The 125,666-nt window shown below is 41.9% G+C and overlaps 3 protein-coding genes and 1 long non-coding RNA gene across 8 annotated transcripts; 3 read left to right on the top strand and 1 right to left on the bottom strand.

Annotated features, from left to right (window-relative positions):
- The first annotated feature begins 36,315 nt into the window (after positions 1-36,315).
- znf462 (zinc finger protein 462) lies at positions 36,316-80,160 on the top strand. 5 transcript variants are annotated; one of them, XM_058618150.1, is made up of 13 exons: positions 36,316-36,573; positions 56,337-56,587; positions 56,785-61,982; positions 62,563-62,697; positions 64,911-65,323; positions 66,611-66,729; positions 68,065-68,262; positions 70,943-71,186; positions 71,325-71,464; positions 72,197-72,420; positions 74,634-74,973; positions 75,676-75,814; positions 76,340-80,160. In XM_058618150.1, exons 2-13 carry the CDS (start codon positions 56,377-56,379, stop codon positions 76,560-76,562), a joined length of 7,584 nt encoding a protein of 2,527 aa, XP_058474133.1. In that variant the 5' UTR covers positions 36,316-36,573; positions 56,337-56,376; the 3' UTR covers positions 76,563-80,160. The 5 variants fall into 5 exon arrangements, with proteins under 5 accessions (XP_058474133.1, XP_058474129.1, XP_058474131.1 ...); XM_058618146.1 differs by having other exon boundaries at positions 75,661-75,814; XM_058618148.1 differs by lacking the exon at positions 36,316-36,573 and adding an exon at positions 36,752-36,809 and having other exon boundaries at positions 75,661-75,814.
- Positions 80,161-82,653: 2,493 nt separating this feature from the next.
- rad23b (RAD23 homolog B, nucleotide excision repair protein) lies at positions 82,654-90,834 on the top strand. Its single transcript, XM_058618228.1, has 10 exons — positions 82,654-82,854; positions 83,823-83,904; positions 86,426-86,505; positions 86,712-86,926; positions 87,011-87,060; positions 88,055-88,182; positions 88,338-88,470; positions 88,950-89,077; positions 89,640-89,867; positions 90,087-90,834. Exons 1-10 carry the CDS (start codon positions 82,789-82,791, stop codon positions 90,198-90,200), a joined length of 1,224 nt encoding a protein of 407 aa, XP_058474211.1. The 5' UTR covers positions 82,654-82,788; the 3' UTR covers positions 90,201-90,834.
- Positions 90,835-92,371: 1,537 nt separating this feature from the next.
- Positions 92,372-97,871, bottom strand: klf4 (Kruppel like factor 4). The gene is made up of 5 exons (XM_058618152.1): positions 97,569-97,871; positions 97,315-97,426; positions 94,467-95,355; positions 93,816-93,986; positions 92,372-93,419 (listed from the first exon to the last, which is right to left on the bottom strand). Exons 1-5 carry the CDS (start codon positions 97,571-97,573, stop codon positions 93,244-93,246), a joined length of 1,353 nt encoding a protein of 450 aa, XP_058474135.1. The 5' UTR covers positions 97,574-97,871; the 3' UTR covers positions 92,372-93,243.
- Positions 97,872-99,635: 1,764 nt separating this feature from the next.
- LOC131446549 (uncharacterized) lies at positions 99,636-125,413 on the top strand. Its single transcript, XR_009233938.1, has 4 exons — positions 99,636-99,708; positions 107,861-107,918; positions 108,341-108,450; positions 125,057-125,413. It is a non-coding gene; the product is annotated as an uncharacterized LOC131446549 (long non-coding RNA).
- The last annotated feature ends 253 nt before the right edge of the window (positions 125,414-125,666 follow it).

The following is a 125,666-nucleotide window of genomic DNA, read 5'->3' as shown; positions in this document are numbered from 1 at the left end:
AAGAATGAAACATTCAGTGGAGATGGAAAGAAAGATGAAGATGCAGGAGAGACGCAGAAAGACCGGCGAGAGCCGAGTCTCCACCTCTGGTTCGGCACCGAGCTCGTATGTCCTGTAAAAAAAATCCAGTCCTTCAGACTTGGCAGATAGTGTTACCATGAGAACGGCAGTGGGGTTATTGTGAGGAAAGAGAGAACGAGAGACTTCCTCCAGCAACCATCTGTTACTACTCCAGCTAAACCTGGCATTGAGACATAACCTGCCTCTGGTGAGGAATGTGTCCAAACAGGAGTGAGGATAGAGGTCGGACACCAGGTGAGAGAGAATGGTTGGTTTGTTGTGTCCAAGGCGAGACCTAGTGGCCTGTTAGACATGACATGAACGTCTGACTTATATGAAGTACACGAATGTCTGTAGTGGCTACAGAGATGCAGTTTAATGTCACACAACAAACTGCAATTGAGGACAATTTTCTTTTCAAAAATACACAAGCGAGACATTTCCCCGCCGTCTGATAAACATTCCCCGGCACGACTGCATAGCAAAGTGACACACGTATTTTTGAAGAATGAAACGAGGTGGGGGCGCTGCACGGTTGGTGTAGTGGTTAGCGCTCTTGCCTTTGCAGCAAGAAGACCCGGGTTCGAGCCCCGGTTGGAACAAGGGCCTTTCTGCATGGAGTTTGCATGTTGTCCCCGTGTTTGCGTGGGTTTTCTGCAGGTTCTCCGGCTTCCTTCCACAGTCCAAAAACATGCAATATGGGGATAAGGTAAATTGGACACCCTAAATTGACCATAGGTGTGAGTGTGAGAGTGAATGGTCATTTGTCTCTATGTGTGTGTGGCCCTGCGATGGTCTGGTGAACTGTCCAGGGTGTGACTCCGCCTATCACCCTATGTCAGCTGAGATTGGCACAGCCCCCCCCCCGCTAACCCTGATGTGGAGGATAGTGGTAGAAAATGGATGCATGGAAACAAGGTGGACCTTCAATAGATCAAACATGACACGCAACACAAAAGTCAGATCCATAAAGCTTAGGTCAAGACAAGATCATTTTATTTTATTTTGAATGAATAAACCCCGTAAACATCGGCTCAGTGTGGCATCTTCCATAGAGGTTGACAAAGCTACCCCGAGCTTCTTCTCAGCTGCTACACAAAAGCAGTATCCACTTTCTCAGGGAACTGAAGGGCCAGTGGTAAGAAGAGAACCCCTTTAAACTTAGACTGATGAAGCTCCCAGACACCAAACACCCAGCTGCCAGTCACAGCCTCAGAGGGCAGAGTGGAAACCTGAGATCTTTAAGTCAACCTCGCCGGGGACAGAAGAGAAATGTGTGCTCTATTGTTGGTCCCAAAAAAAAAAAAAGAGGAGGACCTTCACAGACCTTCCCTGAAGCAAACGCTTTTCCTTTTCTACTGAAAGTCAACAAACATTAAGAGCGAGGTGAAGATGGTGTTTAACGTGGGTCTACAGCTGCCACTACATACAGAGAAAAGAGATCTTTTTCTTATCAACTTTAAGGTCCCATCTGATCTGCAGTTGCATGTCTCGGACACTTATCACCGCCAGATGTTAGGAGTGAGGTCGTTTAAAAGATCTGTAAACCCAAACATGTTGTTAGGGTGAACTGGGAATATATGTCTGGGTCTTTACTGTAAGTTTTATCTTCAGAATAACTCACACTGATGAGATTAAAACCGAGCAGAGATACTCACTTTTCAGCACAGAAGCAACTCTAATTGATGTGCACGGCTGCAGCCTGATCCCAGCGCTCTAAAGCATCAGTATTTATAGTTGTTTTTCTCTCTCTCTTTCTCACTTGTTTTCAATCATTAATCCTTATTACCCCGGGAGCAGGTTTGTGCTCATATTTCTGAAGGAACTCGGCCTCTACCATCAATACAGAGATGGATATGCAGACGAAAACGTGGATTAAACCAACTCAGCCGGGCTACGATCAAAGAATGGGAACTCGGTGACATGCACCGAAGTATCTGATGAGGTGGAATATTTGTGTGATTGTGGCTGGAATTGATTGGTTATTTATTAACCATTTGCATGAACATACTGGTCTATTGTTTCTTCTCAACATCAAGTAGATGCTGAATAAGTTCAGCTGCATATTCATCCTGCATGTCACTTAATTATTTGCATTACCTCTAGAGACCCATGTTCAGACATCTAATTAATCTAGTATTCCAAATTGTACTACAAATCAACATTTGTCCGATTCTATATGAGATTATGGATTTTTGGAGATGATAAACTGTTAAAATAGCACAACATTCTGCTCAAAAATCTTCATCAAATGCACAATTTCATGTATTAACACATGTATGAACCTCCTTTGCTGACTTTGGTAAATTTGGTAGTATTAGGTAGGTTTTGCTCAAACGTTATTACTTTTCTTTTGTATGATGTTCTACAAAGGACCTGTCTTTATTATTGTGGCAATCGTTTACTTTTAATAATGCCGTCTCCGTCTGAGTGATCTAGTTTTTGCGGTCTCCGAGGAAGACGTTCAATTCCCAATCCGTCCGTGACCTCGACAATTAACTCGGCGGCCAATCACATCAGAGTGAGATGGAGGAGGATGTGAGACACGCAGAACTCTGGAGACTGCAGGTCCTCAATACTTCATCATTACTGTCATTATCAGACATAGACCGCCAGACTCTGTGCTACCAAGAAATGACGGATAGAGTAGCATCGGGAAATGGGAAAGCGATAAAAGGAATTACTCTAGAGCAGATCTCTATGAATCTGTTTTGTAAATGTAGAGTTTTCTAATCAACCCCTCCACTTGATGTCACTTCTATCGTCATGATCATGCAAATACCTGTACTGTTTTATTCTTTACGGGAGCCTAACATGCCTCAAACTTGAAATGCAGAAATAAAAGATTGTGTACCTTCATGATCTCAGTAGAGGACGACAACCTGACCTTTCAGCAACACAGTTTTTATTTATTTAGCGAAACATTTATTTGACTTATTCAAACTTATCCAAACTTGAACTCCTACTCACTGTTCCTCTGGTGGTTGACATGTTGTTTTTCTTTTAGAAGAATCTGACATAAAATGTATGAGATTTGTCCCTGGGTTCTGGAGCTGACTGAGTCGGAGCTTTGGAAAAGGCTGATGACTGATAAAAGCGGCAGATATTTTGCTTTCTCCTGTAGAGAGTCTCTCTCTGGACAACTTCAGGACATGATCCTGCCTGACATCTCCAGTGTGTAACTGCTGTCGCCAAAACACCGCCAGCGTCAAATAGTAATAGGAAAGTTACTCGAACTTTCCTATTAAGAAACTGACACCTCTTTAAATACATTCTTAAACGGACTTATAGCTGAATATTACTAACTTATTCCAGCGTTGCATTTCAGACAAAGTCATAGCAGATAAAAGGTTGTTCTCATCTTCTTGTTTTTGTTGACAAATTCTGTCCTCTAGGAGTAGAAGGACACGTGTGAGTGATCACTCTACGTATTTGAATCATTCTCATGGGACAGGAGCGACAGAGCAACCAGAGGTTTTATCTTTTTCTCCAACTCATTTACCATCATCTGTCTGTGGCTGCTTATTTACTGAGCCGTGAAGTCAACCGCGGCATTTCTTCACCTCCCACAGAAGGTCATTGATTTGTACTTGGGATATATGCACTTCAGTGAGAGGAAAATCCCCAGGGTTCATCAACAAAGGGCATTGTTAAGAGTAAGTTGTTTTACCGTGAGATTTGTGAAGAAGAGCAAGCGTAGACGGATGTGGTTTCAGTGGTCGGTCTAAAGATGTACTTATTTTTGGGTTTTCTTTGGGGTTAGAGCTTTGTTTTTTAGGTCATTTTCTTTGAACACAGCCTAATCCAGGTTGCACAATGAACATTTTAAACTCATCTTCTTTTTCTTTTTTTTATTTCTTTTGGCTTCTCCCTTTTGGGGTCGCCACTCCGGATGATCTGCCTCCATCTGGCCCAATCCCCCTGTGTCCTCTTTTGTTACACCAACTGTCCTCATGTCTTCCTTCACAACAACCATGAACCTTCTCTGTGGTCGTCCTCTTTTCCTCCTGCCCGACAACTCCATCTTAAAACCATCAACCATCTTAACCTTGCGTCTCATATTTTCTTTTAAATAACTGGTTTTCTCACTTATTAATCTCATCAGCAGTTAACTCACACGTCTTCCTCTCGTCTCAGTTTATTCACTGATTCCATTTTTCTTGTTTGTGCACAACAACAAAAACAATAGAGAAGGGCAGAGCTTTAAAACTGCGTCATCACTTCAACTATGATCCTTCAGCGAGGGATCAAGGAAAGAGTGTGTGAGGGCAACAACCCCGGAGACACACACACACACACATTAATAACACCATCTGCAGTCAGCACATCTTTTGAATCTCAACCTGATCTTCTCTCCCCACTCCATAATCTCATCTTTGTCCCACAATGCACTTCCTGCATCCTCATCTCATCCTGTTTCCTCTGAGCCGAGGAACATCTCAGCCCTGCTTTGAAATCAGGAAATGAAAGAAAGCCTCAGCATTTGGCAGTGTGAGGAACCTTTCCTCCATAAACACTGTATGATAAAGGTTACCGAGTCACGGCAAGAGATAGAGCACCACTGTTTTCAAGAAAGGACTTATTCCCATTGGTGGATGGCTTTTTCACATTGAGTAAAGCCCCGGGTGAATGATATAGCCCGTCTGTGTTGACAGGCTGCAGATAAGGAAGTGCCCTCAGGTATTAGTTGTCATTCCTTTTCACTGGGAAAAGCAGCGGAGAGTAACTACCTTTTTCCCCTCCTTTCTCCTCAGTGAAGCACCTTTCCTCCTCTTTTGGATGAATAAAGAAATTCACAACAACAAAGCCTTCCACTCTCATTAAGTCAGCCACTAAGCCCAGCCCCACCGAGAAGCACAATATCTGAGGCAGATGAGTAATCCCCCCCCCCCCTCCTCCCCGCTCAATCTAGAAGCTGGCACAGAATTTCAAATGTCCATAATAACTGCTGCAGAAGGAAGTGAAGGACAAACACCCTCACCTAGCCCACACACACACACTCACTGTCCATGTAGGGGACACCCTTTGGTCGTAATGCTTTCCCTTGCCCTTTAGCTCAAACTGAACCATCACAAGTAAAATGCCTAATCCCAATCTAAACCCTAAAACCAAGTGTTAACCCTCGCAAAGCAGTGTCAGCTCAGTGAGCTGTCCACAGGGACACATGCGGTCCCCATTGGTTACACAAACACACACACACAGGTTTGCACAGCTATTCCTCTTAGGACACTGCATTGAATTCCGTTCATTTGGACGGCCTTAACAAAGCAACCTTAGCCGTAACTAACTCCAAACTTAACCTAACCTCAATTCAAATCTTAGCTGAAGTCAAGCACTTCCTCAGAAATGAGGTTCTGCCTCATTAGGTGGTTATGGGTCTCACACACACACACACACACACACACACACAGACGAAAATAAATGTGTTACTGACCATTAGGCCACTGCAGCAGAGCATAACTAAAACGTCCTTCATCTCCGAATGTCACACTGTGAGCTTGAGTATCTGAATATTTGTGTGCACCAAGTCTTCCACACCGGTATCTTCAAAGAGACAGACATTGACTACAGTCAGATTTCTCAACTCTTTAGCGACCTTGGCTTTTTTATGATGATGCTTAAATGAAGGATGGGGTCAGATAAGGCGGACTTATGTGGGTGTGTGTCGGGACTGAAACTTAGTTTTGATCGCCGTGTGCTTTCATGTGCACCCAGCATGACAGGCACACAGAGAGGTCTGGTAAAGAGACAGATAGGGCCGGTGTGCAAACTTGGAAGTGGACTATGGATTGTTCAACTCGGGGGCCTCATTTGAATTAAGATATAACCTCATGAGGCAGCATGCACCTTTGAAAATTGCGGCAATACATTTTGATAGTGCTTCCTCGTGCATATGTGCTCGGCAGCAGAACAAGAAGGTAGCTGTATAGGTGGCGAGGAGACAAGACTATTGGTAAAGCCATTTAGCTCCTGCCCACTTTGGAAATATGGAGCGGAAATGCAGTGATGAGTCAGCGCTTTTTTTTTTCCCTGAGAGGATGAATCATTCATCATGGCCGCCAGCAGGGTCCAGGACCAGGATGGAGGGGCGGAGGGGGTTGAAAGGAGGTCGATCAGGACCTGATGGCACATTCCTCTGCTGACTCCACAGACAGTATATGAAGCTGCAGTGGCAATAGCTGTTGGCTCCTGATGCTATACTGTGGACAGTGTGGAGATTAAAAGACAAGGAGGCAGCTAAACTGCAAACATTAACTGCCTCAAGGTTAACTCAAGGTTTTATCTAGGGAGAGAATAAGAAATTAAAGACACGGCCCGCATTGATTGCACACTATTGGTCAGAGTCCTTCATTAGTGTGCATTTTACTGCTGTAACACAAAATAATACGACAGATTAAAGGAAGGTAGCACATGATTATTTTCGGAGGATTCTGAGTGCACTTCACCCACAAGATCCCTTCTTTTCATTTGCTGCACAAATGTTTCTTAGACTTTCTATGTACACTAACCATAAAAAGTGCACAGGACGCCTAATAAAGAGTGCAGCACCTGGTGTGATCTTCTGCTGCTGAAGCCCATCTGCTTCAAGGTTTTAAGTGCAGTCCATTCAGTGATGGTCTCCTGGTTGTAAAGACGGGTCGTTTGCGTTACTGTTGGCATTCACCAAAGTGTTTTCACCCAGAGAACTACCACTCACTGGATATTTCTTCTTTTTCTGGACTATTCTCTGCAAACGTGTGTGTGTGTGTGTGTGTGTGTGAAAATCCCTGTAGATCAGCAGTTTCTTAAATAACCAGACCAGCCTTAAAGTCACCATTCTGATGCTCACTTTGAACTTCTGGCAGACTACTAAATTGTACATGGTAGCTTGCATGTGATTGGCTGATTAGATATTTGTATTAACAAGCAGTTTGACAGGTGTACCTAATAAAGTGACTGGTCAGTGTATGTACAGGATGTTCCCGATGTACACATTTGCATAAAATCGCATCATCCTCTAAAGAACCTGCCTTCTGTAATATGCCCCATATCTGCTCTGGTCATCAGAAACAGAGAGGGAAGAAGGAAGAGGGAGAGAGAGAGAGAGAGAGAGAGAGTTATAGTCTGGTAGGACAACATCGCCCAGAGGGCTGGCGAGATGTCGAGAGAGGGAGGGACAAGAAGAGGGAAGCAGAAGAAAAGAGAGATGGGAAAGCAGCATATCCGAGAATAAGAGGAGGGCGAAAGAGAGCTGAGTCAAGTGCAGAAGAGGCATCAAGTGACCTCCTCCCTCGCCATTGTTAAAAAACAGAAGAGAGAGGCTGGCGAGAGGCCACCACAGGGGTAGAATACATTAGAAACCAGCCAGAAAAAGATGGAAGAAAATAGTTAGAAAGAATTAGGAAGAGCGTGTGCAAAACATCAACACTTAAATTGCTTTTTACACTGGCTCTATAACTTACGTTGGCTGTATGGACTGCTGTTGTGAAACATGCGGTTCACGCGCCGCAAAGCTTTGTCGACAGAGGAAATGAATAGTCATGAGGAGAACGGGCTGGGGTTTGGATGGATGGCGAGGGCAGGAAGAGGAAGTACATTATGACACAAAGGAAATGTCTGGTGAGGACAGGGGAAACAGGTGGTGGATCTGTGTGACAGACGAAATAATGTGAAGATCAGTTTCTGAGGAATGGTGCTTCGAAGAGCAACCTGGGTGATAACAATCAGCAAAGTTGTGACTGTAAGATCACTGTCTTCTGAATAAACCCAGTGTAGGACTTACAATAGTCCTACACTGTCGCCAAATAATTAAAGTAATAATTAAGAAACTGAAAATGTTGCTTCCACCGCACCAAAACCAAGAACAGTTGGAATTCCTGGAGATGAAGGTTATCAAAAGACTTCATTTGACAGAGGTTTGACTCAAAACAACTTAGGAAGGGAGTGATTTGAAAATCTCCCCGAATCTCCCTCCACAATCTGGTTCTAATCTGTCTCCTCCTACATCAAGGACAAGCTGCTACACCGTGTCTGTGCTAATGAGTGGGTGAATTGCTGTCAGCTGCTCTCCACGAAGGAGCTGCGTGATGCCGGGGTGACAAAAAAGGGCAGGAAGGGTTGCCACCCAGCTTGCACACCCAGGCAACCATCTGCTCTGAAAATCCTTCCTGTGGGAGACAGTTGTACCCTTTATGGCCCCCCCCCCCCCCCCCCCCCCCCATGGAACTGTCGCTAGAACTACCACGGTTACCGCTAACATGTTACTTCACGTAAAGTGAAGCCCGTTCCCACTGTGACTGTGAAACGTCTTTGCGCTTTTTTTATAGTGACTGCGTTGAAATATGATTTCTGGGGAGTGGAATGCAGGGGTGTCTCCTATTGGGCCCCAAGAGGCGGTTCATATGCATCTGTGCGTGCACCAAAACACTATTTCCTATGTAGTGATGTGTCAGACGTGCGCACAAACAAGAGCGTTTGTCACACAGGCATCTGTTGCAACTGGCCCTGTTTTTCACAGCGTGTCCACACGGCAAACCTCACTGTTCTGGAATGCAGCAGGTGCTGTCAACACTTCTTTTCATACTCGGGGCAAAGGAGCAGGTCAAACGGGTATTTTCTCGACTTTGAAATACATTCTGAATCTCCATTATCCAGACTAAGATCCCAAACCTGTTGGTGAATGAGAGGATGAACCCAGACATGGCGTGGTGTTTTTCCTTTCTTTCGGCGAGGTTGGTCATCTCAGCTTCTCCCGGGTGTTTGTTGCTTCGCAACGATGGGCATGACACTGTAGTTCATACGTCCTCAGTATTGGATTTTGGCGGCGAATGAATTGACACTTTTGAGTGTTTTGACACAGTGGGAAACGAAGCTGTGGAGCCCCGAGGTGTCTGAAAGCTTTATGTTGTCACTTTACTGGATCCCCACAAATCTTAAGTCCAAAACCCTCACATTTACAGCCTCTAAAAACAATTTCATAAAATATGAATAAATATAGGGCCACACATTTGGTGTACTCTTGCCTTTGCAGCAAGAAGACCCAGGTTCACAACCTGGTTGCAACAAGGGCCTTTCCAAGTTTGCATGTTTTCCCTGTGTGTGCGTGGGTTTTCCCCGGGTTTCTCCGCTTTCCTCCCACAAAAACATGCAGATTTGGGGTTTTGGTGAATTGGACGCTCTAAATTGACCATGAGAGCGAGTGGTTGTTAGTCTCTATGTGACCCTGTGATGGACTGGCGACCTGCACCCGCCTTTCACCCTATGTCAGCTGGGATTGGCACCAGCAATTCTCATGTGGAGGATAAAGCAATACAATTTTATAAAAGAATACTATACAAGACGCCGATGAGCATATTTGTGACAGTAGTACCCAAAGTCCCTGGGTCTGCAACCTTTAATATGAAAAGACGCATTTGTGTCCCCTCTCCACCCAAATAAATTTAATCTGGAGCCACAAAACCCATTTAACACTTAAAATTAAGATAATATCACATGTGAAGTTTTTTTTCATACCGATATATGTTGACATGTCATTGTTTTCATTGCTATTTAAACCCAAAATCATTAAACACTGAATTGTGCAGACCTAATCCTTCCATTGTTTGTGGAAAATCAATGAAATTAAAAGTAAACCATAAATAAAGAGATATTTGGATTTTATGTAGTTCATGGTTGAGAAAACCTGCCTGGCATAAGTACAGTATGTGGATCCAAAGATGGACAGAACTCCAAATGGCTTCCAATTTTTGTCAGCTTTTGACATTGTATGTGACACAATTACACTTCTTTTTTTTAAGACATGCTTTTACTATTCTTGCCTATCGCAGCACGGAGGTCGCAGTGCTTTTCTCCATCTCACCACAGGGAACTCCTGATTCCTTGTCCCTCTGCAGTTTCCAACGTCTCTTTCCTTATAGTAAATTAACGCTGAATGATGATGAGGATGATGATGATGATGATGATGGATATGGCTGTGCCAAGGTAAATGCCATAGTGGCGCAGTGATCGAAGGCCGGTGAACCAAAGCTGTAGTTTATACTGTCTCCCTGGTGTAAAGTGCTGGTGTGGAGCTCGTGTGATGTCATGGGTCATTAGCTCAGAGAAGGTCAGCGGTGTTCAGCTCGTGCACTTAGAGGAGTTGGAAACTGATTCATCAGTTCTCAAGTGTAAACTGTTATAGATGAAGGAAACATTTTACTTCAACTCACCTCACATAGCATTTGTGAGCATTAATATAAAACGCTTTTTTAACAAATTATTTGTTCTTTAATGACATTTTAACACACCCATCATTTAGGCTTTTTTTAACGTTGTTATGTTCAACTCTATATACAGAGGCAATGAGAATGTGGAATATAGAGTACTTTAAATCCTTTTTTCCAGCACATATATATATGTAGAATTTTTCTTCTTTTTTTAAAAAATCAAATTGAATTTGTCATATTTGGAAATACGTAACAATTCGTCACAAGTTTGCCTGGCTGATTTTCAGGAACAAAAAGAAAAGAAAAACAGTCTATTTTGTGACTTTTGCACAATTATCGCTACTCCTATTTTTTTTTTTTTTTTTAGTATGCACTTTATAATGAATCACAAATTTGACTCAACAACACATAAGATAAATAATAAAATGCATTTTGTAAAGCCTGAAGATGTGACCTTCACACACACACACACACACACACACACACACACACACACACACCAAGGGCACCAAGGGTGCACCTGCAGCACAGATCTCTGAGCAGTGTATGTATGCCTTACGTGTGATGCAAGTCTGACCTGCTAGAGCTGCTTTTTGTTGAATGGTGGATGTTCACATATTAATAAATGTCACGATGTGACTTACACACATGTGACAACTGGAATTGACACAGAGCTCATGAGCAGGGTCAGTGTGTTTGGGTTTACATCCCTAAATCTGCAAATACTCTCTTGCCTTAGACTGAAGGATTAGTCCAAACACATGTTTGCTTGTCTGTGTTTGTCTCATTTATCCTGTGTGCTGCTGGAGAATTGCAACAGGCATTACACATAATTGAGTATATGTAAAAGATTGCCAGTGTGCAGCAGATAGTTATCGTTTTTGAGGGGGTGTAAATGTAAAAAAGATATGTATATACTGTATATATAAATTTCCTTTTGGTTTTCACATCTATGGGGCTACTTTGTAATTTGGAAGTGAAAGCAATGCCGGGGGACTTAAATAGCAGAGTGCTTTGTCTGGGAATGGCAGAGACATATTTGCAGTTGTGCTACTGGGATAGAGTTTAATTGGCCATTGTGGTGGATTTGTCACACAGACCTTGATACCCTGTATTATACTCAGGAAGAGCAGCACACTCAGTGGAAATGCAAATGTTTCATGATTCCAGAAAGAATGCAGACATCTGTGAGCTATAAATTATATTTATTATGGATTGCCTATTCGTCTATTTTCTATTTCCATACATACCTTTGGTGCAAAGCTGGTGTGAGGAAACATATTCATGTAACAACTGCTCCAGTAATTCACTAACAATTCCTAGAATAATCACCCATTCAATCAGTCATTTATTACATTACATACAACCCATATACGATCCAATTCTGATGCAGGTTCTCACGCCCACAATTAAAGGCAAAACAAGGAAAAAAGGGCAGAAATGGAGTAAAAATAATTATAGTGTGAAAAAATAAATTGAAATCAAAGCCACTGCACTGCAACAGCAAACAACTGTTGCGCTGTTTTATTCCATTTTCCCCATTTGTTTTTTTTTCTTCCAGTCATCACTCTCAGTATTCAGCTCACAGCTCATTCATCTCCCCATCTCCATACAGTGTTTCTCTCTCACTCTCATTTCCTGTTATGCCTTTGCGCTGTGTCACTCAATTATATTTATTCATGCATGTCTCAGTTGATATACAGTATGAATATTCTTATTAGAGGCTGTTGTTGAGGCCCGTTTCTTTATGGAGCGTTGGATTCATATTCATGACCATGGCGGCACATTTTGGAGGTGCGTAAGGATGGAGGGAGTCCTGTCCTACCGCACACGGATGTAAAGGAATTAATATTTGTTGTGTTTGCATCAGCGGGAATGAGCCCGTGTTGCACACACCGGATGACACCTAGGCTCTAGACGTGGGAAAAAAACCAAAATATTATTGGTTCTCTGTTTGACTCATCGTCAGCTTTTGGTAATAATGTAGCCTGATATGTGACGCAAGTCTAACACGGGCACTGATGAGTGATAGATAATAAATAAATAATAATCAGTATTGATTTATACAGAACATATTTTTAAAACGCCATGTATGAATTCAGTTGTTTGACCTTGTGTTGGATGAGAGGACACATTACAAGGCAGCCATTAGGCCGAGAGGAAAGGACTTGGGCTTGTAACTAGAGGGCTGCCGGTTCAAATCCCAAGACAGGTCAAGCGCTGGGGTGCCCCTGGGCAAGGCATCCAATCCCTGTTGCTCCCCGGGGCGCAGATAAGTGCAGCCCACTTTGTTCTCTACTGGTATGGAAAAAAAATATAAGAATAAAATGCACCTGAGGGAAACTGTGGTTTTTACACAATTAACGGCACTTGATGAATCTCTACATTCGCTGCTTCATAATTATGTCCATCGATTTCCTCAAACTATGACGCCACATGATGTAAGCACACTAAAATCTTTACTTTTAGTAGGTTTATATTGTGTTTTTAAAGCAGTGACACAGCAGGTACAGAAATGAAAACTAACCGATCTCTGCCACAATATCCTTAATTTAAGAAACACAGTGTAAACTAGTAGAGGATAAAGATGTGTGAATGTTTTAAACATAAAGCAGACAGTGTGATTTAATATTGCAGTGACAAATTGGTGCAATAAAGAGGGACTGAAAACCACCATATTTTCAGTGGCAAATGCACAACACTTTCTGCATCATTTGGGGAAAGTGGAGATCGTTCTCGAACAACATCTCTGACATCCAGTGAAATAAAAAAAAAAAGCTTTACCAGAAGATTAAGCTTAATGATTCTGGCGTTCACCACAAACACTGTAGCGTGAGACGGACCGTTTAGGCTTTGGCTCCACTGTCTCAAGTGTCATTCTCGGCCGCACCAAACACAAATGACCAACAGTGAACAACGTTAACTTGACTTAACAACAGTCACTGCGTGTCGGCAAGCTGATGATAGCGCAGCCTCAAGTGCATGTTTCAGTACTCATCAAACCTCTGTATTCAAAGTTTAAAAATGTACAAATCAAAGAGTTAGCGTTAGCACATCCCCTGAAGCAGCATCTCATCTGTCCATGAATTATCCGACGATGGCATATTTACTCTGATCTGTTCCGCATCACTGATTTTACTGCAGTCACTTTGTTTTCTGATATATGTTTTCCAAGCAAGCGGAGAACGCGCTGCATCTTTGTGGACGTCCTTGGCTGCAGCAGAGCACAGTGTCACTCCGTCATTACATCCATCATGGGGCAGCCAAGCCAAACTGGGCCTGCACACAGTAATGCTAAACATCTGTGTGCATTCCTCCATTGTCTCCTGGTGCTTTGCTGATGTGATACTGGCCAGAGCAGATCGGCGCCTTGCTACAACATCTGGAACAATGTCAGTTTCCACTGGTCCATATCTGATATTTCTGTGAAACCTTGAAGCTTCATCTTCCCTCATCCAGATGCTTTTAACACCACAATGGAGGTTTTTTTTCTCCGTGAAAGTGAAGGTGTTGGAGTGAATTTTCCGTTAAGGCAAAAAAAAAAAACTCTCTCAAGGCTGTGGAGGAAATTTGCAGACACAAAGCTTTGGTGTCATGCCTGGAGTTTTTCTGCTGCTGGCTGTCCAGTGCGAGTATTGTCTGTGATGTTGAATCATAACTCTGGTGTGTTCTAGCCCCGAGTTGGAATTCTGGGAAGGAGTATATGACCTTTAAAAAAAAACAAAAAAAAAAACAATTCTGTATTTATAGTTTGCGAGGGGAAATGTTGTGTAATGCATTCATGGAAACCTTTGTCTCCAAACCTAGAAATAACCAGACAGAAACAATGAATAACAAATGGAGGGACAGATGGACGGATGAAAAGACACATAACAAGTCAAAAGCAGGGAGAATGTATGACAGGGAGCTATGAGGGAGGAAAAGGCACAGTGTTCTTCTTTGTTTGCTTGGAAGAAATTGAGGGAAAACATCTCTTCACTTTCTGAAGAATAGATTGTCATTATGACTACCAGCTGCCGCACGGCAACACCATGGTGACAGGTCTGAGATTGGAAATATGATTAGCTAATCCTGCAGGAAGAGACGAAATACTGTGCCTTTCTGACGACCAAGGTAAACTTCGTTGAGGACGGGGAGTTAATTGAAGTGTCACTCCATTCCTGATTTGAATGACGTCTCGGACAAACGAGAATCACTGCTCCCTTCTCCTTCACTCCCCCGCTCTGCATAAATCTCTGTTTGGAGGTCACTGACTCTGAAAACAGCATCCGGTCAGTTAGTTCACACCAATATCGTCGACAGTCTCCAGCATGAAATGATCCCTCAGCTTTATCTGCTGCCAGGAGGCTTGACTGACATGCATATTAGCTCCTTTCTCCCAGGGCTCTGAAAACACATCATATTTTCTCCAACTTTCATTTTTTTTTTTTCCTTTCAGATTGTGGCCACATTGCGGTGTCTTTGTTGCATACTAATTGCGCCGTCCTCACCTCTGAGAGGGAAAAAAAAAAAACACGAGACATCTATGCAAGGAACCAACTATTTTTCACCCGCTCTGTCGCAATAAAACGTGTCACCTATAAGACAAGTTGCTGAATATCTAAGATCCGGCGTCGTTGGTGAATAATGAGTGCAGATCAAAACGTGGATGAAATGTGATTGTTTGGGGACAGATATTCTACATGGCAATATAAACACGGTTCCCCCCCCCCCCCCCCATCGGCAAACACCTTTTGCTTCTCCCAGCCTCGGGTGATACGCCACAGCTCAACCGTTGTTTCCCCTCTCTCCCTATTCTAATTCCACAGCAATCACCTTTGCTTTTGTTTCTCAATTACATGACAAAAATCAGGCCTCTCTCCCTGCAGGATATCAGACGAATCCTCTGATGCATCACTCAACCTTCACGCTCCGACTGCCGAGATCTTAGATAATGTTATTTCTTGCCTTGAAGAAAAGATACCCGGTATGACATGTAAAAATCTGAAAATACTGTTCTGAGGGAGACAGAGACTCACATGTGTCTCTAGCAAACGTGTGTGTGTGTAAAGATTTACCACTTAATTGTAGGGTTTGGTAGAGGGAACGAGTTTTAAAATACCTGCACAACAAACAAGCTGAATTTGTGTCATCCTCTTAATTATATCTACCGGGCTTTTTCATTATTCTGAATACGCGGAGACATATCTCGAGGAGAGTGAGCCACGTGCAGAAAAGGAAGGAAGAGCTTTCGTAACCCTGCGTGTTTATGTCGTGTATGTGTGATGAGATATGGTCGGAGTTTGGCCTCGTGTTTGAGATGAAATGAGCAGGATGCTTGTCTGTCTGTGTGTGTGTGTGTGTGTGTGTGTGTGTGTATGATGCAGCCAGAGGATGCATGAGTTGCACTGGACAACAGAGGGAATGGCACAAGGAAGACAGACTGGCATAAAAACCTCAGTAAGGAAAACCATGGCTGCAAAATACTCCTTCTCATATTATTTTTATTAGTTGTAGTATTCATAGTAGTAGTAGTAGTAGTTTGTCTTGCACCACATGGTGCCCAACCACTATATACACACATAAATATATGTATATATATATATATATATATATATATATATATATATACATATGTATATAAAACAACCACAAAGAGAGCATGTAATCGTTATTTTTTGTTGTACTAGACTGTATTCTTAAACTCTGCGTACGTAATAAAGTGGCACCTGAGTATTTCTGAATAACTGCTTATTTTGTGCCGTTCAGCGCGGTGGACGGAAACACCTTGCTGGTGAGGTCAGAGTAAAAAAAGGTTGGAGCTGCAGTGGAAAGATCGCGGGGCTGCTCAAACTGTGGTGAGAAGAAAACATCCTCCGAGTGACCGACATGTCAGACTTTGTGGAGGATGGGGCTCCGTCCCGAAGAAGACCACATCTGGTCCACAGAAATCTGAGGCTGCAGTAGACACACACACACACACACACACACGCACACACACACACGCACCAAAACATAAATAGTTGAAGACTGGAAACAAGTAGCATGGTCTGATTTCTGCTGAGGCTGCAGGTTGTAGGGTCAGAATTTAGTGTTGACAGTATAAATGGAGGTGGGACAGATTCTCTGACACACTTTAGGCCCAGTTGCACCAGTCAATCATTATTTCAATGCCAGACACAGACTTTTTGTCCAGCTCTCAAACAGAAATGTTTCCATCTGCTGTGAGAGCAAAGAGATGCTCTACCCAGGCTTAGTTACTTATTATTGTTTTGTAACACTGCCGTGTTACTATGATGTACATGGGAAGAGAGAACGTAGTCTTCCGTGTCGCTTCATATTCAAGTAGATTGTTGATTTTCTTCAACAATCTTCAACAATTTCCTTCTGCTGCAGCTCGTGTGGAGTCTACACTCACAGCACTGCTCCTGCCAGCTGTGTCTGTCTACATAACATCAGTTATAGAGTGTTTAATATATTTTATGATAAGCAGCACAACCCTTTGTTTACCCTCATTCAGAGCCAACGAGAGAGAGAGAGAGAGCACAGGGAAAGTACAGCCCACACTGTAAATTATTTCCACTATTTTGCGGCCACAGTTGTGAACTTCACAGTAAATTACACAATTATTTCACTGGCTTTAATTGTCATAATTCACAATGCATGCACTGTTGTATACTGTATCTGTTACATTTAGGCTTCACTATATTGATGTAATGGTTGCCAGACTTTATAATATTTGTGGGTGGTGCCTCGGGCAGTATATTTAAACTTTTAAGATTGGATGAGAAGGAGGTGTAACCTTCTTCCATCTGAGGAGCATCAGGGTGGAGAATGCCATAGCCTCATCCTGGTGCTTCGTGATGTCTCCTGAGGGACGACCCTAGATAACGTAGTCAGTGGGTCGGAGTCGACAGTTGGCAACAACCAAAACATGTGACTGAGGCCAGTCTGGGTCCCGTCTGCACCTGATGCAAGTCTGATCTAAGCAGAACCTTAAACATGATACATATCGATGAGGAGTGCACCGACGTAACTGCCAGTTTCTATCTGATATGGTAGTTCCTGATTCTTCCTCCCACTGCCTCACCAAGTGGTTAAACACACATGAACAGATAAGGGAGTGTCTTATTTTAACTGTAACCGTCCTGTGGGGGGATTAGAAATGATGCAAATGTGAAAAAATGTCAACACAAAGAGCACCTAGATGTGCAAAGAAACACACACTAACTGACAGAGATGTCTCGCAGCTGCAAGAGGGGAGATTCTATAAATATGAATATTAATGTCTAGTACTGAAGCTGTACTAGACATTATGTTAAAACCACTTTGTCTATCGGCAGTCTGGGGAGAAGCAAGCAGAGAGCACTGCTATAACAGTTCCTTGTTATTGCTCTCAACTGGCCAGTTATGTAGTATGTATATATATATATATATATATATATATATATATATATATATATATATATATATATACATATACATATATATATATAGTAAAGCAATACTTTACTTTACTTTGTGAATTTCTCTGTGAGATGAATAAAGTATCTATCTATCTATCTATCTATCTATCTATCTATCTATCTATCTATCTATCTATCTATCTATCTATATCTATCTATCTATCTTTCTATCTATCTATCTATCTATCTATCTATCTTTAATAGAGAGTGCAGCAAAAGCAAGAACTAAAGGTGTTACGAAATACTGGATTGTATAAGACTGTATTAGAATGTTTTTTTTTTAAGGATTTTTTTTTGTTGGTATGACCTGTTGCACAAAGTCTCCAGCCCCTGCTGGTATGTGTGTGTGTCTGTGTCATAGTGCGTCACTTAGCGCGTTGCATAGTACGGACCCTGGTATACTCGCATGTCAGGGTCCTGTAGTATCCCACTTCACCATCAGGTGGCGGTATAAGGCCGAATGCCGAATGCTGGGAATTGGAAGCATTCCTACCAAAGAAGAAGAAGAGAATGATGCTACAGCTCCCTGTAGCTCATCAGCTGAAAGGCCTGTCGGGCAGAGGAGTCGGGGTGTCAGCCGGTTCGAGGGTCACCAGGTCGAGGCTCGGACGACTATCCTTGACGACTACGTCTTGTGTTGTCGAAATGTTTTTTTCTGCTTGGTGGGCGGGGCTTAATACTCCACCTACCTCATTTTGCTCAGGCGCTGTCCACGTGCACCCAACACGCTCTTTGCCCGGGGTTCCAAACCTGAGCTGCATGTGCAGCCTGCGTGTTCATGACACAATTCATGTCATGCGCCCGCTGGTGTTGGGTCCATGCGCGATGTGCGCAGTAGTATACCTTTAAGGTTAGGTTAAGGTAAGGGGCTATGGAATAAATGATGTCTTCATAGGGTCCTCACTGTGAATGCAGCGCAAACATGTGTGTGTGGATCTGACAGAGTCAGAATGAAATCAGGGCTAAATCTGCTCGTCAATAAGCAGCTTGGGTCTGTGCCAGGAGGGCTACACGCCTCCCTGTAGAGATGCAGCTCCACTTAAAAAAACAAGAGATACATGTGGATCTCGTATTGTGAGTGTGGGCATCTGTGTTTGTGTGTGTGTGTGTGTGTGATTGTGTGTTTGTGTGTAATGCATGTGCCACATGGAACTTGGTTCTCCTTCCAACAAGGATTAAACTCAGATATAGACTCATCTAATCACTGGTGGCCCAAATGTAGAGAGGAAATCCAATCCCCAACACAACAGAAGCAAATATGCACCACAGATCATGGCTGAATGAAGAACCACGCCTCTGTCAGCTTGTTTCATTCATCTAAATGACTCAATACTTGCTTTCCCGAGTGCATGTAACTACCGCGGCCTCATAACAGAAAGGATGTCGTTATCCTTTGTAAACTAGTAGCCCCCTCTTCAAAACACGGCGACGCACGATGGTGGCTTCCGTAAAACAAGGCCCTTGCCTATAATGTACACATAAAAAGCTTAGTAGCTTATCATTTTTATTAGATCATTATAGTATAAAGTGATAAGACACTTTAACAACACATATTCAAGTATATTCAATTTCTGATAATAAACTTCATGTTAAACACTGGACCTTTACGTCTGTGTGTGTGTGTGTGTGTGTGTGTGTGTGTGTGTGTGTGAGGACAGAAATGAAGTGGCTCTAGCCTTACAGTAATGTAAGGTGCTCATTTACAATAAAACACGCTGTGATTTGTGTTAATATAAATCCGTTTATAGTACAAACATTTAAAATGTGGGGTAATTAAAACTAAAGAAAGTTGCTACTTGACAGGGGAGATTTGAAAAGCTGATGTAATGAAGGGACGTGAATGTTAAATGCAACAAATATACTGTATGGTTATGTAATATAGAGATAAAAGTGGTTAAAAAAAAGGACACATATTTATTGTTATAGGCGCTGTAACAACAGACCACAGCAGAATTAAAAGGAATAGCACAAGGGAGGAAAAGAAGAGGGAGCCGTAGCAGATATGGCTCATCTGTGATTGAATTTTGCACAGACAGTGGCCAGATACACCTGGGTTCCTCTGTTCATCTAAATCCAGATATTACCCCTGAATATCAAACATGCAGAAAGCTGACAAGCTGCCTCCAGTCTTTCTGAGATAAGGTGGAGCTAAAAAGAGGGAAAAAAATGCTGTCTTTGTGAGGTACTGCCCTTCTGACATGATTATACTGTATGTAAAGAGAGAGTGTGGACAGCAGGACGTGTGTGTGTGTGTGTGTGTGTGTGTCTACAAACATGCACAGAATCAAGAAGAAATCATACAAAAACAGACACACACACACAAAATTAACGACAAAGGAGTTGTGCTTCTGATTCTTTCATTTAAAGCATCCTTGCACTCAGACCCGAGAGAGATGTGTTCATCATCAGTGGCAAAATGAATGTCTAAGAAATGTACATAACCGTCGCACACTATAGAGCGCTTTGCTCATTCAAAGCAGATATGATTACGTCGCAGCGCAAGAAACATGCAGTTCTGCAGAACCACTCAGAGCCGTCATTGTTGATGTAAACCAATGGCTTCACAAACCGGCTGAGTCATTAACATGCTGTTTTTTCTTTCTGCTGCACTGCTGTTGGCATAATTCTCATCTAAATTCCATCCCAGTCGACAGCACACAAATTAATCAATGCCTCGAGCTTATATATATTTAATGCTTTCTGTATAACAAATATGGGGAAAGAAAATAATGACTCCCAGCTATTTAAAGTACATAAACATAAGCCATTTCTACATGTACCTGCAACCAGCCCTGAAACCTCACAGTGAAAGAACTGCACTGAGATCAGGAAGGTGTAAATTCAGCACTTATTTTTCCAGAGTTGTGCATCCATGATTACTAAAGCATCCAAAAACCATTAATATTTTCCTTGTTAAATGCAAAATTAAGATGGGTATTTTTATTCCTTTTCTTAAATGGGAATAGACGAGCCTGAATGTTTTTGAACTGACATGTATCTGTTTTTGTGATACATTGCGAAAAAGAAATACACATGCAAAATATAGAAATAGTTCTTTTATGGTTGAGACATTACTGTTCAGTTTGTGATTGATTTCCTTTATCCTTTTCTTAAAAACAAACATATGACACAGCATATGAATATCCCTTAGTGAGTATAGCCAAACAACAGCAGATATCACGTATCACCACCAGATGTTGGCGAGCACTAGCAGATGCTGTGTGGACACATGTTTTTTTGGTCCCTCTATCGCTGTCCTCTGCCACGGCAGGTTCACCACGGGCCGATCAAACATGTTGTAGGTGTCAAAGCTGTTGTCTTTCCTCTTCACTGTTGTAGTAGTAGCAGTTTCTTCGACTGCTCGACTGCTAGTGTCCACACTAGAGCTCTTAGTTTTTAACTTTTCCAACCTGAAAAGATTACAAAGATGATGCATGATACCAGTGCAGTGTTTGTCCCTTCTTCCTCAGATATTGGGAGCCAATGTTCTGCCCCTGACCTGTCCAGGGTCTACCCCACCTTTGTCAGCTGGGATCGGCACCAGCGCCCCACCTCGTGACCCTAAATCTGGCAAGCAAAGGTGAGGCATTGTTATGTATATTAACCTATTCATGCAATGATTTAAAGCATTGGTGACCTACGGGAAGGAGACGTTTTCTCAAAATTGTACAGTGGGGGTGTACATGGCAATGCACGTGTCCACAAATGTTACTTTGGACATTTTTCCGGAACATTTTCTTCTGGCCCCTTTGTCAACCCTGACCCAAATCACACTTTCATAATCTGTAAATAACTCAAAATGTCCCTCGGCCCACTTGTTGCTGGTTTTTCCATGGCTGGGCACGTTTATGGAAAATGTCCAAATGAGCCCACCAGAGAAGCCAGACGGAAAACAACTGAAGTTCTCCGGGAGTAAAACTGTGCATGCACCGTACGATTTTTAGTTCATTTTGAACCGAATTTCAGCTTAATCGTGCACCGATTAACCCCTCACAACCAGCTCCTGATCTGCAATTGTATGGTCTGATGAAAATGAACGTGTTTCAAATTTTGGTCGCCCCTCGTGAGAGTATCGTGTCTGAGCATCGGACCGTAAAGTGTGCGCACATACATTTTATTTAGTTTTTTTCCAGCTTAAGTCCCGCCTCCTGTATGTCGCACATCGCCTGAAGTCTGGTCATTTTTTATTGTTCAGTCATGGACCAGCTCAGTAAGGTAAGAGGGCTTCATCAGCTGTATTAAGAACATTGTTTTTTTCCACACTCACTCAACCACTTTCCTATGAAGATATAATAACAACACTGACTGCTGTTAATGGGTTGCACACACTCACTAAACCCTCTCTCATTATGCCTCAGTTCACACTGTCACCTCACACAATTAAACCCAATTATGTCGTAGGATGACTGTGTTCACGGCAGCGGATGCAATTTTGGAAACCCTCAAATACCAAGAAAACGGCGCCTGTCTTTGCCGTGACATTCAGCACAGACAGTCATCAGATCGATAACTTCATAACGATTTTTGACAGAACTGGGGGGGAGGATTAGACCTGGGCAGACCTGTGCTGCAGCTCCATCTCACCAATTCAGAAGACAGAAGCAGAGCGCAGCCATAGTCTGGATCCAGACACCGCAGCAACATTACAACTATTCCCACATTTTTCTCCGATATAATCTCAACCTACATATGGCTGCTGCAACCCACAGCAGGTATGAGTGGTGTCATTTGCACCTGGTTACATCAGCAGCTCTGTGAAAAACCTGAAACACAGGCTCCTGCCATTTGGTCATGCAAAATTTATGAAGGTAAACTTGTTTTTTTTTTGTTGCGCTGACTGTTTGTTTCTGTGTGTGCACTGTGTGTGAGCATATATGCTGCAACGGAAGGTGAGGATTAAAGCTCCTCATTCCTGACCTGACTTACTTCACGCTCACTCACAGACCTGCGGGACTGATTCACGTTATCAAATTAAAAATTATAAAATATATTTCCTATTTTTTCACTTGTTTGGTCAAAATTGTCACTGACAAAAAAAAGTGACATTTCAATTGGATTCATTCATCACAAACTGTGAAGAACACACAATATAAGTCACACAAAATAACATATTTATATATTTTATTAATACTGATCTACTGCAGTTTCTGCATAGATCACATTTTCAAGAGATATCGATTTGATAAATAAATCACAACTTTATTTTATGAATGGAAAAAAAACAAATCTGCCATGCCATGGTGTTCTGTCAAGCAATACTATCAGACCAGACTTTGGGAGTGTTTGTGTGTCACTGGTCAAGTGACAAAAAGTCGCATGAACTTGATAAGAAGGCCGCAGGTTTAAGACCTCTGGTTTGTCTCATTCAAACTGGTGAAATAGCAGGTTTGTAGGCAGTAAAATGCACCTATGAAACTTCAGTAGTGCCAACCTGTTTGCAGCTGTCTCACATTACAGTGCCTCCATCTGTCTTGAAGACATTTGTTATCTTAAATAATCTAAACACTGAGAGCCATGTGGAACTTTTAATCAGATTTGTATCAGATATTTATTGAATGACTTTATTCCTCCCCCAGGGGGGAAACACACATTCACAACAGCTCAGTTAAGAAATGAGAATAAAAATAAAATAAAATAAAATAAAATAAAATAAAATAAAATAAAATAAAATAAAATAAAATAAAATAAAATAAAATAAAATAAAATAGAATAAAATACAATTCAATACACTTCAATACAATAGTAAGAAAATTACAAAAAATAAAAAGCAAAAAAGATAAAATTACACTCTAATATAGAGTAGTATCAGGGTAAGTAGGAAAGTGAGTGGACATTTACGAGTTAAATATCCGAACATGATATTATGATATTATGATTTTCCATTTTAAAAACCATATAAAAACAAACAAACAAACACGCTGCCAGTACAAAAATAAGCACTTCTATGTCAATCTCTGCCATTTGGAATATGCAGGGGTGAAGAAACGGTAAACCAATCCCAGAGAAGTAGAAGTAAACCACAACCACCATATACAAACACAAACGTGAAAATTATATATATTTATTTAATCCTACTTGGTCATTTTGTAAATTTGAAGGTTCTCATTTTTAATGTAATCTTTGAAAGGTCCCCGGATCTTAAGGAATTTCAGTTGCGCATTACAGAATGAGAACCTTAATTCTTCTAGATCTATACAGGAAACCATATCTTTTTTCTTTCTTTTTGAAGCATGGAGGAGAGGTACACTACTCAGAATCACTCTCTTTGCAACAACCATACCAAACATCAGGCCCAGCAGCTTAAAGTAAAAGGCTGGACCCATGATAACCCTGTTGCAGCCCAGTCTCCGGGAGCGACTGCTCTAAAGCACACAAATGTGTGATAACACCTGTCTGACAATAGAGATTGCACTTTATTGGCGCAACATTTGCACAGGCAGACGATACACGATGATTCAGTCTGACTAATACTTACGTCTCCTTGCTAAGCAACATCTAGTAGGCGTGTGAGACAGCATTAGGAAGATTTTGCATGTTCTTTTCACATGAGAGTTTTCCTTCTGTTTTGTCTGGAACATATGGTGGGGCACCTCCACCCTTGTGCCAGTGCCTAAATCTAGGCCTGAGTCATAAACACACACACACACACACACACACTGCAGCTCTGTCAGTCTTTGTGAGACGACGATACAAGTTCTCAGCCAAAAAGGACATGCTCTCAGAAATGCCCACTCCCACAGACACACCATTTTATTTGTCCTTATAATTTGGGTTTACCTCGACTGACAAGTGTGGTGTCCTTTCACACACAGGCTGAGGGCAGAGAAACTGCTGACATGGACACTTGTCCCATGAATTTTGTTCCAGTGGCTGCAGGAATCTGCTGACGCCGCCGACTGTCTCGCGAAGAAATCTCAACAAAGAAGTGAAATGAAATGCCGACAAGTTCTGTGCTTCCTTGAGTTACACCTCGGCTTTAATATTTCATACCTGCTTCAATATCCTCTGTATATTTTATACTGATTACTGACATTACCAAACTTCCAGGGGACCCACGATTTAATTTCATGGATGCGATTTTTACAGCTGGTCACTTCTCTTTATAGCATATCCTGTAGTTACTGTGCAGATGTAGTTTCATTTAAATATTCAACTAAAAAATCTACTTGTCAGACATGCATGTTAATTTCATGTTTACAGACAATATAGAGACATTATTTTCTTCTTCATTTATCCATGAAATGAACAACTCATTGGAACTAATGTTGGTTTTCTTTACTGAAATGTTGGATTATACCGTAAGAAGCATATCCACAAAGTCAGCACCTATAAACACAGCAATAATTAATAGGAGTAATTGTAAAATGTGTGCATTATGTGCTGTCACAATGAAAGATGGGGTTTGAGATGAGGAAAGCTAAAATGCAAAAAGAAGTGAAACAACCAAGTCATGTGAGAGAGGTGGTCACACACACAAAGAAATATGGGTCATTATGTTGCCTAGAGACCCGTTCTTAAGATTTGACCAAAAAAATCTCACCAAAATGAAATGCACATTTCCAAACGTGAATGCTACACTGGCTTTTTCTTTTCTTTTTTTTTTTAGATAAATGTATATTAACATATGATCATTTATGAAACGTGGCGGACAGTTTTCCTAATCCCCCATTGCGATTTTAGAAACCAAAGTGCAATGTTGACTGTAGCCTCCCCGCTCAGGATGCATCATGCTTTTCATTTATTTCTCATGATTGCATGACAGCCTTTGCAGAGAGATGAAGTGTGACCTTGGAGAAACTGTGGCACCTAGTAGCGCTGTGGCTGCAATGGCGATATCTTTTTCTTTTTTTTCTTTTTTTATGCACTCTATCCCCCTCAGATGATGATGGAATGTTACAAATGCGTGATTTTAAAAGAGGAGCATTATCCCCACAGTTGTTTCCCCTGTGTTTACTGTGGAGATCACAACACTGTAATCATAGAACTCAGCTCACATAAAAATCTTCAGAGGCTTGTGAAGTGCCTTTGTAAAGGACAGTAACCTGTCATTGTACGCAGTATGCTGAAAATACACACATGTATATATATATACATATATAGACATACATATATATATGTATGTATATATATACATATATACATGTATATATATATATATATATATATATATATATATATATACATAAACATACAGTCAATCTGCCAGTTTAAAATAGCATTTGTGCCCGTGTATGGATTGACATCAAATGAAATCCTGGCATCATTCATGCCTCACTGACGACAACCTAATGAGTTTGGAGGTTTAGAATAGAGTAGTCCGGGTCCTGTGAGGCTTCCAGATCTGGTAAGATGAATTGGCCCCATATAAATGGTCAGCGTAGTAATGGACAAGGATGAGAATAAAGGAGAAGCTGAAGCAATGATATGATCAGGGGCAAAGGTCCCATTAAAGGTGGGAGTGGAGGGCAGCTTTTGGGACAAAGGCTTCAGGGGGTTCTGAGGTGCAACTCTCCAGACGAGGTTATTAAAAGCACAGATCTCGTGGAGAACCATTTTAATCCTGTCATTTCTTAATAGTAGATGTTGCTGCTTGGATGCTTTTGTTAGACTCTGCCTGTTGGGTACAATCAGACATCTCTGGAAGAAGAGAAAAAAGAATCAAATGTTCCACAGTGATTGGATTGTGATTGTTAGCTATTCATGCTGGTGTCTTGTGTGTCTCTCTCCTGTGTCAGTGGAGATGCTTTAAGGGGAGCTGACAGCAAAATGGATTAAATAAAGTTTGCGGATGGAATACATATCGAATCTCCAGGCTTGCAATTGTGGTACGCAGCATTTGCCCGGCTTATGACTTCCGCTGAGGCTCTGGATCTATCGGGGTCCAGCCTGCTCTCCTCCTTCTCTTTGCTATTCAGATGTGGAAGAAGTGAGAGGGAGAAAAGCTAGAGGGAACAGGAAAGTGCTCTTGATCACCTGCTTTGTCTGTTGTGAGTCACCTTGCAAATACATGAATAGTAAATGCAGGAAAAGTAATCTGGTGGCGCACTGGTACATCCTTCTATTTGCATACCTGCCAGCCCCTGTAGTTAGCTCTAGCATTTCAGGACTTGGCACCTCAAATACTCAGCGATATGCATATATTTTGCTTCCCTTTTTCTGCAACACTGTGCCTCCAATTTTGTGTCCCTCAATCTTGTCCATGCCTCCCACCTTTCACCCACATCGTTTTCCCTGAGTGTCCCTCAAACATCAGGGAGTATCCCCCCCCCCCCCCCCCCCACACCCCACCCCGGCAGAATGTACTGTATGACAAGGGAGCAGGTGGAACAGAGAGAAAACCACAGATCTCTCGTCCTCTGTCCTGCCAGAGGCCCTCCTTATCCTTTCTTCCTCTCTCCTTCGTCCACCTTCCCGTCCAATCTGACCACATTTACATTCAAATCTACTCAGGCTGCATTCCACCTTCTCTTGCCGTGAAGGTCTCGCAAACCCACGGGGGGGTCAGAATGAGGGTGGTTTAATGTCCCCCGCACTGATTCCTAATCCACAGCTATTTGTATAAAAATGGCCGAGCATTTTGCCGCGGGTCGTACAACTCATGTATTCCACTCACAATCTCGTGGTTAATAAGTAAATGACCCAATCCACTCATGTTTCCTGTCCCAGGCTTGTGTGTACATCACACGTCTCGCTGCACTTAGCCCTTTCTGCAAGACAACGTCCCCAAAGAGAGACATGGCAGAAGCAAGTGAGAAAAGACTGTTTGTCTGACTGTTGTTGTTGTTATTGACGTGGTCCCACATGACATGCGAGTGGAGCCAATGTCTCATATCTGCCCATGAGCTATCATTATCTTTGCCTTCTGCTCTCTGATGAGTCTGCCCCGGCTCCTTGCTGAGGAGCTGGGCTTTATTTAATGGGCTCTTTCAGCTGTGGTTTGCTTGGCGGAAGCCTCTTACAAACCCATTTAAAGAAGGGTCTATGGATTTCATGGCTCCCTGGGCGCTCTCTACTTCTTTCAATAAGGTGAAGTCCAAGGCTTTATCCATCCGTCAGTGGGCCAGGGGAAAAGTGGAAGCAGCAGTTTTTAATCCCAGAGATGCCACCGTCTGCTGTATGCTTGGCTGTTCACAGATAGCAAGGGTCTCCTTGCATAGCTCTCACCTGGGGACTTTTCAGTTCATGTGGCAGTAGTAGATTTATTGTTGCATAGATGGGGATAAAGACTTGGCACCTTGGACTCTGCCTGCAGACAGAAAGGATGGACGGAGAGACGCAATGCAGATTGCAGGAGATGATCACACATGCAAAGTCACCGGCTTGTTAAATTCCAGTGTCACAATAACAACCATTTGTACAGCAACCTGTCTTGAAGTGTTTTACATGAATTGCATTTACATGGCGTAAGGGTCTTTGTGCACAGACACAGCTGTGCTGAGCTAAGCGCTGACATTATAATACTAAAAAGCCATTATTGACAGCGTTAGCATGTATAGCAGGTGTAATGCAACTCGGTTAAGCCTCTTAACATGGCAACAGTTTCTTATCAGTACAAACCAGATAGTTTAGCGGAGGCTGATGGCAATAAATTGGGGCAGGTATTTTCTCATAAATGAATATAATTTATCCACAGGGTGACATAAATGTGGCTGCCAAATTTAATGCCAGTCCATCCACAAGTTGTTGAGAATCTTCAGTGTGGAACAGTGAAGTGGACCGACCCACTGGCACTTTATGAGGTCACTTTAAATAAGGTAGAACTGCTGTTGACAGCAGCCGACACAGAAAAGGACGCGAAAGCTTTTTAACATGACACTTGATATCGTTTTACCATATTCCTCCGTCTCAGCCGCCCGGCATCCAAAACGAAAGGCTCAGAAGGTGAGGGCCGATCAATGTATGATTCGGTTAGTTAGAAGCAAATAAAGTGTGGTCAATTTTTCGACCTTTGATATCGGGAGTGAGGAACATCCACACCTCTCAGAAAATAAAAGAATTTTCTATTCTCAGACTCTTCACGGCACCCCAGAGGATTGCAAGGCCGTGGTTAATGGTATTAGGGGCAATCACTTCGCTGAGGTCAGAGAATGAGGACTTAAGCAATAAAAATTTCCCATGATGAGAGATATTGTCTGCCTGCGTATACGTTACATGATGGATGGATGGATAAATAGATAGATAGATAGATAGATAGATAGATAGATAGATAGATAGATAGATAGATAGATAGATAGATAGATAGAATTAATCAATCCTTTTACTTTTACTATTATTTTTTGCTCGGGCGTGTTTATATAGTTGGTTAAAATCTTTTTTATATAGGTTGTGCTGGAAAAATGCATATGTTTTCAAATAAAAACGTACAAAGCAGCCTAAATGCTCTGTTGTCTCAGGGTTGAATTAGCAGTAGTGAGTTATTACTCACTGATGGGGTGTAACACGTTAACAAACACGACTTTGTATCTGTTTGCACACAGATCAGCCCCGGAGAAGCCATCACAACTTGGTCGCCATGAGGCAGACGAGGGATGAGCGGGAGTGGCAGAGGAATTCGTCACTCCTTTTCGAAAGGTGACACCTCCAGCCACAATATCTACAAATTATCATAACCAAATGAGCTGTGAAAGGGTTATGCAAATCACCAGGCTGCTGCCAATTTAAGAGCAAACCGGTTTTGTCACGTTTGGCCCAGTTTCTTACATTTCTTACATTAACGTTTGTTGGGCGACTGATTGGAGACGTCGGAAGTAAAGTGCATATTATTTTAAACTTAATGGACTGATGTTTTATGTTGAAGGTCGGTGGAAAAAAAAGAGGGAATTGTAGTGTCATAAAATGTTTGGAGCGTGCTGATGTTTCACTCCAAATTTGGACTTAACAGTAAAAGATGCTCATAAAACATTTTTGATGATGCACATCGTAAAGGAGACATTTTAGAATCGCGAGAGAAGAAAAAAAACAGAACAAACGGACTCATTACACTCTGATTGTTGCCTGCTTCTGTGTTCCAAAAATATACATATATACAGTATAAAACACTCTGACTAATGCATTTTAAGTTTAGACCGCTGAATATTTCATTCACATTATGCAGCAGGTATGACTTTTGCTCACTCTGTAAATGCTGCATTACGATTGTACAGCCTGTCCACTTTAATCTGAGGGAAAATGACTTGAGACTGAATAATGCTCATTCTACACATCACAGTAGCTCATGTGTCATCTTTATGGCTTCTTCTTTCCCTTATTTTTATTTGCATATTATAATTTGGAGTCGGCTCTTGCCTTTGCAGCAGGACGACCTGGAGTTTGCATGTTCTCCCCGTGTGTGCGTGGGTTTTCTCCAGGTTCTCCAGTTCTCACAGTCCAAAAACATTGCAGATTTGGGGATTAGGCAAAATTGGACACTGTAAATTGACCGTAGATGTGAGTGTGAGAGTGAATGGTTGTTTGTCTCTATTATGTGTGGCCCTGTTATGGACTGGCGACCTGTCCAGGGTGTACCCCACCTCATGTGGAGGATAAAGCAGTAGAAGATAAGTGAGTGAGTGACCGACCTGCTCGAATCCTGGTTCGACGTGTGTTTCCTCCCACAGTCCACAAACATGCAGAGGTTAATTGGACACTCCAAAATAGACTGTAAAAGTGAATGGTTGGTTGAGTGAGCCTTTTGCCCTATGAGTGAATGAGTGAGTGAGAAGGAGACACAGCAGCACACTATAGTCTGAAGGGTAAACACAGACAGACGCATGTGTGAGTAATTTATTATCTCCCATTCGCCTGATTTGCATCTTTCAAAATGTCGAAAAGACACATTCACACACACATACACACACATAAAAGGCCAGATCCAAGTCTGGTTGTTTTTGTAACCATTTTTTACTTATCATGAAGTCATGCAGCTACATGCATTAAACGTTTTAACGAGGTTATTTAAACGTAAAAGTAAATTCATAATTTTACAATCATCTCCCGTCGTGCTGGCAAGGTGTGGAGAGAAAAAAGAGTACTGCATATCGATGTGATGTATGAATACATGTGTGAATGGACGAATAGCAAAATTGTGTGAGTTTTATGAAACATTTACTATGACCATTAACCATAATTGGAGCCCGAGCATGAATGGCAGGGGCCGAAATGGCTCCTGGCACGGACCCGTGCATTGCGCCAGGGCTCTATAACGCTCTCTAAGGCAAAACATGGATGGAGCAAGCCAAGATTAAGTTGCACTGAATTTCACAAAACTTGCTGGGAACTTGTAATAGCCCATGATCAACAACCATGGCCTCAACTCAACAGGAAGTTGGCCATTTTGCATCTTCAATGTTCTCAGTGAAGGATCTGATTTATGATGATGTTGAGGTGGTGACCAGTTCTCTGAAAAGTGCCTCAAATGTCTTATGGTGCTACACCAATAAAGTAGAAGTCAAAAATGTAATTTCTGGAAGTAAAAACAATTCTGGAGAGGTGGTAAGACAACTGATGAATGAAATAACATGTTTAACCATAATGTCATTGGAATAAAAAAGTCAATTTCAATTAAGAAGATAAGAAGTCACAGAATGTCTATCTGACTGTGTTTTAAGGTAAATAACACAAATAGTAGCTGTAGATACCTTTCCCATGAAAACTGGTATTCTCACATCAGGGCAGCAATCTCTTTCTTATCTCCTTGTATCTCCTCTGTCCTCACATGGATGTGACCTCTCGTAATGTTTGCTGACCCACACAGGACTCCACTGTGACTCACTTTCAGTCCTGGGAAACTTTTCAAAAGTGGGAAAGAAAGTTTAACAGTGAATTTGTCTCTCAAATGACACAAGTCAGTGAATCACTTTTATTTGCTAATATAAAATTCACTTTTAAACTTACGGCTATGTATGTCAACATGTATGGCTGGTGTTTATTTTTCTCCATCTGATCAACTATAACATTTTCAGGATAAGAAAGGATTTCTCAGACCTCCTGTGGATTTCTGTGTAATTGCCAAAACAGTGCGGTCTCTTTGACACCACATTTTATGTTATGACCTAGTTTTCTCTCGCCATACCTGCCCAGTGCCCACTCTCACACACAGAGGTATTCAACTGTAGATTAGTTAAAAACACTTAACAGTCCTGAAAACTTTTAGCATGGAAAGGTCTAAAATCTCATCATTTAACAGAGGAGTCTGGTGTATTTAGCGAGGGGCGAGCCGCATGCCGCATCACAACCCCTGCCGCTGACTGTGTCAGACGGAGTCTGTGCTCCAGTCATGGACGAAGTAACTGAGTCTAATGATTCAGTACATCAAAAACTACTGATTTCCAAGTCACTAGTCACTAGTTTGTGTGTGTGTGTGTGTGTGTTTCGTGTATAGTTGTTTCATACAGCCGTGACTCCGCCCACGTTGAGGAAGTACTACATTGTAATGGAAAACAATGTAGAGTCGATGACAATGTAAATAGAGTGGAGTCAAGGCGAGGCGGGGCGGTACTATGTGGTGGAAAAACGCCATGAGAGACTCATCATTTCAACTTCTCATTCAAACCAATCCAACGCAGCATGCCAGAGTGGCTTCCGCTCAGGCAGAAGGCAGTAATCCCACTGAAATCTCTTCAGAGATTCTTTATGTTTACTTACACACCACAACACAAAAAAATGAATATATTGTTCAACACTTATGGTCTGCCTCTCCAATCTGCATTCTGTGTCTGCACTGCAGAGCACTTAAATATCTTAAATGGCTGTTAGATGTAATGGTGATACGTCAGTATTACTGCATCCGAAAAGTCAGTGCACCTTCTAAATCTGGAGAGCATCCCCATTCCTCCCACTCCCCCACTGCTCAGACCATCTGAATCCCTGACGACACGGGCTGTTTTTAGCCGCGGTGGCTAGAGAGAGGCCTGGCACGGCATGCGGGGGAGGCCGTACCAGTGGGGATGTCCTGGTGCAGTCTGTCCTTACACTGTACGCTGGACTCCTGGCCATCCCATATTCATCAGATTTGCAGCAGCAGCCATATGTCCGAGCAGCATGATAAACCTCCGGCTGCTACCTGGCACCACCAGGATGCACTGTCGACGCAGTGTGTGTGTGCATATTTCAAACACAGTTCCCGCTAAACACATTCCTTCAAAGATCTTGTGAGACATCAAATTAATTTTGAAATAATTAACACTGTTTTTATGTTTTGCTTGAAGAGGGCAAACAAGCAAACATCAGAGGAAACCCTGAGAGAGGAGGAAGTCAGCCACGAGCCAGGTGATGATTCGTCACAGTGTATGGGAAATACATGGGGTTATGTACGTCACTGCAACAAGAGAACTGGCACCACGGAAGCTCTTTAATAAGACTCATACCTGTTTCCATCTGTCACCTAAAAGCACATTCATATTCTCTCATGATTCAGCTCCAAAGGTGTCTGTATCACAGTTTGTAGCGGCGCTGTAGAGAATCACAGACACAGGCACAGACAGCCGGCGTGTGATACAAAGAGTGACTGAATATAATTTCCTCTCTGACGGTTTTTCAGTTTGATTCCATCAAATATATGTATTCCAAAATCCATAATTCATTATCAAACCTCATGAGAGGCAACACCTGTCAGACATGATTAACTGTGTTTGTATCGTGTACACATTTAATTCCTCTCAGTGTCTCTGCCTGTAAATCAGGCAACAATCACTGGGAGGCCCACTCTCTTGATTTGTGTCTGATGGTTTTTCAGGTATTTGAGTCAAAACAGATAGAATTATAGTTATTTTTGGGTTCGAGTCAACTTTTTTTTTTTATGAATGTATTAAAACTTTTACACAAAAACAAACTTGAGCACAAACAAACAGCCCACATGCTTCAGTTTTACTAGGTACTCAGTTTGACTAAGCAGGGCAAATGTTCCTATTGCCATCTACTGTCTGCAAAAAGCAAAAAAAAAAACTGTGTACACTATGCAGTGCAATGTAATATATAATAGAATGTAATATGTGTTAAAAACAGACATATTGGTTTTTAGATACAATTTGCAGTAATGGCGTGTTTTATACAAGAAAATACTATAATGCTAGACAAAGACACAAAAATACCAGTGAGGAATGAATCATTTATTGTGTGTTATTCATTTACAGATCAGTGGTCAACAATTGGTGGCCCGTGGGCCAAAACTGGCCCACCAGCGTCAGTATCTGGCCCGACAGATGAATGAACAAATCTGATTTTAAATGATTTACTTATCTTCACAAAATAAATTTAAATTTCATATGGAGTATCAGAGCTTTTAATCTGGAAAAATAGAATTGACAGTTGAAAAATACAAATAAAAACACTGCTGTTGTCATGGACGGCCAGGTTTGGGGAGTTAATGTCAGTAATTCATAAAATTGAAATGATGCACAATAAATATAAACACACATAACACACATTTGTCTTCTTAACAAGCTGCTGATTACAGACAACATCCACATTATTGTTAGTTTAAGGCAGCAAATGTGGGTTCTTGTTTCTGACTGAAGACATTTTATGGCACTTTTCCTGATGAAGATACGATGTTTTGGCCCAATATTCAAAATTGTCCCCTCGACCACATTGACTTGGTAGCATGACCTTATAGTCATCGATAAATAACCCTCAGATCCAAGTACAATGAGTCCTGCAACAGATGGTGTGGCCCCCACCACAGAGCACTGATCTCCACATCGTGGAGTCAATCTGGGATTAGGATGAGGAGACAGAAGACACAGAGACAGACTAAAACCACACTGAACAACTGCGGCAGGTTCTCCAAGATGTTCTCCACAAGTGTTGTTGATTTGAGTCGCGTGACACAAAGACTTATGCATCCTCATTTTACAACATCCTTGACATGTGTGGAAACATCTGCAGACCGACTAAGACTATTCCATATGGGTTGCTGAGTCTTGAGATAGTTAGTGACAAAAGAACTCTGGAGTCTACTGAGCATTTTTATTAATAATAATAAAAAGAACATCTCACAGCGGGGAAAATATGACAAGAACACTTCCATTCTCTAAATAATAATAAGTATATTCCTGTGCAACCTATAGACGAACGCTCACTGAATGCTAAATTGCTCCAGACAAAACCTTTCAGATGATCTCACAGACACTCACTCTTCTCCTCTCCTCTCCTCTCCTCTTCTCTCCTCACTCACTACCATCCTCTGTGTGCCACGTCCCTCCTCCTCCTCCTCCTCGGAGCTAAACCTCCACCCGCCCTCTCATGCATCCTCCACAGTGACATACATCTGAGCAGGACCCTGCACCTTTTGTCTTGGGCTCCCTCTTTGTTTGGCTGCCCATGGACAGAGCATGCAGCCTGCAGCTGTAGCAGCATCACTCACAGTGGCCACAGTGTTATGACAACACACAGTGACACAATGATGTTTATTTATACATATATATATATATATACATGTATGTATGTATATATATATATACATACATACATGTATCACTGTATTTATTGATTAATTTATTTGAATATGGAGGGGAGTGGATTAACACTCAATGTGACATGACTGTTAAAGGTGGTGATAGTCGGCGGATCAGTAAATACAGTGGAAAGCACTGAATGTCACTGATGTATATTTGTAATTATTCCTGCATGATAATCACTGGATGTTGTTTCTAAATAATACTTTATTTAGGGGTAATAACAATAAATGGATGGAAAAATAGAGAACACATTGTCACCCATTGTAGATTTTAGTCCATTTATTTGGGGGTCAATTATCAGTTGAAGCACAGGGTGTTTGATTGTTTTAAAAAGAATATTTCGGTGATAAAACCCTTTATTATTATGGGGGACAATAATCAGTAGGTCAGTATGTAGAGAGCACTGGATGTCACTGATGTATATATGTAATTATTTTCATTTTCATGCATGATAATCACTCGTCGTTCTTCCTAAATATTATTTTTTATTGGTGGGGATAATAATAAATGGATAGAGACATAGAATAGAGTTGTCACTGGTGTATTTCTTACTTTTTCTTTTTAATAGATGTTAGTACATTTATTTAAATTTCATTTGGGGGACAATTATCAGTGGAAGCACTTTTTTTAAAGAATATATTTTATTGTTTTAATTTTATTTGGAGGATGAAAACCTTTGGATATCTGTGATTTATCTTTATAAATAAAACATGTATTGTAATTATTATGGGGGGGCAATAATCAGTGATGATTTATTTTTGTAATTTCATAATGTTATTGTTATAATTTTTATTTGGGGATGATAATCCATGGATCTGACTTTTTTTTTAGATGTATTCATTTGTAACAATTTGATCTATCTATCTATCTATCTATCTATCTCTCTTGTGTGGTAATGTGTTTGGGTATGTAGTTGAGGTGTGAAGCAACAGCATCTTCATCATCACCACCACCAAAGTGAACTGCAGATAACCTCATGACGTGGCAGACACACTATGGAAAGGCTGTATATAAAATGCAGGTTGCTCCGCGTGTATCTGCTGGTGGTCTGAGCCGCAGATAAGGCTTTGCAGGCTTTTCTTTTTTTTTTTTTCACCCCCCTGACTTCAGTCTAGATGAAGGATGAGCTTCTCACACAGAGACGTTGTCCATCCTGCTGCTGCTGCTGCTGCTGCCGCCGCTGATGCTCCTTCCTCGTCTCTTCGCAAACTCTTGTGCACCCTCTGGTGCTTGCTAGTCTCCCAAACTTCTTTGTGTAGCCTGCTTTGCAGATTGTCTTCCTTGTCTGTGTGGTTGCTCATTATTCAGAGACAGACGGATCTCAGGTCATCTGCAGCTGCAGCAAAGGAGAAGCAGGAAAGATGGCGATCATCCATTAGAGCGGCTGGGCGCACGCATGAAATACGAGGACAAGTTTCGGGTGGATCGCTTGAGGAGAAGACTCTACCAGTGAGTTTTTAATCCCCTCTTTGCACTATATGTCCAGTTTCGGCTGAGCTTTCAAGGTCTGCGAGAACGTCGGCGTGGTAGATCATGGGATTTAATTTGGAGAGCGCCTCGTGAATGACCTGGAAAGAGCTGATCCCCCCCCTTTTCTCCTTGTAGTCCAGGTCCAGGAGACTTGAGAGAGGAAGCCGGGGAGAATGTTTTTAGTCGGGTTGGCTGCTCCATACTGCCAAAGTCAAGTGGGTTCTTCTTGCTTTCCTCCTAAATATCCCTAAACCAGCCCCACCGCGTCCTGCTCGCTATGTCGCCTTTCGGTTTGTTGTCAAAGTGACACAAGGAAATGGACGCGGCGGTGTGAGACAGAGACGAGTGTGTCTTGTTATTCTGACATGTCTGGTCAGGGGGGGGACTCACTGTGCGTCCGCCAGTGCGTGTTTTGTTGCGCGTTAGCTTCATGGAGAAGCCATTGCACGGATTGCTCTGCTCTCTCAACCAGCCTCCATTAGCGACACAGAGGAGCTGGCATAGCCGTTGGTCCACTCTCACACACACACACACACACACACTGACACAGACACACACTCTGTGAAAGCCATGTCCAGTACGTGCTCCCCCTCCTTTCCTGCTCTTCTCAGTTTTAACCTCATCTGCTGTTTTAACTCGGTTCTCCACAGGGTTGGAGCTACGTGTCTTCTGGTGCCGGTGGTCAAATGAATGTAAGCGCACGTATGTGATATGTGTGTGTATATATATATATATATATATATATATATAGCTGTAATTCCAGCGTGTTGTTTTTGTTCTTGGGGCTTAAAGTGCTACGTTGTTAGCCGCCTGCTTACTGTCACTGCTCTGGAGTCAGGTACATGTCACACAGGCTACTAGTGAGGGCTTCACCATAAAATGGAGGAAAGCAGATGAGAGTCTCCAAGGAGCAAGCCCAGGAGTCAGATAGACAAGAGCCCTGCTCAGGCAATGACAAAGGTTGTGTTGTAAGACTGGACGGCCATATTCTAATTCTTCTTCTTCTTCTGCTACTTCTGCTTCAGCCTCTTATTCTTCTACTTCTGCTTCTTCTTCTTCTTCTTCTTCTTCTTCTTTTTTCTTGGGAGCAGTGAGACCTTGAAAAAGTGAGACTTCAAGGTGGCTTTACTTTAGTGCTATTTTAACACTCCATTTACTTGAAAATTTCACATCCTACTTATACTAAGCCTGGCTGGCAAATATCCAGAGGGCTACTTCTCCAAAACCTTGATAGTTGATTAAGCGGGAATTTTCCACTTATCCTGGAGAACTCCGTTGCAGAACCTCTGTCCCCCCCCTGAGCAATCCCGAGTAATTACCAAAACAATGCCGGTGTTTTTGTCGGTTTGTGGCCGTCTCTCTTTACCCGTGCTATAAATCTGTGTAGAATGAATCACTGTCTGCGAGCGGCGCAGGAATGTCGCCGGGTGACACGAGAACAAAACACTTCTACAGTATATTGAGACAGTCGCGTGGCGCTGATGGGCTTGTGTTGAACTGATTTGGCACTGGCCGGAATGTTACGGACGTTCGTCGCTATTTGTAAGATACACGCTGCCGTTTTAAAGGTCCAGTGTGTAAGAATTACTGACATCTAATGGTGAGACTGCAGATTGTTATAAAGGAAGACTCCCTTCATGCACCCCTCCCTTTAGGACATGTGTCAGGTTACTACAATGGCCTTCGCATACCAGAAGAGTTGTCTTTGTTTTTCTTCATTTGCGTCTCTACAGTACACTGAGAAGTAAACTATATACTTTTTTTATTTTAAAGTAATTATGCACTCATGCGAACCTACTTATGTATATTAAGTTTCTCTAAGAAAAGTCTACATGTTACAGACTGGACCTTTAATTAAACCTAGTGAGAGAATAAAAAGTGGCATATAAGTTGCCATGGAGATTTACTCTTTGCAGCTAGCCTACTAACAGTCAATCTTAAGTAATCCTGGTGCTTTATCTCTTTAGATAGCATCTCTCTGATGAGATTCCAATGGGGTTTTACACTTTATATTCTGTGTTTTATTTTCATTCATATTAAAACAGTAACATTTTAAAATGCCGCCATGAGGGTGCATGTATCTATGATTTAAACCTGACTTGATAAAGCCACATCTCCTAATCCTGGCTTTGCGTATATACAAAGCCAGAATGGTCTGATCCGGCAAGGTTAAGCTTGGATTTCCTAATGCTGCGTCTGTGCCAAACCCCTCTCAAGCTTTTTAATTTGCTTATTCGTGTTGATAAGGTTTGTGATGACCCTTCTTGGACAGTCCATGTTTGTGACTGTTTGGTGGTTGAGGGACACATGAAGGAGACTGGAATTTTAATGCTGGATAATGTCGTGTTTTGGGGCCATGCTGGTAGTTAATGTTCAACAAAGTAGACTCAACACATACACACACTATCTCCTGTGTGCATGTGAATGTGTGTGAGAGTGAAGTTCTCAAGATGATCCTTTGTTTTTTTGTGAAATCAGGGTCCAGTCTCTGTTATCTGCTCTTTGACACCGGCAACTTTTATAAGGAGGTGTGTTTGTGTGTGTGGTTTATAATCTATAGAGTCTAATGTCTTCTCTGTTTACTTGGCTGCCCTTGTGTCTCTTACTTTAAGTTTATACTCGTTTGCTTTGCGTTTCAAGTGTGTCCCATTACACGAGAATGTTTTTTGGACTCACAGGTTGATCATGTATTGATAAGCTCCTCTGTACAACCTCAGGTAACTTTTCCCACATTGCTTCCTGAACATGTTTATCGACCTGCCTGTCAAGAAAGTGAGTGTGTATTTGTGAGCCTTGGTGTGTTATTGTGTATTTAGCAGTTGTGTGTGTGTGTGTGTGTGTGTGTGTGCGTGTGACAGTGGGGCTGTGCGCTGCAGTTCCCCTGGCCACTGTGTGAAATCTTGCTGACAAGGAGACTGTGAGCTTGACACACTGTGCTGCGACAATGCTGGGGCTGAGAAGAGCAATCAAAATGGTGGCGATGCTCCTTCTCTGGCGTGGCAGGGCAAACAGGTTCTCCAGGAGGAGCTGAATAGAGGACGGCTGAGCAGGAATCTGCTGCGGTTGACACATTTGTCTCTCAGGCGGGTGCAATGGAAACAGTCAGGTGGATGGTGGATGTTCTTCAGATTAGCCTGGGTGATGAAAACATGGATGTGATTGTGATGTGTGTTAATTTTTCTCCTCGGAGACAGATTGTGTCCGACCCAGGGTGCTGTGTCTTTGCACGAAGGGTTCCTGTTGTAACTTTCACAAGTCTACAACACATTCTTGCCTCTTTCTCAATTGTAAAGTGTGGTCATGCTGCAGTAGTACTTGGCTAATATGTGCACACAGGCGTTCAGGTCAGATCCACGGTTAAGGTCAGGTGGGACTGTTTGCCGCTCCTGTAGAAGAGATGGCATTTCTTGTAAGGCTGATTTACCAACAAGGTTAAGTGGGCCCCAGACACTCTGTGAGATCCTCCAAAGCCCTCAGATTCTCTGTATGTGACTTGTTTTATTGTAACTTGAGTAAAGAACAGCCTGAAAGTGGACTGTGGATTTTCCCTAGTATTTAGGCAGTATCCTAAAGAGGGCAAAAGTGAAAATTGTAAAGGTAAAATGATTTGATGGACAGAAATTAAACAGTTCTTCTCTACTTCACTGTAAAGAGGAGTTAACCTTCTTTTGGTCATAAAAAAAAGTATGAATCCAAGACACCTCGCACTGAGGTGTGTAGCCATATGTGCAGGTTCTTAGACAAGAAAAAACTATCCAGATATTTAAGGAAATAATCAGCTCATTAATCAAGTAAGTAAAGGAAATAGTAAAAAAAAAATATTGGTTTTAAATCAATTTAATAATAATAATTAACATTAAGCACTGAGGTGTGTAGCCAAAATGTATAGAATCAATATTTGTGTGTGTTTGTGTGTCTGCTTTGTGCCATGCTATGTACTATAAGACACAGCTCTATATATAAAGACTTTATAAAAACTATAAAGTAGTTGGTTTTTGATTTTGCCAGGTTTATTGTAAATATTTGTATCTGGAGCGCTGCACTTAACCTCTGAATATAAAACTTAAAACTAAAACTAGGGTTTCAAACAGGTCCTGCAAGCCAAATTCAAAATATTGTCGAGCATCCTCCTCAAATACTCACTACACCCACTGCTACGTACATCAGCTCTATGTGTTAACACCACAGACTATCTCCTCTCACGTATCCAAAGCGAGATTACTTTCCTGATCTTGCTGGATTTGTCAGCTTTTTTTTCGAGATCACCCAAGTGTTCCTAATAAAGTTGTGGCCCCACAGACTGCCTATATCCAACAACATCAGAGCAAGCCGTCACAGTGGTCTGTCAACACTGTGTTTGAGCACGGAGAGAACAGCGAGAGCAGTAAATGCACGCTATGCTTTTTGAGAAATCAGGATTTTAGGTTTAGGTATTATTCACTGTCTTCTGTTAATCAAGCTCCATTTTACGTATTAATCTTCCTCATAATGTTAATATAACACTAACTACATTTAAAATGTGAATACACTGTATTGTTATCAATGAAGCTAGAATTCTTTTTTTTCTGATGGCATTTGTGACTTCATGATGACAGGGCAGAACTAAACTATACAGTAGTAGGTACAGTTGGTGATTTTTTTTTTGTGTGAAGTTATTCAGGGCTTACAAATCTAGACAGAGGATTAAACAAATAAGGCTTTGGTTATGGTTTGAATATTGGAAGGAAGCAGCTGTGAAGCTCATCACTCACGTTGGTTCTCTTTCTGTCCTTCTTACTTATACACGCACACAACTGCTCTTCCTCCCTCCCTCCATCCTTCTCTCCCTCCCTCCTTCTCATTCACTCTATAACACTGGGTGATGCACTCCTCCATTCTTCTCTACCTGAAGCAGTGAAGAAGACTAGGGAGGCACACAAAAGCAAATTGAAATGCTCCAGTGATTGCTTTCTTGACATGATGCATGGCTCATGAGATCCAGCCTGACCCTGCTGCTACACTTGTAAGTGGGCTGAAACAAACGGGCCCCACATCCACAACATTACAGTCATTATACTGTAGGACGGCAAAAGAACCTCTCAGTACTTTTCCCCTCGCTTTGACTGGGCTTCAACACACTAGGCACATGTTCCCTCTTGGACTTAGCTGCAAGATGTTGATTGTGTAGTGTTGTGTTGTAGCTTGCCATGATCGACTGGATAAGTCGAGGCCACATAAAGAGCAAACACAGCATCATCTCGGTTTAAAAGGGGACAGGGAAGTGGCTTGTTGGAGGCGTCATTCCAGTTTCTGTTGTCAGTTGCCACGTTACACTGCTGCAAAACTGGTTTTGCTCTCTTCTTCTCCTCTCCATCAACACGGCCTTTCAGACGGTCATGTCTGTTATTTGGCACACATTTGCGAAACATGTAGGTTGTTAGTTTCACCGAAACAAGAACCTTTTTTTTTACTACAAAGTGTTCACGGTGATGTGTCGGTCCAGTGAGATCAATTCAAGGCATCTACACACCACCCTCAGGTTTCCAGCTGAACCTTAAAGAGACACAGTCTGGAGCTGCCTGTGGTGGAAAAAATCCTGAATTCTTTGGAGACGCCCGTTCTTTGGGCAGTGTGGTGCCACTGGACAAGGCCTTCATTGAGCAGGAACAGGAGTGGTCTTACAGAAGGGATCCACACAAGCTCAGCCTACGAAGCAACGGAGCTGTCCAAGGACGATTAAATATTTAGCAGCTTGGAAAGGAGGTCTCAGTGGTAAGTTAATATTGATGGGTCTCTCATCTTTCCCTTCTCAAAGCTGTTGAGCTGCTTCAAGAGGTCAGTTTGGTGAACCAAAAGAGGAACTTCACTTCTTCTCTTTGCTAAACTTTAAAAAGACTGCCTTGTCACAGCCTGGCTTTGACTTTTCGGCTCTCTCTTATGTTTTTTTACGGCGTTGTGTCCTCCGTTGGTCACTCTTAAATACCCCATCTTGACTAGCTTGTAACCTCACCCACTCCTTGTAACTGTAGTAGCTTCCATGTCAGTCTTACAAGGAAGTCAGCATTGCAGATTTGCTGGCAGTTGTCCACAGAGCACCACTTGCATGAAACTCTTGAGTGCGTCTCACAGCCTTTTCCTGAACTTCTTTTTGTTTTAGGTGAATCTGTGAAAAGAAAACAGGAATTAAACAAATATTTTAGACCTTTGACTCCGATTAAGAGCATTCAGTGGAAAATTAGCCATTAGTTTGGCTGACTTTAATGTGTGTTTTGATCACAGTTCATCGTGTGTGTTGTGTGAGATCATACTGAATCAATTTGAGATGGCGGCAGATCTATTTGTGTCAGGAAGAGGCTTCTTTAGTGAGATGGATGAAAAGGCTGTATGGAATGTAAGGTTTCCTGAACTAATTGTCCTTGTGGAAAAACACTTCCTGGTCGCTCTCCAAGATCTGTCCTTGGGCATCCTTCACTTTCCTCACGCTCTTGAGATGTGTTTTTAGCTCATGAGTTGCATGAGATCAGAGATTTTTTTTTTTTTGCTGTAGCCCACTTGTCTATGGTATCTGATAGAATTCATCTGAATGTTTCTGTTCTAGCTCAAGGGAAGAATCCTCTCGAGAAAGCCAAATATATCTACCTATTCTTTTGAATAGGAAATTGTAAAAATAATCATGCCAGAGGCTATTAATTAAATTAAGCACTTAATACTTTTTGGATGGAAAATATGTAGCTGAGGGTTGCACTAAGTTTGTATCTGAAATACCTTTTCAGTGTGGAAGAAATATGTTTAGGTCTTCAAGTGAAGGCCCTAAGGTAAAGAACATCTCCCATTGTTATCTCCAGAAAAGTACACATATCCTCTCAATGCACTGTATGACTGGAGGGTTGACAGCTCCATATTTAGAGGCTCATTCCTCAAATTGCTTCGGCTTGTGAAGATCATCAGAACCACACTCTAGGTGGCCATCTTTGCAGCGAGCCAAACCACATCTCTCACTTCTGCTTTTGCTGACTGTCATGACAGTCAGCAGAGGAACCGACAGGAGAGGAAGCTGCTCGCTCAGGTCCGTGCTCTTAAAGTTAAACACTTCCATCTGTGTAACAAGATAGCAGGGCCAGCAGAGACAGCTCCTCTCTTGCTGAGCAGGACAGTCAAAGACCTTGAGGAGCACAAAATGGTGGATGGCCATGCCCCTGATACTCCAGCATGATTGGCTGCATCGCCTTGGCCACAGTGGGGCCTGCTGTGTGAAATGGAGTCCTCTGTGTGGTGTGTTGGCCCAGCCTCAGCTCTGATGCAGAAGATAATTCTGTCAGCCCCAAGAGAGAGGGAGAGGGAGAGAGAGTGAGTGAGAGCAGCCAAGTGAGGTGGCTATACTAAAAGAAGGGTGAGCAGTGTAGACTTCCAGAGAACTTAAGCCATGCATGTCTCCTCACTTCCAACTTTTTCTCCTCACACAGCTGCTTCATTTCCTGTGCCCTGACTTCCTTTGTTATCTGCACCTTTTTTCATTTGGTGCTTCTTCTTTTTTTCGTAGCATTGATCAGATACACAGTAGTTAAGAAAAGAAAGAAAGAAAGATCCAAGCTCAGACAAAAAGGGTCATTTTTGGAATTATTAACAGGAATGAGGAGAGTGACTATGGGTATTCATTATCTAATCTTCACACACAGCTGGCTTTAGCTGAGGGATTTACCAGCCCCTTGTTATGTTGCTTTGTATGAATTTCAGTCTTCAAGGTCACATAACTATCTCTGAAAGCTTATTAACAAAAATGTAAATGCAGAAGATGTAAAAAGTGTATTTTTAATGGTGCGTTTTTCCTCCATGACAACGTGAAGACAATAATCTCTCAGAAGATGGCTGTTAATGTTCGTCTCCTCTGCTTGGTTGTTATCCTCGGTGCAAAGGAGGCCAAATGTTGCCACTGATTGCTCTCTGTTGCAGCTGTCCCCCTTTTCTGGAGGAAACACAAAGGCTACCCTTGGAACAAGGTTACTTGTTCCTTGATGGCCAGCTTCTTCTTTTTTTTCCGTGCAGCTTTTAAGAGAAACGTGGAAGAAAAGTTGCATGTCTTGGGTTGAAAAGAAAAATGTCCTTTTTTATAAAGAGAAGAGATGTGTGGGGATATTAAGTATTAAAGGCTTTCTGTGTGGGTGGGTGATGTCCGGTAACCACCTGTGATAGAGAGACGGGCCGACACAGGCACTGTTTGACCTTGCAGTATGGACAACCTGTAATATAAAGTAGAAAATTATACAAATTCTTTCATTCTTTCAGGCTCAGTATTGCAACTAAATGTCACGCTAATGACATTCCTCTCTTCCTCAAAGGCCTTAGTCAGGAGAATACTTTGAGGTCCAAAGATCACAATCCTCCAATCCCCCAGGCTCTACTCATTGTCATTTATTACTGAGGGTAATACCTTAACTTTGATGTTGAATCAGATGATCTTCTGCATGATATCGTAAACCAGCACCAAAGGCAGCACTTGTGTGTAGATATTCCTTCAGTAATATGGTGTAAAAAGAATGCACTCCTGTGTCTTTTCGCCTCGCTTTCTCCCATTAAACCCGCATTCAGTCATTGATGATGGTGGTGGTGGTAACCTCACATGAACATCTTGTTTACCCAGAATCCTTAAGGGTCATCTGGGCCTGCTGCAATGAGGTGTCTCTTGTTATAGCCTCTGAATGTGACACTAGTGAAGGTCAGGCTGCAGACAGATAAGCAAGGCTTGCTTGATTGCAGTGTCTGAAAGGCTCTGAACCTGTATTTACTACTCATCTGAGACAGTCTGGTTTTCCTGTGCAGGTTTCCCCCCCAAAATGACTGCTTTTTGTGTAGCCCGTAATACATTTGACAATTAGCTGCATTCATATTGTGACGATAACTACTAATTGTAATTGCCGCATCATAATGCTTATTCTGCTAATACATTGTAATATTACATTTTGTTTGGATCCCTGATCTGTCTCATCCATTATGTTACACCGTTTTTGGTAGTTTTGCCTTTGCCCTTTCGAAATGAGTTGAACAGTTGTGTGACCCTCTTTTCCAAGGTTCAGCATGTTGCCCGAGCAAACTAAGACATGTGGTCCAGTGAAGCCGAGGATCGAATTTCAGACCTCCACTTAGTGGACAACCAGCTCCAACTCCCGAGACACAGATGCTCCTCCACACCTAGTGACGATTCGAGTGAATTTGGACAAACCTTAGCTACTTTCCATAGTCACCAGTAACTTCCCTGTGAGTGAGAGTTACACCTCTCTCTCTCTACGCTCCACTGGCAGAGAGGTGGAGCAGAAGTTTACTTTCCAGATGGAGGCTGTGCACTGTGGCTGACAAAAGCTGCTTTCAGACATGCACTTCAACGCTGAACTTTTTTTAGACATTACCTGGGAGGAGCTGTATATGTGAATGGAAATGTCCAAATAAGCTAAAAGGTATTTTACCCTGCAAGTGTCTGATTTATCTCAACGGAATAATGTTTGAAACAATTAACAGTAAACAAAAAATGCAAGCCAAGGATTCGTGCATAGAGTTTTGACCCAGTCTTGTTCCTTGAACAATGTGAAGGCAAACTTAAAGGCACCAGGACCTTATCTAGATAATGTCGTCCATTTATGATGGATGTCCCTGTAAAGAGGAAACGCTGTAGGGAAAAACTACCAAGAGGCCAACAGCAACCTAAAAATAACTATAAGAGTGGACAACAGAGTCAACCCACTACATGCATTTAACAAGAGCTATATGTTGTACGTACTTTTAAGCTCAGTAGCAGGAAAATACCAGGAATACAAATTCTGACCAAAGAATGCCTATTGATTTAGCAAGAATGTGGCTAAATTCCCATGACAGGAAATGTAGCTTGTGATCTGATGTAATTATGGTCGACTATTTGGTCTCCATTCAACACAAGCATGGACACATTGAGTATAGGTCATCACCGTAAAGAAAATGCCCTCTCTAACACAAATTGACTGAGGAAAATCGGGTGCAATATTTTACTGTGGCTGAAAACGGTGCATCTGAAACGGTAGAGTAATTGTTTTACCTGAATAAATCATGTCTAACCACAAATCTATTAAATGTTTATTATGTTTCTAGGAGCTCAGTGGCCACATCAATATTAAGGATGTTGAATACGTTTAAAGCCAGTCTTCCAAGAGTTGGGTTTGTCCTCTCCATCTATCAATCCTTTATGTTAGTGGGACTAGACAGAAGCCTATTTTAGTAAAAAAGCCATAGGACTGCACACTTAAGGACTGAGAGCATAAGGAAAAATATTCTATAGCCTGATGGGACAGAAGAGGTTTGGGTAGATTATATTGTCAATATACAAGTACCATGAGAACAATCACCATGAGATAAATACAATATAACTTAAATAAATGCAATAACTACAACAATAAACAATAAAACACTGAGACTGGGGGAAACCTGCAAAGGTTTACGTTCCAACACAACAATAACCAATGCAAAGGTACAGCCAACACATCTCTTGACTGTGCTTGAGTATCTGAGCCAAAGCCCAGAACATCTGCCCAGTGCTGAATTGGCTGTCAAAACGACTCTTGGGCATAATTGGATAAATAATAGCTGAATTTACTGAAAAAGTATAGATACTTACTGTAGCCACTCTAGTTTAACAGTAGCAGAAGTGGAGATGTCACAGAACTGGCTCAGTAAAGACAATTCCAGATCACTTTCCATATCAAGTTTGCCAACATGAACCACCACGCAAGTAAGATTCCCGCAGAAGAACCCTGTCAGACTGAATACAGCCGGGTGAAAGTGTCTTGGATTGTGTTTTTCTCCCTTTTATTGAAGATTATTTTGCTCTCAATAAGTGTTTCTGCCGGGCCTTTGATGAAGGACGGCTGGAAGAAGGTTTTGGGTCATGACTTTAGCTGGTTCATGGTTGACCTATTTTTACAGATGCCATATGCTTCCTGAAACCGATTTGTTTATGGGATTAACATATGTGTTTTTTTAGCCAGGTGGCTGATAACATCTCGTGACAGTTTTGATGGTTTTGTGCGCTCAGACATTATTGACCTTTGTTGACGAGTGTAGCTGGTGATTCAGCTTAACCGTTGATCTAATATTGTTACTCAATCTGGCATTTTTTCATAATTTGGCCCCAAATATCAATTATTACACAACATCTACAAAAAATATCATCATAGTTAGAATGTACCCTTCAGTCTATAAGCTCACGATAACTTAAATCATGTATGCCTACCATCTACAGGGCAATGCAACGTTTGTATCTCCATCTCTGGTTCAGTTGTTTGTGTTGTACGGTACTTTGAGCCATTCCCACGTGTTTCATTAAATTCCAGCAGATGTCTGATGAATGTTATGACAGAACGTTGATACCGAACATGATTGATTCCTTGCGTGTCTTCTGAAAAGAGCAGTCCATTGATCAGCCAGGTGGGATCAATGTCTCATTTTCGGTGTGTTCACTCTTGCTCAAATGTGATTATTTTAAGGAAACTTCACAGACAGAGAGGGGCGAGGGCACCGACCAGCTCGCCGCTTTTGTCATCACGTGAGAGCCGCCACACCGTTGCATTGATACGCACATGCTCTTGAAAACTTGTTAGCTTGTGGTATTGTCATTTAATATCAATGTCAAACCCTCTTGGATCAAATGGGGTTTTAAGCATATTACTGCAGATGTACACACTGGCCACTTTATTAGATACACATGTTCAACCCTCTTTTAACACAAATATTCAATCAGCCAATCTCATGTCGGTAAATCAAAGCAGTGAGATGTGTAGACAGAAAGTTATATGTGACTTTGGCTGAGGCATGGTTGTTTGTACCAGAGGGTGTGAGTATTTCGGAAAGTGCTTATCTACTGAGTTTTTTACAGAGAATTGTCTGAAAAAAAGAAAATATCCAGTCATCTGGAGTTCTCTTTTGAAATTGCATTGTTAATGCCAGAGGTCAGATATGCAGAAGATCAATTCTGATTGCACGAGAAGTTCCACCTTGATGCAGATGGGCTGCAGCAAAAGAAGACCCCACAGGGTGCCACTCCTGCCACCTTATTAGGTGTCCTTTGTACCTAAAACACACAAATATACAGTGCCCTCCAAGAGTGCTGGAACAGTGAGGGCAATTCCTTTATTTTTGCAATAGACTGAACACATTTGCGTTCACAAGATGAATATGAGACAAGAGATCAACGCCTCAGCTTTTATTTCCAGGTATTTACATCTGGATCTGATACACAATTATTTGTAATGGAACACAACATTTTTAGGTGAACAAAAGTTTTGGAACAGATAAACTTAAAAAGGATTAAAGTGAATAAGACTAAATATTAAGTTGCAAGTCCTTTGCTGTCAATAACTGCATCAAGCCTGTGATCCACTGACATCACCAAACTTTTGCATTCTTCTGCTGTGATGCTCTTCCAGGCTTTCACCGCAGCCTCTTTCAGTTGTTGTTTGTTTTGGGGGTTTACTCCTGTCAGTCTCCTCTTTAGCAGGTAAAAATGTGTGCTCTATAGGGATGAAGTGTGGAGATTGACTTGGCCAGTCTAAAAACTTCCACTTCTTGCCCCCGATGAACTCTTTTGTTGTGTTTGGGGGTCGTTATCTTGCTGCATGATGAAGGATCAGTTTGGCTGCATTTTTCTTTCAACTGGCAGACAAACGGTTTCTGTAGACCTCTGAGTTCATGTTGCTGCTGCCATCATGTGTTACATCATCAATGAGGATTCATGAGCCCATCGCAGAAGAAGCCATGCAAGTCCATGCCATGACATTACCTCCACCGTGTTTCACAGATGAGCTTGTGTGTTTGGGATCATGAGCAGATCCTTTCTTTCTCCAAGCGTTAGCCTTTCCATCACTTTGGTCAAAGTTCATCTTTGTCTCACCAGTCCATACAACTTTTTGAGCCTCGTCACTGTAGTTTTTGGCAAATTCCAGCCTGGCCTCTGTACGTTTGTTCATGAAGTCTTCTGCGAACAGTAGATTGTGATACCGTCACTCCTGCCCTCTGGAGGTCATTGCTGATGTCACTAACAGTTGTGTTAGGGTCTTTCTTTACAGCTCTCACAATGTTTCTGTCATCAACTGCTGATGTTTTCCTTGATCTACCTTTTTCGACATCTGTTGCTTAGTACACTAGTGGTTTCTTTCTTCTTCAGGACATTCCAAATGGTTGTACTGGCTCTGATTGATTTCCCATCTTCCCAATTGCTTGTTTTTCACCCATAGACAGCTCTGTGGTTTTCATGTTGGTTCCACTTCTAAGTGCAGTCTCCACAAGCAAAACCTATCCTACCCAGACTGAAACTGAGCATAGACGTTAAGTGCTGTTTATTGTTTGAAAAAACAATGTAATAGGACACACCTGAGCAACACAACACACATGTCAGTCACATGAAAAATGGGTGGGATCAAACAAAAGGTGCTATCTTCTAAATTGTGTATCAAATCCAGATGAATTAAAAGTTGAAATGTTCATCTTTTGATGTCAAACCCAAATGTTTTCAGGAATTGGCTTCACTGTTCCAATACTCTTGGAGGGCACTGTAGATATTACTCAAGTCCATGAGATATTTAGGGTAACCTAAAAATATAATTGTTAGTGATTTTTTTTTTTTTTTTTTTTTTTTTTTTTAAATCTATGAATGAACAACTTAAGCATTTAAAAAATATAAAGGTGGTCTGTTATTGCAATCCCCCACTGGTGCTTTCCTCATTATCTGAACTTGCCTCGTTGCATGATGACCCTGTTTACTGTCAACTTGGTCTGTTCTTGTAGAAGGAATCCAAACTGCTAAAGGTGCAAGGGGACGTAGCACTGGTGTAAAGGTTAATTTGCTTGTACGTAAATGTCTCTACTTTTACATGTGAAACTAAAATGACACGAGACTGGAGCAGTGTTCCAGTTGTGTTTGTCAATATGTTATTCTTCGGTGATAGGATGAGGCAGCAGCAGTAGCAGCAGCAGCAGCAGCAGCACAGTGTTGTACAATGAAGGTCAGTCAGGTCGGACCAGCTTTTCTCTATGGAACCAGTGTTGTTATCTGCTACAGTGCCAAGAGATAAAAATCTAACCATGAGCCAAGCAGAGCATGAGTTTGCACTCGCACCAAAAGGAACTCCACACACCAGATAATGTTAATTTGCCTTCCCTGACATTTGAGGAGTCCATTCCTAGTCTGAACCAAAACAACTTTTAAAACATGAATAAAGGCATTCTGTGAACATCCTTTTTAGGGAACAGTGCACTGAGAGACGTTCATACCTGAAGGCTTAAATATGTGTTCTGAGACTTTTCGAGAGCAGCTATGCAAGGCAAACAATTGGTGTGTGTGTGTGTGTGTGTAAGATGTTGATGGAACTTGACTGAATGTCCATGCATGCCAGTAAATTAAGGTACATGTCTAGTTACATGCTCTTTAATGGGCTGGCTCATCTTGCCATTTTCTTGCAGGCTTTTTTTTAATATACCTTTTTTTTTTTATCAGATTTCACAAGTTCAAGTTGTTGTGAGTGTGTGACGATGTTGCAGGTGAGGTTTTCTGCAGGTGACGCTTCCATGTCGACACTGTTTGTGTGTCAACATTGCACATTGCCGGTCTTCTGCAGTCCTCTCTGTTTGCCTCTCTGTTCAGCAGAAGCACAGTTTGTTGGTCTCCCAGACCTTGATTTGACCTCCACAGCTCCACTTCACTGCCATTTTCCACAGTTACAGTGACTTCACTTCACAGGCTCTTCCATAGAAGTCGGAGTACTGAACATTATTGTGCTGCATTGTTTAATTAAAATATGTAAAATTCAGTCAGAAAGGGACACAGTGTTTTTTTGAGATTTTTGCAAATTAATCTAAATTTTAAAACTATTCAGACTCTTGAGTTTGATCTCTGTAAACGTCTCTTTGGAGGAAGATGGCTTGACCAAATAATGTCTTGAAACTATCCTAGAGAGGCGTGAAGGCAGATTTTGCACATTCAGAAAAAGCAGATAGTGCTGTAAAATGTTAACTTAACATGAACCAAAAGAATGAGAGCTCAATGGTGGTTGGGCAAACTTGTAAAATAAATGAATTAAAAAAAACATGAGGATGAAATGTCAGATCTCCATATACTGAATAGTGTTAAATAAACTGTCAATGACATTTTCTTCCACGTTTTGAGCAATTCACTCAACAAAGTCACCGATGTGACAAAAGCAAAAAACTTTCCAATTGTGGAATCTGAATATTGGTTATCTAGTTATTTATTCAGTCAGCAGCAGCATGTGAAACCTGCCAGGCTGCCACTGTATAGCTCTTTAAATTTAAATAGGATTTGAAAGGCAGGTTTTCCTGTTCTGTAATTAACCCTCTTTATTTATTTTGTAGAGAGCTCTTCTGAAAGTATAAGGTGCCGTTATAATTCGGTCCATGGCTGTAGTTTGTTGCATCTGTTTGTTGGATTGCGTTATGTTGAGCCCTGTAGACCTGGTGTGATGAATTCTCCAGGGCTGCTGACATCAAGGAATGGGAGTAGCCATCTTGATCTCCAGCGCTCTATCTCGTGTTTGTGCAAGAGGCCAAATTCTTACTGCTCCTGTGACGCAGACTTTCCTTTTGCTGGCACAGTGAGATCCTCCCAAGTTGTCTTTTTTCTCTTCAGAGTGAATCAGGTGAACACAGTGGGTCAAAATAGATGAGGATTTTGAAGTATTGGGCTGTTACCTCTGTACTTTTCTCTCTCTTTCTCTGGCTCATAACTTTCTTGAAACTAAAATTGTATCGATTTCTCTCTGATGTCGTCTCATCTCTGCAGAAAAAAATCAATTTCCATAGCTCGGGCTCCCTGCTGTTATTGCCACTGTATTTTTCCTTTAAAAAGCTCTCTGTCATTTCCCATCAATGGCTCATTATTTATTGAGGCTGTGACGATTGACAAGATGCATGTTCTGTCTTGTTTGCCAAATAAATGATCTGCACGGCCACATAATGGACGCTGGCCACATAATAATGTAACACGTCTATGGATGTTTTTGTGTGAGATAGCAGCAGTAACCAAGAGTTAAGGACAAAACCTCTGTGCTCCTAATCAGCTTAATGCTGGCTTTTTCAAATGCCCTCTTTCAGACTAAGCAGCTGCTGTCAGCCAGTTTGAGTAGAGGGTGTGACTGCTGGCAGAGCTCACCGATGCAGAGAGACCGGTTGGTGATTAACAAATGTCAGTAGACTTTGGAATCTGGGGAGCCCAGTCTGATGGCTTTGTCCTCTGTTGCTCACCAGTGAAGGTCTTCCAGGTGGCTCTGTCATGCTCTCTCGCTGCCTCCCTTCACCTCCCACCCTTCCCCTTCAGCCCGGCTCTCTCCTTCTGCTTCTCTCTGCCCCCTCGTCTTCTCCTCAGGGCTCCGGGTTGCAGAGCTCTGAGATAAAGAAGTTCAGACATGCCTCACATTTTTAGACCCCCTTGTGGAAAGTAGTTGGCAGATCCTACAAAACACAACGGCTGTATTTCTCTGCTCAAAGTGTCGGTGCATGCCGATTGCGCCGACCTATCCTTTCTTGTATTTCTCTGAGCATTTCTTGATGTGAGAGATAATGTCTGTGAGGAATTAAAGGAGCAAACACAGGCTGGCAAGAGTCTGAGATGTTTTCTGCTGAGCAGTGTGAGAACAGTGCTTGGGTACAGTACCGTGCATCTGGCAGATTTCTGTCAGCAGCTTTCCACTGACAGGCTGCCTGCCTTTGAGGAACAGGATCAGATCCGTGGGTCCATGTTGTGTGCTGGCTGAACACCTAAGCACACATAGTCAGCTCCTAAAATGGCTGCCCTTGAAGCTAAGCTCAGAGGAGGATCTGAGCAGCTCAGCCGCTGCCTGTCAGAGCCCCAGCTGACTAGATGAAAGCAGTGACACAATCTCACCCATTAACTTGATGTGGTGTGGAGTTTGACTGGCTGAAAAGACACAGCCAACTCTTAGGCAGATGGTGATTGTGTCGGAGGCTTTCCTCTCTTTCTCTCTCTCTCTCTCCCTCTTTCTCCTAAAGGATTCTCTTGATATCCATGTCAAGGAATCTTTCATTAGGAGGCAACTTTGTTCAAAACGGCTGTGAACTGCCAAGAGGGCAGGGTGGGGCCTCGTGGTGAGGCTGTAACCTGACCCTGAACAACAATGGATCCCCTGGTTGCTCAGGGACACACTGGCGGCTTGGCCTGCTCACATGGAGCTTTCCACTGGCAGGCTGGTAGGGTGTGGGAAGCAGGGCGGGATTCCCAACTGTCTCTGGCTGGATCACATGTGAAATTTCTTGGTTTCAGTATCCAGAACAGTGGGCTGAATTACATAGTGATAAAGTTGTCTTCTGATAAAATCAGAGCTGACTTTGTGAAACAGTATCTAGTTTTAATTCTGTGTAATCGCCATTAAACAATTAGAAAACAAATATTGAATCAACTTGAAATTCACCCGACATTCACTTTGTGTTTTTTTTTTTTTTTGTGTGTGTTTTTTTTCCACAAGTGCCAAAACTTCTAAAACTTGATGACTATATTACCAACAATGTTTGCAACTCAACTGCAAACGGTGTGTGCTCAGAGTTTCCGGTTGGTTATGTGTCAGTTGAAGCCTCAAGGTGATGCCCTCAGGCGATGATCAGGTGCTCCACACCACCAGATTTGTTTTTTTAAGTCCTAGGCTTTGGCTCAACTAAGTCTGCCTCATGTGACATCTCTCAAGGCTTTCAGATTTCGCGCAGCTCCCTCCGGAGCCACAGAAGGTTTTACATATGCAGACATGACGGATGTGTTCATGAAAATTTATTTACACTTCCAACGAGTGCCATCTTTCATTTAGTCCCGTATTTCATTGGATGAAAAAGTAATTGCCTTGTAATTGCTCAAGAATATAATGGCGAGCAGGGAAAACTGGTTCAAGCTTTAATCTTGAAATGTTTTCATCGAGGGTCTTTTAACGGTGTGACACTTTGAATTAGTGAAGGTGGCTGTTCATTTTACCACTCGTAAACTTCGGGTTTAATGGTGCTACTGCCCTAAAACAAGGAGACATGAGGAAGGACCTGTGTTTGTACCAGAAGGTGCACATCGTCATGTCAAATGGCCAACATTGTAAAACTGTGATGCTGCGGTGTTGGAAGTGTGACCCTGCACGAGAGGCCGGACATTTTGAACACAGACAAAATGACGATTGATTAAAAAAACCATCATGAAAGAGCTGTGAAATGATGGCCACATCATCAGCTTACATCTTTTCTGGCCAAATCTGAACTGCAGAGAAACCCAAAGACATAAAGCCTTCATCTCTCAGTTGATTCATTCAATCTTATTTCAGAGCAGATGATACATTCTGATGGAATAGTCTGCTCTAAATACTGTGCTGTGGAGCTGCTCTCCAGCTGTTGCTTATCCCAAGGTAATAAAAATGGGACAAATCAGCCCATAATCCCTCCTCAGTCCCTCCATTGTTCTTTGAATGATGTTTTAAAAATGGGACCTTCTTAGTATTCCGTGTAACATCAGCATCACTCGATTTCTCCTCTTTGTCATGTTTCTAGGGGCTTTCAATCAAAGTTAATGGACAGCGCCAGTCATTTTAGGGCTGTAAAATAATTTTAACATGAATTCATGACACACCAGCCATGCGGTGCATTGTAATGCGACATACATTTATTTTAGTTATGCAGCAAGACATCAAGTCTTTTTTGGAGACAGAAAATTAAATAAACAATTTTGCATGGTTCGTTTAGGAGGTGTATTGCTCCTATTTGAATTAGCCGCATTGTGCTGTTTCACTTTCAATATTTCAACTTTGGATTTAAAGTGATCAATTTATCCCACCCAGGTTTCTCGGCAATAAGTTATTCATGGAAATGGAAATGTCTATTCTCATTGAAAGAATAATAACAACATTTTATCCACAAAACATGTTCCCCAATGAATGGACCCTTTAAATCAAACTCTTGGCCTGCTGGCTAAATGCAGCCCACCACTTAATATAGTTGTATAATCTATATATCTATAATTAGTTATTTCTATATTTCTGTTTGTATTGTTTACAGATTCCTTTTGCATCATACACATTTATATTATGTGAACAACTGCGATAGCATGATGGAATATCTTGATATCATTTTAAGTTTGTATAGCCTGCCTTTACTGCACGGTTCCTTTTTCTCCAACAATTGGACTTTTTTTTCCCCCATACTGACCAGATGAGACACTCAGTTATTTCACTTTGAGACCCCTGCAGTAGAGGAACTGCAACCTGTTAAAGCTCTGAGACAAGAGGCTATGCTTAAATCTTTTGTCTCATAACTATAACCAGTACTACAGTGCCCTCCAAAAGTATTGGATCAGTGAGGCCAAGTCCTTTATTTTTGCCGTAACCTGAACACATTTGGGTTTGACATCTATGTGACAAGAGATCAAAACTTCTGGCTTTTGTTTCCAGGTATTCATCTATTGATGTCAAACCCAAATGTGTTCAAATGTGTTCAGTCTATGACAAGGTAGTAGCAGTAATTGCCATCAGTAATCTAGTAATATGAAAAGTTGGCTCATTTGTATCGAAGGGCATGGTACTGGCAAAATATTGAAGCGTAATGGGATCATTTTACTGTAGTATCAGTCCAGAAAGAACTTCAGTCTTACAGTTTTGTTATAGTTCTGTATATACGAGTCTCCCTGCTATCGTAGACATTCTTTGAATATAATTGCTGTCCTCATGATCTCCCTCCCTCTCTCTCTCTCTCTGCAGATTTCCCTGATTTTCCAGGGAGTGCTCCCTCTTTTCAGTGATGGAGGTATTGCAGTGTGATGGCTGTGACTTCCGTGCAGAGTCATATGATGATTTGAAAACCCACATTCAGGAAGTGCACACTGCTTTCCTGCAGCCTGCGGATGCAGACGAGTCGGACTCTTTGAAAGACGAGGATGACGACGACGAGGAAGAAGAAGAGTATGAGAATACGGATGACAAGGATTATCCATCTTCCAAAGCTGGAACAAGTATGTCTGTCACATTAAGTCAGATGTCTCTCTTGCTTTGCTTAGGATTAGGACAGAACACTTAATAGCAGAAGAATTTTTATACTGGTTATCGTGTGGCTACATTTATTACAAAAAGACTAAATAGTGGCAAGAAAATGTAAAAAAAGGAAAAGTAAATTTTTTAGTGTTTACAACTCATATGCTTCTTTTTTCAGGTCCCAACTCTGCTGACACTTCCAACCAAACATCAAAAAAGCAGACAGCTGAAACCCATCTGCAGTTTTACCAGTGCAAGTTCTGTGTCCGTTACTTCAGATCGAAATCGCTGTTAAAAAATCACACCAAAAAAGTGCATAACGTTGTGGAGGACGATTCCGACGCAAGCATCTCCTCGCAGACGGATAAGCAGCCCAGCTACACTGTAATCACACACAACAACCATTCAAAAGTGTATTCATGTCAGTATTGCACATACAAGTCTCCGCGCAGAGCAAGGATACTGAAACACCAACTTATGTATCATAGCAAAGTTCCCCCGGAGAATGCTGGGGATGCTTCAGAATGTACTGAGACGGCAGAGGAGTCTGACAAAGCGGACGCACGCATGAAGGGAACATTTGCCTGTGAATGGTGTGACTATCAAACAGACCAGAAGGATAGTTGGACTAATCATGTGGTGAAGGAGCACAGTGACAAGGTCAAGGTAGTTTCCTCTATTGCAGAACTGGACGGCGAGGCAGTTGGGAGCTCACCCAAACCAGATTCTCCCTCCTCTTCCCATAGTCCAAGTCGATCAAAGACAAGTTTTGCTGATGTTCATGGAGAGGTAGAGGACTCAGGAGGGAAGACACCAGAAAACACCTTTGAGAAATCGGTCCCAGAGATTGCGTCCTTTCAGTATGCACAGATTAGTGCAGTTACACCCAACAGCACCGGTTCATCTATTTTGTCCAAGAGGTTTGCTTCGTCCGATGTCTCCAACAGTGTCATGGATATGGATGCCAACCTACTCAATGAGGAAGACTCGAGAAGCAGCTTAGAAGACGATGTCGATGATGAAGATTTGGGTGATATCGACGATCCCAGCTACAGTGGAACCCTGTCAGCTGACGCAAAGCAGCTTTTATCTGATGAAGATAACAAATTACTGGAGACGAAAGGAATACCTTTCAGAAAGTACATGAATCGCTTCCAGTGCCCCTTCTGCTCCTTCCTCACCATGCACAGGCGCAGCATCTCCCGCCACATTGAAAACATTCACCTGTCTGGCAAAACCACGATGTATAAATGCGATGAATGCCCATTTATTTGCACCAGCTCTCTTAAACTAGGCACACACAAGCAGAGCCACAATTCCTCACATTTAGAGACCTTGGACCTAACGAGTGACAGCCCAGAATCGCAGAATGACAGTGGTGGAGAGCCAGTTAATGGGGGTAATGTAAGCTCCAAAGTGAACGGGAAAAAGATAACCAGCACACCGAACGACCAGCAGAACCCTCATCGCTGCACACTCTGCAGCTTTTCTACCACCACTCTAAAAGGCCTGAGGGTTCACCAGCAGCATAAGCATTCCTACTGTGATGACCTAGATCCCTCTGCCTTTGAAAGCCAGCTGACTGACCAGCCAGACTCTGAAATGGAGGCTTCTCCAATCTTTCTACAGAAAACCCAGACCTCAATTTTAGGACTTGCTACAAAAAAGCCCCTAGTGCCAGGAAAAAGAGCCAGGAAGTCCATTAATGACTTGCCTTTGGACTTATCCTCAGTAAAAAAGAGAACTAGAATTGATGAAATTGCCAGTAACCTTCAAAGTAAGATAAGCCAAAGTCAGCAGGACATGATCATAAATCTGGATGACATGGATGATGAGGAAGCGGGAGAAAATCATACTACTGCTGATGACGAGACCGGAAACCATGACAGCAAACACCCCCTTTTTGCCTACAACACACAGATGCTCTCTCACGAGGGAGGTAGAATAGGAAAAAGAAAAAGCAACCCCAAGTCGAAACCTAGAAACATTCCCATTTCACTGACTCTCTCAGATGACAGTGAAAACATCTCCGCTGATCCCAGTGACGGCACGGTGCACGAGAACAGTGACTATTCAGAGGAAACCGGAACTGCACGTTTCTACTGTAAACACTGTGATTACCAAAACAAGTCGGCTCGTAGCGTCAGCACCCATTACCAGAGAATGCACCCGTACATCAAGTTCAGCTTTAAGTACATCCTGGACCCTGAAGACCAGAGTGCTGTCTTCCGCTGCTTAGAGTGCTACATTGAATATACAAATTACAATGATCTACACCAACACTACATGGATCATCACCCTGAAGCTAGTAATGTTCTCAATTTCAACCAGCCACATCTGTTGTACCTGTGCCGCTTTTGTTCGTATACAAGCCCCAATGTCAGGAGCCTAATGCCTCATTACCAAAGAATGCATCCCACAGTTAAAATCAACAATGCCATGATCTTCTCCAGCTACATTGTAGAGCAGCCCCACAAAACGGGGGAATCACAAACTCTAAGGGAAATACTAAACTCTGGTCCCAAGACATTTAACTCTGCCACGTCAACGCCCAGGTCCTCCTCCAGCCCCGTGCTGAAACCTGCTTCCAAACCCCCTGAAACTAGTACTGAGGAAGACCCACTGAAAGACACTGTGGGTGGTAATGTTGTCATTTATGATTGTGATGTGTGTTCTTTTGCTAGCCCCAACATGCATTCTGTTTTGGTCCACTACCAGAAGAAACACCCAGACCAAAAGGCGTCTTATTTCCGTATACAGAAAACCATGAAGGTCATGTCAGTGGATCAGTCACAGCCTTCCACGAACTCTTCATTTAACCTCAGCATGTCTACATCTCAGAAACAGTCAAGCGCGGCACTGTACGGCTCAGATGAAGAAATGTACTACTGTAAACACTGTGTGTACAGCAACAGATCTGTTGTTGGTGTGTTGGTCCATTATCAAAAGAGGCACCCTGAAGTAAAAGTAACGGCAAAATACATCAAACATGGTGCTCCCACTCCTGGTTTGATGAAATTAATGGATGAATTGCAAATAGCCACTCCCAAGCAATTTTTGAAACCGTTTCAAAATAATGGTCACGATGGGTCTACCAACTCAAGCCCTAAACCAGGAAGTGGTGAGAAAGGAGAGGATGAGTTGTTCTTTTGTCAGCACTGTGATTATGGCAACCGCACTGTAAAAGGAGTGCTGATTCATTACCAGAAGAAACATAGGGAAACAAAGGCCAACGCTGACCTTGTCCGTCGTCACACTGCAGTTGTCCGGAGCCAGCGTGAGCGTGCACAGATGGTACAGTCAAATAATGCCTCCGCTACTGCAATCCCACCTCCCCCTGACCCTGAGAATGCTTCGCCCCTGCGGTCCCTTAAGTGCAGACACTGTCCCTACACATCCCCCTATGTCTATGCCCTGAAGAAGCATCTGAAGAAAGAGCACCCCACTGTGAAAGCCACATCCATGACAATTTTACACTGGGCTTACCAAGATGGCATACTGGAGGCTGGTTACCACTGTGAATGGTGCATTTACTCCCATGTGGAACCCCAGGGCCTGCTTCTCCATTACCAAAGACGCCATCCGGAGCACAATGTCGATTACACATACATGGCCAGTAAGCTATGGGCTGGTCCGGAGACCACCCAGCAACAAGGAGGCAATATGGAAACAAAACATTACAAATGCAGAGACTGTGCCTTTGAGGCCTGTACAATATGGGACATCACCAGTCACTACCAGGCAGTCCATCCCTGGGCTATCAAAGGGGATGAATCTGTGCTCTTGGATATCATCAAAGGAAACGGCTCAGCTGAAAACCAGCAGGTTGCCAAAGAAGATGCGTCTTTCAATTGTCAGTCCGTGGAAGATGACGGTGCGTTGCTCATTGCCACCTCACATCAAGAAAGTAGTCCTCATCCTCCCCACCCACGCCTTTCCATCTCTAACAATCCTTACCAGTGTACTGTGTGTCTGTCAGAGTACAACAGCCTCCATGGCCTCCTCACTCACTATGGAAAGAAACACCCTGGCATGAAAGTAAAAGCTGCAGATTTTGCACAGGAGGCAGACATCAACCCAAGTTCTGTGTATAAATGTCGTCACTGTCCATATGTTAACTCCCGCATCCATGGCGTCCTCACTCACTATCAGAAAAGACACCCATTAGTGAAAGTGACTGCAGAGGATTTTGCAGATGATATAGAGGAAATCGCTGACTTAAATGAAGGAGATGACAAGTGCAAAACTCAAAGGCAGGGCTACGGCGCATACAGATGCAAGATGTGCCCGTACACACATGGCACACTGGAGAAACTCAAAATTCATTATGAGAAGTATCACAATCAGTCAGCCTCCGAAATGTTCTCTCCTTCTATGACTAATTTCTGTTCCGGTAGAGACACAGAGCCAGTGGCTGAATGCAGTGCGAGTAATATATCAAGTACGGCAAAAGATGTTAGTGAATTGGACCTTACCCTCTCCCCGTTACCCATCAATAAGACAGAAAAACATGCAATATTCAAGTGTCAGCTCTGCAAGTACTGCTGTTCCACCAGGAAAGGTATCGCGCGACACTACCGCATCAAGCATAACAATGTCCGTGCTCAGCCTGAGGGGAAAAACAATGTCTTTAAATGTGCTCTGTGCGCATACACAAATCCTATACGCAAAGGCCTGGCAGCACACTACCAGAAGCGCCATGACATCGATGCTTATTACACCCATTGTCTGGCTGCGTCCAAGACTTTAACTGAAAAGCCCAACAAAGTGATAGCAACCCCGTTACCGGAAGCAGAAAACTCAGAAATGAGTGCTGACCTGCGTTTGGCAGTGGAGAAACGAAGATGTTCTCTCTGTGGCTTCCAGGCCTTCAGCAGGAAGAGCATCGTCTCGCATTACATTAAGCGCCATCCAGGTGTCTTCCCCAAGAAGCAGCATGCTAGCAAGCTCGGCCGCTACTTTACCGTTATCTATGCCAAAGAACCCGAGAAGATTGAGGCAGAGGAAGACAAGGATGTGCTGGAGGTTCCGCTTGAACCCGAAGAGGACAGAGACGATGACTGGCTGCCATTCAAGTGTCTAAAATGTTACCGATTGTCCTTCAGCGCAGGCGAGCTGCTCTCTATGCACTACAACGACCACCACAGCAATGACTTGAAGAGGGACTTTGTGATGTCGCCCAGTCCTGGGGATGAGGACTCTGAGTTGTACCAGTGTTCCCACTGTGAGCTGAAGTTCCTGGCTCTGCCGCTTCTGGCCCGGCATCTGCTGAATCACAATGACGAGTTTCAGAAGAGGGCTATGAGGCAGGAGAGGAGGAAGCAGCTCCTCAGCAAACAGAGAAGCCCAGAAGTGCCTGACTGCAAACCTGAGAAGGTGAGCAAAGAAAGAAAACACGACTGTCAGTCAATGTAGTCTCAAGCTACGACACTTTATCATACCCAATTTGACTCCCTGAGGTTAAATGCACCCATGTACATACACAAAAACATCCAATAGAAACATAATTAGAGAGTACAATATTAATTAATCATAACATGACTTGATAAACATACATTCATTGCAGGTTTGCCCAAAGTAATTAAGTGAAGAATCAATTAAAGAGATCATTTTACATTTCAATTTGGCTCTTCTCTGTCATCAGGAGTACACAGTATAAAAGCACATAATAGATAATGAGGTGTGATAATTAATTTCACAATTAGTTCGTTAAAATTTAATGCATTGTGTATTTGGGAACAGTGGTCGTCTTTAATATAAGGTTGATGGGGTAAATCTCACAGAGACTGTGGCAGATTCATAATAAATGACACTGTTATTGGCTTATGAGAGGTTAAACCATGGCCTCTGTGTGATAAACGTCTTCCCTAATCTCCTTCAAATGCAATTAAAAAGCAACATGTGAGCCTTTTGTTCTAATTTAAACCGCTTCGTTTCATACTTCTTTTCTCAACAGGAAAACCCTGTAAATAAAGCTCCCATAGGATTTAGGTGTAACTTCTGCGTTGAAGTGCACTCCACCCTGCGAGCCATCTGCAATCACCTGAGGAAGCACGTGCAGTACGGAGAGGTCAAAGAGGGTCACGTCAAGGTAAATACAGCTGGAATTATTCATGATGTTATTGTTGTGGAACCGGTTAAATAGAGTCCGGAAAATGATGTGTCCGCAAGTTAAAAATGATAAATGAACTCTATTGGAGATCATTATTTTCTGTATGTTTATTTGCTTATAGCACACAATTTGGGAAACCAAATCAAATAGCTTTCTTGCTGAGAGTTAGATAAGAAAATTAATGTCAATTCCACATGTCCACATACAGGGTGTACCTGCCCTTTCGCCCAATCTAGCAATTCCCCCAGTTTCCAGGCTGTAGCTTCATATTTAGTGTGCAGACAAGCCTGTTCCCTGAAATGTTGAACCAGTTCATTATTAAATCGTGTCACAGCTGATTCTGAAACCAAACACATGTACGTTATGTATTATTTACTCATCTTTTTCAAGCACCAACAACTTGAAATGTGGACATTTTCTTTGCTCTCATGTCACGTCTCACTATCAAACGTCCGGCTCTGGGGTGACCTTACGTCACTGTTTCCCATTTTGGTTAACAATGATGGAGGCTTCTGTGTTAGACTGGTGTCAGAGAAAACAAACAAGGCTGTCCCATAGCAGTGGAGTATCAGAGAGGTTGGTGAGCCATAACTTTAAGGGCAGTGGCGGGTAACCATTCAAACATTAGTATTCCACTGAGGCTGCCAGTGAAAGGAAATATGCCAACAGATCCAACGCCTCAAACGGAGGCCTGCTTCTGTCATCAGTCGCTCACTCGGGCTTTTATGTGTTAAAGATGAGCTTGTTTGGAGCCGCTGAGAATGGAGACTGTCTCTTAAATTAGTGGGGCAACAGATCTGCCAATAATAAGGGAGTTCAGTTGCATCTTTTAGGTTTTAGGAATAAAATGGTATTCTGTGAAGCTGGTGGTTTATCAGGTTTGTTTTTGGGTTACCGGTAATGTATGTTTATTTCCACCAAATGCGGTGTATACACAGGATGAGGGTACACATAAATGTTGCTTTTAATAGACTTCAGTAGAATTTAAATTCTTGAGCTGCGTGTGTTGTTGTTTTTTGATAGATTTGGATGAGGAACAGGGTGACAGCACAGTTGGGGCAGACTGCATGGCAAGGTTGGGCCTGTGGATGTTACATCTTATTTATGGCTGCATGAAGTGCAGGGTCAGGTCCTTCTGCAGAAAGAATGAGCTTCCTTGGGGCAATAAAAAAAGTCAAGGTGATTGTGGCTTGAGTCAACTGCAGAAGCCAGTCTGCAGCAGCTGGCGGATGCAAAACATGATGGGGACGTATTGTTTTGCTGTCAGCTCTGTCTTATTGTGAGTAGATAGTCAAATGTGTAAGGTATTGTGTGTTAGCTCTGTAGCCAAACAAAGTGCATTAGTATCTCAGAAGAATGCTTGTGGTTATGTTCCACAATTTATCATTATTATTTTGATTGGCTTTTATCTTCCTTAACCACTGTTTACAATCAAATACTGTAAATCAACTGAGTCATGTGTCTAGTCAGGGCCGGAGTTAACTGTTTGCTAAGCTTACGTTTTACTTTTGCCAACACTGGACATGAGTCAGTTGTGTTTGTATTACTGTATTAATTCATTGATGAAAATCCTTGCGCTGCACACTGTGGCTCAGAGCAATTGGTGTTTCTCGTAACAACAACTTAACTGAAGATGATTCATTGTACAAATACAGCACAGACGGAAACATAGACATCAGACAGCTTACTGATGCTTATAAAGTAAAAGGAGTTAGACTCTAAAGGAGAATTTAGGAGATTTTGTATAGTTTTTGGTTTTTATCCACATGGAACTGGCATTTTGGGACACCACCCGTGTATTTCTGTATAACCAATATGCAGATTTGGGGAAAAAGATAATGTCATAGCCCAACCTTTCTCTTGCTCTTTTGTATTTGCTGCTCTCCTCTTCGTCATCATCGTTCTTCTTGACTTTTTACTTTGTACACAGTGCTTCTCTTTGTTTCTGGAGTATTTCTGTGGCAGTGTTACGGCACCATGTACGGGGCCTTGTCCTATCACAATGTTGTGTTTACAGGAAAGGACGAAGAGAAAAAGATTGTTCAGGGAAAGTTCTGTTTCTGTGGCCCAAGTAATATTCCAGCAGCTGTAGTCACTGTGCAACTTACTGTAGTTCAAATACAGGCAGAAAACAAATCACCAGGCAAAGCCATACTACAGAATAGTATACCTGAATATCTCTTCTATTGCAGCAGGAGGTCAACGAGGTCCCCCTCACCATGCCCTCAGAGAGCCTGACTAATGGCGACCTAGAGGGCGACGAGGCAGCCGAAGCTGATGACCTCGAGAGGCCCGAGGCCGCCGCGATAGGGCCACACTTGGTTGCCGCAGTGTCCGGCGGTGCCGCCGTTGCCACGGACATGGTTGAACCGGAGTCGGACGCCGTCGACGTTAGCGCCGTGGCCCTTGAGGCCGCGGTATCGGAGGGACCACCGACGCAGCGCTTAGCAGCGGGGGGTCACCCGTGCGCCCAGTGTGACCGAGTCTTCATGTCCATGCAGGGACTGAGGTCCCATGAGAGGAGCCATTCAGCCATGGCTCTGTTCAGCAGAGAAGACAAATACAACTGCCAGTACTGTCAGTTCGTCTCACCTTTCAGGCACAAGTAAGTAGGGGGGCAACACGGTCTATCTTCTTCAACTGTTTCCACAGTAGAGCCTTTTTTTTCATTATAAGAAGCACATTAGAGCCTTTTAGGCAACTTTGCCCGAAATAAACTCATATTCACCAGAGTTAGAAGGGACAGATACGGTCTTCATAAACTGAACATAGCTCTCTAATGAAAGTATCATTGTGTCTATAAAAGGAACTCATTCACAACGCTCGTTCCTTTAAGGGCATTTTATGAAAATATGAAACAGCGATGGAAGATAAAGTAGTACACTTTATTTGGTGAAAATGATTGACTGAAGGAGTTGGAATTATGCACTAATGAATATTCATGTGTTCTGACAGAATTACATTGTAAACCTGGTTGATTTGTGGTTAAAGGTGATTAGCAAACCACTTAAATACTCCAGCGAGGACTAATGGAGAAGCCACCGTCTCCGAAATGCAACACACAACCAACTGCCGCACCTTTTTATAACGCAACCAAACAAAGTTGTGCTCACTTGTGTGTCATTTCAACTGCTGTCTGATTTAATTTTTTTGCTCATGTAGCTGCTCGTCTTCCTCTTACAGAAGATTTAAACAGAATTGTTTATCCTTACAATAATGTTATGTCTTTGGCCAACATCTCTGCAAACCAACTCGATATTCTTAACAACTTAACATTCATTTTGTGCAGAGCACGGTTTTGTTTTACACCTCGCTTTCTTCCTCCTTGTCACCTTCACTTCTTCAATCTCCTCACAATTTCCTGCCTCTGAGGAGAGCGAGACAAACAAAGTAGACAGTGGGCAATTTGTTTTGTCCACAGCATAGATTCAGAGAGGACAAGGAGAGAGAGAGGGTCCCCGTCACCTCCCAGGTGTAATCCCGCTGTACTAAATGAGCCCTGACCCAGAAAGAGGCAGCATTCCCATGCCACCTAGGAGACAAGAGTTAAAAACACAGCCACTGTCCCTGCTGGCACTCACACTCTCAACCCCTCCCCGGGGGATTATGGGTAGATGAGTTCACTCCATGGCTCCTTGTTTTGTAGTCATTGGAAATCTGCAGCTGTTGTTTGTGAGCTAAACAGAGTCGAGTGCTGTAAAACCCTGCTGTGGAAATCATCAAAGTGGATGCTGTAGTGCTCCCTCCTTCCTTCCTGTGCACTACTCTTATCACTTTCTCTATTTATCTGCCATCTCTTTGTCCTCATTTCATGTATTTTATTTATTTATTTTTGGTGTTCATCCTTTTATATAATATCCTCCCCTGTGCTTCTTTTTTTTTTTTTTGCCAGTCTGGACAGACACGTTCAGTCTCATCACGGGCATCACAAGCCCTTCAGGTGCAAGTTCTGTCCTTTTAAATCTGCCTACGCCAGTCGCTTGAAGAGCCACCTGCATAAGGCACACACAGGTAGACACACACACACACACACACACACGCACAATCACATGTTACAGCTGTGTGCATGACTAACAAGGTACTCCTAGGGAAGAATAGAAGCCTCCTGTTTATCATCTTCCGCACTGTTTCCTCTGTTTAATTCGGTTTAAAGTGCTTTACACACACGGAATGAAACAGCGGCATCAAATCTACATCAATGTTTTACCACAGTTGTTTTTAATGTTGCGTATTTGGCAATTTGTCGTACACTTCAAAGATAAAGGCACTCAGGTTCATGCAGTTCTGCATCTGTGGTCCTCTTTGTCTTTGTCAGCATTGATCCAAAGACATTCAACAAAATGCAAAACCCAACGAATATGCTTCACCTGAGCAATCAATGCACGAGCAAAAGAAACAATCGTACAACTGGGAAAACTTTGAAAGGCCCATTTTTAAATCGACATCTGAGCACTCCCCCGCTGCCTGATTGGAACAAGAAGCAGCATTCGGAGTTAACAACTGCTGTGGAAAATTGACACAAAGCAATTTTGAGTTGTGGTTACCTTTTTTTTATAAAAGTGGAGCTGCTTTTACTCCAGCGAGCAAAACAAGAAGAAAAAAAAAACAAGATTTGGATTGACACATTCACATCCAACAGCTGCCCTAACAATACAGTATGTTGTTCCTCGAAGCTTTATTATTAAACCACGTCTGAGCAGAATATGTTACACACATGTCCGACTTGCTTGTAATGGCGTCTCGCAGCAGGACGCCGCTTGAAAGCAGTTGTTGACAGACGCAGTTTAAATCGGTGAATGGCGTCTGTCGCTTGTCCTCACCGAAGTGCACCGCGCACAGTTCAGCGTTCACTCGGAAAATAGTATTAGTTTGAAATTGTCGCAGTGTTTTTCAATAAACTTCACCCATCTAACCTGATAACGCGTACATTACATTACATTGCATTACGGTAACAATATTCTGTGGTAATTATTTAGTAATATTAAGATGAATATTGTATCTAATTCACGATATCGTGGTAATAACATTGGTGATATCCAGGTAATCGCATGAAATTGTGAACCTGACTGAATATTGAAAACATTTTCCAAATTCTCTGCTGGAATTTTAATTGATGAGCTTTAAATAAATACATTTAAAAATTAAAAAATGTAAAAATTCTAATGAATCCAGAGGGAGTGCCATGTGAATAGGAGGTAATATTCTTGTTAGCCGTTGCCTCACAGGGGATTTGCTTTGTTTGTGATTGAGCAGGAGTTCATCATTGCCGTGTATTGTCAATGATTAACACTCTGCACTGCTGGTAATGTTCCTAACTCCCGACTCTGACTCTTGTTCGTCCTCCAGGCGAGCAGCACATGTACAAATGCCTGTCGTGCTCCTTCTCCTCCATGACCATCAGCCAGCTGAAGGAGCATTCTCTGAGAGACCACGGTGAGGTGCTGACCCTCCACAAACTGCGGGCTGCTACCCAGGCTGCTCATGCCACCCTCAGGCCCTCCCGGCTGGCCACTAACACAGAGCAGGCTCCTCTGGCTTCAGATGGTACGAGATCACATGTAATATGATTTCAGTGGATAAAATGTCATATGATAGGCTTGTCAGGGCAGCTATGAGGGAGAGCTCAGCCATGCACTGAAGAGAAAGTGTCTTTAATTTACTTTAATGCCTGGAGTGTCACAATTTGCATCGAATTCCACCCCGGAGCCACAACACGGGGGCAAGATACACATAGTGCTGTGTGAATGACTGTAATTTACACTCTTTGAAGATATCATTATCTCCGAGGTCCATCATAAATAAAATCCATAAATCTCTATTTGCATCTCGAAGGCACGATTATCCACAAATCAAAGCAAGACAAAGAGAAAACTGAAAACTACAGAAACTATTCACATAGTGAATTTTGTTGCTTCCATTTTGTTTGGCCCACAAATATCAGAGTGTGGAAGCGGTGACGTAAATTGTGCGTTCTTCACGCGTTCCAATAGTTTGCTAAAACTAAAAATAGATCAAAACCTCCCATTTGAGAGATGCAATATTTGTACTTAAAGACGTTATTGTAATATTGTAATTTATGCTCATACTATTTCAACACCAATGTGATTTACTGACTCCTTAAAAGTCAGTAAATGATTCATTCCCGTTTTGGCGAGTTTCATGTTTCTTTTAATGATGAATACAACCTTTCAATCGCTGCATATGTTCCGTTCGAGAAGCGCCCTTCTCTGTGACGCGATGCCATGATGTTGTAGGTGTTTCAGTGTCTTGTGCAGCCACTGCTGTAGCTTGCAGATTGTTCTTGGCAGCAGCTGTTACCTTGCCGCTGGTGCTGTGGAATCTTCCCTGGAGCTGGAGCAGGGCGGCATTCCTCGGCGCACCAACCGCCACTGTCAGCTGTGCCCCGCCGAGACAAATGAAGCATTGAGAGGGTGCAGAGCTGACGTATTGAGCGTTTCACTGCCGTGCCAAAGCGGCTACCTTCAGCTAGAAAGTCTGATCTTTGCTGTGGAATTCTCATTTTCTGCCTTTTTCATTTGTTTAAAGGGGGATTCATTTGTGGTCGCCTCTAATTAGCAGATGTGGTCACATATTGACAGCTGCAGTTTGTTTCAACATTTGGTCCAAAACTTTGAGGATTAAACCTCCTCCTCATCCTCGTCTGTCTTCTCCAGCTCCTCGCTCATTTGTGTAATGGAAAAAGACCATTTTAGCCATTAATCCACTTAGGAAGACACATCACTGCCAAGCTTAAAAATTCACCCTCCTTCTGACACCTCATTTCCATACGTCTTCACAGTAAAAGCAGGAGTTAACTGTGTCATTGTTGGATTCTTCCGGCTGTACGGCGAAAGTGAGGAATTGAATTTTAGACGTTTCATTAAGTAAAAGTTAAAAAGACAGACGGGTTTCTTTACACCGCTGAGTGAAACGTTCCCGACATGAACAGATATTCTTTATTAAATGATGTGTCGGGGGCTCCGAGTAGGATGAGAGGATGAGCTGGGCTCAATGTGATCAATGACAATGGATGTTAATGCAATTCAACAGAGATGGAACAGATCCATCTCTTTATGACATATTAAAACTATAGGGGCCACACTGTTCGTGTATTGTTTCATGACCTGGTCGGAACAAGGGCCTTTCTGCATGGAGTTGGCATGTTCTCCCCGTGTGTGTGTGTGGGGGGGTTCTCCAGGTTCTCCAGTTTAGTCGCACAGTCCAAAAACATGCAGAGGATAATTGGGACACTCTAAATTGCCTGTAGGTGTGAGTGGATGGTTGTTTTGTCTCTATGTGGCCCTGAGATGGGTCTGTTGACCTGTCCAGGGTGTACCCCGCATTTCACCATGTTGTGATGTGGAGGATAAAGCGGTAGCCAACGAACAAATGAAGTAAAACTATGCATTTTCTGTTGAAGGAAATAACCAGACCCTTCTAATTAAATGAAAATACACAGCTGATATGCAGGCGAGGGAGAGGGACATCTGGAGAGGGGAATAAAAAGCATGAAATAAAATGGTAATATATACTCACATCCTGCTGTGTCGGAAAAAAACAAGTCTTAGATTGGTTAAAAACTAGCACCTGGATTCTTTTGATATGATAATAAAACTGGAAAATAACTTGAGTAAAATACATTTTGTACTCTAGGCAAAGGGACTCGCTTTACAGAAGCCTCCCTCTAGCCAGAGTTTAACGCGTCACTGAAGAAGAACATCATCTTTCTGGTATCAGAATGCCATCGTAGTCACCCGATGCTAAATATGCAGGGCATTTAAGGAGAAGGAACACTTCTCCTGCTCTGTCAAACAACAAACCTCTTTTCATTCTCTAATCATCGCATTTTCTTCTTTCCATTACATTTAAAATGGGACCATGGAAAGGTTGATTGGGGGGAGATGTCCTTTTGTCGCACTGCAAACACAAAACCTAACAGATTCACAACGAAGTCCCGCTTCTTAAATGTGTGGAGTTGCTTGTTTGTGTCAGATATGTAAATTCAAATGTAGTCATTTGCGATGCAAAAAATAAGCAATTGGAAGGTGTTATAAGGCCATTTAATCTTAAACGATGTTCAGTAGTTGAAAATGATCATTGTAGTGGAGAGGGTGCACTGTACAGGTACACTATACAGTACAGCAGCTGCTCTAGACTCCAGCAAATGTTCTGTAAGTCTTGTTCACAGTGTCCGCATGTCCCCACACCACTGTCCCTCCCTCAGATCCATCATACCTGGAGCCACCTGATGTTCGTCAGCAGCTCAGTCACTACCAGCTGGCCTCCCGCAGTCAAATGTCCTCTGTCTCAACACCAGTGGCTGACAATCGTCCAGACGGCATCCTCACGTGCGAGTTCTGTGAGTTTAGCTCTGGCTACATGCAGAGCCTTCGCCGCCACTACAGGGACCGCCACGGTGGCAAGAAACTCTTCAAGTGCAAGGACTGCTCCTTTTTCACCTGCTACAAGTAAGAGAAACGCCCCCCCCCCCCCCCCCCCCACACACACACACACACACACCGAGTGTCCGGAAACATCCCAGTTTTTGTGCTCTCTCTGGAAAAAAAGTGATGCTGGAGCGTGTTCTGTCCGTGCGTCTGTCTCAGGAACAACTTCACCATACACGTGGAGGCTGGACACAGCAACGGTGTTCAGGAGGAGCTGCCCAAAGACCTGCGCTGCCCTCTCTGCCTCTACCACACCAAACACAAGAGCAATATGATCGACCACATTGTCCTGCACAAAGGTACGCGGCAGACTTCTCTGCTCTTTCTGGTGTCCTCACGGTGGCAAAACACCCACATTCCTACATACTTTCTCATAAGCAACTTCACTTTTTCTTTTTTGATATATGTACATATATATATATATATATATATATATATATATATATATATATATATATATATATATATACATACTTATACTTATACCGTATACCACATTTTTTTCACTTGGCCACATTCTCTGTTACTATAATTCAGACACTGAAACATTCCTTTTCTGCAAACCTTAAGGGAAAAGCAGGTAATCATTGTTTTGTTTTAAATGATGACGCCTGGTTGACTGCTTTAGGCCCTCATCCATCAAACAACAGCAATGAGTGTCTTGTATTCAATTATAAAAAAAAAAAGGAATATAATAATAACACAAGTGACAAATGCTTATATACACAAATGGAGAAGAGTAGTTTACTGTATATGGGAAAAAGTTTACTCTTATGTCATTCCATTTTTAATTTGACACTGTCTTGAGTTATTGCGAGGTGTTTGTGTTGAAACTGAGAAAATTACAAAACTGGCAAAAGGCATCAGCCACTGAGATGACTTTTATTAGTCTGTGTGTGTGTGTGTGTGAGAGAGAGAGAGAGGCAAATGTCATTTGATACCTTCCTCCATCCTTATAATCCGCATCTCCCTCTCTCTCTCTCTCTCTCTCTCTCTCTCTCTCTCTCTCCCTCCTCTTCTTCCTCCATCAGAGGAGCGAGTGGCTCCGCTGGAGGTCAGCCGCTCTAAGCTGTCGCGCCACCTTCAGGGCCTGGTGTTTCGCTGCCACAAATGCACCTTCACGTGCTCCAGTGACCAGGCCCTGCAGCTGCACCTGCAGAAGCACGCCGAGATCAAGCCTTACCAGTGCCAGCTCTGCTACTACGACAGCAGTCGACGGAGTCAGCTGGAGGAGCATCTCCGCCTTGAGCACAAGGTCAGCTGGATTCCAGACGTGAATGATGCACTTAAAGTTTTTTTTATCTAGATTTGATAAACCTCATGGGCAAATGGTTTCCACGGCAGAAATGGGGAGAATATGGCCATCGCGGCGGCAAACGTTTCAGCACAAGTTCACACACTCTTGTATTTTAAAAACTCTTGAGTTATTTTTGTCTTTATTTTTGAGGTACAGTCAATTGTCTATATTGTATTGTAACATTTTACATTTTAACATTTACTTTTCTGATTCTTTACTGAGGACGTATATGAATGCAGCAGCTACAAAACATGTTAAAAATGACTGAAAATCACATTTGAAATGATTCCTTCCAGCGGGTAGGAAAAGGGAAAGATACAACAGAGTAATCTCCAATAAGATCAATTCTTTGTGTTACGTTTGTGCCACAACCGCACAATAGCTTGGTTATTTCACTCACTAAGTGCCGGCAGTTCTCTTTCGTTCATACTCACATGTGTGAAACTGATCCCGCTACAAAAATTAAATATAATTATCCGCGTAGACTATTTAAAGGGTCCTAAGAGGCGCATAACCGTTAACATTAGTTAAATGTAAATAATAAGCATCGCCCAGTAAAGTGAAGACTTCCTGCAGCGGTTTCTCATTAAAATCCAAATCAGTCCACCTTGAAATTAGGCAGGAAAAAAAAAAAAACGCCGTTAATGATTCCATTTCTAACACTTACATGTATATGTGGTATTTTTTTTAAGCACGTGTAATAAAACTTTATTGGATGAGAACTCATTAGAGGATTCCAATCACATTAACTTCATAATGGATTTAATTTGACCCACAAGCGCCTCCGTTCCTGCTTGTCTTTTTATTTAATTTTTTTTTTCTTCTTCAAGACACGAGCTAATAAATCCAACCTTGACCTCTGACCTGCACCTGGACATGCAAGGGAAAAAAAACACACGTGAGGGAAATGTTACGAACACAAAGGAAATAGTGAGATGAGTAGGTGGCTCAAGATCACGTTGTTAAATCCCCAAATGTGTAATGAGCGGCGCACTCTGCGGGTCAGCACAGACTTGAGACATCGATGTTACCGTTTTGTGAAGAAGTGCGGACATGTTCCGTAGATGAAGGTCACAACACCGTAGACAACAGCCTGTAGATATTTCTAATCGGCCTTGAGTGTGACCGCTACCTTCAAGATGGCAAGCCATAATTTATAAGCTCTGAATCATTCATCATCCTCTACACACACACAGCAATCACTCTGCAGCGCTCTTGCCCACAGAGTTGGGACTCTTAACTCCGCAGCAGGCAGTGAATTCCTTTTCTTTTCCGGCCATTGGGATGCTGTGATCCACGGAAACACTTCTTCTACCTGGTCGTGCGGGTATCTGTGGTTTTAAAGGCAGAATGAGAGAAATGGAGAGCTTTCCCTGCAGGAGGGCCAGAGGGCCACGTGCTGACATGTGGAGCACAGGACCATGGTTCTGGCTCTTTAGGGAGTTAGGGAGAAGAGTGTAACTCGGAGTCGGTTTGAACATTTCTAAGCACTCAGTTGGACCATTGTCCTTGTCCCGGTATACAAGCACCAGTCATTGAATGAAGTGTGTCCACAGTGCTGCACTAAAGGACCTTTCACCTTGTTGGTATAAGGCGGTTCCTAGCTCCGGGCCTTCCTACCATCCATCTGTTTGTCTCCTTGTTTCCCGTCTGAGATGTTGCCGTTTTTCCACTGCTGTTGTCTCGTTTAAATGATTTCAGTGTATTTCAGTTTGAAGTCTGGTGCGACTGAACGTCGACCTGCAGTTGCAACTTCTCTCCACTCTCCATCGTCCTTATCTGAGAAATTCAGTTTAGCACAATTGCAGTTGGACTCACGTGTTTACATGCATTTTAAAAGGTAGTCGGACTAATAGTAATAGAAATAATAATACACTTTATTTGTATGGCGCCTTTCATACAAGGATTGCAGCTCCAAGGGTTTCACAATAAACGGAAAATAAAAATTTAAAAAGCAAATGCAACAATCAAACACAACACAGGATGGAATGAAAAGCAGAGTGTTGAAGTAAAAAGAAAAGTTTTAAGTCTTCTTTATAGTGCCTTGCAGAACACTTACACTAAAGAAAATAGAACAGTAAAAATAACAATAAGAGGAATCAGTTCTGTTGTGTCCTTGTGTCTGTGTCAAAATCCCATCGCTATATGTTCAACCTCCTGTTTCTGAACAGGTTATACGTAACTTTGAGCTGATGGGCCGGGTCAACCTGGACCAGCTGGAGATGATTAAGGAACGAGGGAGCAGCGCAGAGGAGGAAGAGGAGAGGGAGATGATGCAGATGATGGTCGATGAAAAAGATGCCGCAGAGGAGGAGGAGGAGGAGGAGGACATTGATGAAGACGACGACTACGAGGGAATGGAGATGTTGGAAAACACAGTGGATGACCGGCGAGATATGGATTATGAAATGAGAGAGGACAACATCAAAGAGGAGGAGGAGGATGAAGAAGAAGCAGAGGAAGAGGTGGAGGAGGTTAAGGAGATGGATGAAGAGAGGGCTGGCCAACAAGGTGAATACAAATGATCAGGATCATGAAATACTGTTCTATTTTGTACTTTTTATTTATTATCCTCTCATAAAGTCATATGAAAGTGCCATGTGCAAACTCAAATGAAACTAAACTTGAAATGCTGCCACAGGAGAATGTAAACGTGTTGACATCAGTTTGATTTATACAGAAAAAAAATAAATAAAGAAAAGCTAAATTACTATTTGCTCAGGTTTTTATGTCTCAAAATAGACAATCATGTTGTTATTGTGAATTGAGATTATTCTAGCCTATAATCTGTGAGCCCCTTAAAAAAATACTAATCTACAAAGAACCAGCATTCACATTATTATATTAAGCATTTAATAATTCAATTTACTCATCATGTAATTATTCTGAAATACAAGAAAAGGCTGTTGGAGACAAGTAACAGGAAAAAGTCACATGGGCTGTACACATATGACGCAGCAAAGTATTGATCTTTTTTTCTTAGCTAAATGAATTCAGTGAAGCTGCGGCAGCTTCAGTCATCTCGTCAGCTCCCAGGTTTTGGTCGCTTGGTAACGACAGACGCGACAGAGCCTCGGTTTAAAAAACACCCGCTCATCACTTCTTCCACTCATTTATTGATGCTGCATGTGAACGGCCTTTGAATTATGTATTGTTTTAATAGTTTAGAAATGTACTTCTAGACTAACCATTGATTAGACCTCTGTTTCCCAGAGGTCCTTGCATCTCCCACCAGCAGCAGCACTGGCAGTTCAGGGCCAAGCGGTCCAGAGAAGCGTTATCCCTGCGAGTTCTGCGGCCGCTGCTTCACCAACAGCCTCGAGTGGGAACGGCATGTTCTTCGACATGGCATGTTAGTATTCTTTCCCTTTTCTTGTCTTATCTCTGCTCTCACTCTCTCTCTTTGGGTGTAAGGTGTTTGTTGGATTACATTTGGCAAAGGCCTGTCTTGTTCCCCCTGAGGATGAAATATAATAACTTTGATCCCCTGACTTTTCATCCAGCACCACCATCGGATCAGGACTTTTGTTTTTTTGTTTTTTAGTCACAGCCAAATATCTGCAAAAGCAGTGAATGTGTAATGTCTCCTGGTGCTTACATGCCAGACTAAGATGCTGAGCCTGGTAAACACGGAACATCATGTTATCGTGTAGTCAGTGGTCTTTGAAACTGGGGGAGTTAATTTCAGGCCCAGATATTTATGCATACGTTCTTACATAAATTCTGCAAACGAACAACTGGAACAAGGAAGAAACTGAGTATTGAAATGTAAAAACAACACAGTGCATATTTGACTTCCTTTGCTGTCTTCGACAGGCTGCATGTACTGCACTGCCGTGTGTATTTACAGTTCTGCCCCCTCTGCCTGTGTTTTCAGGACTGTTAACAGCGGTCGGATGGACACCAGCACCACTTCAGCAATGGACGCTTCAGCTTCATCTTCCACTGGCTCCTCTGTCTTGACGGACACGGGACTGGATCTGTCCGGCAACAGACAAGAGGAGGGAGACCCTGCTGCCGATCTGACACCAGGAGGTCCAAACCAGCACGAGGAGGACAAAGATATGCTTGACACCAAAAAGGATCAACAGTTTGGTTGAACAGACTGTGGCCTCTTGGGACGCTGTTCTCGACAAACGAATTAACACTGAGCTGGCTGTTTTGAGATGGAAGGAAAATGCGAAGGAAATGGAAAAAAAAGAAAAAAAAAAGGTGACTTTTTATTTGGAACATTATTAGATTTTAGATGTTTCATATGTAAGTATTAGGTTGTGCTGCATAAAATGGCTGAGCTCTTTAAATGAGCGGTCCCATAGGACAGATCTTAATATATTGGTAACCAATAGTGAACAGAACTCTTTATATCTGACATTGTGGTCAAATCTACCGTGAAAGATCCCACCTAGATGAAATCTTAAGCTATTTATAAATGGATTTTGTCCCAAACTAAATTGAAGCATTTTATTATGGAACGCACCTTTTACACTCCCCCCTGCTCGTCCAAAAAAAACAGGGTTACTGTAAATTAACGCAGAGGAAACAAACACGATATGAAAGCATTTACAAGCATGGCCCGCTGTCTTTTATTGTTTCTTGTTGAAATCGGAGACGTTTTGACATCTTAGCCGTGTGTTAACTGTGTAGAAGTATTCCTTTAGGAAGAGTCGCACCTTATTTAGATTAGCAAAAATCATTCGTAGAAATACTGACAGTTCTCCCCGAATGTTTGTAGCAAATTGCTATACTTTAGGCCCCTTATTAATATTATACTACGTATAAGCCTTCAGCCTGTGGCGCCCTCCATATTTTGACTGTATGATTTTTTTATTGCCGAGTAATTTCACTGATAAACAAACCGTGGAAACAACGGTGATACTTAAAGCGTCCTTTCCCCCAGTAACATGTCGTTTGTGGTGAAGTCTGTTGTGACCCCTATGAAAGTCAAATTCCTAGTGACCACATGCATTAAAGGAAAAATTGAGAAATTGTGCTTCCCCCTGAGTCGAGAAATATCATATATCATTCTTTTTTTTGTTACGTGCCCACCAGTGGACCACTTGGTCCGAGGCTTGAAACTGCAACGCTAATTCCGCACTTTTTAGACGGGACCTCATTCCCAGACACAGTGTCGGCCATCTTTGCTAACAGTTATGCTAACAGAACCAAGTGTCACTGGTGGGCACATAACAAAGAAAAGAATGAAGATCTTTCTCAACTCAGGGGAAACTGAGGTTGGGAAGCACAATTTTTCAATAATACTACCCCTATTCTAGTAATGCTAAGCTAAATGCAAATTAGTGAAGTATTCCTTTAAGTCTGCTGAGGTCTACGTTAGCGCACAGCCCCCAAAATGTACGAGTGAGACTGATGTGGACCCTCGCACAAGTACGATTAGAACAAACACATAACATGGAAAGAATCGAGGGGTATCCTTCAACACAAACACAGGTTTTTCTTAACAGTATCGGCGCTACGACCACTTGATACACTCGGCTTTTCAGTCCAAAAATACTGTGCGTGATTAGACACGTCAGAATCCAGCTCTGTCCACATGAACTTCTAATAACAGACGGTGACCCGTGCGGTCCGAGTCAGTGGGTGTGATCTGGCTTACTGGATTTTTACTGACTGCACTTTGAACAGACACCGTGTCAATCCGCCATGTGTGAGTGCTGAAGCCAGCGTGCAAGTGCCTTAAAGTGCAGTCCCTCTAACGGCCACATTATGGTTTTAATTACACGCAGAAAACCGTTACAACTGTTTCGAAGCAACTCGGAGAAAAAGAAACACCCCTACGGCAGGTTTCCCACGGGAATGCATGGCCTCAACAGCAGCTGTTTTCACTTATCCTAATGTGTGCCTTAGTGGCAAATTTGGGAGTCATTGTTTTAATTAAGGTCAGATCAATTACCTCTGACTTCATGGTAACAGTCAAATATGGCTCTGTGTCAACCCTGAGCAGAGCCGAGAGGTCCGTAAAGATGGTGAAACGGCTCTGCTGTGTTTGCATGACTGTCTTATTTAGGTTCTATCACATGGTCCATATTTGGTTTTTCAAACTTGGGTCAAATCCCCCCGCCCCGCCCCCCTAACTTAAACCCCTTTAAATTTTCACCCTGTGTTGGCACAGCTGTCATAGCCTGCGTTAGTGAGCTTCTTTTTAGACGTAGTCATCTTTTAGTGTTGATATTGACAATAGACAGAGATTGTATTTGCTGGAATTTGCTGCTTGAATGCCCTAAAGCCTTATTAGAAGTGAAGAGCAATTAAGTCAAGTTTATATCCGATTCCAACTAAACTTAAAACAAGCTACGATGAACAGTCTGAAATTTAAGGACTGATAGAAATTTATAGAGGAACACGGTTCGTCTAATTGTGTTCTTGGTACCAAAATATTTACCAAGCCTGCTGTACTTCCTGCTGTGATTGTCTTTCCCAAGCATTGAACCTTTAATGGTAATGGAAAACGTCTGGGTCTGGGCCATAGGATTTTAGGAGTAGAATTCTATGTGTTTAGCCCAGGTAATCTACATGTCTGCAGCCATGTATAGAAAAACAAATCTACTCATTAAGTGTTTGAATTGTGGTGTTTCAGAAACAATAATTTAACCTTTTTTTTTCCGTTAGGTGTTTTTACTTTAAAAAAAAAAAAATGAGAGAGAAAAAAAGAAATCTGAAGATGATCTGAATTAACCCTTAGGGACTTTTAAATCCCCCATTCCAACAATATTATACTGTTGTACAAAGTCTGGTTACAGTGAAAAAAAAAACAACTCTTTTGTACTGTAATAGAAAAGAGAAGATAGGAGGTGCAGTGTGGTTGTACAATATTTAATCCCATGAAGGGAAAATGATGCAGTTTCCGAAAGAGTAATAGCCAGGGCTTTTATTTTTAAAAGAGAAACATGGCAAAGAAGGAGAGGAGAAAAAAAAATGTGCTCCGTTAGGAGCATTGTCTTAAACTGCTTGTTTTTATTTGTTTTTTGTTTTCTGGGCTTGACCACTATCTGAGTTGACAGTCGACCTGTAGATCCGTATGAAATCTAGCATGTTCATGTCTAATGCAGAACCTTAACACTCCAGTCTCTTTTACCCCAAAACAGCGGGACTGTCTGTCGCAGCCACACGCTGCACCTCAGTCTTAGTCCAGTTGGTGCTCAATATCAAAGCCCTTTTTTTTTTTTCTCTGTTTTACCGGACCAGCTTGTAGCTTTTTTGAAGATAAACCATTGTCGTAGTTATAAGCTTTGTGAGGCATCTTGAAAGCCCGTTGTAAACCAGATGATATAAATGGTACAATCTGGGTAATGAAGCTGTCAACCCAAAATTGTCTGTTGTTCTGTGATCATTTTAATAGAGAATGACTATGAATCCCCTCACTGTGTGCAGTCGGAAGACTGTAAGACCCCCCGAGTTTACCCAAAGTTAAACCCCTGTTGAGAACACTGGATACTTGTATATATGTTTAGTTTTTTTTCCGAAGCATTTCTCTTTTCGGACTGTTGTCTCCATAGTTTGACACTAGAATCTCTCCTTCTTGCCTTTCTTCCTATACAAATCTGATTACCTGATGGTGGGTTGTGATGTTGCCTAGAATGATTGTTTACAATTTTATTCCATTTATCTCTGGATATTCTGTAAATATTGTAATTCATTGTCTTTTTTTAACTTGATAATAAAGTTATCAGATAATGGTCAGTTGTGTGTTCCTCCATTCTCATCAGACGTAATATGTGTTTTCCTCGATTTATCCTGAGCCGCTATGATCAGAAATATGATATTTTATAATATAAATACATTTTCTAAATATTCTTGATATAGCTTGTGAAATATTTAGCCCCCACTGCCCTCTAAATCAGTTAATTATGCATATCGGCACAGATGTTCATAAAAAAAAAATCTCTTGTAAGCAGAGCAAAAGGAGAATGAGGCAAATGTGAAAGTATTAATTACCAGAGATTGAGGCGAGACGCAAAGATGGGCTGCAGATTTTTATTTAATCATGTATTATTTGTAACCAGCCATTTACATAAGATTTACTTATATCTGCAGTACACGTCTGAGTCAGAGGAGGGAGCCTGTTAATTTCTCACCACAGTCAGTTTCTGCAAAAATAATCCATGATTCAGCAGATTATAGCAACAAGCTCTGGATGCTTTGCTCAGTGAGAGTAAGACCAGTGGTCTATCTATTTAAAAATAACATCAGGTGTTACAGAAATGACAGTCAAAATAGAAATGTTTTATTATCTACCAATGTAGCACTATATATATATATTGTGAATTGAGATTGAGGTGTGGAAAACGTTGTATTATTCATGAAAATATTCATGATGATACTTCACATAATATCAAAGTAAAAGCACTTGTTTTGAAATGGAATGATATATACTTCAGTAATAAAAAAAAAAACCACATTATTTTACAAAATAAATCTATTGGTATCAAAAACAGACAGAAAAAAATATAAAGTTAAGTAAATAATAAAATGGACCCCTGTAATGAAAACCCTAAACACGCTTATATAAATGTAATATTAAAAGTATGTATGTATTATATTCTGTGTATATTCTATTACCTTGCTAGCAGAAAGTTGGTGGTTTATAATGTTTTCATTATAACATGATGTTAAGTGTTGGGGCGCATTTAATTGATTGGGGGGCTTCATGTGGCCCAGGGGCCGTCAGTTTGACACCTCTGCATTAAGACATCACTAGTGTTGCAGCACCAGTGCATTTTTGTGTGTATGGCTGAGGATTCTCATACAGAAAAAGGTATAAGTAACATTTGCTGTTGATTTGTACAGTGGAAACATCGATTCCATCACTCATGGTTATAAATTCTGTCTTTTGTGCAACGTTTCCATTTCCCAATGACAGTTTTCTTTGCAACACGTCCCCAGAGACCTTGGAAGAGCCAATAGAAGCGAGCAAGCTTGTCCACAGGAAATAGCTCTGGGCTGAGAAGGCATCTCAGTGGCTTAACTCTACGTTACACCCTTCCATCTGCACCCTGCAAGCGTTCAGCTGACCAGAACCACAAACCCCTGCAAATGGCAGTTATGAGTGTGTACATCTCTGTGTGTCTGTTTTATACTGTACATGCAGAAGCTCTCGTACCCAACGCACCATTTCATTTCTCCGGTTTCATCCGTCCTTTGCCTTTCCAGCTGTATCATAAAACCAACCAGCACTAGTCTTCTACCTCGTCTTCTTGCTGAAAGTCTCCGTTTCACAGATGCCTTCTGCATTTCTCCTGCCAATTTGAGAAGGGGCTAAGTTTTTATTCCACATGTCTAACATCACCACTTAAAAATATCTCCAAGTCACTTAGAGATCAGTCTGCAAAATCTCTGAGGCTCAGCACTTCAGTGGGGGCCGATGGCAGACTGACGACCCCTGGAGACAGGAGCAAGAGGCACAGCCACAGTGAGGATAGGGGGAAAGGAGGACACTGCTGCTGCTGAGTAGAGCGACATAAGGAGTGTGTGGTGAGATTGTGTTCAGGCCACAGCAGACAAGTGCACTGCTCTTATTGTACTACAGAGACTGGGAGGAGTAATGAAGAGAGACAGAAGGACTAGGAAAGACAGTGAGTAACAGACATGGCAGCATCAAGATGTGAGACTCAAGGGTTTGTACTAACGCCAACACTGAAGCTACTTGCCTGCATGGATGAGTTGTTGCTCGGCCGTGTGTCTTCAGCTGAACTGGAGTCTGCTTGAGGGCAGAGTAGTGTGTGTGTTCCTGAGTGGGTTAGGAAGAGTGTGTAGATCAGGCTATATTTGTACCTCCATCCCAGTGGAGTAAATTAACACCATTGTTCGCTGTTACATCCTGTGTCTGTTAATATGTTACATGAGGCACACTGACTGACTGAGGGGCTGTAAAAACATCACATGCTATATTTTATGATTATTTTTGTCCAACTACAGTGGAGTTGGAAAAGAACAGAATGAAAAATTAACTGATAATAAAATAATTAACTGATAATAAAATATGATACATCACTGTAAGTAATAATAATAATAATAATAATAATAATAATAGAAGTCGAACATTTTTATTAAATTGCATCATGAACATACTATAATTTCTCCCTAGTGAATTGAATTGAGATGGATGGATGAACTGAATTCAAACGTCGCTGTAATGCTAAACTTAACCAGCAGGGGCGCTGTAGATTGACTGACTGACATAGAAGAAGAGAAGGGAAGAAGACATGGCGGCTGACAGTTTGTAATGAGCCAACAAAAACAGCTAAGACTCTTGCAAGTTTCACCCTTATCGTTAAAACCAGCCGCGGGAATCAAACACAGGTCGTCAACATGTTGATAACTCTGAAAACGTTGCAACAGCAGACGTTCAAGGTCGAGATCGATGAAGAGGAGACGGTAAGAGTTGAGAGCATGCATCTGTGGAAGGGGGTGGAGTGGGAGTGGGTTATGTCCTGGAACCGAGTCCTTCAGTTTATTACCGTTTCGCTATCAGCAGATAAGCCTGTGCAGAGGACACTTATTTATTCAACATGAATTATCTGTTCTATCCAGTGGTGTGGTTTATTTATGACGCGGCATTCCGTAAAATATCGAGTTATTAAAAATGTATGTATATATTTGTATAAGAAAGTAGTTTATATGTCAGCATGTAGCCATAGCCCTTCTCTGGTTCCATATGGGGTGAAAACATAACAAATTGACTTAACATTAGCTGTAGCATGTACCAAGACAATTCTGTTTTGTTGTCCCTACAGGGGAATTTTTCTTTGAAGCAAAATGCCGGAAACTATTGCTAATTCCCTCCCTTAAACACTTTATAAGTAAATAATGATTGTGAAACAAGAAGTTGCCAATTATTATCATTCATTTTCTTTTAGCACCATATTAGCATTACATTAATGTCATTTAATCTAGTGGGTCAAGCTTAACTTGTTATCAAGATAGTGATTAAATATGTTAAATATGTTAAAATGTTACTCAAAACGTCAATAACTGAGACCTGACCGACCCTGTACCTTTTAATACAACTTCAACGAGGCTTTTATAGTGACTTTAACATGTAAATAACATTTTATGAAGTTAGATTTAGTCTTAAAACTTTGTCTTACTGTCAGTTTGTATTATGGAGTCAGTGTCTTTTTTGGTAATTGTAAGTGTTGTATATTACACAAGTTACACTATTTGGTTTGGTTTGAATCAGGAGCTGTAAGTATTTTGTCTGCTTTTTTATGATGCTCTTTGGTAGTTAACCTTGTTCACACTTTGTACTTTTATTTTCTAACTTGTGCTAGTAAAAAAATGTCATATAACCAAGACTAGAAAAGTGTCATGGCAGGTAAAAGTTGTTTTTTTTCCCCTCACAGGTGAAGACTCTAAAAGAGAGGATTGAACAGGAGAAGGGAAAGGAGATTTTTTCAGTTGCTGGACTAAAGCTCATATATGCTGGTATGTTGCTGTTTTTGAATGTTCTCACTTGGGCTGCAGTCACTTATGATTGTCTCTGTCTGACCAGTAGTTGCACAAATAGTAAAAAGCAATAAAAGACACTTCAAGACAAAGAAAAGCAGCAAATCAATAAAAAATCCGAAGCAGGTCAATGATTTTTCCCTTTGAGAAACGACTTAAATGATTAACTCGATTGGTAAAGGCTTGAATCCACGATTTGATTCTGAAATTTCTATGTTATTTGTTAAATTCGTCACTTCCGGAAGGCTATCAACAAATAAAGTTGTCTGGGGGAAAAATCTGGTGTTAGTAAGAGTCTGTAAAAAGGTTGCAATTGCAGGTCACACTGCAAACAATGCAACTGATACATCTCACCTCCTCCTGTCTGCTCTCACATCAGAAAGACCTCAAAAGACAAAGTGACAACATCACAAAACTCTAAATCAACTGTAAAAACACTCCACATTAGTATAATGAACTGTAGCGTGACGTGTACACCACAGGATCAGTCCACTTGATTCAAAGGATTGATCCTATTTATTTTAGTGTTGTGAAGGCTACAGACACTGGATTTATTCCTCACTTTTTACAGACAACTTTATTGATGTGGTGCCAATGTGTGTGAAGGTGACATTTACAGATGGCACTGTGAATGCCCGTGTGTACCCAAATACTGAATGAAAAGTTGACTCAAGGAGCCACTCGGTGGAATGGTTTCCTCACAGCGGTACGACTGAGGGCCTTTCTGTGTGGAGTCCAAAAACATGCAGAGGTTAATTGGACACTCTAAACTGAGAATGTGAGAGTGAATGGTTGTTCTTTCTATGGACTGGCGTCATGCCCAGGATGTGCCCCGCCTTTTGCCCTTTGTTAGCTAGGATTGGCTCCAGCTCTCCCGTGGCCTTAATGTGGAGGATAAAGTGATGGACAATGGATGAATAAAAGTTGAGTCCAGGCTTCAGATAATTGGCAGGACAGGGATATTGCAATATGGCGGTGATCCCAGTAAAAGTGAGAATTAGGACCTGACAAAATGGGTTCCCTGACTCACACCTTTTCAAATATTTCAAAACATGAAGTACATGCAACACACAGAGACATTTAAAATGATATGTAATATCTCACTAATGAAGTGTGTACCAGCTTGTGTTGCTTTTGCTTCTTATATCTGGCCCCTTCATTACTATTAGTCAAATGTTTCTGATATTTGAATACATTTCAACTTGGTTTGAAAGCTGTCGTTTATTGCATTTGTGGGTCTGTTATCACATAGCTCCTGCACTCACACTGTGCATTTCCAGGGTTTTAATGGAGCAGTTTGTCGACGGCTGACAAATGGATCCTCTTCCTGTTGTTTCTCTTCACATTACAAAAACAAAATTACCATTGGCTCTTTTTGTTTTTTTTGGTTCACAACTGATTTTTACGGGATTACTACAAAGATGATTTGATTACATTTTAGTAAATTAATTAGTTGTTGTCTGACTCAGTGTCTGAGTCATAGCATGGGGCTATTTCTCGTTGACAGTTGGATCAGACGCTGAGATGTTAAGTCGCCTTCATTTCCACATAAGTTGCTAAACTCCCTTCTTACCTCAATCATCTCATGTCAGACGTATGTTGTAATAGACACCAAATCCTTACAATTCTTTAATTAAGGATCTGTTTTCACATCAGTAATAGCTGTTGCATTGTCAGGCAAATGTTCACCTGGTGAAGATGTCGTTCTTGATCTGTTTAGTGGTGCAGGTAACCGTATCATAAAAATGACAGTGTTTTAATGCAATAAATCACAGTGAGAACATTTTATACGCACAGTTATACATGTCGATTTTCATTATTTAAAAATATTTACCCACGAAACATTTAAAAATGTGCATTATTTACATAAATAAGAGTGAGTTATATACAGGAGAGATAACTACTTGTAAATAGAGTTTTAACTTACATTCGTCTCTTTTTATGATGTACGTCAGGGTTGCTGTGGTAGTGCTTTTTTTGGTAATATTTAGGATTTAACCAATTTTAAAGTTCTGAATTCAGGAAATGTGAGGAGGAGCAGTGGCGACAAAGTCTCCTTCTGAATATCACAGCATCTTACAAATGTAACCTTCATAACACTGTCTGTGTCAGAATGTGGTCCTCTGAAAGCTGCTCGTTGGACACGTGGATCTAAAAAGGGCATTAGCCTACTTTTTTTATTTCAGAAAAAAAAGGGCTTTGATTATTCTTATTGTGTTTCAGTTTCTTCTTCTTTTGTATTTATGAATCGTCTCGCAGGATCTAACTCCATTACACGCTGTACTGTATAGTGGCCCCGAGGCCATACGTTCCCCACCTGTGCAGTAGAACAAAAAAAAGAAGTAGATATTCTGACAAAAGCAGACAACTTATCAGCTCAAACATCTTCTCAGTGACATGATATGATACTATCCTTTGTAACATCGCTGCCTGTTGTTCTGGAGTTCACGGCAGGTCAAGCCTACAGCTTTGTGACTCTTCCTTTCCGTTTTCCTCTCAGGTAAAATCCTCAACGATGACTCAGCCCTCAAAGAGTACAAAATCGATGAGAAGAACTTTGTGGTCGTCATGGTGACTAAGGTTTGAAAATGAACTAAATATAGAAAACGTTGTAACCTTCCCTGTCCATGATGATCCACTTAATTGTGTCTGGTTTTTTTTGGTGTATAAAGACAACCTACAGTAAATTACAGCAAATAATCTGTATTTAAATGACGTTTTATCTGCAAATGCTCACTTTAATTATGATTTTTAAAGTAACATTGTAGAGTAAAACTGTCTTACAGCCCAAAACGGCCGCAGCCGCCTCGCAGCCTTCACCTTCCCCTGCAGCTGCAGCTCCCAGTGCTACAGCTTCTCCACTTCCTCCAGCTGCTCCTGCTCCTCCAGCTCCTCCCGCCTCGTCGTCTAGTTCAGAAACCAAAACAGAATGTTCCACTAAAGACGACAAACCAGAGGAGACTCAGTCTTCAACTGCTGAGACGACCTCCTCGCCAGTTAGGTAAAGATTTGTGGAACTGTTTGTCTCTTATCAGTGTGTCTTTGAGTGAATCAAGCTTCACCCCAGGTCTGTTTTCTCTTGCAGAAGCTCTGAGGCGTCAACAAACCTCATTGATGAGGCAGTTTCAAACTTAGGTAGGAGTGCATTTGTCAACAAACAATTTGTATGTTCTGTCAACACCTTTTATCTTTTTATTTGTGTTTCTTTTACAGTTCAGGTTTTCATTGTATATGTTTCTTTAATAAACAGTCTTCTCGTGCAAAACATATTCCCACAGTTCCTCATAGCCACATTGTCTGAAATAAGCAACTATGCTTATTTCAGACTACCACAGACTACCACAGCCTAGTATTATTTAATTTGGATGTGTGTGCTTTTGCACACTTTCAGGTGCTACAGTAATTAGGGCTGAACAATGAATCGAAATTTTATCAAAATCACAATACGGCTTGCTGCAAATTTGAAATTGCAGGAGGCACGATATTTCTTAGAGACAAAATGTGTGAAAAATTACCATTTTAGATCCTGACCTATACAGACTGAAAAAAAAACATCTTTGTTTCTCGCAGGTCCAAGAATAATTATGTAAAAAGTACCATTCCCTCTCATATGGTGAATCATACCACACTAGCAATTTCAGTCGAAATAATCGCAGTTATAGATATTTATTCACAATCATTCAGCCCTATTGCTAATTATTAATTATTATAGCTCATATAGCCATTGATGTGAATCTTTAATTTTAATGTGGGTAACTTGGTAGAGAAAGGTATCATTTTGCCAGTTCCCGAAATTCCCTTCTTTGTGTTATGCACAGATATGATAATAAACTGACATTGTTTTTTTAAAATGCTGACACAGATTGAAATTTTCTTATATTTCTGTATAATAAATTCTGTTTTATTCATACTTGCCTGTGGTACATTCATGTGTAATTGGAGTATGAACATGTTTTCTTTATAACATTCTATATTTTTCATGTTTCATTCAAATCAAGTGTTTTTATTGTAAAAAAAAAAAAATATGACAATTGCTGTTTCAATGCTGAAACATAATTGCTTTTGAAAATATTGCACATCATGAAAGAAGAACGTGTGGTTAATCGCAGTGTTGTACCTGTTCCTGTAGTGACAGGTGCTTCATACGACGCCATGGTGAACGAGATGATGCTCATGGGCTACGAGAGGGAGCAGGTGGTGGCAGCTTTGAGAGCGAGCTTCAACAACCCAGACAGGGCTGTGGAGTACCTGCTCACAGTAAGTGTGGTGTTAAACCGGTGACTGTAACGAATGCGCTTTTAATCACACGATGGATTCCAAGTAGTTCTGAAGTCTGTGATCCTTTTCTTATTTATTGTATGTAAATACAGCTATTTTTTTTAAATTGCTGTATTGAATGGCTTTCCTGACAGGGTATCCCAGGCAGAGACCAGGGCCACCTGACAGGTCCTGAAACGGTGGCGCCTCCAGTGAGTGGAGCTCCAGCTGCACTTGCAGGTGGCAGCAGTGTCCCTGCCAACACTGGGTCTTCAACAAGTGCTGGAGGTAAGTGGCTCTCAGTGTTTTGCATACTCTCGACTGTCTCCGTTAGAAAGTGTTTGGGGTCTGTGTTATTATCCGTTATTATCCTTTATTATCTTGTTGTGTCTGACTTTCTTTGCTCGCATGCAGCGTCTAAAAACACAGAGGCGTTGCTGCAGCTTCACTGAATTAATGAATGGATTAAATTGCACCAGCTTTGCTGTCCGATTTTGTGTGTGTGCGGGGGAAAAAAGACAAAAAAAACTTACCATGTCTGGGTTCATCCTATCCTTTACCAACTAAATCAGGAGTTTTGTTCGTGGGATTGAGGTTCAAAGCTTTTTTCAGAGTGGACAAAGACCAGTTTGACCTATATCGCTGCCCTGAGGATCAGTCTGATCCTCATCCTAGTGTCTGATGTGTCATCACCATTGAAAAGAATGCATTTGTGTCCACAAAACAAGCCAGATTTGTGAACGGCCCCTTCGTACGCTATCTTTCAGGCAATCCCTTGAATTTCCTCCGAAATCAGCCTCAGTTTCACGTGATGCGACAGCTGATCCAGCAGAACGCCGCCCTGCTGCCCACGCTGCTGCAGGAGATCGGCAGGGAAAACCCTGAGCTGCTGCAGGTGAAGCGCCGTCATGCCGTGACCAGTCTTTGAATGATAAGAGCATCGCGGTGTGTGGGTTTATTGAGGAGGGCGGGGCAACACACAGTTCTGATTGGAGAAGCAGCGGAGGCACTGGTCACTCACATGGTTTTTCACATGATGTTCTGTTCACTCGTCAGGAGGTGTACTTGTGAGGGGGCTGTGCTTTTTAAAGTATGAAAAAGTATTTGTATTTATTTCGTGAGACTTGAGTTCAGTGATCAGGTTATGGGAATCATGCAAACCAGTGTTTTTGTGAGCAGTATTTATAAAGTTTTGCATGGAATGAATCTCTAAAACCAAATGTGTAACATGCAATCATACTGGATGCTTATTACGGATCCTTTTTTTTATTATATCATAACAGAAGGGCAGAGTGTGTGAATGTATTTTCTGTAATATGTCTGAATGTCATGAAGACATGAAGCTACAAGTTAAATCTAGGAATTCAAAGAAATCTATTTCTCCATTACTGAATTATCAATCATTTTTTTTCTCTTGAGTCCAAATTAATGTTTAAACTGCTCATTCACTGCTGCAGGAGATAAGCAGCCACCAAGAGCAGTTCATCCAGATGCTCAATGAACCCAATGCAGAGGCTGTGGCCGGCAGTGGTGGCGGCGGCGGCGGTGGTAGTGGTGGTGGTGGTGGAGGAGGAGGAGGAGGAGGAGGAGCTGGAGGAGCTGGAGGTACATCAGGTGATGCACCTGGTGGAGGCCACATGAGCTATATCCAGGTCACACCACAGGAGAAGGAGGCCATCGAGAGGGTGAGGAACAACAACAACACACTGTCATTAATCTTCTCCATGAGTCCAAACTTCAGTGCAGTTGAAACTGCAAGAGCTTGAATATGAAGCAAAGCGCTGCTGATGTCGCCTGAATCACGTGTTTGTGATCTATTCTCACGCTAGAAACATCTCGCCGTTCATTTGCTCATTATTCAAGTGTGTGTCTTGTAATAATTCACAACTCTTCTCTATTTCCAGCTAAAAGCCTTAGGATTTCCAGAGGGGCTTGTTATACAAGCCTACTTTGCTTGTGAGAAGAACGAGAACTTGGCCGCAAATTTCCTTTTACAGCAGAACTTTGATGACGATTAAAGGAACCATCATTCTTTTGAAGTTTGGTTTTTCCTATTTCTTCCTCTACATTTTTTTATTACCAATATCATGTACACAACAAGCTTTTTACGTTTCCAAAAAAAGGGTTTTATTCACCACTTTCCACGTTGACTTCTCTTGGTAACACTGGATCATTATCACAACCTGTAAGTGTGATCAGGTTGAAAATGGACAATTAAACGACAATAACTTTACAGCAGAAATAATCGGTGTGCTATTGATTTTTTTTTTTTAACACAAGTTAATTAAAATATTTTTTTTATATAATCAATATGGTTTGTAAGGAGGGATTATGTCATAAGTGAAGTTAGGTCAGAGACTGTGAAGGCTTTTCATGTACTCTTATTCTATTTTTTAAGTTGAGAAATAATGGAAAATCAAAGTTGTGCATAACAAGCATGTATGGCACTGATTCCTTGTTTTTCGATCCATCACCCTGAATCTGCATGTGAATCAGCGGGATGATTGGCAGGAGCTGTGTTATGAACTGCAGTTTAAAATGAAGGTTAATTTAAACATGTATATACATACATGTGATGGGGATTAGCTACAGCAACTGTCAATTTTTACAGAAAATCACACAAAAAAAATAAAGTTTTGATGAGAAATGAAAGCTGCGCTTGTTTGGCCGTGTTTGAGTGTGACGAGAAATCCCACAAGTACTGCAGGTGGCATGGCTTTAAGGAATAATTTAACTTTAAATCAGCGTATAACATCATTTTTATTGTTTTATATGATGTTCCTGGTTCCATAGAGACTGAAATGTCACCTCCAGATTCATAGAGGAATTAAAAATTGTTGTTTGTGTCGCCTTGTAACACAGTACAGCAAAGGTATGTCAGCTAACAAAGCTTTAGTTATGCATTTAATTGGTGACATTCAACCCATTTCTCATGTTTTGATATTTGTGACCTCAGCACTGTTGGTAAGTTGAATTATTTTTCTAGGACCTAAAGGACAGATGAGTGTCAACCAGATCTGAGTGGGTGTAAAACAGAGTTAACCTATAGGGGGCAACATAGACCGCAGTATTTTCTAAGATTAGACTCCAAAGTCTTATCCTGACCATGTGTTTACTTCTATAATCGTCTATAACAGCAAAAAAAACAACTCAGTTTCTCCAAACGTCACTTCAGTTATATCACAGTAAGTCAAATGTGTAAATTGTGACACTCCATTAGTAGTAACTATATTTAAATTTAGTACTATATTTCAATATTTGCTTTATTCATTCAATGATATCATTTGCAAGGTGTTTTTTTTCTGTTAAACATGTTATGGTTTAAAGAAACATCAGTAACGATACGATCTTAAACTTTTAAACACTGCTAATTTGTATTTCTTTACATTTGAAAAAATGTAAATGTTTCCTTTTCCATATAGGAAACCTAGTACTTTGATAATAATAATGCATTTTATTTATATGGCGCTTTTCATGGACTCAAAGTCACTTTACGTTAAAGGCAAAAGAATGAAAAAGAAGAAGACGACCAAGCAGTCTTGTAGAGATGAGTTTTGAGTGATTTGAATGAGGAAAGCTGATGTAGAAGCTGATCTCTCAGTGGACACATATTGTCATTTCTTTGTATTGTCGACACACAATGCAAAGGCCGATGCACCGGCATCATAAGCGTTGAGCAGATACACGGAGATCACTATCTTGCTGAAGCATCTTAACAGGTTTCATTCTTATTGTGCGCCGGAGCTGCAGCACAGAGTGGCAGTCAGATCTGGTGTCGGCCTTGAACGTCAGCGAGTTACTCAGTTGTGCTTCCCATTCTTCCCGGTGACAGGTGAAAAGAGAAACCCATGGAAACAAGACAGTGAAGGAGTGTATTTTCCCAAAATCTTTTTTAACAGCAACATTGTGTTAGTTCGCCTGTGGCAAACCCATGATTATCAGGGGGGATATTATGTGTGAGCTGACTGTGAGCTATTGGTGCCATTTGAATGCGCTTCTCCATTACACTAACAGGGAAATATACAATTACTATAACTACGTTCAAAGACACTTCCCTTAACGTTTGTGGAGCCAATATTTATCTCACGGCGCTGACGTGTACTGCTGGAGACGGTATGGCGAGAAGGGTATAAAGACTATGATGGTTTTTTTTCTTATTTCAAATACAGTTTTATTTTATTATACTGTAAAATACAAAACAATAACAAAGCCATTTTATTTACAAATGTACAAAATTCAAGATTATATTACATATTTAGGCTATAAACAAAAAAGATCTTTGTTCAGAGTTACTCATTCCATACAAAAATATGAATGTCTCGTATAAATTATTGCACTTTGCAATTGCAGTGCATTGAAGATTGCCATCACCATTTAAAAAAAAAAAAAAAAAAAAAAGTGAAGTGTTCACCTGATTTAAGTCAGATTGTGGAAGAGAAACAAACGACAATATGGCACTTTTTTCATAGTTTTCACTTCTTTGTGTCTTTTCCTTTTTTTTTTTATCTTTGGTACCTTTTCTTTAAAGAAAACCTTCTTCAGAGTCACTGAGCACCATTCCGTATAAATTAATGTACCTGAAACCAATGGCATTGCAGGTGAAATGTGTATATAAATATAGACGTATTTAATAATACAGTATTTTGAACAGTGTGTAGTTATCAGATCCTATAATGGCATGTTGCCGGTAGAAGGCCACTGAAGATGTTTGTCTGTTGCTCCTGGCTTCCCTGACATAAAATACATTTCCAGTTAAAAGTTGTTGGCACCTGGTCCTCCAAGTCTTGTCAGTTAAATAAGACAAATTCCAGTTTGGTCCCCTTTTTATAGAAGTTTACAACCGCGGCTGAGAGGTCTCGTCGAGTCGCCTGCACAGTGTGCAAAGACAGGATCAGGCTTGAGGGAAATTCTAGGCTCTTTGGGAAGCATTGCTCTTTGCCATGAATACCACAGCTTGTCTTGTTGCATGACAATGGCTTTTAAGGACAAATTTATGGTTAAAAAAAAACATATATTCTCTTTCAGGAGCCATCCAGTCCGGTCCAGTCCTGTAACCAAGTCTCATAAGTGTCTCTTCATGTGGAGAGCGAGGTGGTCTGACCTCGAGAAGGCCCGGTCGCATTTCTGACACTGAAACGGCCGGTGGCCTGTGTGCTTCCTGTAGTGGCGTGTGAGCTCGTCCGAACGTGCAAACTTCCAACCGCAGCCCTCCCAGTCGCAGTGGTAAGGCTTCTCCCCTGTGATGGGAACACAACACACACATGAAGCAGTTAGTGCTGGGCCCCAAGGTTAACTCAGCCCAACCTTTCCCCACCTCCGGGAAGAAAAGAGGTCCATCCTGTCCTGCAGCTAGTGAATAAAGGCCAAACTAATCAGCCTGGGGTTTGCATTAGAGCAGGGATCGGTGTCAACCTGTTACACTGCACCTGCTAAACAAATCCCATGACCCCACCCCACACCCACCTAACCCCCCGCATAACAGATGTGGCTGTTGTACTGTTTCACTCTGAACAAAGAAAGCAGGAAAACTGTCTTAAGCAGTGTTAATTAGCTCCAACTGAAAAAAAAAAAAAAAAAATGTAATATAGACCGTCAAACCATCTATAGGATGACAATAACGTACGGTTACATACCTGTGTGTGTGCGGTGATGTGCTTTGAGGTGGGAGCTCTTTGTGTAAGTTTTCCCACAGCCGACGTAGTCGCACGTGTGCGTGGCCACTCTCTTCCTCGGCCAGGAGCGACGGCCGCGCTTGGGCTTCGGCTCCTCCGGCAAGCAGTCCCCACTGGAGATCATGAGGGACTCTGTGGGGTCAAAAAAAACATCATTATTATCATTACTGTACCTCCTCATACTGCCACACCTACAGAGAACTAACAGAGTGTAAATAAGGTCACAGACGTTGTGGCTTACAAGAAAGCTTTGCTATGGAGAGCAGCCTAAGTAAACATCAGCTTTGTTCTTAAACAACACAAATAACTCATTTAGTATTCCACAAAACATGTACGTTCCACAGTGTAGAAAGGTTATTTCTAAAGAGAAATACTTCTTAAAAGAAAAGCAACATTAATCGACTGAAAGCAAAAAATATCTATATGTGGACAAGGCCATGTTTTTAAGGTTTTTTAAGATAATATGGGGACATAATTAAGCCCTTACTGAAATAGACTCAGTAAAGACCAAGTTACATCGTTAGCATCGTCTTTTACTCATCAACAAAACTGTTCGCGTTTGAAAAACAACAAGCGATAACAATAAAGTGAAAAACACGGACGTGCTCTTACCTTGATACTGCATGGTTGACGGCTGAGGGAAGGAGGCGTATCCCTGTGGGGAGCTATGGTGAAATCCCTGCGGAGGTAGCGGGATCTGAGAGTGGGGATGCCCCAGCACCTGGTGCTCCCGGCTCAGCGGATGGTCTGGGGAGAGGGAGGAGGAGGAGGAGGATAACCTGCCGCCTGTCATCGAGCGTCCTCCGCCTGGGAACCCGTGTAGATCTAAGTGGCTGGGGCGCTGCTGACCCCCTCTGCTCTGAGAATTCACCCCACCCAGGTGCAGGTCTATGGGCTGCGAGATGGTGCAGTTCCCGGGGTTCTCCTGCTTTATCCTGTGGCACGTGAAGGACGGCGAGGCCCGTGAAGGACTCGGGTCTGACACGACATTGATGCAAGCCTTGCTCACGTTCACGCCTTGGCTGTACTCTCCCATGTCTATTGTCGTCTTGACCACAAACTTGCCGTGGAGGCTGGTGGGATGGAGGTACGCTGGGTCCAGCTCGGGTCTCATGAGCTCTGCCACGAAGCCACCAGAGGGCGAAACGTCACTAATGTCTGGGATGGTATAGTGAAGTTCACTGGCAGTTCCCTGAGGGGAGGGCAGAGGGTAAGAAGAGGAGAAAGAGCCGGGGGAAGGAGACAAGGCCTGACCAGAGGAGCACGCCATGGCCTCTTGTTGCTGCTGCTGCTGCTGCTGCTGCTGCTGCTGTTGTAGTTGCTGCTGGAGAATGGAGTTGGATAGAATGAAGTCGTAGTCTAAGTCCAGGTCTGGATCTGTGTCTTTCTTGGACATGCTGGGGCTTGTGGTGCTGGTGGCAGTGGGATGGTCTGGGTCAGGGCAGTTGCTTCCAGTTGGCACACTGAGTCTCCTAAGATGGGACAACTCCTCCTTCCATCTCTAGAGGAAAGTCACACAGGTATTAATAATAGCTGTTGCCAGCACAAGCTGCTCGACTGTGTCATGTTATTGTTGCGTTCAGACACAGCGAGGAGTTAATTAAATCACACTTGAGCTTGCACAGCTGAGTGCTTGTTTTTAATAGTTAAGGAAAATCAAACAAAGTTGTCATGATTATCCTGATCAATAATAATTAAAAAAAAAAAAATGCTCTAATATAGTTTTTAATCGTGAATGAGCGTAGCTTTCTGTCCATAATTTACCTCCATTTGGTTCCCATCCTTACACTTTCAGACAACAGCTGATTTTGCAAAATTGTTCAAAAAGCATCTTTAATAACGGATAATTACTAAAACAGTAATATTGTAAATCACAAAGTCCTGGAATATCTAAAAAGAGACGCAGCCTCCCCCTTGCGACACTTCAAAATAAATCACTTGGACTGTATGTTGGCGAGCTATGACAACATTTTAGTAACTCAAAGGAAATATTTCCAAAATTCACCAAGGAGATTATGTTTTTTGGTGTGTTTATGAGCAGCAGTTTAAAAAGTAAAAAAAAGGAAAGATTTTGATGACATTTTCTAGCACAAGGAAGAAATTTCCAAATGTTGGTGGCGAACCAAGGATTTAAATTAAACAAAACAATTGTATTGCAGCAAGATTTGTGGGTAAACTAGGCTGAGGTTTGTTTATTGCTGTCTCATCCCTGGATACAACTAGAAGTCAATGCTTCAAGGAGGAAGGAATCTGGGTGAATAATACAAAGTGGTTATAGCGAGGCAGCTCTGGTACAGCAAGTGTCCTTGACACAGTTCAACTTCCCAGAACACAAACTTGCCACATTCATAAAAAAAAAAAAACCAACAACAACACACATGGTAAAGCAGCAGCAGCAGCAGCAGCAGGAGTGGCACACACTGGGAAATGAGGTGACACTTTTGTCTCTGATGAATGTAAAGTAAACCATCAGGCTTAAGAGGGAAAGACTCATAAACCCATGTGCAACCTGCTGAGCAGCCTTTCACAATAATAAACCACATATTGTGGCTGGACGTCAGGGTGTTTCTCTCTGTGGAGATGTTTCGAGCGTTTCAAGCTCATAAAAAAAACTTTTCAAGTTGCCTGCGGCGGCGATCTGATTTAAAAATGGAATTTTCACAACTTCTATCGTCTGATATTCTTTCTCTTTTTTTCCCCCTGTTGGGATGTTTTGCAAATGTGTCATATTTCTTTATGTAGTCGATCATTCTCGCCTTTATTCATTTATCTGAGTCTAAGTGAATCTTTGCCACCTCATTGGACATGCTGAGAGGCAAACAACTTCACTTTAAAAGTGATGAGGCCACACACACACACACACACACACACACTGGACTAACTGGTGCACGCCCCGGCAGAACCTGGTGTCAAGCCCCAACTCTGAGACTGAGACTGTGTCTCACTCATGGGAGACCCAGAACCAGGTCTTAACGAGGCAGAACCTCATTTCTGAAGAACTGGTTTTGGTTAAGGGCTGTGGTTAGTTGTGTGGTTAGGTTAAGGTTTAGGGTTGGGCACTAAACTGCTTGTGGTTAAGGACAGGTTTAATGCTTTGTTTATAGTGTCCAAATGAAGTGTCTTAACAAGAGTAGCAGTGCCAACCTGCGTGCCTGTGTCTATGTGTATCTTTGTGAAGACCAAAAAACGTGTATACCTAAGGGAGTGAGGACATTTTTGAGGACATTGTGGCTGGTCCTTATATTCTGACACCCCTTAAATGAGCTTGTTCAGGGTTATGACCTGGTTTTAGGGTTAGAATTAGAGTTATAGGCACTTAGTTGTGATGGTTAGTGTAAGGGGCTAGGGAATATACAGTATGTGTGTATGTGTGTGTCTACATGCACATCCTCCCTGCACAGATCGTGTGTGTGTGTGTGTGTGTGGCAGATCAGACACAGTGACAGTGGGGTTTACTCACTGAGTTGGCACTTCCTATGGACTTGCTCTTGACAGTGGGGCCGCTGGCGAACGTGGATATGGAGGGCAGAAGAGTTCCACCTAAAGCCATCTCGACGTCATTGGGAGGCTGCCTGAAATGACAGAGAACAGGAGGTAAATCCCGGTCCCGGAGCAGCTGTGAACACATGTATGCAGCAGCCTGTTGTAGTCCATGAGAGAAGAGGAAAAATTGTTTTAATAAAAAAAAACAAAAAAGTTTCTCTCGGTCCGCACCTCATCAATGGATTCCTGTCACTTCTTCTATTCTCTTTTTTAAAGTTGAATATCCCCCGGTTGTTAAAAGTTTCTGCTCCGTGTCTCGGGTTAAACCAGGATCCAGGACATGTTGCCGTCGGTGGTGCAGCTGCAAACTGACTTGACTCTTTGACGCTCAAGCTATTTTACTAGTTTCTTTTTTTTTTTTCCTTTTTTCCTAATGTTTTTATTTCGTATCTTTTTATTACCGGGGTCAGGTGGGGGGAATCCCTCGCGCCTGTCGCCACGCACGGACCGGCAGCCTGAACTGAGAAAACCGCGTGAGAGTGGTATCCTTAAATCATTGGGAGCTGGACACGCCTACGTTGCCGGGCAACAAGCGCGGAAAAACATCACGTGGGGGGAGGGGGGAGAGAGAGAGAGAGAGAGGGAGAAGGAGCGAAGGAGAGAGAGAGAGAGGTTTGTTTGTATTCATAGCAACGGCACCTATCCTTTCTGCTGTGAAATGTGGGTGAAGGAGCGCATCGTTTTCTCAGCGACTGACGTGGGAATAACTGTGACTTTTCATCCAGTGATGTCCGCAGGGTCACCTGCAGGCAAACACAGCACCTGCATGGAAAAATGTGCCTAACTATTGTCTGCAGTGTTAGGATACGTAAATAAACAAGAAGTGCCAGAGTTTTAAAAAAAAAACTAAAGAAAAAAAAGGAATCTATACAGAAAACAGAAAAATAAAGTTTAGTAAAAACACGGCCGGATGAAACTTCTCCAGGGCCCCGGGGGCTGTTGTTTGTTGTGGAGTCACAGTTTACACACCCCCTCACCTGCATAATTAATCTGACAGACAGTCAAATGATTAGGTTATAACATGATTATTCCTTTGACATTTGTAAAGAAAAGTATTTTTAAAAAAAACAACAAACATTCCTTAGTATAAAGACGGATCAAAAGAAGTCACAAGAGTTAAATAAATTAACTATAAGTTGGGAAAATAATGCATCATGTTCAAAAACATAGTGGAGATTTCTAGTCATAAATATTGAAATGAAGGAATAAATCAAATGGAATTATTCAATTTAAACCTTTACTTCATAATCATAATAGTAGAGTCAATGAACATTATCATTTGTCAGAACATATTCGATGGGTCTTTTTCTTGAACATACACTTTGTATACATTTGAATGCAAGTGAAGAAATGTGTAGTACAAGATTGTTTTTATGCCACAGATGTAGTCTATACTGTATGTAATTATGCAAAGTATTATGGGCACTCCCATGTTGGGTTTAAAATTACATCCCTGGATTGTAATAGGAGCAGCTAACCCACAACACATGCGTGCACCCACAAAGCGGTGTTTAATTTTCCTTCAGTTTTGCTTTCTTTGTTTTGTTTTTTTACTTTTACAGCTGGTCACAGTGAATTCATCTGGCAGGCAGCACTTGTAGCGTACAAGCATGTGCTTGCCGAGACAAATGTGTGCATAGGAAATGCACAATGTAGAAGTTAGAATTTCAGTTTTTATGTTTAAAAGCAGTATTTCATATCTTGTTCTGTAAATATTGCCTTAGTAAGTTGGAAAAAAAAAAGAAAAGAAAAGTTCCATAAAGCAGCACTACTTACCTTACCTGCATGGGAACATTTCAGAGCGTTGAGTTTGAGTTGGGTTCAGGCAGTGTTTGCTCAGAGCTAGCGAGCTAACACAAACCTCTCTATCCAACGTAATTAGACACATAAACTCAAGAGTTCAGTGCGAGAGCAAACAAAGCACTTGCTGCTGATCCTGCTGCATCAGGATCTTGTCCGTTAGGCGAGTCAACAAACACGCTGTCACTCCACCAGGACACACTCGCCGGCGTATGTGTGTCTGCTGGTGTCTTCATTCCCCGGGTGAAGCTGAATGAGTGCGCCGTGCTTTGGTTGGGCAAACAGTCACTTGGTGGGAAAAAATATAGACAACAATGCCAGGGCAACTTTGTAAACAGCAATTGTATCCTGTTGGGCAATGATTTATTGTTTGTTGTATTTACAGTGAGACACTTATGTGTCCAAACGCTAATATGTGCATTCTCTTTGACTCCGTTCCGCAGTTTGTGGAGTGAGGAGTGATGGCTTGAAACCGGGGCTGTTCTTAAAAGTCCTGCTTCCTATATTGCAGGTAGGAGAACAATGGCAGCTGTGTCATTATAACCATATTCTTTATGCCCGGGAGACAATGGTTTTGAAAATGATCCCGGAAAAACAAAGGCCCTACTTTGATAGCGGAGGTGCTTTTGCATTGCAATAATGACAGAGTAAGGAGGGATAGAGGAGCGAGATAAAGAAGGAGAAGGCGACACCACTGTGAGCTTTTCCTGTCACAATGAAGTCAAGCTGCTTAAGTAACTCAAACCACGTCATTTGTATGGAATATGTTAATGCAGCGTTTACAGTATTAAAGGGATAGTTCCGTTTTGTTTGTTTTTTGACACATTATCAACACTGACTGTGTGCGCCAGCATTGCCGTGCCTGCGACCCACACACTCACTCTCTCTGAAGGAAAAACGGATTTTGCTTACTTTAGTAAAGGTCTCACCTCATAAAGTCAACACCTATAAATGAGAAACTGAAGTTTGTAAACCGCTCACTCGTCCTTACCAAAGTTCATAGGAGAAATGTGTGTTTGTAGGTCTCCTGCTGGCACCTTGGCTATGTTTTTGTCATTTATCTTAAAACAAACAAACAAACAAACCCTGGAGGTACAAGATAACACTTTGGAATTTAGCGATGGATGCAGCAGTGGATTAACATCTCCTGTGTGTCTTGATGTAACATCGCAAATTTTCTCTATGGACTTTAGTGTGGGGAGAGTCAGCTGTTTACACAATGTTGGTTGTAAAATGTCAATCTATTTTATTCGGTGAGCCGATTGTAGTCAGTTGTCTTATCATTCACGCTAACTAAATGTTATTCCGGGATTACGAGGAAGCAGGCCGCAATACCCTGCCCACAATTAATCTTTTAATCTGTAACTTAAATCCAGATATTACGATTATGTTCAAGGCACTGGCGACATAAGTCTGATATGCGGAGAACCAGATGTGGAGAGACTGAGGTAATGTTGTTGTATCGACAACGAGTGCTAACTTGACACTTAAGAATGGAAAATTTCTGTCTCTCATCAGTGTCAACAAATGACCCGATGCTATTGTCTCTCTGTGCTTTTTTACGCGTGGATCAAATAAAGATGTCATAGCGCCTACCCGAAGACACACCTTCAACACAATTATCAATTTAAAAATGAGCTCAAAGGTGTTGTTCTTGGCTTTGAGAGTCTCGACTGATCCGGGGAATATTTTAGAAACAGCTGAAAAAACGTGGTTGTGGTGATAGTCACATCGTCAAACCCACGCGATAATCATAGTTACATAGTTCTGAACACTGATATAATGTAAATAGAGTGTGAATAGCCAAGTGACTGAGCCACACAGGATTTGTATTTGGTATTTCCACTCTCAGTGTGCATGTGACTGACATGGTATCCCCCGGTGCTCCTCAGTCCAGTTCCTCCTCTTGGAACGCACCCAAGTGAATATGAGTACCAGCTAATCATAACTCCAGATATTGAGGTTTTCAGTGCTCTCTTCCAGATGCTGCTTGGTAATTAAAAAATAGCTTTCATTCCTTTCCTTAATTCTTGAAAGCTGACTCAAGCCTTTTCTGATTTCCAGTGCTGCACTTCATTTCACATTAGCTCTAATACAATTACATTGTATATGTATGAACGTTATGTCTGTTGTTACTCCCACTGCAAAGGCCAAAGAACCTTTGAAGAGTTCACGCAACGCGGCACCGACTGAAGTCCTAAAAGCAGCGAAGAGTCCTTCTGGCAGCGCATGTCTTAAAACCTCAGTGTTTTTAGTTCAGAGTCATAATTCCCCATTTCAAACTGGATTAGACGACTTCACTGGTACTGCACAACATGTCTCCCAATGTTATTGTATAAGGATGATTTAACTCATAAGTCACTACTGAGGCATGACAAATTCATAAAAAAAAAAAACAATGATGAAAACCATACAATTGATTAGGTATTTGAAAGCAAAACAAAAGAAACACATTTAGCCGTGATATGAAACAGAACAGGCATGAATGATCACAATTCAAGAAACTGGACGCCATGTGTGCTGAATTGCATTCTCGCGTGAAAAATGACCGAAACAAATAATTCACAATCAAAACAGTTTCTTAATTATTATGTGTCAATCGTTGCAGTTTGTGATACCTGCTGTTTTCTCCTGTCCCATTTTGAACAGGCGGAAGTATTATAAAACAGTAGGTATCGTCGTTAAAAAGCCTCAGGATAAAGGATGCTTTTTCTGACATGGTTGACCACACCTACACTCTATATTGATCTAAGAAGCCGTGAGATCTAAAACCATCCGATGGATCCTGAACTAACCATAGTTATCATGTTTACCACATGGCCCAGAATTCTGACATGAGTTTGTTTGTGCTGTGAGGAAGCTATTGTAGGGTTAGCAGAGCAGTTTCCACTGGGGCTGACTTTGTAGCAAGAGATGCTAATGTTGCTAAGGTGATGACAGTGTACGTGTTTTTCCACACCTAATACCTTCAACGCCTTCATTTGCACTTCCCGCAAACCTTCAGCACTCCACTTTACCTGATCTCTGTCACGTTTTAAAGCAGATTTAGCACCAACAATAATCACACGTCAAGCTCTGAGGCTTCAGTGTTGCAAATCACTTTTGGTGAAAGTGTCAGCCAAAAGATTTACAACGATATCAATGTGTGACTCAAACGACAAGCTTGTCCTGTAACTTGTTTGAAATGCTTCAGTATGTTTTTTTTTTTTTGCATTACCATTACTAATAGTACTAATAATGGTACAGTACGGTAGGGGTGGAGCTAGACCCACGACAGTCAGCTGATTGGGTGACAGAAAAGCTGTTTCTTCAACGCCCGCAGTCTGTTCTCATACAAACTTGATGTCTTGTTGAGATAAACTGCCGGATGTCCTCCGTCATGTCACGGTTAATGTCTTTGATAGCGCACGGGTGCAACGCCCCGCTGCCGCATCCATCGGGCAAAGGTCAAAGTGCACACCCCGCCTACCAAGTAAAGGTACTGTTACCATGATGGAAACACGGCTTTAAACCTTCTTTATTATACGTTTGAGTTGACCTTTTTGTACAGCCAACATCCTTGTGAATAGAAATGTTAATACTAGAACATAATCCAGTCAGTCTAACAGTCTAGCCAGTGGTTACATTTCCCACACAACAAATTTAAACACAAATTTAACAGTGGTTGTGGTCAGTTTTAGTTCTGCTGTCTGATAGAATGCATAATATGGAGTCAGTGCTGTTTGTTTGGATATTCTCAGCCAAACTTGTACTGTTGAACAGGTCCGAATTAGATGCAACCAAACCAACACTGAGCTTTTACCACGTCATTTCACCAGGTGGTGGGTTTCCAGCAGTGTTGGAAAACGTGATTGTGGGTTAGAGTGGTGGTCGTGGTCATGTAGCAGGGCTTGGGTGAGGTGAAGTGGATTTACAAGTGGAAGCAGAGAGAAGGAGAGGTCAGCAAAAAAAAAAGACAGAGAGGAGAGAGGGAGCTCCTGCCGGGCGGCAGGCTGTCCAGACTTTGCCTTCCCTGGGATTCCTCAGCAGCCTTAAATATGCCAGTTATTTTTAACCAGCGACGTAACAGAGCGCAGCGCCGGCCCCTCTGTTACAATATTTCCTTTCTGTCAGGAGGGGAAATGGACGGGAGCCACACTTCCTGGTCACATGATGTCAGTGAGGCAGCCGACTAAGAGACTCACAGGAGGGGGAAGTAGTGAAGAGCAAATAGTTGGGTGCTTCATGCCCATGCCAGCCCACACTTTCACTCAGCACCTCTCTGCTCCAAAGTCTAACTCTCTCAGGCTGATGAGGCAGTCTGCCTTAATCAGAGAGTCAGACGTCAGGGCCGGAGCAGAGATTGGTGTTCGTGAGCTGTGGAGGAAATGAGCGTGTGTGTACCACACATCAGCCGACAGAAGGGTGGAGGGAGGGCCCCCGTGACGTCAGGAGAGGGACCCGCCAGGATTAGAAGCCTCTAAAAAGAAAAAGCCTGGGACTGGGACTGCCAGAGCTTGGGAGAATGTGTCTCTCTGTCTATCCGACATGGGAGAATCTGGGACTTCCCATGAGCTCACCTTGTTGACATACAGAGAACTCGGGCTGGTTTTGGGTCTAGGAGTGCACCAAACACACAAGTGGTACCAGCCTCACGTCATAAAATGTAATGTGTGACTTTTTTATTGGACAAGTCAGTATTCCATGTCTTATTCAGTTGTGAACGCACTTTGCTTTGTACAATAATCATGTGAAAATAAGATTACTCTAACCATGGGTGTGACCTATTGACTGTTGATCCAAGGGTTTTCTATCAGTGGGTAACTATATATATCTCACCTTTCACCTAATTATGACTGATTGATAGAAATAGACAGATTCATATTTAGGGAAATGCATGTCAACCATAAAGGCAAACAGTTAAAACCACTGAAATATTGTATATTTTCTTGTATAATCTAATGACATGAGATGAAGTCAGCTCAAACCTTTGTTGTTTGTGGAAGACTGAAGCATGGAAAAACCAACTAATAAACCTCTACCAGTCAAACTGGTACTGTAATCGTTTAATTCAGATGTGACTCGCTGTCTCAACGTTGAAACAAAAACAAAGCAGTCTTCTTCATAACAGAGATGCTAATTACAATGTTCGTCTGCAGGGTGTAGACATATGCATGTATGGAAAAAACAACAGAGTCACATTTACGCTGCTTTCGAAAAGAAGTCATCAGAGGTCCAATACGGGAGGGCAGCATCTGTCAGATATAAAAGATATGGGGAGTTGTCGATCGGAGATAATTATGTAAAGTCGTATCTCATAAATCATGACGACGTGACGAATGAAAGACAAGAATCACATTCACGAGCTTTCCATGTGATATTGCTTGTTGGACATTTACTGTGTTGTTTTTTTTTTTATGCTCAGCTAATCAGCAACTTGACATGACCCACCTCTTTACCCGTGACTAAGACGTAGATATATTTCCATGATTTTGCCCACTCCTGTATCTGTGGCTCATAAAGTATGTTCCAGACGCGCACGCACACCATATAGAACATTCAAATTTAAATGCGAAGCCTTTCAGTCACACTTGTACCATAAAAAGCGCTAAGCGCACAGGCTGTCACTTAACCAAGACCACATCTTTACAGTGTTAGAGGGGTTCCCATAGAAACAACCAAGTATTAAAGTTCTTTTTTATTTCCGTGTTTGAGCCTGTAATAGACCCCTGCTACACAGCAATTACAGCAATCACCAGCGTTCTTAAACCTTCATCAGTGTTCTGGCGTTGGCTCAGAGGCAGAGAATAACGTTGTCTATCCTCTCCATGCACTGCCGTTAATTGTGGCTGTCAGGTTTTCACAAAATGTGATTCAATTGTTCTGTTCATGGGGCACGTTGGAATTTGAGATGTGATGTGATAGAGGCTTTGCGGGTTTGCAGTGTAGTGATTTACAGGGACTCTGGGCCTCGTATCATTGCACTTTCTTAGCATCTGTTATGTTAATTTTGAGTTTTCCAGCTGATTTTGTTTGGAGCCTAATTTGAATGAAAACACCAAATAGCCGACGCATTGTGCGCTGATGATCTCCAGACTGGCTGAAAACCAAATAAGCGGTCTGCAGATAAGGTGTTTGGCATTATAATATGCTAAAATTCATGTGGTCATTGTTGTCAGACTTGGGGCTAGTGGGCCTCTGCGTTCCTGAGAAGGTGTGGACTCTCCTGTTTAACCCGTGGGAGCAGTTATGAATGTGTCACCTTTTCCATGGATCATCGTTTTTCTGGCCCCGGACTGACTTTGCAAACATGCCTGCAAACGGTACAAGACATACAGACATGTGAAATTACAATAATAATCCTGAGCATCAGCGTGCACAGGCCCTGCAGGATCCATGGTTTGTAGCAAAGAGGAGAATCCTAATAAATTCACCCTGCATGAAGTTTATAATTCAAACAGAAATCTCAGACTTGATGGCATAAGAGGCAAATACAGCATGAAATGGTTGGTTTTTAACGGACTTTTTGACCAGTGGTGACTTGTTCAGTGACGTTGGTGTTTTACAGCGGGACTTAAACATTGTCTGAAAAGTTCTTCCCAGCACTTTTGCTATTTTTTCAGGTTTCACTTTCTGTCCCAAAGCAGCTCCATGGGGCTTAAGTCTTGTTGCACATCAAGTGAATCAACAGCTGTTGTGTTTTTTGATCATTATCTTGTCATGAATGAATACCTGATGAACCAGTCGGTCTTGTTTTTGTTACTTGCTTTTGGGGCACTGGTAGGAATCTCCATGCAAATCATTTGCTTCCATTACCACAGGACGTGTTAACTTGAAGTTCTAAATCCCTTTGCTCGTGTTCCATGTTTGCTTCTGATGAACTAAACACATTTGGACCAAATAGTTTTGATGGATATATGCATGATACCCCCAGTAATACACAAAAAATGATTATGGCAACGTTTTGGAGGCATGTGCCCAAATCAAATCAGAAATGGCACGTCGTGGTTACCTTAATCAAACTACAAATCATTTCAGACTGATACTCCCCGCTGGAATGCTGAGGAAAGAACAATACTTGACAGGCCCAATTTAGCTAAGTGATAGCTTCTCCAGTCTGACGTTTTATTGACATCATGCTGAGTCTAATTGAGGAGGGGGTTTCAGTAACATAAACCAGATGGGCCACCGGCTCATGAACTACAGCCCCGCGCTCTCCACACCATCTCCCTGCTCCCCCCTCTCTTAGCTATACTGTGTTTTGGCTCAGTGTAATACTTAACTACGAAATAAAATGTCATAAATCTGGCCCTTTTCTGGTCAAATTTATATTTATTGTAAGAACTTGATACCGTGCCATTTATCATAGATACTTGAAACTGGCAAGGGAAAGTACGTGGTAACGATTATCATCATTGAACGCTAAACTGGACGGATTAAATGTCCAAAAGGAACATTTTGACAATATGAGAAAATATGCTCATTTGCCTCCTCGCCAAGAGTGAGATGAAAAGATTGATAGCAGTCTCGCATGTGCAAGGCGATGTAGCTGGAGACATGATGGAGGCTGAGCTAAAGCCAAGTTCACACTACACGACTTACAGAGTTGGAGGGTCTGTGTGCATCCACACCACACCACGCACTAAGTGATCTTGAGTCTTTGGATCGTCTTTAACTCCACACTTCATGAGCGACTGTCAACAGGGGGTCACACGTGACACGACGTTGTCTCAATCGTCTGATATGTCTCATCACAAAGACGCTTGTGAGACGCTTTTTATAGTCACAGTTGTTCTTATTCGTTTATGGATTGCTCCCTGCATTCGGCCGTGCTAAGCTAAGCTACTACAGTATTTCCAGCTGCCTCTTGTGCTGCCTTGCTTAACGGCATACAGGCCTCCTAGTTTTCCCGTCTGCAACACAAAGAAATGGCTCCTTACCAGAATGTAAAGTAAAGTAATTTAAGTATGTTTTAAACCCACTCTAACTGTTAAAAGCAGAATTCTTTTTTTTTTACGATTAATGCCGTAATAATCCCGAATCACAATTATTTTTTTGGTCAGGATAATGGTGGCATTAAATATTCCCGTGCCTAGTAATAACTTTGTCTAACTGAACTTTAAACTTCTTTTAGAGACCAAATAGAACTATAAAATATGCTGAACATCACCATGAACACACACACACACACACACACATGCAGAGACAGAGAGCTGCTAAAGAGGCTGTTCATTAGACACATGGATTTAATGAGCCTGCAAAGAAAACCGACTGTTAGAAGTGTGCTAAATTAGTAGGTTCACATGGATTTCTTCTTTAGAACTGCAATAGGAAATATGCCACACATCAGCAAAACACCCCCTCATTTGCAGACTGCGATCGCTGGAGCAATTTGAAAAATGAAAGCTGTTTTAAACAACTGTTTATGATGTTCCTAGTGCCGCTTGTAAGCTATGGTTCTGTAATCAAATGGATGCTTAGGAAACGAAAAAAACAAAACACCCACTGAACTACTCTATAGAATTAAATAAGGATTTCTTTGGCAGAACCGTCCACATATAAATGACCATAAACATTACAGAACCATGGCAATCATTAGAGCTGAGCCCTCTGTGGATAAATAGAGTATGTAAGCCTGTAATAGAACTCTGAATAGTGCATTTGTTGATTTTTTTTTTGGTTAGGTGGGTTCTCCTCTCCGTGATGGCTGCAGAGATGAGACAGAGAAGAAACCGAGTCAAGGTAATATATTATACATATTGTGAAAGAGCATGAATCAGTCGACCGGAGCTGGTGTTTTATCATTAACGCTTGATCCCTTTTTACACAAGTCGTCTCTTTTCTTTCAGCTGTTGGCACAGGAACACTGTTATACTGTATGTACACAATAGCCATCAAGATAGAAGCGATTGAGAGCTCCTGGCTGACAGTGAGCGCTAAATGTCAAACAGTATTAACACACATCATTGTCTCAGAGATGGATTCATAGGCCTGCTCGGCTGTGTTTTTACTTCCCTGTTTATGAATGTTTGAGCAGAAGACAATATTCTTACTGTAATCCTTTTCATTTAGCAGGGCACAATAGACGGAGAAATAACAACTTGATTTAGAATAGGTAATCCCGTTTTCAGCTATGGTAAATCAGAGTACAACTTTTATTACAGGTCGGGTTGGAGATCCTGGAAAAAACTGTTCAAGCAGGCTGCATTTTGAATTCATTTTGACTTCCCTCCAAAGCTTCAGAGCACAGATTCACGAGCACTGCGCAGCATGGGTAACTCACTTTTTTGAATACTTTAATTGACAATGTGATGATGAAAAACAACAAATACTCTCAAATGATCACAAAGACATAAAGTTAGCCTACCGGTCCAGTAGAAACAGCGTCACCATGTCATCACTTTGCAGCGCTTTCTGGGCTTTGAGTTGTCGCCAGCGTTCAAACGCAGCACCGACGTTCACCCTGGTCTTGGATCGCTCTGCGTCAGCCTTTTTCTTGGCAGTAGCTTTCCCAAAAAACGTCTATTTTTAAGCAAGACAGCAACAAAACTGCTCCAGAAAATGATCTCCTGCTCTACCTTTTAAGTGAAGACATCATCATTGGAATATCATGGAAATTCTAGGTTTATTGTGTGAATCCACTGCTGTGTGATGCAAATGATTTGGATAATTGTCTTGAATGTTTTTTTTTTTTGTTTTTTTTTTAACTTTAATTATAATTATGAATTATATCGTGGGCTTTTCCAACAACACCAAGCCAACAGAGTTTTTAAGAGTACACATTTAACTGTGTGACTCACACTCGGGCTCTGTTTCTAACTATGTGACCTCGTTGCCCTGCGTTGGTTTATAGAGCTTACAGCCCAAGTGGATGCTGTCCAGTTTGTTGACCGTGTGTGTATGTGTGTATGCGTGTGTGTGTGTGTGGACTTATTCCATTACCACACAAAGCGGGGCAACAGCATGTATGCTGCTCACATACAGGGCAGACATGAGCTACATCTGTAACAGGGAAAATGTGATGCAGGACACATTATGGAAGGTTTAAAAAAAAAAAAAAAAGCCATGGGACATGGTCATGCAAACATCACCATTTAATGGTATACGTGCACACACGCTCTCTGTATGCTGAGGGGAAAAGTACAGGTATTTATTTGTCCTGGAGGCTTCGGCACCAGTGTCACCGCATTTGTATGGAGCAAGAAAAAGTCATTTTGCTATTTAAAGCACACCCATGCTAACAATAAAGGGCTCATTCAGCTGGCCTCTTGTATTTGTATTTTCTTGTTAAATAAGTCAGGGGTTCCTTCCTGCACAGAGCAAACAAGTGCATGAGTTGGCTCCACTGTCTGCAGTTATGACGTTAGAGGGAAGAACAATCAACAGTGTGTGTACCTGTTGTGGTTGAGGTGTTGTCAGGACACTTTGTGTTTGTGTTCCTGGTGGAGTGTCTTCATTAATTCCTTCTTCATGTGAATGAGGCTGAAAGCGACATATGAATAGAGGAGCGACTGAGCTGTATACATTGGGTGATTGCGGTTCACTGTGTTGGTTTCAGTCCTATTTCACAGAGCTGCAAACCACCACAGGCAGGACATAAAAACTATTTTTGGATCAGTTCACCTCTGTTTCCACGCTGCTTTCAGGACTGTCCCTGAGGATTCTGAATGTGGCCTTAGTTTAACAGTACAAACAGTGGTACGATGTATTTAAAGGTTTTGACGGTTATTCAAGGAGTTAAAGGAAAATACAGGTTTTAATCTCACGCAAGATGTTATTTGCTGAGATATACAGAGACATTATCCAGCTAAAAGCTAAGATCAGGATGCTGACATCCTGTTTGGACTGTGGAATCTTTACTCTCATGTACAGCTAAGGTTGATGGGAGCGCCATTAGTTCTGAAGGTATTTGGTCATCAACCAGAGATCTGAACATGTTTAAACTTTGATTTGATGGTCGTCATAGTTACCGGCAGAGCAGGAGCGCCTTGAAAGTGGGATGGTAATCCATCAGAGAGATGCTGAGATACAATCTGTACTCTACAAGCAATACAGTAGCTGAATGGAAAAATTGTAACTGGATAATCTTGCTCGACTGTCAACCTGCCTGTCCACCAACAGTCTTTTTTAACCACGTGGATCCACTGTGATGTCACAGAGTTCACTGCATAAATCAAGTCAAAAACTGGGAAAATAATTCACTTTTAAGTAAGTAAGAAGAGTAGCGGTCAGTTTTTACATTGGATAGATTAGATATAAATACCATAACTTCCATATGTCATTACTGATTCTATATTCTGGATTGGGGTTTCCTCCTTTCAGCTTCCCCATTTACGTTTTACTTTTTCATGACACAGTACAGTAATGCACACGCCTCCATCACCATATTCACTGCAAATCCAGATTGTGTAATTGTCTGTCAAACCTGTTTTTTTTCCCTCTCTCTCTCTCTCTCTTTCTCATTTTAATACCTCACCACAAAGTTGCAGAGGGAGGGAGAACCCTCCCCTCCCATATGTGACTCACTCTGATATGTGCGTAAGCAGCCACTACAGCGTTCAGAGTAGTATTCCATTGCTCTTACCACTATTATTGTCTTCTTCTTCATCATCACCTACATCATCACCTACATCATGGCTCCTCTTGTGCTGTGGGCTCCCTGTGCCATGATTGGGAACGGGCTAGGTGTCATTGATGGCTCTTTTAAACAAAATAAAACAACCCTCACTGCAACAACCAGGCTTAGATCATATAGATATGCATCTCCATGGGAATTTTCAGCTATGTAGTTGCTTCTTCTTTTTTCATTCTGAGAGTACAATATTTTTTGTTTCTTTGTTTTGGAAGTGGTGTGAGGAACATGGCAGAATGTCGAGAAGCAGGTGTTGAGAATGCGGTAACACAACTCTGGGTCAGAGAGAGATGATTGTCGAGGGGGCATTCCATTGAGTTGAGGGTCTCTGTGGTATTATGTCACTCTTAAGCCCCATTAAGCCATAATGAGGGTGTTACCTCAATTATAATGTAACAAGTGGACACTGCCAGCAAAGCTATTTCACTTGGCATCCCAAAGAATTATAGCGTCCGCTGCTTCAGCTTGTATGCAAGTACACAGCGGCTTCATTGGCAACGTGCTGAAATCAAGAAAAGCCCGAACAGGAATGTGTAGATTTTGACTTTAGGAAAAGCTCTCTGCTAAGACAGCACAGTTAACATGGAGGAACCACATCAGATGCCACCGTGAGATAGAAGCTGGGGCACCAGGCCAGAGAGTAAATATTCACTTGACGATAATGTGCGTGCTGATGTGGTGTACACACCCTCTGCCCACAGATAGGAGCAGCCTTTTATCTCAGACTATACACACACACACACACACAGAATGAGTGACTCAGTAATAGCGACAGGACAGGAAAATGGAGCACGGAGCAGTAGGACAATGCTGATGGGGCATCTTCAGTGAGTTTGGTAAACATTCAGGACTTAACAGTGAAGTTAAGATACAGTAAATGACTTGAGGTGCTGCATACATTTGAGTTTAAAGCTCATGTTGCATGTAATACAGTATGTTGTGCCCACATTAACCAACCACACTGGAAAGCCTGTGGGGCTTCTTTCCTCTACTTTCTGTGATTTTTTTTTTCAAATCAAATCATCAAATGTATTTTCTGAGGTAGTTTATTTTTATGATCCCTTTGAAAACTCTCTCTTGCTCTGACATGAGTCGGTAAATGAGGCAGAGGAAAGGAGCCAAGCAAAAGCTATAAAAAAAAAACCTCCACTCACACATATTAGCATCAAAGTTAAAGCGATAGTCTTCCTCTGACGTCTGCGCCATGTGCCCTTACTCAGCTCCATCTCAAAAGGTGGCCCTTTTATTCTGGCCACTGAGGCCCGAGCCCCAAAATATGAGACACAGAGACACGTTTTGTCGCTGATGGCAGCAATTTGATGTTTATCGCGCTTCTGTGCGCCACTGGGTCGCCACTGTACGCCGTGTCCAATCTCAGCACAAAATGTTGTTGCGCTAGGAAATGTTAAGTGGACCTCACAATGCTAGCTTCATCACAGTCTCATCTGATAGCGCTGCACCTGAGGACCTTCTCAAAGGGACTTTTTGTGAAGTTGTCCTCCTCGGTGTCCAAACATAACCCCCGGCTGTGCTCGTTGGCCAAGGTTCATTTCAAAAACACACACAGGCTTGTAATTACTGCGAGCTAATTGGCTAGCACAGCGTTACGGTACAAGGGCTAATGCGGTCATTAAAACAACATTTCCTGTTCAGTGATGTTTCAATTGCTAAGCACAAAGACACTTTTACGGGCCGTCGTCAGCAATCGCAGGCATCAGTCCAAATGCTGAAATTCCATGATGAAAGGTGAACTGTGTCATAAGCCTAATTACGTCAGACCAGTTCAAAATAGTATGATAATTATGTTGCCTGTGACACACAGTTGTGCTCCGTGTGCTTTAGACTCGATCATGCACAGTGTCAGCTACATGAATACATCACAGTCAAGTCTTATGACAAACTGAACGTTTGACATGCTGGTGGTGCAAAGAAGGGAATACAAATGTTATATTCAATTATTCTAAATATGAATGTTTCTAGTAAGTTTTAAGGCAATTCGTCCAATCACCATCGAGGTAGTGCCGCCTCAATGGTTAGAAAGAGGCAGCGCTGTTGCCTCGCAGCAAGAAGGTTGCTGGTTCGGTGCTGGCCTTTCTGTATGGAGAGTTTGCCTGTTCTCCACGTGTGTGCTCCCCGGGTTCTCCAGTTTCCTCCCACAGTCCAAAAACATGCAGAGGTTAATTGTGCACTCGTAGGTCAATGAGTGTGAGAATGATTGGTCGTGCGTGTCTATATTTTTGACCTGCCAGTACCCCACCTTTTGCCGGCTGGGATCGTCTCCAGCGGCCACAGCAACCCTCATGTGGGGATACAACTGTAGCCAATGAGTGAATGGATGAACCATTGACTTATAGTTCGATTTCATGGGGACCTTAGAGAAATGAATAGAATTCCAACAAATATTTCTGCCTGGACCAAAGAGGTAAACAAGAAGAGTGAGGCTACATCCATTCCACACTGTTCAGATAAAGAATTATCTGCATTCAGATAAAGAATTATCTGCATTCAGATCGGCATTTATGCTCCATATCAGATATAATCTATGTCCATTCTAACACACCTGCAGCCGTATATGACATGAGAGACAAGACGCAACAAAGGTGAAAAGTCAGAGCAGGTTTATCTTTTTGATTGCACAGCTGATAGTGGAACCGTGGCCAGTAAGAACCAATCGTAAAGTGAATGTGGGCAACTGTTTGCAGAGGTCTCAGCTTTTGCCATATAAGATGAAAACACAGCTCCAGATTCTTCAAATGAAAAGCATTTGTATGCAGAACTGATTGTGTGTTTAGTGCTGATGTAGCGTGACACTCCCATGCTACTAGAATATGTCCGAAAGGTTGGTTTAAAAGAGAGGAATTATCTTTCTGACCTTTCATTCATTGTTATGGAATTGTTTGAAGCTTTGGTTGTCAAGAAAACAAACTACACCATTAAATGAGTAGTTGATATGTTAATATTATTATAGGCTAGTGTGTTTATATGTGGAGGATGTATGGAGCAACCTTACACAGCTTTTCTTCAGCTCCAGCAGGAGCATATTGTGCCTTGAACCTCAGACTCGGGCCGACTTTCTCTTCATCACAGGATGTACTCAGGAAGGGAGGAACAGACTGGGTCTTGAGCTTGGCTGGAGAAGAGCAGGCAGGCATAATGTCGGTCCGAGTCGAGGGATGACCTCACGGCGACGTGCCTTCAACCTGCAGTTACACAACAGCCTCAATGCCTCACGAGTTGGCAAAGCTGGGGAGGAAGTACTGAGAACAGACAGACCCCCCCCCCCCATTCCTCACGGACGGCCGGGTGTAGAGACAGGCTAGAGCTCAGATCTGATTTCAGAGGAAGGAAAGGCGAAGGGAGGGGAGCGCTGGATAAGAGTGCTGCCGTTGCTTTATTATGTCCTTTCGCCCTCTTTAACTGTGGCCCCGGCCTGAGTGTTATGAATGCCACAGAGGTGGAGTTATTACACACACACACAGCCAAGCCAGGTCTAATCTTATTACTATTCTGTTCATTAACAATACAAGGGCCTTGATTCCGATAAGTGTAGTTCAAGAGAAACTATTTAAGCAGAAGTTATGCAACATGTTGATATATGTTGTCTAATTTTGTTCTCTTATTGGCATTATTTATTTACAGTTTTAACATTTTTTTTTTTATTATTCTGCCCTGGTTTCTGTTCATTTTCATGTGTGATTGATTGGTTAATTCATCAGTTTACTGCGACCACTTTAGGGAGAACTAGTGATTGGCCCCGAGGCACGGAGACGTCTCACCTCTGTTCTTTCACTTTCCGTCACTGTCTGTCCGTCTGACAATGTGACTTTAAATTGCTTGTATGTTTGCCCTGGGCCAAAGTTTGTCTCAGTGTAGCTATAAAAAGACATTTTACTATTACTATTAATACTGCTAAGGATGCTCACAAGAAGGGCCCATGATAAAAGAATGCACACACCCATGGGCAACGCCAAGCACAAGTAGCGTCATACATGCTGGATGGCTTTCCTTTTTCTGCACGCCTTCATTCTTCTCCCATGATGGTGATCATCAGATGACACTGAACCTCTCCACCCACAAGAGGACCGGCAAGAGTGCACCAAATTCTGACACAGCTCTAGCAGAGGAAGTGAACCCACACCCTCCTCCTGGCCGGGGATCAACTGCTGCAGACCTCAGTACTCGTCTGCCCCACCTGCCTTTTATACTCACAATTATCCTCTTGCATTGCGGTGTGTCTGTGTGTGTGTGTGTTCAGAATTTCATGCAGGAGACTGGAGAAAACAAATCCTTTAACAAATTCTATTTTGATCGTAAATGACACTTCAATACCGGTGTTGGGAAATGTATACCCTCACCAGCCATTTATTAGGTACAACTCTTTAACTGCTAGTTAAATATCTAATCAGCCAATCATATGGCAGCAGTGCATTTGAACATGTAGACAAGGTCAAGACAACCTGCAGGAAGTTCAAATCTCACATGAGAAAGAAAGAAAGTGATTATAGTGACTTTGAACGTTACATGGTTGTTGGTGTCAAACAGGCTGAAACTGCTGATATACCTGGAAAGAAAGCAATCAGTAACTCATAAAAACACTTACACAACCAGTGTAAGACCGTTTCTAAATGCAGAACACATTTGTGTGCTACAGCAGCAGCAGAAGACCACAGCGGACACTTTATTAAAAACACGTTACTTATGTCATAGTCCCATAATCCAGTTTAACACGGTGATTCACATCAGTGCAGTCACATTTCCAGCCTCCTGTTCCCTGTCTTTGTGCTCAGCTATCTGTTAGCCACATGGTAAATCCACACAGATGACAGAACCCGCACATCCCAAAAGTCAATACTTTAATCCCGTGGACATTATTTAAGTTCACATCCAAAGGGCTGGAGTAGCTCCAAAACAACGCAAATCTTATCACTGTCCAAATACTGTACTGTGTCAGTATCTGTTTGTTTACGCCAACATCTACATTTGAAATTAAATATTAAAGCAAACGATAAGCTGCAAAGTACCAACACCTTTACACTACTAACACGTGCTGCCTCTCGCTCTCTCTCCCTTCAGTTCATTCCTCAAGTTGACCATGCAAAGATTTGCAGTTATTTTTTAATTTCTTCATCTTTGACCATCAAACTAGACTTCTAAAAGTCAATGGTCTGTATTTATATTCCACACACTTTTCTCGTCTTGATGACCACTCAAAGCTGCTTTACACGGTTTTGCCATTCACCCATTCACACCCATTCACTCACACTTTCATACAGCACCCATTCACACACTGCTGGCAAAGCCGTCAGCAGCGACATGGGGTTAAGTGTCTTTCCCAAGGACACATCTGCATGTAGACGAGCGGAGCCAAGAATTGAACCCACAACGTAACCCCTGGGGATTGCGGGGGCATATTTGAAGTTGCATCATAGCGGCGGAAAACAAATCCAAATTATGTAACCCACAGTCTTAGTGATCTCAGCTAAAGTATATTAAGATTTCGTTTATTTACATGTTTCTTTTTGGCAGTATACACACATTATACAAACGCACACATACAGCGTGTCATCTTTTCAGTAATTGATTTTGACGTGAACACATTACACAAACATTAACTTCCGCTTTCTGCCTTCTCAAATGGGACTCTTTTCTCGATGGTAGACAAAGATGGCGAATGGCGATCAGAAAATTAAAGCACACACACACACACACACACACAGACATTTCAGACAGGCCAATGGCTGCTTTCCACTCAATGAATGGAAACAGAGACACGATAGCCACGTTTTTATCTGCGCATCACGCTCCAGTAGTCCATTGATAAAAACACTGCTTGTGGAAAAACCTGCTCTTATCTTACATTTGTCTCCATTTAAATGTTTTTTATTTTGGTAAAATATATATATATATATATATATTTATCTTGGAGGTGATTGTATCCATCCATTCCAGCAAGAGTGTGAGCTAGCATATGTGACAGATCCACTCACAGGTATCCATTCCTATTCTGCAATATGGATTTTTAAAGGAGCAGTCTTTGATTTGGCTAAACTCCATAGCTACGTCCCACATCAGAAAACAAATGTGCCTCATTCTTGAGCCTGGCCTACTTTCACCCACACATGACTCATCGTCAACCTGCAATCTGATAAAGACTCATTGTCTTTCCTCCCAGTTTGACAAAACAAGTTTGTCTACCTGGTTGTCTTCTGTTGCTATTTTCACATGTCCTACCCGTGCACGACTATAAAAAAAAATGTGTTTGACATCTGCCAGTTACATATTACCGAGTGCCTCTCAGTGTTGTGACATCAAGTTATGAGAAGGGACAGCCGCTGATATGCTCTTATCGTTTTGCGGACTGCGTGGGTGGTCTGTGGTGCAATTTACAGTCACAAAGGAAAGCAAAGCAAAGTCCAAGAAATGTCATAGGGTTTACCTCAGGATGTGAGTGAGGAGAGACAACCTTCAAGAAATACCCTTTCCTCTAGTGCTCAGGCAGAGACACAACAGGAGATTAGATGAGACATGCCATCACAGGTATTGCATGTGGTGCTCTGGATTCCCTCTCAGTTTAATCACTGACTACAGTCTATTCAGAGGTTTCATGTTTCTTTACAGCAGAGTGAACACACAGCATTTCCCTTCACACCGAAAATCACTGATAACAGTTTTTACTTTTTTCTATTAATTTCTATTTTATATGTTATATCTGTGCTCCCTTCAGACTCCTGATTAGGTCAACATTTATCAGACACTTCTGGTTTATATTCCTTCAGAATGACATTCCCTTTAAAGCTGTATTCCTGGGGTCTCAAATTAAAATGACCTGGGGGCCACTGGGAGTCTAGTCTGGTCAGGAGAGGGCCGGTCAAGTAACAAAAATAAGAAAAAGTGGGAAAAAGCACTTATTCAGTAGAGGTGGGTGATATTATCTTAAATTCAAATCACAATATTCCATCATTGTATCGCAATAATGAGTGTTGAAACACCTGCAAGTTTGAGACCTCTGCTGTAGTGCATCATTTTAAATATAAAAAAATGTCTTCTCCACACAACTCATGGCTATGGCAGTGTTTTGTTTTCATGCTGCCCATGTTTCCAAAGCTGCACACACACGTTTTATGTTACAACTAGACGGAGACAAGACTGGAGCACAACAGCTACATGACATTAGTAAAGTGAGACGGCTACATACTGTTGGAATATGGCTGAAAAAAACCAAGAAGTGTCCATAAAAAGACTAAGCCTGGACATCCAGTAGGACTGCACATTTGTATTTTAATCACAAACATCATTTTTACAAATTGATACTTGATATTGAAAACATGTGCTCTGCCAACAGAACGTGAAGGAAAACAAGCACTCCATTGATCACGGCCTGACTATGCCTGCATGTTCAATCGCAGCTGCTGCTGTTCCTGCACCATGCAGCTCCAAGTTTCCTGGCTGCGGTCTGGACGACATATATACAGCGCTTAACTTATACCAGACTACCGTAGAAGCAAAATCTGGAATGATTTGCATAGCAGAAGACAGACTCTTTCGCTCTGTATGTGAGCGTGCACTGTGCCCGATATCAGCGAGATACGTAGCGTGATGTTGTACATCGAACGCGACACAACAGACAACAAAGGAGGCCGTTTTTTTTGGTTTGTGGTATCAAACTTTGTTTGAGAATAGACTGCAGGCCTTGAAGAAAGACTGGTCACAAGGGAGTGACGCTTTTCTGGCCAGTTATTTAAGAACTATTCTAGAAACACGGCATAATACATTTTTAATATAGTGACATTTCCTTACATTTTCTACCTCTACCGATTTCCACCACTTCCTTCCTGTCTTTCCCTCTCTTCTACCCTTACGCCCACGTCTCTTCCTCAGTCATTTCCCTCTCCAGTACAAACATAATAGCCAGTGTCCATCCAAAACTCTGACCGACTGCAGAAAACCCCAGAGGACACTGCATACTTTCACCCTGCCCTGTCATGCACGTGCGCACACACACACTCACGCACAGACACACACACACACACAACATGTTTCAGCTGCCTGTCCAATCACCACACCCATCTGAATGACATCAGTCTGTGATGTCATCATGGGACCAATGCTGGCACGCCGTCCAGTGCAACTTCATCATCAGCATCATCATCCTTTGGCAGGGAAGAGTCTCAGAGGGGAGGCAGCTGGATTGTAACAATTCCTTCGCTGTTTGCATGTGTGTGTGTGTGTGAGTGTGTGTGTGCGCTTGAGGGCTTGTTTTACTGCATTAATGGGGACCGAAAGCAGCACCACACTTGTGGGGCACAACAAAACGTTGAAATGGTTTGGTTCTTAGTTTTAAGCTAATAGTTACACATTCAATAGTGATGGATAAGAAATGAATCAGCAACTACAGACTGCAATGTGTGTGTGTGTGTGAGCATTTGTGTGTTTGTCTGTGTGTGTGTGCACACGCATAGGGAGCAGAGGGAAGGGTAAAATACGCAATTGCTCTAATTCAAACAATCTGAGGCTGACGGCGCTGGGTTTTCTTTGGCCACTCTGTCCTGTTTAGTGCTCTCTGGGCAGATTCCCTTATTATGTGTTTGTCAATATTTTAACTGCAAGCTAAATATTGCAGTGACTTTGCTTATTAAAGAGGAAATTGGGAGAGGAATGTGAGGGAGGGCAGAGACAGGGATCTGGGGTAAAGTGGTCACAGAATAGCTGAACAGGAGAGGAAAAAAGAAGCAGAGGAAAGGATTAAAACGGCAAAGGTGGGACTGGAGAGGACAGGATGGGGTGTGATGGCAGGAAAACGAGAGGTACGACTACACGGGGAATTGTGCAAGGGTCAAGGCTGAAAAAGTGCAGTCCCAAAAAAAAAACAAAAAAACGATGACAGGTGCAAATACTTATTTACTTATTTTAAAATTCACTTAAACATAAGTGGATTTGAAGATCTTAATCGGAGACAATCTGTGATAAATTTTTACAGTCAAGGACAGGGCCTCGTACTATTACAAATACAGCTGCCAAAGGGGGGAATATAAAAGTATTAAAGCATGAGGCTGGATATAGTATTTCTCACTGTCAACAAATCCCTTAAAAAAAACAAAAAACCATAAGCAATGCTTATTCATACTTCAGTATTATTGGACATTCTCCTTCTGTTTTTTGCCCAAAGCACAACTGTTTCTTGTAAATACATAGATCTTTCAAATCTGATATGTTGCACTGGTTAAGTTTTTGGACCCACGAAAGCACCGATGATGAGAACTGCATTTTCCATATGTATGTACGTACGAAGCAAATTATATGTGTTCCATTTGATGTCATTCTAAACTATAACATTAGGCCTGTTGGAGAGTTAGGGAGAGAAAGCTTGGCTCAATGTTTAAGTGCACTGGACGGAGGGTGCAGAGCATGTTTTTGTCTTCAAGTAATCTTTCATTGCCAATAGTTTTATAAAAAAAAAAAAAACTGAAATATTTCCTCATTATTACTAAGACATTTGCATCATTAACTCATATGACTGTAATTAAGTATGTGGAATAAGATGATCAGTTCAATCTGTCACCTTTTATTCCACATTACTGGTGAAACTGATGAGTGCTGTGTGAATGCCTCTCCTCCAAACTGCCTTGAAGACATTTACTTTAAGGCAGTGATAGTCTCTAAGTTTCTCTTTGCTCAAACCATGGACCGTGGCGTTACAACACGTCTGCAGTCTTGCCCAGAGACAAACAGACGAGCCCAGAACCTTAAGAGCTGGGTCATATTTACCACGTATGCATGTAGCTACTTTGCATTTCTGCATGTGCACACAAGCTCACGGCTCCTTTCATACTCAAATGAGGGTCAGTCTTTTTTTTAGATGCTGAGTTGCACATGTGTGGCAAACTTCCTCAAGAAAGTTTCCAGGGTTACCATCTTCTTCATTGTCTCTTCTGACCAAGTGTTGTGCAGGGAGCATGTCCAGTTGGTGCATACAGTCTGTGGAGATGTGCACACATTGGTCCGTGTGATGGCTGATTTACATCACACGGACCCTAGCGGACCTCTGTGGACATGTGGACACGTAAAGTGTGACCGCTCCCTGAAGCCTAAGACAGACTCCCAGCTCCCACTGAACTCCCAACTCCTATTTTAACGAAATAATTGGTTTCATTCACAGTTGTGTAAGGGTTAGCACTCTTGACTACGTGAGGACCTGGGATTGGCAGAGGATAAGTGGTTCATTCAGTTCCACCTGTGAAGAGGACCTTCTCTCAGTCCTGTTGTCTGTCAGGTCTTCATGAGATCATGCTGCCGTTCTGCATAGATCAACTCCAGATGTTGTCCTGTATAGATACAATGTAGTAAAAGGCAGGTTGTCTCTCATATTCTGAACAATCTGCCTGCTTAACCCTACAGAAAAAAAATAAAAAATATATATATATATATAATGGCTTTATAAGTACAGCAGCCATTTTAAGACCAGGCCCTTAGCCAAAGGCTTTCAATCCACTAAAGGCCGTACAGGACTATTGCATGTAACATGTAAAAGTAAATCTGATCATCTCAAATGTGCAGTTTTGTCTGGAGAAGCCTGGTGCTGCCATCATGGACAAATGACACACTTTGTACAGTATTCAGCTGAGCTGGACAGGAGAACTCATCAGCGATGGATGTTGAACATTACGATAATAAAGTGGAGTGGAAGAATCCACACTGGATCAATAGCACGGGGCGCTGTGCCAAACCATGTCATTAACCGCATATTAATTCTAGCAGCAGTCACCAGGCCACATTGTGAGCAGCGTGGTTTCTAGAGGAGTGTTTACCAAAACAAGACTTCCAGCTCTGCTTTAGTGGTTTCACAGAGCCATCGGGTGACGTAGGAGACCTCAGTGTATTAGTGACTTTTAAGTGCGCATGTAGAGATGTGAGGTCACGCCAGCGTTGTAAATGTTCTTTCTCACCAGAATGTGCTACGCTGTGAACTGATTCCCAAAGAAGTTAAAGCCTTGTCCTGTAATGCATCAACAGCACGATTGGTCAGAGGGGACTTCACTCCTAACAATAAGTGTGAGTGAGAACATTTGCAGACCCGAAAAAGCTCACTTATAGTCTGCGTTCAAGTCGGGTTTTTAAGACTGAACACCGAGCAGTTGCAGATGGAGAACGCGTCAAACATACATTCTCCGCTCTCCTCCACAGCTGATGCCTCATTCCTCTAAACCCCAAATATAAGACATGTGTCAAAATGTTCCGCCTCTAATTGACCCCTAATCACATTTGCTGAACACACAGATGTCTGGGGGGTCCGGCAGACTTATCTCTCCTGGCGGTGTCAAGTTTGCACGGCCTCTTTTTCCCATGCGACATGACCTCAGACTCACAAGTGCATCGTAACATTTGTGCATATTTGTTCCCCTATTCACGGAATCGAATCGTCTGCTGCTTCTGTTGTCGTCTCCCCTCCGCAACGCGCGTTAGACTTTAATGTAGTCACCGTTGAAGAAGACACAGAAAGGAGGAACATCATAGTCCAAGGGAAGCGTTCAGAAAGCACATTTGTATGATGGTGCAAATGGGAAAAAGAACGATGGAGATTCGATCCCTGCACTGAGAGCACGAGCGTGATAGTGAGAGTTTACACTGATACTTATATTTGTCTGATTTAGATGTATGATGAACTTTGACCTCCCCTAAATTGAAAGCACATGTGGCCACGAGACAAAACTAATAAAACTCTGATGAGATTTCTGAGGCTGATCAGTTGCATGAAAACCTCTTTTGTCTCTCTCTACTTTATGAACGTATAGAAGATTTAAACTATATATATTTCCCTAACTTGTCATTTTCAAAGTGTTAAATATTATTCGACACACACCCTAAAGCCATATTAAAAGATGTAGATTAAAAAACGCCTACATTTTCAAATGTCGAAACATGTGTTTAATTGATCAAACACATTCTAGAGGTTGTGGAGAACAAACTGTAAACGCAGTCATTTATGTGTAATTGTTCCAAGCTGATTGATTCCAGTTGGGCCAAAATAGTTTAAACACTGAAAGGCTGCAAGTTAATTGGATTTTTATTAAGTTTCCGGTCAAAACAATGAATCTTAATGAATGAGTAACTATATATATATCACCATATAACTCTAAACTTTCTAAACTCCTTACAGCAGGCTGTCAAAAACAAATAAGGAATATGAGTTATAGCCAAATTATCCTATTTACTTGTTCAAATTCTAGCAGGCAAGCTGAATTACTGGCTTCAACTTTCACCTCCGCAGCATCTCTGACATCAGCGCTCCGTAAACCATTGAGAAGAATTTGGCAGCTCGTATCTGGCTCTCGTTAGGAACTCTGTCAGTGCCGCTTGGAACAGAGAGAGACGCGGAGGGGAAAAAAAGTTTGGAAAGCGGGACGTAATTTGTGCAATCATAGACAGCCTTACGACTATTTTTCATCATGAAGAGAGCGTTTCACGGACATTTATGCATATGAGCAACTCGCGTCCATTAATGCTGCCTCTAAATGCCCATGAATCAAACATTGATCGTTTAAAATTGCAAATATATTCATGTTCATGAAGAGTGACAGAGGTATTTTTCCCACCACATGAGGATTATGTGAAGGAAACAGCCAGTGGTTTTCACATTGAACTAATGTGGTGGAAAGTAAGGGTGTTGTGGTCAGGCTGGTGGATGGGTGGATATGGCCTTAAACTCTCGTGACCCAGCTTTCATTCCCAGCTCAATCCGAGGACTTTTCGACTTGGAGCTTTCGTTTACATTTTTAAGTTTCTCAACACTAACCATAATCCGAACCAAATTATTTGACTTGCCTAACCATAACCATACTCTTAACCCTAATGCTATCATTTCTGTAGCGGGGGATAAAAACTTTGCAAGATTTATGTTGACAGCATGCGATTCTATTTTCATAGTTGTGCTCACAATGTTCACATTAATACAACAGTTAGATCATAAATAATAAGACATATAATAGGTCAGACTCTTCTTAACACCAAACCATTATGAGTAACAAATTTCTTACAATTTCACCCAAATCAGTCACGGACATTCATTTTAATAAATGCCAAATCTTTTCATAAAGTAGTTTACTTCAAGATAATGTTAGCGATGATGAAAGTCATTCGGTAACGTTTGAATGGGTTTGCTGTTTGTACAGTTACAAGTGTCACATTTATATATTTACAACATTTACCCAACAGGGAATGGGATTGTGTCGTCACGCTGCGTTGGTGCCATGTTTGGTGCTATCGGAGTTGTTATTGACGATAATCCGTCTTTTACTGTTTAACATTAACATTTTTTTAGTCCCTTGTAAATATGATGAACTGTTGCTGTGTTACGTGGTGCAGCATGAGAGCTATGAGCTACAAAAGATGTATTTAAAGGGTGTTGAAACTGAAAGAGTCTATGGAACAAAGTTTTTGGGATTCATTATGGACCACGAACTTTGTTGGCAACGCAAATCATCCTAATCTATTGCTATTCTTTGTAAAACAAAGGATTTATTGAATAAAAAAAAACGCCTTAGGATATTGCATTGTTCACTTGTAATGCTTTATATGTCATACATACGAAATTTTGGGGAAACACTTAGATCCTGTAATTGAATTTCAGAAAGAACAATTAGAATAATAAATAAAGTTGGATTTCTGGAATCCACTAAGCAGTTTTTCATAGAATCTTGATCATAGGACATTGTATATTCTAAAACACTAGAGATACATTTTTTTTGTGGTGAATAAAACTCTTCCTGTTTGCATTCAGACATTCTTTAAACTAAGAGAAGGTGATTATAATTTACGAGGATCTTTTATGTTTTGAAACTAGCAAAGTGAGAACAAATATTAAATACAGATTTCTCAGTTTTGGGGGTAAAGTGATGGAACAAACTCAATGATGAAATGAAATTGTGTCAAACTCTTTTCATTGTAAGTGCAATATTTTTTGTATTTTCTCTACATTTCAATTCACGATTTTTTCATGTCCACACAGGACAGGCAAAGATAAGCCCCATGCTTCAGCCTATTCCTTTTTCGGTTATTGGCATAAGTGTTTCAAATGATCTTGCTTTATGTTCATATGGAGCTTTGTTATATGTATCAAGCTTGTGAGGAGTCATCATCTTATCTGAGAGCTGCCTGTACATCATTCTATCAGAGTCATATTAATTCTATCTGTTTATTATTCTATCTTTTTTTTTATGCCTAATGTCTGAACTCGTCTGCTATCTCCCTACAGACTCTCGCTCATCCACTTGAAGCTTAACTGGACTTTTAAAACAGACGGTTGACAAGCAAACACACATGCAGCAGTCTGAGTGACAATGTTCGCATTGTTTGCCGGCGTCGAGATGTGAAGGTCCTGCACCCAACTGTGAGTTAACTGTACATTAGAGGCTAAAGAATCGAAGTTTTTAAATCACACCACAAACACGGTAAGCGAAGATGTCTGCTGTGCACAGCGGAGGAAGCATGTTCCGATCACAACATGGATAAGAATCCACAGTGCAATGACAAAAACACAGGACATACAGCATTACATGTGACACATATTGGCATAAATTGAATGATCACAGATCTGCTTCCTCTTTAGCTGTCGCCACAGATGTTTTTTAAATGTATTAAAGGTAGTGCATTCTCTTATTGCAGCTGGAATGTTATTCCAAATCTCACTAACTTTGACTGATAACACCTGTTTGCTGTATGTCTATGAGGTATTACTCTTCCATCTCGTCTTCCTTGTAAACACAGTGTGTGTGGCTGAGGCACAGCTGCCAATGAGGTGATAGAATATAAAACTAAATACGTTTGCTTGCAATAAACTTATAAAAGTAACAATAAGAAATTCA

This window comes from Solea solea, chromosome 19, assembly GCF_958295425.1.
Source record: "Solea solea chromosome 19, fSolSol10.1, whole genome shotgun sequence".
In the NCBI taxonomy this organism is placed as follows: domain Eukaryota; kingdom Metazoa; phylum Chordata; class Actinopteri; order Pleuronectiformes; family Soleidae; genus Solea; species Solea solea.
Note: the sequence above shows the minus strand (reverse complement) of the source record. Positions and strands in the feature narration are given on the sequence as shown.

What these genes read in the sequence shown, in the direction of transcription:
- znf462 (XM_058618146.1), top strand. Translation starts at nt 56,377, where the DNA reads ATGGAGGTATTGCAGTGTGATGGCTGTGACTTCCGTGCAGAGTCATAT. An exon ending in TCAAAGAGGGTCACGTCAAG is followed by an intron (nt 62,698 to 64,910) that starts GTAAATACAGCT and finishes CTTCTATTGCAG; the next exon opens with CAGGAGGTCAACGAGGTCCC. An exon ending in CCACATTGTCCTGCACAAAG is followed by an intron (nt 71,465 to 72,196) that starts GTACGCGGCAGA and finishes TTCCTCCATCAG; the next exon opens with AGGAGCGAGTGGCTCCGCTG.
- rad23b (XM_058618228.1), top strand. Translation starts at nt 82,789, where the DNA reads ATGTTGATAACTCTGAAAACGTTGCAACAGCAGACGTTCAAGGTCGAG. An exon ending in TGGTCGTCATGGTGACTAAG is followed by an intron (nt 86,506 to 86,711) that starts GTTTGAAAATGA and finishes ACTGTCTTACAG; the next exon opens with CCCAAAACGGCCGCAGCCGC. An exon ending in GTCTTCAACAAGTGCTGGAG is followed by an intron (nt 88,471 to 88,949) that starts GTAAGTGGCTCT and finishes GCTATCTTTCAG; the next exon opens with GCAATCCCTTGAATTTCCTC.
- klf4 (XM_058618152.1), bottom strand. An exon ending in CCATAGGAAGTGCCAACTCA is followed by an intron (nt 95,356 to 97,314) that starts GTGAGTAAACCC and finishes ACTTTCCTCTAG; the next exon opens with AGATGGAAGGAGGAGTTGTC. An exon ending in GTCAACCATGCAGTATCAAG is followed by an intron (nt 93,987 to 94,466) that starts GTAAGAGCACGT and finishes TTGACCCCACAG; the next exon opens with AGTCCCTCATGATCTCCAGT.